The sequence below is a fragment of the Perca fluviatilis genome, chromosome 2 (genome assembly GCF_010015445.1).
Source record: "Perca fluviatilis chromosome 2, GENO_Pfluv_1.0, whole genome shotgun sequence".
Classification (NCBI taxonomy): Eukaryota; Metazoa; Chordata; class Actinopteri; order Perciformes; family Percidae; genus Perca; species Perca fluviatilis.
The window spans coordinates 41,149,629-41,292,402 of NC_053113.1; the positions used below are offsets into that span (position 1 = coordinate 41,149,629).

General features: G+C 40.9%; 8 protein-coding genes across 17 annotated transcripts; 7 read left to right on the top strand and 1 right to left on the bottom strand.

Moving 5' to 3' along the window:
* Positions 1 to 2,818: 2,818 nt before the first annotated feature.
* On the top strand, positions 2,819 to 72,822 carry fndc3a (fibronectin type III domain containing 3A). 5 transcript variants are annotated; one of them, XM_039821191.1, is made up of 27 exons: positions 2,819 to 3,320; positions 6,052 to 6,185; positions 6,962 to 7,105; positions 31,227 to 31,302; positions 46,866 to 46,942; positions 47,055 to 47,301; positions 47,594 to 47,893; positions 49,289 to 49,347; positions 50,931 to 51,097; positions 51,206 to 51,265; positions 51,356 to 51,494; positions 53,540 to 53,593; positions 53,725 to 53,849; positions 54,096 to 54,270; positions 54,815 to 54,901; positions 57,255 to 57,393; positions 58,367 to 58,435; positions 58,547 to 58,665; positions 59,714 to 59,819; positions 60,038 to 60,213; positions 60,389 to 60,502; positions 61,181 to 61,330; positions 62,845 to 63,191; positions 63,719 to 63,931; positions 64,215 to 64,381; positions 68,188 to 68,312; positions 70,197 to 70,520. In XM_039821191.1, the coding sequence occupies exons 2-27, from the start codon at positions 6,099 to 6,101 to the stop codon at positions 70,518 to 70,520; spliced, it is 3,846 nt and encodes a 1,281-aa protein (XP_039677125.1). In that variant the 5' UTR covers positions 2,819 to 3,320; positions 6,052 to 6,098. The 5 variants fall into 5 exon arrangements, with proteins under 5 accessions (XP_039677125.1, XP_039677145.1, XP_039677133.1 ...); XM_039821211.1 differs by lacking the exon at positions 6,052 to 6,185 and having other exon boundaries at positions 2,824 to 3,320; XM_039821199.1 differs by lacking the exon at positions 2,819 to 3,320 and having other exon boundaries at positions 6,099 to 6,185; positions 70,197 to 72,822.
* Positions 72,823 to 80,238: 7,416 nt separating this feature from the next.
* mlnr (motilin receptor) lies at positions 80,239 to 83,525 on the top strand. Its single transcript, XM_039785723.1, has 2 exons — positions 80,239 to 81,022; positions 83,218 to 83,525. The coding sequence occupies exons 1-2, from the start codon at positions 80,239 to 80,241 to the stop codon at positions 83,523 to 83,525; spliced, it is 1,092 nt and encodes a 363-aa protein (XP_039641657.1).
* A 6,356-nt stretch (positions 83,526 to 89,881) lies between these two features.
* Positions 89,882 to 107,710, top strand: zgc:153184 (uncharacterized protein LOC751652 homolog). Of its 4 annotated transcripts, none has more exons than XM_039785845.1 (6): positions 89,882 to 90,083; positions 104,033 to 104,119; positions 104,307 to 104,378; positions 104,738 to 104,809; positions 105,745 to 105,957; positions 106,615 to 107,710. In XM_039785845.1, exons 1-6 carry the CDS (start codon positions 89,892 to 89,894, stop codon positions 107,026 to 107,028), a joined length of 1,050 nt encoding a protein of 349 aa, XP_039641779.1. In that variant the 5' UTR covers positions 89,882 to 89,891; the 3' UTR covers positions 107,029 to 107,710. The 4 variants fall into 4 exon arrangements, with proteins under 4 accessions (XP_039641779.1, XP_039641796.1, XP_039641788.1 ...); XM_039785862.1 differs by having other exon boundaries at positions 105,790 to 105,957; XM_039785854.1 differs by having other exon boundaries at positions 104,741 to 104,809.
* A 676-nt stretch (positions 107,711 to 108,386) lies between these two features.
* Positions 108,387 to 113,425, top strand: LOC120552887 (TPA-induced transmembrane protein homolog). 3 transcript variants are annotated; one of them, XM_039790990.1, is made up of 8 exons: positions 108,387 to 110,149; positions 110,741 to 110,818; positions 110,928 to 110,981; positions 111,322 to 111,350; positions 111,444 to 111,571; positions 111,846 to 112,006; positions 112,867 to 112,937; positions 113,109 to 113,425. In XM_039790990.1, exons 1-8 carry the CDS (start codon positions 110,057 to 110,059, stop codon positions 113,305 to 113,307), a joined length of 813 nt encoding a protein of 270 aa, XP_039646924.1. In that variant the 5' UTR covers positions 108,387 to 110,056; the 3' UTR covers positions 113,308 to 113,425. The 3 variants fall into 3 exon arrangements, with proteins under 3 accessions (XP_039646924.1, XP_039646926.1, XP_039646925.1); XM_039790992.1 differs by lacking the exon at positions 111,322 to 111,350 and having other exon boundaries at positions 108,388 to 110,149; XM_039790991.1 differs by lacking the exon at positions 111,322 to 111,350 and having other exon boundaries at positions 108,388 to 110,149; positions 111,439 to 111,571; positions 113,109 to 113,424.
* Positions 113,426 to 119,621: 6,196 nt separating this feature from the next.
* On the top strand, positions 119,622 to 123,577 carry guca1c (guanylate cyclase activator 1C). Its single transcript, XM_039818985.1, has 4 exons — positions 119,622 to 119,944; positions 120,651 to 120,800; positions 121,299 to 121,386; positions 122,758 to 123,577. Exons 1-4 carry the CDS (start codon positions 119,750 to 119,752, stop codon positions 122,892 to 122,894), a joined length of 570 nt encoding a protein of 189 aa, XP_039674919.1. The 5' UTR covers positions 119,622 to 119,749; the 3' UTR covers positions 122,895 to 123,577.
* A 1,947-nt stretch (positions 123,578 to 125,524) lies between these two features.
* On the top strand, positions 125,525 to 126,291 carry LOC120553261 (thyroid hormone responsive). The gene has a single exon (XM_039791489.1). It carries the CDS (start codon positions 125,606 to 125,608, stop codon positions 126,020 to 126,022), a length of 417 nt encoding a protein of 138 aa, XP_039647423.1. The 5' UTR covers positions 125,525 to 125,605; the 3' UTR covers positions 126,023 to 126,291.
* An 87-nt stretch (positions 126,292 to 126,378) lies between these two features.
* On the bottom strand, positions 126,379 to 129,076 carry ndufc2 (NADH:ubiquinone oxidoreductase subunit C2). Its single transcript, XM_039791504.1, has 3 exons — positions 128,837 to 129,076; positions 127,650 to 127,793; positions 126,379 to 126,570 (listed from the first exon to the last, which is right to left on the bottom strand). Exons 1-3 carry the CDS (start codon positions 128,973 to 128,975, stop codon positions 126,521 to 126,523), a joined length of 333 nt encoding a protein of 110 aa, XP_039647438.1. The 5' UTR covers positions 128,976 to 129,076; the 3' UTR covers positions 126,379 to 126,520.
* Positions 129,077 to 135,274: 6,198 nt separating this feature from the next.
* rab30 (RAB30, member RAS oncogene family) lies at positions 135,275 to 141,540 on the top strand. Its single transcript, XM_039783352.1, has 5 exons — positions 135,275 to 135,428; positions 137,111 to 137,209; positions 137,300 to 137,383; positions 137,490 to 137,673; positions 139,800 to 141,540. The coding sequence occupies exons 2-5, from the start codon at positions 137,117 to 137,119 to the stop codon at positions 140,048 to 140,050; spliced, it is 612 nt and encodes a 203-aa protein (XP_039639286.1). The 5' UTR covers positions 135,275 to 135,428; positions 137,111 to 137,116; the 3' UTR covers positions 140,051 to 141,540.
* Positions 141,541 to 142,774: the final 1,234 nt, after the last annotated feature.

Consider the following 142,774-nt stretch of genomic DNA (forward strand, 5'->3'; position numbering starts at 1 on the left):
AATATAGGAAATATTGGATAGGATAGAACATAATGTAATTCTGCTAAATAAAACACCACATTCATTATTAGTTTCACTTGTTTTCATTTTAAACAAATGGTATATCAGAATACAAAACACATTTTCTATAGGCTCAGTCTGCTACTTTCAAAAAAAAGATTCCAGTGCTGGTTCCATGGTATTAGAATTTTGGATAGTCATCATAGAAACATGAATTGGTCATGTGACAAGGGCTGGGAAAATTGGCAGAACAGGCAGCAAAGTGACTCTGATCCAATAACAATGCCAGATTGACAGCACTAACTAACAGCACTAACCCCTAGTGCACTGGGGGTGGGGGTGGGGGGCACACCACAGACCTTCCAAAAGTTTTCTGTTGATTTCTTAGCAAATGAGCTGGTCCAGTGCTGCTGTTCAGGGTTTAGTGCCTTGCTTAGCAGCACCTTGGCAGACAATTTGGGGGATTGTCCTGTTACGCAAGTCTTTCTCGAAAAACGCCTGCAGGGCTTATCTCTGGTTTCCACAGTGAGCATGTGGTTTATGAAACTCATTGACCACTACTGACAAACAAGCCTAAAATATGCAACATACCAAAATTCTTTTCCTAATTGACCTCTTGTGTAAAAGCTGACTTTGTTGATCTGTTCCAGTATTAACATGTTTTGTCAAACATTGGATTCAAACAACCATTCCTGCACCATCTTGTTTTTGTACATTTCAGTGGTACTGTTAAATCATACACTCCACTTTGCAAATTTGACTTTTTTGTAAAAATTCATCCATGATGCCTGTTTTCTGTTCTACTTCGGTGTTTGAAATGTTGTTCTCATCAGACCAGTTTCACTCACCACTCAGATGGCATTTGTCACAGAAGATGCGTAGTGAAAGGTCTTTTTTCTTCACTCAAACCTTAACCTTAAAACGTGGTCACACAGTCTTAATAGGTGCGGGCAGAAAAGACCCTAAAGGCTAGCTCGTTAGTCAAAAATGTATTTACTTGGTGAAAAAAAGCAAATTTGCAGCTCAAATGTTCAGTATAAATATAAAATACAATTGTTGGATGGATTAAAAATGGGGCAAAAAGTGTAAAGAGGGGGTTGCCAGAGGAAAGATGCTGTAAATCAAATGGGTTTATTATATGGTGGCCTTTTGGGACACCTCTGTTTCAGCTCTTTTGTCGGGCTTGGCTCGACCTTTCATCAGTCTGAGCTGCAGGCTGCTCTGGCCAAGCTGTGCTCAGAACTCAGTGCTAATGTTCATTTGCATGTTAATGTGCATACAGTCAGCCCTCTTGGATTCTGGTAGCAGCATGTCAACATGAATACATTGACATTTTGTAACATTTAGCATGTAAAATGTTAGCTTGTATTACACAACCCACCCTAATCTCACATGTATTTCTCTGATACACGCTTGTCACACTACTGGCACTAAATTTTCTCTGCATTTCTCATCACATCTAAAACCCACCTCTTCCATTAGAAAAATAGATTTTCAGTAACTCTGTGGCTGCAAAGGACTGAGTGGACAAACTTAACACTGGTTTGAGAGTGTTAGCACTTTCTCTCTCTGTACGGACTTGCACTGCCATCATTAGCATCTTGTCTTGAATACTGTGTTTAAAAACCCTGGAGAGTGCTCTTTGTGGGGATTTCTAATCCCATTTTATAAGCAATAAATGTAAAACTAACAACTATATCAACTACCAGCAGGTGGAGCCAATGATAGCTTAGTCTTAATGCATGTCAGTGCATGACACTTTGCACTTGTTTGTGCCAAAGCTTTACGGACTCTAATTTTACAACCTCATATTGTATTTGAATTGTTACATTCATATGTGTTGGTGAGTGTAATTGTGCCTTAAAAAATAAACTGTGAGATAATATTTTAAATACATACATTTCGATATCCATATGCACCTTTTGATGTATAGCTCAGTATTTTAAAGACTAGAAGTATGTGCATGTGTTTGTTTCTTGGGTAAAATAAAAGCATGTTATTTAAATATGTCATTTTTAATCAAGCTACTCATTTTACACTTCCTTGCTTTAAACAGACAGACAGACAGACAGACAGACAGACAGACAGAAAGACAGAAAGAAAGACAGACAGAAAGACAGACAGACATAAAGACACAGAACGGAAGAAAGACAGACAGACAAAGAAAGAATGAAATAAAGAACGAAAGAAAGAAAGAAAGTATATTTTTTATTTATTTATTTCCAGATTAGGCTAGTTAATGTACTGGTAGGCCTACTATACCTATTCTCAGTAAAGGGTTCACGGTAAGAAAAAAGAAAGAAAGAAAGAAAGAAAGAAGTGATATAGGGGACACAACGCAGTTTTGAAAATATATATTATTTTTTTTATTTTTTTATTTTCAGATTAGGCCTAGGCTAGGCTACTAGTTAACTTACTTATTTATAGTAATAAGCCTATATTCTCCGTACAGGAAACACGGTAAAATGAATGAGCAGAGGCCCTTTAAAGACGATATGATGCTGTTAAGGTGGACCTGACGTTTCCAATAAGAAGCTGGCCGCCTTTCAGTGCCGTCTGTAGCTCGGCAGGACGGGACCGAACCTGACACGGTCACATCCACGTCAGTCAAAAAAAGTGTTTTTTCGTTTCACCACAAACATATTTCTCTGACTGTCACAGTGACTGTAACAAACCGATTACAGACACGTCAACCTTAAGGACTTCCTTAAAATCATGAAAATGATGATGAAGTTAATTATAATTGTAACGTATGGAGAGCTGACCACAACCACGATGCAAGCTGAATTAAAAACAATGTGACAAATATTACCGTATAAATGTTTCTCTTCGCTATCTTGGAATTTGGGATTCGTCATGATTTGCTGTAACACGCATGCGCACAGAGCCCTGCAAGCGATGGCGAAATTCCTGACTTTTATGCAAGGAGCTGGGTTGCATGCAAAGTTATCTCGATAAAACTTGCTATTAGGCTAACATTCTCGATACTTAGCTAGCGCCGTCACTGTCGCTCGCTTGTCACTTCGATCTGGTTTAGGTGTAGTCAATAGGAGCGATCGTCGTTCATATAACGAGAAAGGCACATCTTCATCTAGCTAACTGTTAGCTAGGTAGCATTAATTAGCTAACACTAGCATGTCACATTTTGCCTGGTCTTGTGTTTATCTAGGTAGCTAGCGAGGCACCCGTCTCAGGTGTTGCGGAAAGTAGCTGGTCATCGGAGCTCGCTGACGTTAAACATAACGGGAAGAGCTGCATAGGAACAGTCACTGTGCATCGGCGTGTCACTCAAGACTGCTGCTGCTGTGCCGACTGACTGAGTAAGTAACGTTAGCTGGTAATAACTAATTTATGTTACTGACAGTCTACGGTGTATTAACGGTAAGTCTGTTATTAAGGGAACTCGAAGTAAACGCTAAGGTTGTCGTTTGTGAATTGCGAGGTTAGCTAGCTATGTAGCAGTTAAACAACGAACAGCTATGACATAACGCTAAGCACACACACACACACACACACCTGTAGCTAGAGTAAACAATTGTCCTGGCTGCAAGGTAGCTTACCTAACGTTAGTTAACTTAGCTATGGCAAATAAGGAACATTACCTCTGAACATTGACTTTATTTTTTAATAGTGTGACGTGTTGAATACAACTAAGTTCATGTTTGTAGTTGGTAGCTAGACCTGGTAAGTTAGGCAGAGGTAGCGTTGACTAGCTAAGTGGGTAACGTTAACGGTCAAATAACGTTAACGTTATATGCACTAAATAGATAACCAGCTGTTTTCGCCGTGTGAAGCTAGTTGGCATAGGAAACATTTCTTTAGGTTTTCCAGCTAAACCGCCACATTAGAGTATTTGTTCAAACCTGGATACATTTTAGTCATTAGAATCTGAGATCAACATTTCCTAATCATTATACACGTGAAGCCATTTTTTTTCCACATCATTATCATGCCTTTGTGTACTACTTCTAATACAATGAGGAATTAAAAAGTGTTGGCTAGACACAATGTCCTATTATTCTACCCATTCAGGGTGTTTTCCCTCTCTCATCAAAACTGTAACTGAAAAACAGCTGTTGTGTCCTTAATGCTCTCTTAGCCACAGTCAAATAATATGAACTACAGTCAACAACAGATGTTACAGAAAAGGCTGTGCACAAGCTTTAGTATAATGCAACCAGAAACAGAGTTTAACAACGGAGTCAGCTGGTGTTTGTCACTGTTTTTAATAGGAGGCTGTGGAGATTTCTGATTATCATTAACTTTTATAGCCACATATTTTCCTGGAGAAGGCATAGAAGCAAAGAGGGGAAAGTACCAACACTATGGGTTTGTATAGTAGCGCAGGTAGCATGGCACTCATACAGCCTGTTTGTTTATTGAAATGTTTGTTCATTTGCACAGTAAAATCAAGACAACAATAACACAAAAAAAATCAAGATTGTGCAGGTGAGATTAAGAAAACCCTAGGGGCTTATAGAAGGAGTCTCACCTAAGGAAGAGAGGAATAATATAGATAATGAACAATTACAAGTGTCTTAAACAACAACAAAAAACTGAACACAAGTAAGCACTGAATTAAAAAATTAAAATAAAATAAAAGCATAAGGTTGGCTACATAAACATTAAAGGCATAAAATAATATGCAACAGGTAACGGGTAACTCCAAGTATGGAGTATACAAATACCTTTATCACCCACCTAATCAAATGATGTCATATTTGGAGAATTAATAATTAACTCTCAAATCTTAATTTCCATTGTGAGAATAGAATGCCATATGGGGCTTCAAAAAGTGTTGGGTCAGGGGCAATGTAAAGAAGAGAAGTGCCTGTAATCAGGGATTCCACTTTGTTACTTCTCCTTTCACCCCAACCGGTCAAGGCAGATGGTCGCCCCCCTTCTGTTCAAGGTTTGAGATAACTTCTATTAAGATTTAACACAGTGGCCCCTAGCTTACTGTTGTATGAGTGTTCTTGGCAAATAAATTTAGTCTTGAACATTAATATACTCGAAAATTGTCTTGTGTTATTGAGGTAATATGCCAAGTGATTGCCGTGATTGACTTGGAGGCCTAGAACGAGACTGCCATCATTTAATGCCTGCTAGTAATACTAGGCTAATTACGTGTCGGTCCTCTACTGTAGCAATGGGTCAACCCCATTTCATTGGCCATCACACTGTAAACTGACTTTGTTGTTTAAGCTTAAGGAGGGGAGGGACTAAAGCTAACAGATAAGCCAGATCACTGTAAGGTTTAGAGGCGCATGCGCCAGATTATAATTAGGTTCAAGGACATGTGTTGCATTTCTCTCATGGTGTTCTGTTGTTGTTTTTGTCAGAATTTTTACCATATAATCTTTTCACGTAATTTTTTTTTTTTTTTTAACAAGTAGTGAGTCCTCAGTGTGGCCCTTTTTCAGTCTGATTTAATTGCAGTGTTTTAAAAGGAACTGTATCTTCCCTGCATACTCTCATAGGGTTTGACTTGACATGAGTTTATGTATAATCCCTCTTGGTTGGTTTGCATGTGTTGATTGGTTGAATGTAGATTAATATATGTCATATGCCTTTATTGTCAGCTTTTGGATATTTGTGTTTGTTCGTTATGTAAAGGTTGTGAGCACACATTGCACAGTAGTGGGTACTTGTTATTTGGCCTGATAAACTTTTTTATTGTTTTTTTTTTTTTCAATTGAAGGGGTTAGCATCCTTCTATTCCATATACAACAATTACTAATTTCCTTTTCTCTTCTCATATGTATATGGAAAGGATATATCTCCTGTATATGACTGAACAGTGGCATACCAATAACTCCTTTTCAATCTTGCTGTGATTTATTGTTGTTAATATGCAGTAACAGTTAGAATTACCTCAATAAAAATGAAGATAGACACAAATTCCATGTAAGTTTAGCATTCAGCAAGTACCAAACAGGAACAATATGCAGCATAGACTCCAGCAACGACACAAACTTTCACCTACGTGCCATGTTTACATCCTTTAAAAGGAAATGCATCCGATCATCTCTCTCTTTGGTTTGTGATCAGGCCTGTTTGCTTGGATGGAACAAGTGGTCTAACCTGGCCCCTCATTGATGGCATCAGAAAATATCTTTCAGAGTCAGCAACTGGGCTGCAGAAAATGCCATGCAATCCAATGCAATGACTGGCAGTGGAAAACAGTATGTGTTTTGACATTAATTATGAGGGGTGTCCAATTCCCACTTTGTCAATTCAGCTTGTCACAATGTCTTTACTGGAAACGGTTGTGCATTTAGAAGATATTTGCCTCATGCCTGATATCTTGTATTCTAGAAAATGCAGAATTTGAAATGACTAAATATAGACTTTAATATCATCATAGAATTGGGGGAATTGATAGGACCCACATCTGCTATCCTCCATTGCTGGTGGATAGCAGATGTGGGTCTTATTGCCCAACAATCGTATCCAATTTAGTAATTGTCACTCTGTCATATTGTTTGTAATACGAAAAATAATTGCAATGTCTCCAGAAATAGATTTTTTTTTCCGTAATGATGGAGATGATCCTATCAGTTTGTAGTAATTAGTACAAATATCCGCAACATCGGTCCTTCATTTTCATAACCTGCTTGAATCACAAAGCCCCCCCCAAAAAGTGATTAAATGTTTTGCTGTATTACTCAATATACCTGCAAGAAATCATATTTTTCATGGTATTCAGAGTAAACATAGTTAATCATAATTTTAACATACATGTACCAATACATGTAATACAATTTTTTTTTTTGTACCTCATATTAAAAGCAGTTACATCCCAACATTGTGCAAATAAAGGTAATGATGTGCTGATACTGTAAACTAAGAGAGGGGAGAGATGACATTCTGGATAAATGTAGTTCTCAGCACAGGTCTAATGACAAATCTTTGTGGTATATTTTGTGCATATCCATTGATGGCAGTGTCTTTGTTGCAGGAGTACCTCTTCAGTGGTGTGAATGAGGGAGACATGGCAGACCACACCCCACCTCTGGAGTCCGGCCAGCTTCTCAGCCCTGATCTCCCAATTCTGGCCTCACCACCCCCTCCAGCCATGGTCAATGGGGAGGGCCCCCAGCAGGTACTCTGTACTCTTAATACTTTCCCCGTTGCAACACATGACGAAATAAGCGTTTACTTGCAAAACGTAACGTGCAAAATAATCGGTTTTCTCAATTACTCTGTTTTTGTGATCATTAGGATCACGATTAAAATTTTATCAATTGCACAGCCTTAGCCCAAATTGACTTTTAGCAATCTGTCTTGTAATTACAGTTGGGAGGATTTGTTTGAAGTGGTGCCTTTGGCTTATTTTGTCTGTTGTTGGCCTTAAGTCTGCAGTTGTTGAACTGATGAGTGTTTCACTTTATCAGTGAAATTGAAATTTTTTTAGCAGGTGCACTTAAAGCACTAGAGCACTTACTTAAGTAGTAAGTGCGGTGGCATAGTGTATGGTTTGACCAGCACAGCAGGGAAACACTAATGTGGTATTTGTTCTGATATGTAGTCTAGCTGTGTGTGTCTGTGTGTGTCATCAAAAGATGTCTGAATCCCCGCATGAAGAGTTGGTTAATATGGCTGTAGAGAAATGAGTTGCCACTGTGTGAATTGGTTAAATTGTATATTATTAACTTTAATTCAACTCTTGCCTTAATTTACAGTAGTGGAATAATCAAGTATTTAAAATATATATAATATATATATATATATATATATATATATATATATATATATATATATATATATATATATATATATATATATATATATATATATATATATATATATATATATATATATTTCACTCTATTATGTGTAGCTATAAACTCAGTCTGATTTAGTTTTGTAATTGTTGCAACTGCTTTCTCCTACATTTACGTTAACTGCATAGCATATGTACCTCTTGTGAAACCTCATGCTTTTGGTGGCTTGTTTCAGATGCTAAACAAAGTATGCACACATGGCTTTCACTCAGATAAGTTATGAAACAACCCAAACTGATTTCATAGGCAACAGGTGCTTGTTAGTTAGCAACCACATCTCTCTCGTTTTTGATAGCAGCCTTTGCTGCTATAGATATGGACTGATATCCCTCATGATCTCTTGTCAGTATCGGAGTGAGATTGAGTGGCCCTGACAAGCCTGGGTGATTTCCCTGTCATTTTGATGGTCATCAGTTCGATTTGCTTAAGTTTCCGTGACTTCCTGGGGAATAGCATGGAACCCACAGTGATATCTTGTCCGTCATTTCCTCAGTCTTGTGCAGTTTGTCGAGATAAGACTTGCTAATGTTAGTGCTGCCCTATAAACATGCCTTTCCTAGCCAGCTTGTCATTTTCCACAGTGGAAAATCCCATCGCCCTGAATCGGGCTTTGTTCACGCAGAGATCAAATTTTGCTGGTTGTGTTGGGCTGTGAGGGTGTTGTTCTCATGGAATTCAGTTACCTTACCACCTCCCACAAAGGTTACCTGATTAACTGTACTTGTTCCCGGTCAGTGTTTACAGTGTTTTATGAGCGATAGAGGAATAAAATGCTGCTGTTCCTTCCTGGCTTACATCATTACCACCCTGCTGCTCAGACCAATTTGAAACACTGCATGTTCACGATCACTGAAATGTGCTATGAGGAGGAATAACAAGTATCCGATAACACAGAGCAGTTACTGTGTTTTTCGAACTACAGCATGATGACTTTGTTTTTGCACAAGAAGTGTTAGTGTATCCCTCTCTGACGTATCAATACCCAGATACATGATATGTGATTAGATACAAAGACAATTCATTGCTACTGAGCTAAGATTTGATATTTAAAATGTTGCATCAAATAAATTGAGGTTTGAATAACGATAGCTAAGAACCAATATCATCAATGACAAAATGTCAAATCAATAGCAAAGAATAAATTAGTTCAAGTATTATGGACCCATTGCCAAAAGAAATTATGCCTACTGCTACATCAGCAAATAATGGGTAGTGATGCACAACCTAACCTTTTGGGCAGCACCCATTACGCACGTATTTTTCACTGAAATGCTGCCAGAACTAGATTTTATGAACTGCGCTTTCAGGGTCTTTGTCCTTCATCTGTAGCCATCATTTTCAACAACGCTGTATGGGTTCTGTCCTTGCAAATGAAATGGCTTATTACTTCAGTTATTACCTTTTGACAGTGAGGAGCTGAGTGTGAGTGTGCAGTTGCTAATGCTAGCATGATTAGCTTGATTGACTTCTCCTGCAGGTAACGTTAAAATCTATACTGTGTGTACTAGGGCCGGGCAATTCATCGATATTGTATCGATATTGGGATATGAGACTAGATATCGTCTTAGATTTTGGATATAGTAATATGTAGGGCTGTCACGAGAACCAGTACTTGCGATACCTTTTTAGATTCTAAAATGACAAAACACCAACGATGCCCATTATTTTTTAAGCACCGTGAGCACAGACGCCAGTGTTAGCATCGGTGCTGCGCCTCTTCCGGACCTGACGGGGGCAGCATATGCCTACAAGTGTTCTGGTCTGCCGCTAAATGCTGGAGAAGAAGATGAACGCCGACCAGCACAGAAAAACAGAGCGCCTCATCTCCATGCACGGCTTTACCGTAACGTTACATCTACAGCAACGGGTTTCACGACTTCACCTGGAGCTCCCAATCAGAAAGTAAGTCTGTTTCTCTCTGCCGTTGGCTGTCACAGCGTAACGTTAGCTACGATAGCTGACATTTAGCTAACTTTAGTGCTTGTGTTTGAGGGACCTCTGTAATGTCAGTTAAGTTAACTTTAACCAGCCCGGTTCTATTTGAAAAACCACAACGGCAGAGAGAAACAGACGTAACTAAACATGCTTGCTGTCTGGGAGTTCCGGGGGAAATCATGGAAGACGTTACCGTACGCTGGCTGTGTGGTGATGCCAGGCTTCAGAGCAGTGGGCCGTGGGTCTAGAAGACTGACGTTTTCTCCAGATTACATTAACAGTAAATCACGCTGTCCTTGCCCCCTCTACTCAAACACCTCCACTCCACACCAAAACAGTAATGAACAAAAAAAAAAACACTGACACTGGTTTTAAAGGCTGCATTACAGTAAAGTGATGTCTAACAATTAACTCTCTCCCTTCTGGAAATGAGATAGAATGCAGGTTTTACTGGAACTTCTGTATTGGCTTCACTTTTCAGACTCGGAAGCTTCGTCCATTATATTTACAGTCCATGCACTAAATACGGTACTTCCTTATTTATTATGTTTTCAGTAACTTATGAAAGCATATGATGACTCACATAGACAGTATATAAAGTGGACCAACAGATCCCGTTGCTCTGGACGGAGACCAGTGAAGGATATTAGAAGCACTTTTCCGGTGATGGCTGAGCATTACTGCGCAGCCAACAACTAAGAGAGAGATGACGTAGATGTGTGTGAGCAACCTGTCTGAAAGTTGTAAGTCTTCTGGTAGCTGTGCCAAGAGAAATCTCAATCATTCCCAATCTTACAGAGACGGAGAGCGTAGGTATATGTAAGGAGATAACCTAGGCACAGGCTAATTATTGCTAACTAAAATGCTAGTTAACATTAGTAATTAAACCTAAACAGCTAATGTAAGTCGAAACTGCCTGCGAACTTCTCCTGTACTATACGGTAATTCCTCTACTGTGCGACTGTAAGTTGCGTGGTTATGACACAATCGTTAGCCTATTTTTACAAAAACGTCTGCTACGGAACCAGTCTTTAGAAATAAACAATGTACAAAAAAAGTCTTTAAACGCTTCAGATGTAAAGTTATTCACTGTCAAAATGAATGGCAGTCAATGGAATGCTAATGTCGGGTGATCGTTTGGTAGCATCAAAATGGTGCCATAGGAGGTTCGAGTTCTGAAGCGAAGCTTCTTTCTTCCCTTGCAAACTCCTGATCCTGATGCAAAAAAAAAAAGACATCCATTTTGCATTATTCAATGTAGGGCTTTTCAAGGACTGTTGTTTGAGCGCCGTTGTGAATTAAGATGTAGCCTATGTGTGTTGTCCGTCTGAGGAGGTGTGTAAACATCCTGACAGCTGCAGAGTGTAGAGCAGGAACCACTGCAGGGGCCTCTCAGGCCTGACAGAGCGAGGCAGGACAGTGGTGACAGTGAAGAGGATTCACAGCGATGGCTGACCCCTCCGTTTCTGACCTTTACTGGGAGGACACCTCATTCTTTGTTCTTGGTTTCTTTCTCCTAGTCTTGGCTTGGTATTAACGCTCTGTTGGACCAATTATTCTGAGTCAGAGAGGAAGCTGTTGTCTTTGGGTCATTACCTGAGATGATTCTTCTGTAGAGATGACTTTGGTTACAGTATGATTCACTTCTTCCATCCATTTAAGCCCCTCTCCCATCCAAGTTTTTCCTGCTCTTACCATTTGGTTTGTAGCTAAATTGGTAACGGATGAATCAGTGTGTTTCTGTCAATGTTTAAGCCCAGCTAATGGCTTATGTACTTAGCTGTTGTCTGTGCTGATGGCTATGTATATTTTCTTCCATTTTGTTCATTACCCTTTTTCATTAGACCTGTTTTCATGTTCTTTGTGCTTGTGTTTTTATATACTTCTGGTTAATGTTTTTTTCATTTCTGTGTAACCTGACAGACTGAAAGGGATAAACACCTTTTTTAGAAAAATGTCATAAGCTGATAGTAGAAATTCATTGGCAGTTTTTGCATGAAAACGCAAAAACACAATTGAAGCACTGTCGAGGGCTACCCACCAACTAGAAGTCTGACCGTCTCGTCCAAAAGCGGCAACATCGGCGGCGGGGCCTGTGTCGTGGCAGTGTTAAATTCTGTAGCAGTGACCTCCGTAGCGCAGTCTGACACCTCTGTTCCTCAATATAATGGAAGAGTAACTGTACATGTATGTGTAAACATGTAAAAAGTCCTGCTGGCAAGCCTGTTACCAGCACTATTTCGACCGCATCCACCATTGCGAGAAATGTTGCTTCATTTGTGACGCCTCCCAAAGGAGATAACGGCGCACACTCTTGACGTTGCAAGCCAAAAACTCTGTCCCTGTCTACACAACAAACGGTGTTTCTTAAAATCTTCACCCTGGCTGGGTTTTTCCAAAAGCTCAGTTTTCAGTCACTTGAAACGCTGTTGCGTGTGGACGAAAGGCCAAAAACATGGAAAAATCTAGATAAAAACATCTACATGTGGACTAGGTTATGTTTTTCAATTGCTTTTGAATTTCCTTTCCATTCTAACCTTTTTATTCTGACATAATCATGTCAATTTTAAATCTTCAAAAACATGAGCTAAGATTTACAAATAACAAAACACAGTTTGCTCTGGTTGTGTGCGAGACCACTCGGCATTTAATGGTAACTACACAAATTGAGCAGGGAGCACACAGCCATGAGTGTGTGGTCTGCTTGTGGCTATGTGCCATGCGTGGGCTAATGTTACTGTGGGATAGTGAGACCTCACTCCCGACTCAGCCGTCTTTAGTGCAGGCCCTGTATGCTATAGCAGGACACAGGAGACAGGGCCTTGGACATGTGCCTCTTATAAGTTGCCAGAGGGCTCGAGATGTTGTGACACAAACACAACCCACTCTGCTTGTCTCTTGGTCAGCCACTGAATCATCTGAAGACTGCCTTCTCAGCCAGTGAGACAAACAACACCATTATTACTGCACATGATACTGATATTCACAGACAGACCCAAGTTCTGAATATTTTATTAAGTCAATCAATTGACACAAAAAATGCACTGAAAGCTTTAAGCTAACTCTGCTACAATACATCAAATGTCAATATTTGTTCATTATTAGTAATATGGTCCCTTACATATTAGGTACACAGTCCTAATATTAATAAACCGATAATTAGCAGAATGTTTTTTCAGCTGATAGTTCCATTTAAAGCTTTAGTGCGTAACTTATTTTTTTTTTATATTAATGAATGTCTGTTACATTCAAGCCATTGCCAAATGAGTTGATACAGAGTTAATTAAGACTATCAGCTCCACACAACACACTCTGTATTTCTCAGTATGACTATGTTTAGAAAACGATGTAGTCTGGCGGCGTTCGTGCGCAGAAACTCGAGTGAAGATAATCTCTTCCAAAGAGTCCATGTTTTTTTTAATCCTCCATGTCCTCCTTGGCTACAAGCAACTGCATCGCTGAGTGATTTTGGAAGGCTTGAGACTTGTGGCTGCACCGCCAGTGTTGTTGTCATTACTTAGAAGTCCTCATGGGGGAGACAGAAACTACGCACTATGGCTTTATTTTCATGATAGTAGAAATATTAAATCCAAAGCATCTAAATGAATACGCAGGGATGGTAAAGTGATTTTGAATTAAGAATTTAGCGGGATTTTACTGCTACCACTCCGGCTGGATGGAGGAAGACAAACTTGGGAGAAAACTATCTGTGGAAAAGGCTAAAACATACATTTGTGGAGGAGCACATAAGACTTCATCATTAAAAATGTTCAAAATGTGAAACTACCTTGACTTTTCCTAGAGCAGCTTGACTGACCAAACAAAGGACCTTGGCCAGGAAGCTGACTCAGAGCCTAAGGACAACTTGACATGGGTTTAAAGTGCCTAAGCTATGATTAAAGATTTCTGTGGAAGAACATTACAGTCTTTCATAAGTCTGGGCTATGTGGTGGAGAAGCCAGATGGAAGGCACTCCTGAGGAGAAGAAATTACATGACAGCATGCCTGGAGTTTGCAGAAATTTGTGTGAAATTTCCAGAGGGCACGAGCCAAAAGATAATGGGTTCTGATTTAACAAAAACGGATAGTTCAGCTGTAGTGGAGCGCTCAGTATCAGGACTACAATAGCCTATCACCTATCTAACTCCAGATCCACTGTGGATGGTGATATGCATGGTGGTAGCTAGGCCTGTCGCGATAGTCCATATATCAATTAATTGCATGATAAATAAAAATGAGCTCGATAATTTTTCCGGTCGTGATAATTTCCATTTGCATGCTTGTTTTCCTCTGCCGCCACGCTATCAGAAATAGGGCAGACGCACAACAGGGTTTCCGCTATGTACATGTGGGGTGCACTGCCGCTCCTTCAGCTGTTTATGCAAAACCAACATGAAAAACGTAGCTAGTAATGTTCACTCAGCGTTTTGTTTTGTTGTTAAACTGTGTGTAAAAATCACCGGTTTCAGGTAACGGCACTCTACGGACTACGGTCCGTAGAGAGTCTATTTGCTGGATGGTTTCAAGCTAAGGTCATTAGCTAACATTAGCAGATAAGCCTGTTGACTGCGATGTTATTGTTCATATTTTGGCACAATTTAGTAGTAGTGGTCATAGTGACTGAAAGTGTGACGTGAGATGCTAAACCAACTGCACGCTGTTTTCAGGTAACGTTAACGTTTTGATTAGGGCTGCAACGATTCTTCGAATAACTCGAATAATTTGATTACAAAAAATCCTCGAAGCAAAATTCTTTGCCTTGAAGCTTCGTTAAATCAATGTAATTAAGGTTGTACGGCTCACTGTGTTTCCGCACGGAGGATTATTACTAGCGCACAAGAGGTTTGCGCTTCTGCGGACACAAGACCTTATATACTGTCTATGCACAAGACTGACGGCCCATATTACAAATGAAGGTAGACGAAAATAGCGAGGGTCTAAAAGGGAGAGACAGGCGAGAGAAAACGACAGAAAGTTTGGGATCATTTTAAGCTGCAAACATGCTGCTACATCACCTCTGTAACAAACCTCCAGTGTAGGCTACTCATCCATTCCACGGAGCCAACCCGACACAAGGTAGCTAACGTCTGCTGCTCTCGTCCACCGCGCTGATATTTTGCTAATAGCGATGTTTTACACAACTAGCCTACAACATGCTACTCTGCTAATAGCGATGTTTTACCAAGCTAAAACGAAAGCTGTCGGTTTGTAGTGTAACTTTTTATTAGTTTGCTTCTAATCTTTGGAAATGTAGCTGCTGCCGGAGACAAACCGGCTCCTCCCCCCAGCATGGCTACTTAATATGCACGTGAATGACGTCATCATGCATTCTTTATTCTTTCTCCTCACCATAGATATAGCTATGCTCCTCACTGTGTATTAGCCTTCTGAAAATGTGTCCCCCAGAACAGTGTAGTTGAGTAGCCCTGCTGTAAACCCTCTGGTCAGCGAACAGCTCTTTTGCATATCCAGTGCAAAGAGCCAGAGGCAAGAAGGGGAATTGGGTGAAAAAATTAACATTTGGGCCACCAAAAATGTACTATTGTAATGTATTTCTTTTTAAGGGTCATGGAATTTGGCAATAAAATGTTTTGCTTTTTCTAAAAAAGGAAACCAGTCTTTTGTATATATACAAGCAACGGGTTTCCTTTTTTTTAGTAAACAGCAATAATAAATATTAACTATTGCTGTTTACTAAATATTTCTTACTAAGTATTTCTTATCCGATTACTCGATTAATCGATGGAATAATCGGTAGAATATTCGATTACTAAAATAATCGATAGCTGCAGCCCTAGTTTTGATTGCCTTTGGTTTTTATTCCAGTGCATTTTTTGTTAACGGAGACTGAGAGTCCATTTTATTTATTGTTTTTGGTTGTTTTGTTCATTTGTTGTGGCTATTTAAAGGTCCCATGGCATGAAAATTTCACTTTATGAGGTTTTTTAACATTAATATGAGTTCCCCCAGCCTGCCTATGGTCCCCCAGTGGCTAGAAATGGTGATAGTTATAAAGCGATACCTGGGTATCCTGCTCTGCCTTTGAGAAAATGAAAGCTCAGATGGGCCGATCTGGAATCTGCTCCTTATGGGGTCATAAGGAGCAAGGTTACCTCCCCTTTCTCTGCTTTGCCCGCCCAGAGAATTTGGCCCACCCATGAGAAAGAGAGAGACATCATGGCTTTCAAACGAGCAAAGTGGCAGTTGCAGACCTGCCAACCAGTACGCATTTTTCGTACTCTGCACGCATTTTGACCCTTAAGTACGCTTGTACGATTCGCTGCTCTGCAGGTACGCATTTTGTTGCATCTCGCATTTCGCCGGTTTCAGTTTCTATGCAATCTACATCTATGATGTTGATTCTGCAGCTGAGCCACAGCGTGTAAGTGGAGTGAAAAGCTTTTGGCTAATCAGAGCGCTGCATTTTAACCCTCTGCCCACCTGCCCCTCCTAGCGAAATGCTTCGTGTTTAATTCAATTCAGTGCCTCAGCAAGCCAGGCTGGCCGGATAATAACTGTAGGCTTGCATGCCATGGCTGAACCGCCTCAAAAAAAGGTTTGGAACGATTTCTTAACGGGAGAGATAGCCTTGCCTCCACATGTCCAGGCTACCTCACATACACCGTATATATAGAACCTCCTCACGCATTCTGTACCGTGTGCAAGACCGACATCGACATCAGTCACCAAGGGGCAACAGGTTACGAACACAGTGTCCTAAACAAATACTCCCCACCCCGAAACATAATGCTATTAAAAATAAATGGATGATAAGAAAAAAACTTTCATAGTGTCCATCTGTGATGGGAGTAATGCGTTACAATTCAGTGGTGGAAATGACTGCAGAGACGGATACATTTGCGACACGGACATTATTTTCCAGAGTTTTTTACACTGCGTTGAAACGAGCTGTCCTGTCACTGTTCCGTGGTCAGAGCCAGAACCAGAGACGGTAACTGACAACATCTGTGTCCCGTCACTGTTCCGTGGTCAGAGCCAGAATCGGAGACGGTAACTGACAACATCTGTGTCTTGTCAGTGCCGACAGCAATGTGACCGAGCAACTGACAGATAACATGTCAGGAATTAATGTTTAGTCTTGCTACACGTAATATTACATTTAATCAGCGGTGGAAAGTAGTAACTATAGCCTACCGTTGGCTACTTTGATTCAATTTTAATTGGGTATTTTTCATTTAATCCTTCTTATTAGGCTACTTCTAGTCCACCACAATTCAGAGTCAAGTAGGCTATTGTACGTTTTACTTAAAGTGATACGCCACCGTTTGTTGAAATAGGGCTTATCACGGTCTCCCCTAGCTGTAGATAGGTGGGCCAACGCATTTTTTGCGCATGCATCTTTTAGTCCGTGCAACACCCGCAGCGCCGCCGCTAGTTAGCTTAGCATAGTGAATGGAATCCTATGTTGCCGGTTAGCATGTTGTGAACAAAAAACAACCTAATAACTTGTACTGAGACAAAATGCGTTGGCCCACCTATCTACAGCCACGGTAGACCGTGATAAGCCCTATTTCAACAAACGGTGGCGTATTCCTTTAACTATTTATTTTATAGTTTTAGTTACTTTGCAGCGTCAGATTAATAATGCAAAATAATATGAATAAATTATGATGTATTAAAGTGGATAAAGATGAGATTTTGTTGACCCCATGGTGAAATTCACAAGCTACCTGCCAAGAATACTTACGCTTTTATTTTGGTGAAAGTAACGCAAAAGCGTAAGTGTAAGCATTACCATTCAGAGACCGTAATATTGTAATATAACTAATTACTCTCAAAAGACAGTAACTAGTAATCAATAATGTATTACATTTTGGAATTTAATTTGCTGTGATGTTCATACGCACAGAGTAGTCAGGATCCGGTATAGGAGACTGCACTACTCAGTATGACACGATGTGCCCTGCTATGACATGAACTACAACGACTACCTTCGAAGTCACTGTTCCATTATCTTTAATGTGACTATTATCGCCACTGTTCATCACACCCCCAACCGGCCCCGTCAGACACCGCCTACCAAGAGTCTGGGTCTGCCGAGGTTTCTTCCTAAAGGGAGTTTTTCCTCGCCACTGTCGCAGTAGCTACTGCTAATGCTTGCTCTTGAGGGAATTACTGTATTGTTAGGGCTTTGTAAATTATAGAGTGTGGTCTAGACCTACTCTATCTGTAAAGTGTCTCGAGATAACTCTGTTATGATTTGATGCTATAAATAAATTGAATTGGAATTAACTTCCCAAACACTGGTGTCAATAGGCTAGCCTATCACGCCTGCCATCTTTCCCGTTACTTGGGGGCATTTCGAGAAGTGGTGGAATGGCTAGAAAACTAAAAGGTTTTAGGAAGGCCAGGTGCTGATTAACTAAGATAAAGGTAACAGTTAGGCTATTTATGTGATGTGATGGCAACTGACATAATGCAATGTCACCCATGTCAAAATTGTAAAAGCCTATTTGAAAATATCTTACCTGTGTTATTTATTAGCCTATAATTGTGTCTTGGTCAGGCTTCAATCTTGTGTTTTTTTTTAGTAGTTGCTTTAGGCCTATTTAAAGTTGCTTTATGAGTAAATCATTACTTGGACTACTTCATTTCCCTTCAGTAATCAGAAGAAGGCTACGCGTTAACCTGGTCTGACTCTCCTCTTTAACACAGAAGTACTTAGGCATATTTATTAGCTCTCTCTGCCTCCTGTTGGTTAGACTAACAAATATATGGTCACAACATATTGGACAGGATATAAGAAAACATTTGTATAGTAGTTTCACTACGCGTACAGCCATTCATGTACTCATAAAATTTCTTCAAGGTTGGCAGGTCTGCAGTTGGTCAAGGCCATCTGAGACTTCAGATACAGTATTAGGGGACCACTAAGGTCTATGTAAAAGAGACTTGAGATACAGTATTAGGGGACCACTAAGGCCTATATAAAAGAGACTTCAGATACAGTATTAGGGGACCACTAAGGTCTATATAAAAGAGACTTCAGATACAGTATTAGGGGACCACTAAGGCCTATATAAAAGAGACTTCAGATACAGTATTAGGGGACCACTAAGGCCTATATAAAAGAGACTTCAGATACAGTATTAGGGGACCACTAAGGTCTATATAAAAGAGACTTCAGATACAGTATTAGGGGACCACTAAGGTCTATATAAAAGCATCCAAAGAGCACCATGTCATGGGACCTTTTAAAATATCTTCCAGTTAAATATTCTTTAGAAATAAAAGTTTATTGATCTTTGTAAAGGTGTACCTGCATTATTATGCCATTATCATTATATTTGATGAAAATGGTCTCTCGGCGACAATATTATCGTTTATCGCAATAATTTGTGGGACAATTTATCATCCAGCAAAATTAGTTATCGTGACAGGCCTAGTGGTAGCAGCATCAGATGTCAGGGTACTTTTTATTGGAGATTTTAAAGGGAGCAAAGACCAGAGCCCAATACAGGCAGTCCCTCTTCACAGTAGCAGCCATTATTTGGGTGCTGATTTGACATTTAGTAGGACAATGATCCAAACCATGCACCCAGATCAATACTGCAGTGGCTTCATTCCGTGATTGATTCTATAATAAATCCTATTTAAAATGAGTTGAATAAAGTCTCACCAGATTTAGAAAGAAGTGGAGACATGACAAAGTCCAGGTGGACCAAACTAATGTAGACACAGGTGCTTATAAAGACTGTCATGTCAGTGGTTGAATAGTTATTGGAAAAAATAAAATGGCAGATGTCATTTTGTCAGAAATTTGAGGTTGTCTTTTTGTTCTTAGTATAAATAATTTATGTTCCTAAAATCCTAACATCACCATATGACATCAATATAATAATGTACCTTACATCATTAGTCACTCAATGCAAAGGGCCTGGGTCCTTTTTATCGATTCTAACCAAAAAGGACAGATTGTATGTGGCCGCTTTGGGCGCTTTTAGTTGAAATTCTCTGAACTTTTCAGAAAAGAGCTGGTGTCTTCACTGTCACTTCTTCAACAGAAAAGCCCACCTTTGGTGAGCAGTTCAGCCAGACACTGAATGTTGCTGGCGAGTGCTGTACTTTTATCACTGTACGCATTGTAAGCTTTTATTTAACGGTGTAGTCAGTAGCCAGTGCCCCGCCAGAGAAAAGGCCCTAAGTCATCATCAGTCAGTAGGGGTTGGTGACAGTTGATGAATGACGTTCAGTGGAAACATGAAAGCAAATTAACACAGTAAACGGAAAACTGTTGGGAAATACTGTGTGACTCAGGTTTCGGATCATACAGGTTGACTATGTTCTTTGATAACGTTTCCTCTGATAAAAACATATGTCTCCTGTGCCTTAATATTGCTAAGCAGTACTACCCATATTAACAAGGACATGCTACAGCATGAACACCTCTTAGAAAAATTTATTTGTACAAGGTGTTGTTTCTATCCTACTTTCCCCATCGTGCAACGTTTCCAGGGCATCCTGGAGGGTGGAGGATCATCAATTATCTTTGCACATGTTGGCATATGCCGTCAGCTGCAGGGAGACTGCGTTAGTTCCTGGCTAGTTCCGCAACTAGCAGGATTTTCCCTGTCATTTGGCCACTGTTTCCTGTCCACCCAGCTGCTAGTTCACATCATCACACAGTAAACAATTAAGAGGAACAAATAGTGAGAAACCTCAACTCTGAGTCACCAACGCCTGAAAAACGTCAGAGCTAACAGCCATGAATGCAGAGAGCAGGCCCATTCTCCTGGGTAATAAAACACACCAGTGGCCACCTGTGTGACAGTGTGTGCTAATTGATCCACACACTCTTTACAAGGGCACAAGTCTTTGCAGTGGTGGGGATGAGATGTATTGTTTGGACATACTGTTCTGTGAATTTATGGCAGTGTTTTTTATTTTTTTTTATTGTTCTTCTCCTAATGCATGGTTTCTTCCATCCAGTGCTCTGTTAAAAAGATCAACCTTGTTGTGAATGTGAACAGGAAACCATTTCACATTGCAGTGCTTAGTCATCTATGTAAAAAGTAACCTTTGCAGTATCCTAGCACTGTTTGAGTCTATCCACTTCCGAATGAAGTCATCATACAGTTGATTTTGTGACGGCATCTACATAGTCATTCTATACCAGGGGCATGGCTTGGGCAGAGCTTGAATGTATTTGACAGTAGCACTGTAAATTCAGCATTGTTTATTAGAGCGGAGCTTCTTTGTGTATAGATAAGGGAAACTATGATTGGCAGTTGCCTCAAGCAAGTGGAGTTACCAGAAGAGGAACTTGACTTATCTAAAAATAATGTGTTAATCTTTTACCTGGGCTTTTTTCTCTCTCTCCCCCCCCCCGGCAGTTTTTCAAATGTTTTGCTACTGTACATGTTACTATGTATCCGGGACGGACTGACAATCTGTGCGTTCGGGAAAAGTCCAGAACGGCCAATCGACGGCACAAAAAATCTAATAAAGCGATATTAACAGCCAATAGCAGGGGGTGCTAATACGATCACTTATATGCTGCGTGTAAAAAAAACTGAGGAAGAAGAGTAGGCCTACTAGTCTGGCTATCACCAGACCAAGCTCTGCTCAATCTTTTAAGATTGAACATTACAGGGCGAAATCAAATCGCCGGTAGATCGGGCTGGGTTTACCCAGTCTATAGGCCTACATCATTAGACGTGACAGTGACTAGTAGAAAATGTAAGGAGAAAGGTGGATGGGAGAAATTCAAAGAAAAGAGGGCCAAGTCTCTCGAGACTGATGCAGCAAAATGCAAAAAGCTTACAGAGTTAATTTCACATCAGCAAGAGGTACTGGTAAGTGCCAGGAGCAGGACACATTATAATAGGCTGCCTTTATCCCTGTCTTAGCGAATTGCATAGTCAGCTATCAACATGGGTGTGCATCATGATTATGAAAATTATCGTGCCATTTAGTGCTGTCAGACATAACGTGTTTTAATAATTTTTGTTAGGTTTCTGTTAATTTGAAATTAATTGCGGTTGACCGCGATTTGACTTTGTTGTGTATGAGAGGTTGTAGTGAGTGCACTTTTGCTGCTAGGATGAAGACTATGGTATTGAATTAAATGGGAAAACATCAGGCATGCATTGGTACCACTCTAAACGTGCAAACAAACAGGGAAGGGGGCTAAATAATTCACCAAATTTAACCACAAGTTTAACCAAAAAATCCTAGCTTGCACTTTCTGTCTGTCTTCCATCAGAGTGCAGTAAACCCAACAGGAAGTCCGCCATTTTGAATTCAAAGTTCGAAATTAGTGTGATTTTGGCCATTTCCACATTTCGTACTTTAACGAACTCCTCCTAGAGATTTCATCCGATGGACTTCAAACTTGGTCTGTGCCATCTTAAGACATTAAAGATGAAAAGTTGTTAAAAGAATAGGGGCGTGTCCGTGGCGGGGTGGCCATTTTGTGCGTTTCGCTGCCGAAACAGGAAGTGGGTGTAACTCGAGTGTACATTGTTTGATTACCTCGAAACTTTTCAGGATTCATAAGAGTCCAACCCTGAGGACAAATAAAGTCCGATATTTACTTAAAGTCATAGCGCCCCCTAGTGGCAACAGGAAGTAGGCATAAAAGTCAAGGTGCTATACTTTAACGAACTGCTCCTAGAGATTTCATCTGATGGACTTCAAACTTGGTCTGTACCATCTCAACACCTTTAAAGATGAAAAGTTGTTAAAAGAAAAACTTTTCATCAGACGGTGTGGGCGTGGCGTGGCGGCCATTTTGAGTGTTTAGCGATGAACAAAGAAATTGTTGTAACTTGAGTGTACGTTGTCGTATCTGCCCGAAATTTCTCACGAATCACAAGGGTCCAGGTCTGAGGACACCTACAGGCCAAAATTGACTTTTGGTGATAGCGCCCCCCGCTGGCAACAGGAAATGCGCCTTATATGACAAACATCATCCGATTTACATGAAACTTAGAATGTGTGGTCTACATGTGATACTGAGCCGGCCCTTATAATATGACCACGCCCACTTACTCAGGCCACGCCCCCTTTTAAGCTTTGAACTGTTTAAGGTAGAATCTTGTGTGAGGTGTCATTGAACTCAGCAGAGACTTCATTTTTAATTGGTGATGGTTTGACCCGCCCCCTATGCATTAGCCATGCCCCTTTCCACAGCTAATGAACCGTATCACGTAGAGTCTTGTGTGAGGTATCGTTGAACTCGGCAGGGAGTTCCCTTTTCATTGATTTGCGGTGTCTGAGTGCCGCACAAATGTACGGTCGCGTAACCCCGACGGTAACCCCGACGCGCGCCGAGGCGCGAGGGCCCGTCCATCGCTTGGTTGGCAAAACTCCGAACACATCTTCCTTTTTTTTTTTTTTTAATGACTTCAGAGCCGTTCTTTGTTCTTTTCTCAAAGAAAAACTTAACTCCAAGTCTTCCAGAAGACTGCTGTTCCCAGCAGCAGCAGGCATAAGCCCGCCCACCCACTGTATACACCTTGTGATTGGCCTGACCAGAGTTTGGGTTTTCCAGCTGGCAAGTCGGAGAGTGCCTAGACCCCCCTGGCTGCAAATTAAATTTGCTGCCGCTGGGTGTGTCTACATTTCTAGGCTACTAATAACCTATCTTTTAAAATCATTTGTTCATTCAGGTTGAAGATAGTTGCAGCACATAGATGACAGGGTAGTAACGAACACTCAGTGTAGTTTTGGTATAGGCCTACAGAATATCTAATCCCCATGTTCAGGTACAGCCAGTAGCCTACTTTATCTCTGAAAGTGTTGTCAGTAATACTCTGTACTGTTTTATAATTACAAGTTTGTGTAATTTGGGGTTTCTGTAGCCAGTGACATTTCACTGTTTGTATTTTATTTTCAATGCAGATGTAATGGCATTGTACATTTTTAGTTTTTATTTGAAGGCTGAAGCTTAATTAATAAACACAACCCCAATTATCATCATTGGTTTTGAGATGTTACTTGCTGTGAATACCTTGTCTGATAGGCTACAGTATTGTGCCAATGTATCAGGACATCCTGGCTAGCGTCTGTTGCGCACGGCTAGCGGTGAATGGCCGGATGATGGGCCTATTTGGGAAAAAGTCCAGGGCTGTTTTTTTTAGCCCCACTCCATCCCTGCTATGTATTGTACGTGTTACTATGTATATGTTACAATGTTGCAGACAATGCTACTCAAAAACTGGGATAACTAAAGGTTTTGCCTTTTGTTTAATTGATTTAACATTATGAAGCAATCCTTTGAAATCCAAAGCGAAATAGTCAAGAGAATATTAGCAGTCCAAGCTTAAATGAATGAAAATGGTTAAAAATATCTTAGTAACCTGTCTATATTCTAAACCTACAAAACACTAATTACATCACCTAATACAAAACGATATAATGCAGTTGTAACTTTGAATGGAAAAACAAAATCGCAACACCATTTTGGCCAAGACCCCATTCCAGTTCCAGGCTCTTTATAAAAATTGTTCTGTAACATCAGCCCATAGACATCAGCCTCAATTTCTACAGTAAATATATGTGGGGAATGGCAGGGAGGAACAAAAAAAGTCCTTGCTGCATCCAGTTGCTTGTTTCGGTAGTGCCGAGTCAGTGTTGACTGCTTTAGCCTGGCGGTTGGTCCACATACACCACTGGACTCACAGCAGTGCGCCGCTGCAGACTGAATATAGGTGAAACACAATGGATATTTGGCGTTATTTTTGGCATTAAAACATGATTTTGCTGTACAATTATAGGGGAAACACTGCTAGTTAAAGGTTTATTTTATTTTGTTTATTTAGTTGCTGAGCCTGCTGTGAGTGACATTAAAGGAACACGGCGACTTATTGGGACTTTAGCTTATTCACCGTATCCCCCAGAGTTAGACAAGTCCATGCATACCCTTCTCATGTCCGTGTGTGTTGTAACTCTGTCTGACGCACCCACCGCTAGCCTGGCTTAGCCCAGATCCTGGAGGTAACCGGTTCCAACTAGCCTACAGCTACCAATAAGTGACAAAATAACGCCAACATGTTCCTGTTTACATGTTGGGATCATTTACATATATAAAATGGACCAACAGATCCCGTTGCTCTGGACGGAGACCAGTGAAGGCTATTAGAAGCACTTTTGCGGTGATCACTTGCTTTACTGCGCAGCCTCCAACTGACAGAGACAACGTAAACGTGAGCAACCTGTCTGAAAGTTGTAAGTCTTCTGGTAGCTGTGCCAAGAGAAATCTCAATCATTCCCAATCTTACAGAGATGGAGAGCGTAGGTATATGTAAGGAGATAACATAGGCACAGGCTAATTATTGATCACTAACATGCTAGTTAACATTAGTAATTAAACCTAAACAGCTAATGTAAGTCCAAACTGCCTGCGAGCTTCTCCTGTACAATATGGTAATTCCTCTACTGTGCGACAGTAAGTCTCGTGGTTATGACACAATCGTTATTTTTACAAAAATGTCTGCTACGGAGCCATAACGTGAGGTACAAGGTAATGGAGCCTTTTATACATTGTCGTGTTTCTTTAGAAATATAGAGTCGTTAAATGCTTCAGATGTAAAGTTATTCGCTGTCAAAGTGACGTCAAAATGTATGCTAGCCAGTGGAATGCTAACGGGAGGTGATCTCTTTGTAGCGTCAAAATGGCGCCATAGGAGGTTCGAGTTCTGAAGTGAAGCTTGCCCCCTTGGTTGTGATTGTATAGTCACAGCGTGTACAAATAACAAGGTCACATGAGACACAGCCGTCTTCTAACCGTATACAAACTGGGAACTGTATTCTCAGAAAGCGAAGCACTGCTACTTCTGCGGAGTGATTTGCTCACAGCACATGAGAAGACCCGTGGTGAGGAGAGAGGAACAACGGTGCTTTTCAGGTGTTGCGTTAATCACTCTGCCCAAGTAGCAGTGCTTCGCCTTCTGAGAATATAGTTCCCAGTTTGTATACGGTAAGAAAGATGTTTGTGTCTCATGTGAACTTGTTATTTGTACACCCTGTGACTATACAAATCACAACATATAAACCTGAACGTGTTGGCGTTATTTTGTCATTTATTGGGATCAGTAGGCTAGATGGAGCCGGTTACCTCCAGGACCTGGGCTAAGCTAGGCTAGCGGTGGGTGCGTCAGACAGAGTTACAACACGCACGGAGATGAGAAGGGTATGTATGGACTTATCTAACTCTGGGGGATATGGTGAATAAGCTAAAGTCCCAATAAGTTGGCGTGTTCCTTTTAACAGTCTACAGACACATGCTTTTTTTTTTTCTTCCAATATGACTGAAAAGCAGCACTCTAAAAATTGCACGTTTGGTTTATTGCAACATGTATTTAAGACGTATTGAAAATGAAATCAACTTGAAAAGGGGCACTATCCTTGTTTGACTGTGATTTGGTCCATAACTCCTTGATTGTAGTTGAAAAATGACCACAACATCATTGATTTGATCAGAGCAAGTTTTAACCTCTTATTAGTGTGTGCCGTTTTGTTTCTTTTTCTTAAGATTCTTCCTAAGTTAGTTTTTAATTTCCCTAAAGTCATCTTACTACATACATATATTAAATCCTAGTCATTGCTGCTAGTAGCTATATTTATCGAATTCCTTAAATCCAGCTTTTCTTTTCTTTTTTGGATTCAAGCAGAGTAAAAGGAAGCGTAGGATTTCATTTTGTGGAGGATGTACCATAGGTGTACCCCTTGCGCAGCAGAATCAGTGACGCAGATTATCTTTTTACTCGACACGCGCTCATCGAGTGATGGGCACTGTCGCTTTAAGAAATGATCCATTTAGAATGAATGCGGACAGATGTTACAGAAGCAGTGAATACTTGCAAGCTGTTGTTTGTTGTGTCGCTGTACAAATCGTGTCTCTGTTGTGACTGTCAGTGGGCTGCTTTGTGATCTCTGAAGACGGTGGAGAACTCGAGGGTGCAATTGTCGCTGAGCACTGGAGCTCTGAAATTGAACTCCCACCACCTCATCTCCTCTCGCATCGATCGGAGTATTAAGAGAGGGTGTATGGCGTGTCGCTCTGTGAATGGGAGAGGGAGCCAGAGAGAGTATGAGGGGGAGGGAGAGAAGCGGGGGGGAGGGAGAGGGACTGTAGCGTAGTCGTATATGACAGGCTCAGATGCTGCGTGGGTCGCTCGGCTCCCTCACACCGTTGTTGTTGTTGTTGTGAAAAAAGGCAGAACAAAGGACTCCCCACGCTACAGAACCCTTCTACCTTTGCCGGCTTAGCCGTGTTATGATCACGCCCTGATGGAATGCTATTAAATGTAACCATATTAAGGCGCACAGCAGGCGTTAACTGAGCTCACACGCAGTCAGTGACCGAGGCAAAAAGGGAACTGAATAGCAAACTGAGGCATCATCCTTCTCATATTTGGTCCTGTTTTCTTGGGTTCATCCGTCTCCTTTTTCCAGAGAGTGCTCGCTGCTGATAAGGTTTCAATCCCTTCTCTGAAGGCTTGGCGCGGACATCACTGTGGCTTATTTGTTGAAGGGGTTGCTGTGGATACTGCCGGTAGGGAGGCTGCACTGGAGCCAGAGGCAAGAGTGAACAAGCCGCCTGCTGCAGAGAGTGCCGCTATGGAGCAGATGAGGCTGAACCAGGCTAAGCAAACATGAGATTTACACCACACTGTCTGTGAAGGCTACATCCAGCGCAAGAGACTAAGCCCCATCCGCCTACATAGCTCCAGCTGCACTCCTTGCCTCTCGCCAGTTTTCTTCCTGGATTTTGTGCAGGAGTTGATGGAAGTGGAGGGTGAAAAGGACCAGCCCAGCCACATGTGTTAGCATCGCAGGTCATGTGATTTCTCATGAGGGCTGGGTGAAGTGGTGGAGGGTCTAATAGACCCTGGAGCATCTTTTTATTTTTTTTTTTTCTCTCTGTGACTGCGTGAGTAGCGACGCCTGAATGAGAAAAAGCAATGCGGGCAACAGTAAGTAGCAGTCAGATATTTTTGCAAGCAAAATTTCCTTCCGTTTGATTTTGTGAACATGCAATGAATGTCTAAGTATTGATTCCAATGTTGAGCTTAAATTGGAAAAGGGAGCCTTCATCCTAGGAGGGGTGTTTGCTGCACACAGAAGGGGGTGGACAACAAACGTACACACATACGCCCGACTGTGAAGTGCCTAGACTTTGATTCAATTAGACCTCCATTGCCCCGCATCCCCCTCCCACCATCTACACTTGCTGCTGACGCTGCCTGTGTGGGTGTGTATGAACATATGAGCTCCTGTGTGTGGCAGTCAAAGGGTTCTTTCCTCTCCCTGCTGAGCACATGAATGGGAGCAGTGTCAGAGATGGAGGTGCTGATGATTTCTGTGCTTGACGAGAACCGTAGCCAAAGCCCTTTGCCAGCGGAGTGTAGATTCTATGACAGCGACTTCCACAAGAGCGAGGTAACTAGCGCCCACACACAGCGCCGGGCAACAAAAACCTAATTATGTGTGTTCGTTTAGCAATTAAGAAGAATAAGTTAAGAAAGATGCATTTGGGATGATATAGAGGGAAAGGTTTCAGGGTACCTTGGTCATATGAACATAATCTGACCTGTTGATTTGTGAATGGGAAAAAAAAGATGGTTCGTCCTCAGTTTTGTTTGAAATTTTAGTTTTATTTGGCTGTTGTCAAAAGAAGGTGACATTGTCAGGAAGGTTGAAGGGTTTGAAAAGTTAGTTCCTTGGGGGAAAAAAAATATGCCTTTTTTTTATGAGGCCTTTTCTTGTCTGTTGTAATGACAGAAGCAGCATGACTCAGTGTAGGGTAGCAGTGTGTACCTGGTATTTCCAACAGTCATTATGACCCTCATTAATGGGAGGTGGATATATTAACAGTTTAGAATATGTTAGGTTTATTGTTAAAGCTTTAAAAATGCATGTAAAGCCTTTTTACTCTAGAAGAGGGAAGTTGTTTTTCTGCACATTAAAACTAGGTATGGAGAGAAAAGGTTCAGTTACAAACCATGGATGATTCTATTTGAAATATTGACAGTCAATATTTTCAGACAGAGGCTAATTGTTACTAGTTTTACTAAACTAGTTACTAGTTAAAAGAGGGTTGAAATAAGAATCACTTCCTCAGGGTTTCCGTTGGGTCAGAATGTTAGGCCTTAAAAAGTCTTAAATTCTTAAATTTGCTGAAGTAGGTCTTAAATAATTCTAAACAGGTCTTAGTGCCCTGTTGTAACGATCTAAGTGCGCATGGCGTGAAGCGCATGGCGCAGGTGCGTTTAGGGCGTGTCCAAATCCACTTTTGCTAGTTTGACAGCGGAAAAAAGGGTCGGTGCGCTGGGCGCATGGTTCAAAAGGGTTGTACTTAGTGTCTTCATTTATCATAGGTGTGTTTTGGGCATAACATGCAATAAACCAATCAGAGTTCTCCCATTCCCCCTAAAAGCCAGGCGTGTTTGTACCTTGGTGCATTGCTATTTTGATGGAGGATTTGCGTGTGTGTGTGTGTGTGTGTGTGTGTGTGTGTGTGTGTGTGTGTGTGTGTGTGTGTGTGTGTGTGTGTGTGTGTGTGTGTGTGTGTGTGTGTGTGTGTGTGTGTGTGTGTGTGTGTGTGTGTGTGTGTGTGTGTGTGTGTGTGTGTGTGTGTGTGTGTGTGTGTGACAAGCATAGTGTGCGCGTGCGGTGCACTAATTTGCTGTTAAAATAACAGTGAGATGCTGCGCTATTGACTTCAGACCAGGTTTTTGTTGGTCAACGGCACGATCACTTCCCACTGCCTCAAGATAGCAATACTCCCAGAATGCACCTGAACACTAGCCTAGAAATCTAGATGCACCCTAGTGGCAGCATATTTAATTTGCAGCCAGGGGGGTGTAGGCACTCTCCGTTGACTTGCGAGCTGGAAAAACCGAACTCTGGTCAGGCCAATCACATCGTGTATAGAGTCAGTGGGCGGGCTTATGGCTGCTGCTGCTGGGAACAGCGGTCTTCTGGAAGACTTGGAGTTAAGCTTTATTTTGGGAAAAGAACAAAGAACGGCACAGAAATCATTCTTAAAAAAGGAAGATGTGTTCAGAGTTTTGCTGACCGGATACGGCAAAAGTTTAATCTATCAACTCGCTTCGCTACCTTCTTCGTTGCTCTGCCTGGTTGTAGCGCTGTCCTATTGCGTGCAGAGGGAATTTGACAGACAACTGTTTATCCCGCCCCTCGGATTGAGGCCTGTCAATGGTGAGTTCCCAGACCCAACATCTTGATGTGGGTCTGGCTTGTCAGGCTACCTGAACACACCTCCCTGTAAGACCACCACGCCCATGGGCACAAAGATGGGAGCAGGTGCATTTGCTATTTAAACAACGTTGGCGCTGGACGGGAAATTGACAACTGCGTCGGTCTTAAACTAGCAAAGACACTTACGTTGGGCTTTGCGCTGCGCCGTGTTTCTGTAGCAAACTATTTTTATATCTTACATCTTTGTTGCCTGGTTCATTGAAGTTATCCACCCACTCCTATTATAGTCTTTAATATGGCTTGTATGACAAACATGAACTGAAGTGTGTGTGTGATAGATAGATAGATAGATAGATAGATAGATAGATAGATAGATAGATAGATAGATAGATAGATATACATACTGTACTGCTTCTTAGATGAGAATCCCAGATTCTGTAAATGATATGGCCTGAAATTGACAGTGACAGTTGCTTTAGAACATGAGCTTGTGTATTGATTGTGTGTGTTACAGTACATTCAACACTCTCCTTTCACACACATTAAGTGTACCATTGATGGATTCTATTGTCCAGTTATGGCAGTGGTTATTAGTGTCCTCACTTTAGTCTCTTATATAAAAAAGCTTTTTTTTTTGCAGTTTAATGATTGTTTATCCCACCAGCTAAATTGAGGACAACAGTTACACTAGAGGAAGTCTTGCCCCAACTCTAGCCCCGACAGTCCGTCAGTCAGTTAATTTCTCTCCCGATTTTGTGGCCAATACCTGTTTAGATGGATGTTCGTCCTGTAAGCAATTGGTGTGATTAAAAGTTAAAGGCGACCTGTCCAAATTTTTTTTTTTTGTCTACTGCACAGATTTGAAGGCTGTTGGAGCACTTGTGCCATAGCAGACAGCTTTGTGTGTGTTGGTTCTTACTGATGCTGTTATTTCTGTTGCTTGTACTTGCCTCTGCCGGTGTTACCTGCATATTAGGCATCACAGAAATGCGCTCAATGATTTTCAGGTGACTGTATTGTGATTGTAACACCAAACACTATTGGTGTTAAGACTGTTGTGTGCTTTTCACGCAAATGATGCTGCTTATTCACACTAGAGAAATACATTCACAGAAAAAGATCTTGAGTTTGTACAACGCCAGAGCGACTTTTACAAAAAAAGAAAAAATCAACTGTGGCTTCCGTTTAGATACGTTGACCTGTAAAGTTGTCCCTGTACAAACAGGGCTTCCATTTGAATTAACTAGTCGCTGTAGAACATGTCTTTAAGTTACCTTGGATAGTCAAATGAAATGTTGCTTTATTTCTCCACAGGTAATCCTGGTGCAGGTAAACCCAGGTGAGGCCTTCACTATTCGACGAGAGGATGGTCAGTTTCAGTGTATCACAGGTAAGAAAGCTGCTCTTTCACTACATGTATATCTGTTTAATGTGATTCTGGATTTGAATGCATGTTGTCTAACAATCTAGTCGAATCAGACAAGTTGATCACAAAATATTGTTTTGTGATCATGTCTAATACATGTTGATATATATATATATATATATATATATATATATATATATATATATATATATATATATATACTATTTTAGTAGCTTTTGCTGCGAAATGCTGCAAGAGGTACAGTTTATTCTGTGGCCAAATCACTACTGCTCCAGCACACAGTGCTCCATATTAAGTGTGAGTTTCAGGGCATTGTGACCGCAAGACAAATGGCTTCTTGGCTACACTCTTCACAGGGCTGCCAAAAAGCTCCAGGAAATGTATGGCTCATTCAAAATGCTTAGTACTCTGCTTTTACCCTGACTATCTATGGAAAGCTAAGAGCCTTGTCTAAATGAATTAATACAGCAGATATGGAAAATAACTAGGACTGTGTGATCTAGTATCTCAATTTTAATAAGAATGTCCTAATTAAAGGTTTTTTACAATAATATATGCAAATATTGCACGGGAAGAAAATCAAACTGATGATCAGTGCAATGCTAAAACCGAAATAACTCATTTAGTTATTTTATTAACCACAAATTAGCTAAGTTTAAGGTTGTGTTAAAAGAAAAAATTTGACAAATTTGCACTTTTCAAGAGCACTAACAAAGGCTCTTTATAAACTAGAGAACAGGTTTTTACTGTACATTTGAGTTTGGCTGATTAATAAAATGTACACAAACAGGTCATATTTTTCCCGTCTGAAATGTGCTCGACCGTAAGAGGTAAAAAATGAGATCTTAGAATCTCTGTGCCCGTTCATGTAGATAATTATGACTAATAAAGAGGCCTTTTTCAATCCAATGTTGACGGCCAAAAAAGTGTCATGTAATCATGAGATTGCTAATGGTTCTTGCAGCGAAGAGCGCATTTTATTAGGGGTGCACGATTCAGAAAATGTCACGATTCAATATCGATTCTTAGGCTCAAGATTTGATTCAAAATCGATTTTTGATTCAAAAACAATTCTCGATTTACAAAACAAAACGATTTACAGTATGTAAATGTAGTTACTTGCCATTGGGGTTACAGTAGACATACAATAAAAAAAAAGAAATTAAATTATATCAATCGATTTTTGGAGTTCTATGAATTTGTAGAGCTTGAATTGCGATTTTTTTTTTTTTTTTTTTTGCACACCCCTACATTTTGTATTGGTGCTTACATTTGTTCTTATCTAATCTTAACAAGTGTAAGATTATAATCCGTGTAAGTATAATTGGATTATCAGAGCTCAATTTTTGCTTAACCTCTTTATTTCCAGCAGTCATTTTCACCCGGATTCATTCAGCTTTTTCAGTGTGTGCAGTGAAGAGGGGAGGGGTTGGGCAGGATGCTTTGACGTATTTTTGCAGGAATGACAACAGGATGACAGTCAATGTCTCGCAGCTCCCAGGCTGCTCAATAACATAATAGCATCTTATGGTTCCAGCCAGTGTATAGAATAGTACTGCTTGAAAGAACATGTTATGTAAGTGCATCAATATGTTTTAATAAAATTTTTATATATTGATATTTTTCAGACACCGAGCTGATGAAGCTTGATTGCATGGATTAACGTCACACTTGCCTAATACGCATAGTAACTGAACAAAAAGGAGTTAAATAAAACATGTAACCCAACATGATAAACAATAGGCAATGCATGTAGAAGAAGCTAACTGATTTAAAACCGACACAGAAAATGCATCTTTTTTCTTCAGTTCAGTAACTGCGATGTTGTGTGCACATAAATGAATCTCTTTTGATTTTTATCGATGTTTCCATTACAGCACTTCCTCTTGTACAGAATGTCACCCCTGCATTTTATTTTTCCATATTCATATACTCTCGTGCCCCAAAACAAAAACATTTTTCCCCCCTTATCGGTTTTGCTATTTAAATGTCATTTAGCTTGCTGCTCTTCTTGTTTAATTTGACAGATGATGAAATCAACTGTGCACTGATATGCTATTATTATTATTAGTAAAACAAGCATATGGTATGATTACAGTGCGTTTGTAGAGGAGTTGGGGCAGAAAAAGGCAGTGTTTGAGTAAGATGTGTTACATTCTTATTTGTCCTGATGGCAGCCTTTTTCTTTTCCCTAATTGTTGGTGATTGCGCTGGCTTTGTGTCCGCAACAATGAAATCTGGCTCCGAAACGTCGCTGACATTGTGAACGGAAGACAGCTGGAGTAGTGGGAGGTATAGAGCTGCGGGGCCGTAAATTGTAAACCGTTATGATAAAATGTAGTTGTCCGGGAAAACATAGATCTGGAAATGATTTGCTTTGTTTGTTATTCTCCACGGACGTCGCTTCACATATTGACATTTCTGGGAGCTCAGTGTCACTCGTTTTTTTTTCCTGTTAAATGTTCAATTTGATTTAATAAAGACAGATAAAGGATGGCCGCATAATAAAGGTTTGTTAGTGAATAATGATTGCTACGGTTTGTGACCACAGCAGGCAGGCGCTCAACATTTTAGCAGAAATGTAATGACCCTTGTATAGACCGGTGCATAGTATCTCGCTGTTGAAAGACGCTGGTATTGCTTGCCTGTAGCCTTTGGCTATGCCTTGTGGCGTACATGAATAATGAGACAATAGGCCTGTGAAAGAGGCATCAGGCACCCAGGTTTAGATGACAAAGAAGCAAAAGCAGTAATATAAAGTGATCCTGCCTAGGCAGAAAACCATCATATGGTTTCCTCACACAGGGGCTCTTCTCCTTACTCTGTCTGACTGAGCTCTCACACCGGCCCCCCATTATGAGCTGAGTAAACCTTCCTAATAGGGAGTGAGCATACATAGTCTCTCCATCAGAGGAGAAACAAAGGGATAGAGGTGCCACATAGATCAGTGTGACTGCTACTAACTGGCCTGTCACAGGGTGCACTCCTCTCTCGGTGACGTGAATAGAGGGATGACTCACCGCTTGCGGTGCAAGGAGGGAGGAAGAAGGTGTGTGTGTGTGTGTGTGTGTGTGTGTGTGTGTGTGTGTGTGTGTGTGTGTGTGTGTGTGTGTGTGTGTGTGTGTGTGTGTGTGTGTGTGTGTGTGTGTGTGTGTGTGTGTGTGTGTGTGTGTGTGTGTGTGTGTGTGTGTGTGTGTGTGTGTGTCCATGTGGTTTGTTGGTTTGGTTTGTGTGTTCCCAACAACAGATCATTGTTGTTTACTTAAGGTTCTGTTTTCTTTCTGTCTCACCTTTTACCCTAGTATGTACTGACAGGGACAGCGTGACACTGTTTCAAAGCCAGGATGATCTGGTTTACATGTATTTTTCAGGATTCGCTCCATCCCACACCAATTTGTGTATTCAATTATGTATTTTTAGCAGCTGGATGTGTGTAATTGCTACGTGTTAGTGCATGACAGCCTGCTCAATATGAACAGACAATCTTGTAAAATGTATGGGAGGCATTATCCCTGTTTTGCCTTTTACAATGGAGGCTAATTAGAGTGGCCATTTAATATCTTCCTGCTAGCTGTCGTCCTTGCCATAAGGGGAGTTCTGTATGTGAGTGGACATGCCCGTATGACCCCTCCGCGCTCCATCGGCCACCCTTTCTCATCGTCTGCCACTGTAGATCTGAAGGCTGTATCACTGGCACAAAGAGATGGATCACCTGATAAGCTGCGTGACTGATGAGGCAAGTCAGCATTAAGACCATTGGGTTGATAAGATCCACTTCTTTATCTGACTTAGCCTGCCGGTGATTCAGTCTCTGGTTGATGGCTGAAAGCACCGTCTAGTTCCACTGGTCTTATTGAGCCTGAAAGAGATGTGCTTTCTCCCACAAAAGCGTGTGCGTGCTCGCTCGCTCAATATTTAGAACATCAATATAGCAGCAATCAAATATTTGCTATGCAAAGAACATTTTAGAGTAATGGTGTCCCGAACAGAGACGTGTGTGTGTGTGTGTGTGTGTGTGTGTGTGTGTGTGTGTGTGTGTGTGTGTGTGTGTGTGTGTGTGTGTGTGTGTGTGTGTGTGTGTGTGTGTGTGTGTGTGTGTGTGTGTGTGTGTGTGTTAGAATCAGAGTTTCTCTCTGTTTGGCTCCAGCTACATATGCTGTGTTAGTGAAATGAAACAACTTAGGTATTTTACATACTTGGGAACAGTCTGTAAGAGCCCAATCCTAGCCCGCTGAATATTTTTTTTTTCAGTATTTCGAGTACAGCCCCTTGAAGCACTGGGCCAGTACACCAAATCCTACAACTAGGTAGATACCATATTGCCATATTGGCACCGGATTTCTGTACCCAACGCTACTCGTCTCATAACCCCAAAAGACACATGAACTTTGTGGTAAACAAACCCAATGTTTGTATGTGCATGCGTACCCCTGGCTCAGTTTGTGGCCATTTTGCCAGTGTCTTCTGCTTTCTCCACGTTCTGATACCGGTTGGTCAGTCAGCCCATCTGCCTACTTCACTCTTATCTCTGATGCCATAGCTGTGAAACACCTCGTCTCATTCCTGATGGTGCTAGTCTATTTTCTATCTGAGGGACTTGAGGCTGTCATGTCCCTTGTGCCTGAGACTGAGCAGCCAGGATGTGCACTGCTGAACATCTGACACTGTGTGGTGATGGGGTATCCATTCTGTCAGTGCACTAGTATAGTCGGTTTTGAGACAAGTTCCACTGGAACTTACTTTTTGGAAACTGCTCTACTGCTACAATAGACATTTTCCATCACGTGTCTGTTCAAGACAAGTTTAGATTTTGTGGGATTGAGTGAAAACAGTCCAAGTGGAATCATTAAATTGAATAGCTACTGCAAGGGCCTGGTTATGACTGGAAATAAGTAGATTGTATGACATGTTGTCCAGCCATGTTGAAAGGCGGAGGCGGTGGAGGTGGGATGAAATCTTACCAATCCTAGAGAGGCGGGTGATGCGGTATTGTTTAAAATGGGTTAAGCACACATTTTCAGACGGTTTCTCCTGAAAGCCATTCATCATTCATTATTCATTTATCAACTAAATAAAACCCAGACTGCATTCTCACCTCCACACATAATTTATACTGTTTATTGATTAATTCTTACTAAAGTCAAAGATTCAAAATACTTTTAAAGTTCCAATGTGCAGGAATTTCTCCCATCTAGTGATCATATATCACATCGACTCTCTTGCACCACGCAGTTCAAAGTACCTATTACAGCTAGGGTAGCCTTCATGCTTTTAAAAAGCCGGTCTCTTGTGCTTTTCAATATTCTTTTTCTGGGCGAAGAAGAAGACTCCTGTTCCTGAAATTTGGATTTTGAATATGTGTGGTCCTCCATGTTTCCTTCTTCAAACTTGCCGGGGCCGGGAAGCAATGATACCCATTAGCAGCATTAGCAGCACCTGTGAGTTCATCATGTGACAGAGAAAACACGAAAGGTGGAGCAGTATGTCCTTTATGTCCCTTACCGGCTAACGTATTTCAAGATGGTGCATTAATATGGGGCGTCTACCCCAAGGGGGTAAGCCTCTCCCCGGAACACGTAGCTCCATTTTGATGCTACCAAGCCATCACCTCCCGTTAGCATCCCATTGACTGCCATTCATTTGGCGCCACTTTGACAGCGAATAACTTTACATCTGAAGCGTTTAAAGACTTTTTTTTTTGTCCATTGTTTATTTCTAAAGAAACACGACAATGTATAAAAGGCTCCATTACCTTGTATGTCATGTTATGGCTCCGTAGCAGACGTTTTTATAAAAATAGGCTAACTATTGTCATAACCATGCGACTTACTGTCGCATAGTAGAGGAATTGCCGTATAGTACAGGAGAAGCTTGCAGGCAGTTTAGACTTCCATTAGCTGTTTAAGTTTAATTACTAATGTTAACTAGCATTTTAGTTAGCAATAATTAGCCTGTGCCTATGTTATCTCCTAGCATACACCTACGCTCTCAGTCTCTGCAAGATTGGGAATGATTGAGATTTCTCTTGGCACAGCTACCAGAAGACTTACAACTTTCAGACACGTTGCTCACGTCACATTTACGTCTTTGAGCTCAGTTGGAGACTGTGCAGTAACGCTCAGCCATCACCGGAAAAGTGCTTCTAATATCCTTCACTGGTCTCCGTCCAGAGCAACGGGATCTGTTAGTCCTCCTCTTCATACACTGTCTATGGTCTACCCCAGTTCATGCAAACGTAAGCTAATAGGAATACTTGGAATTGATGGTGGTGGTAAATATTCATGAAAATGGATGTTTTGTGTGTTTGTGAACGGGCAACATAGATTTTAATAATGAACAACTAAACATGTTACACACTGGACCTTTTAAGATTCAAAACCACCCTCTACCTGAGACCTTATGTTCCAGGAAATATTGTCACATTTTCTTTAGGATAAATAATAGGATATGCATCTGCCAAACTGTATCTAATCATCTTTTCAAGAGCCATACATTTTAGATATAAAAATATATTTAAAAAAATTATAGGCTAAATAAAAATGTCATTTTTGTAGATTCCAAAAAAAGATGAGATGTTGAAAATTTTTATTTCCAACTTATTTCTAACTAAATGGTCAGATTTAGAGTTGGTAAATATCAGCAGAAAATAGCTAGCTTCACTAGAAAAAAAAATCTGTATCGGCTTTCAAAGACCATAGCCTTCCTTTATCCATACTATCTCCCATTATGTTCTTCGACACGCTGTCCGCCTCCTGCCTTTCCTCATTTCCTACCCCCTCTTTATTCAAAGCCTTCCGTTGAGTTAATATTGTGGCTAGTAAGTGGGCAGCAAGGACCCGTAACAATCATGAAATGATGGGCTTGCACTGGGGGCCAGGTGGCACAGGTATTGCAGGGCTCTAGAGTGCGACCTCTCTATCTATCTATCTATCTATCTATCTATCTATCTATCTATCTATCTATCTATCTATCTATCTATCTATCTATCTATCTATCTATCTGATAACTTTCATTTACATGTGTTGCAGCTGTATATTTTCAAACTGGTAAAGGAAACCCTGTCTTTGCATTTTATTTTAATTACAATGTGTTTTAATAAATGAGCTTGTGAAAAGTGGCTTTGACTTAAAACTGAACATTTAGCCCACTTTGTAAAAAAAATACAGAGCTATATATTGTGTATCACCATTCAGCGTTAACAGCAACGCGAGGAAAAATTTGGGTGCACCTAAATAAAAAAGTTAGGCGCACCAGTGCAACAAAGGCAAAAAGTTAGTCTGGAGCCCTGTATTGTTCTGTATAGAAATACACAGCATATACAATTACATGGTCTTATCCATTAAGATTAAAACCAGTGCGCACCATTGTGGGTCTGTTGCATGCTTCTCTAACTCCCCGCACCCTCTCCCAAACAAAATGCTACCAACATCAGACACATTCTCACATTATTTAATACTCGCCACCTACCTCCAAGTACAGTACAGGCAAAAAGTTTGGACACGCCTTCTCATTCAATGTATTTCCTTTATTTTCATGACTATTTACATTGTGCATTCTCACTGAAGGCATCAAAACCATGAATGAACACATATGGAATTATGTACTTAACAAAAAAGTGTGAAATAACTGAAAACATGCCACCCTTTGCTTTTTTTTATTAATAAGGGAAAAAATTCCACTAATTTACCCTGACAAAGCACACATGTGAAGTGAAAACCATTTCAGGTGACTACCTCATGAAGCTCATTGAGAGAACACCAAGGGTTTGCAGAGTTATCAAAAAAAGCAAAGGGTGGCTACTTTGAAGAATCTAAAATATAAGACATGTTTTCAGTTATTTCACACTTTTTTGTTAAGTACATCATTCCATATGTGTTCATTCATAGTTTGGATTTCGTCAGTGAGAATCTACAATGTAAATAGTCATGAAAATAAAGGAAATACATTCAATGAGAAGGTGTGTCCAAACTTTTGGCCTGTACTGTACATGTACACCAACACGTGTGTGTGTGGATGCACACAAAGACGACGTTCATTCACAGCTTCTGAAGTGTGTAGCTCTATGAATGACTGAGCTTGTGACTCATTCTCCCATGCTGCGTTGATACAAAGGGGGAGGGAAAAACGTTAGAGGATGATAGGAGATGATGAGAGAGGTAGGGGGGGTGTTTGTTTTTCTTCTAAATCTAGCCAACGGTGGGAACGTCCGGAGGAACAGGGCCATTCCATGTCCACTCAGCTATTTTTGGATTTGTTAAATTATAAACGTCACTGTGTTTGTGAGCTTAGCTTTTCGTTACAGGAGGAGACAATGGTTTTAGAGTGGAATCTTCACTTCCTGAATGGAGCCAAATCATTCATTATTTAAAACTTAAAAAGTCCGGCCCCTGTGGTCATGGCCCTTCTCTCATTCTGGGTTTGTCTGGCTGACAGTGCAATGTTCTGTAATAAGCACAAGCATGAAGGTTACGGATTCCCTCCCCTCCTGTAAACATCATTCATGCCGGTGTGGTTGTAATCAGGAATTCTGACAAAGTTAACCTTAAAAACCCGTGCTCTGGTTTGCACACAGAATGCCCTTTTCTCAATTTCCGCTTGCTCCCCTCCTCAGTATGCCTGGATTGGTGTGGGTTTGATGCTAAAGGGAAAGTTGTGGAGAAATTGCCTGGCCCAAGTGTGGGCGCACACATCCGTGGCTTCATAATCTGCTAATAGAATGTTATGCTTATTGCAAATTACTACCCTCTTAATTGATGAAAGATCTTTCCTGCCTGCAAGAAAAATGTGCCATGCAAAAAAAAAAAAAGAACCATTCGCCACAGTGTCATCACTAAAGGCCCTTTTAAGAATGAAGGTTAGGATTTTAACTTGCAATTAGTGCTTTTTTGTTTAATTGACAGTTCAGTACTTAAGATGCTTACCCACTGCTAGTGCCAGCTCTACTCGGCTCGACTCGGCCGCGGTGCCCCATCCTCCATTTTACATTGCAGATTTAGTGGCTGGTCGTCATAGCGACGCCGCAGGAAACTGCCTTGACCTAACGCGACACACACACACAGAGAACGTCAAAGGTGTGTTGTGTTTGATTCTCGGCATGTGGCTGTTTGCCAGAAGGCAAATTTTAGTTTCAAAAGAAGCTGGAGGCAGCAAAAAAACCACCGCTGGCTAAAGTATTTAAAAATGGCGGGTTTGTTCAGGACAACCCCCCCCAGTCTGTCGCTATAACAATGATGACGCAGTGATTAGTGACGATTCTGTCCGACCAATCAGGAGTCTGCAGGTTTTCACGTCACCTCTTGGTATCACCTCAGCTCGCTTGGAACCTCGACGGAGGTGCTACTAAAAAAAAGTACCTGTTGGCAGGTACCGGGGACTTTTCTTTTCGTAATGGATAACCAAAAAAGTAGAGTCGAGGCGTGTCGAGCAGGTACCATGTAATGGAAAAACGCCATTAGTCTTTTTCCCTTGCCTGGCTGTAATTAATTGCCATCCCTTGCCTATGCGTTCTCTCCTGCTGTTTGTGGATGGACACAATTTGTTAGCTCTAATTAATAATCAAGCCCGCTCCATCTTTATGAGCTCACAGTTCATCATGTTGCCGTTGAGAGCTTATTGAGAGCTCCCATATGAAACCACTCTCTCTCTCTGCTCTGTCTTTCTACCACTCTTGTTCTCTCCGTGTGTCTAGCTGGATTTTTACTCTCTTTTCTTAACCCACCGCGCCTCTATTAAACTGGTCTTCTCTTCTTTTTTTATGGTTCCTATCTAATTGAGGGTTACTTTGCACATCAGTTTGCTTGGATTGTTGCCATTTATTTCAGAGCCACGTCTGCCAAGTTTCCTCGGTTGCCTTAGAAGACCTGCGCAAAGTCCCACTTGAGTTTGTTTGTTGAGATCTCGATCCATTTTCAGACAAGAGGAAGCAGGTGGGTGCTCAGCGTGGCCTTACCACCCTTGCGCATCTGTGTATGTGTATGTATATGTGTGGACGTGTCTGGCCTTTGAAGTCTCTCCCTTGGCTTTTTCACCCACCCTGAACAATTATCCCCCATCTCTCCGCGTTAACCTCCAACCCCCTCTCGACTCAGACTGTTGATTCTGTTGGCCTGCCCCAGGAGGCGTGGAGGTGGAGACGGCTTATGTGATGTTGACGGGAGATGATGGCGTTCCCAAAGTGTTGTCTAGCCTCTGTTTACACTGCCAGAACGGGCAGCTTGTTTGTGGCTATTCTTGGCTCTGTCAGCCTGCCGTTTTGTGGAGGAGGACTGATGTTTTTCCCGTGACTGCTTCCTCTGGAAGGCTGGCACTCCACGGCCACGTCAGCACAACCAATGCTCCAGTCGACTCAGGGGGAGGGGAGTGGAGGGGGATGTGGCCTTTTCTATCTGATCTCTATCAGCACTTGTGCGTCAGTCTGATGTAAAAGAGTGGGTGTTTTTTTCCCCCCCATTCTCCACCCTACATCTCCTCTCTCTTTTTCTTTTTTCTCTCTCTGGTAGATGTGTGTGGCTCCCTCATCCTACCTCCCTCACCCTATGCTTTCCTCTTCTCCCTTCGTTCTCTATTCAGTACACAAAATCTTTAATTCTTTCATATTAAACACTAACGTGATTCGTGATTCAGGAGTCGCCCTAATCAGTCATCACGCAGGTGCACAGCAGCACTCTGCATGAGCACGACATCATTTATTAGTCTTAAAAGTGAGTGGAGTTAACAGTGCACACTTTGAACTCCCACTCAAATGATATTGTAATCTGAAATCAATGAGGGCCGAGCCGGTGTGACTGCGTTCATTCAGGCTGAGCTCTCCCATGCTCCCTGAATTGAGATTTTGTCCTCGCTCACCTTGTCTTCTTAGGCAGTGAGTCACTTCCCTACGTATCAGTCCGCTGGCTCAGTGTACTGAGACGGGCTTCAAAGCTCTTTACCATTTTGATACCAGTATAAGAGGCCTACCTAACAAGGACTAATGCAGTATCTATCTAATAAAGGTGTGTGTGTGTGTGTGTGTGTGTGTGTGTGTGTGTGTGTGTGTGTGTGTGTGTGTGTGTGTGTGTGTGTGTGTGTGTGTGTGTGTGTGTGTGTGTGTGTGTGTGTGTGTGTGTGTGTGTGTGTGTCATGAACCGTTCATCCAATCTACTTCACATTTGGTTTCCTGGGTACCCAATGAACTTGGGGTTTGGATTTTGGAGCAGTGTAGACAGCATTGGATGTTAAAAATAAAACTAAACGCTAGGCCTGCACGATAAATCGTTATAAAATCGCCATCTTGATTCACCCCTGTTCGCAATTTAATTTTTAAATGACTGTGATATTTTTTTTCTCTCCTTCAATTAATTTATTGAAAGCACTTGACATTGACATGTTTTAATTATGTAAAGACATGTTCAAGGAGTTCAGATAGAGCCTGTATCAGGGCCATATTTAGTTAAATGTGTTATATGTCACTATTTCTGGTAGCCTACTGTACTTAAATGGCCAGTATGTACTTTATTTTCTTTATTCATTGAAGCGTCTGTTTACAGGCTTGTGGTGATGCGCAATGTGCTATAAAACTAACTTTCTAACTGCGTGCCAATCGCTGCTCATGCACACGCATTCATTCTCCCTTGTAGGGGGAGGGGCTTAGGAGACCGTTTTGGGCTTTAGCGGAAAGGGGGGAGGGACTGATAAGTCGTTCAAATTTTTTGGCTAAGTCCTGGATCTTCACAATCCTACCTACGGCACCTTTAACTGCTGCTTACAAATGCATTACATTATAATGACACAACGTCAGGTAAAACATTTCATCTCTATATACTTCAGGCCAGCTCTGTCAACCTAGTTCTCACTTGACCAAGCCAACCACTGTACCATTGATCTAGTAAATATTAAATAAACTTTGGGCATTGTAGTTTAGTAATGGCATTGTCTGTATGGTTGGGATATGGGTGTCGAGCCTAAAGTGAGGAACTGTGGTCCAGTGATATGAACGTGGTGAGTGTAGTGCATCACTAATTTAACTACAAAACCAACTAGCTATATTGCCCTGCAAACATAGCCTGTCTCTGTAGTGAGCTGTTGTTGTACACCTAGCTAAAACTAATGCAACAGCCCTGCAATAAACTGTACGATCATTTGGAGGTTGTAGTTTATGGTGCTCCTGAACGGTACTCAGTAATACTAAGAGTAGGGTTGGGCGATATGGAGAAAATCAAATATCACGATATTTTTGACCAAATGCCTCTATCGATACCGCAGCGATATTGTAGTGTTGACTATTGGTGCTTTCACAAAATATTTACACAATGAGATTTTTGATAAATAATCATCAGCAATGTGGATATAATGACTAAGTGGGTAAAGGCAAATAATAGAACAGTTACAACAGTCTGGTAAGTTCAGAAAATGACATCACTTTACTGTAATGCAGCCTTTAAAACCAGGAAAAGACAACACTTATGCCATGTTATGATATTACGATATCCAAAATCTAAGACGATATCTAGTCTCACATCACAATATCGATATATTGCCCAGCTCTGAGAGGTTTTTCTAATAGTCCACGCTTGGTATAGTAATTAGAAATACCTCTCAATATGACACAATACAATTCAACAGCAGCACCACAAACTCAAACCTTCAAAAAGACCATTAAGTTGATTCAACACCTTTTTTTAAAGCCATTTCAACAATAACTGAACTCTATAACCTTCATAAAGGTAGGGTGTATTGCATGGCTGTTATATTAGACTGTAAGCTTTTAACTAGGTTTACCTGACAAACTGGCAACTGTCCATATATCAACACTATCTTACTGTTCCTCTCCCCTGAGAGGTGGAGCCTGGACTCCAGCACCTGGGGAGGTGGTGCTCGATGCTAGAAATGGGAGGTTTGAATGTATCATTACACAAAGCCAGCCTCTGTAGTCATGTGCACATTTATGGCTGCTCATTTAGAAGTGCCTTCTCTCCTGCTTACGCCCGCTTTGGCAAAAGGAAAGGGAAACTCTTCCTCAAGCAGGCTGCTGGGAGGTCAGTGTGTGTCGTAGACCTTTTTTGCACTCCGGCATGACATCTGGCATTGCGGCCCCGGTGTTTATGTCTTAGGTTTGTAAGAAGAGAAATGTGCGAATGGGCCATCTTAGCACAGAGGTCCCGCTCTCCCTTTCCCTCTCCCAGGCTTTGTGCTGAGCCATCACTTCTCTGAGCTGAGCTAAGCCGCTGCACCGGCCCCGACAACAGAGCCACGCAGGAAACTTTGTTGTTTCTCAGCACTTTTGTAAAGTGGTCTTTTTTTGGGTTTGCCAATTCAAAATAAAATAAAAAATGCATTTCTCTGCTTTTTCTTACTCTGTTTAAAAAAATATAAGTTGAAAATAAAGAGCTGGTTTAGAAGAGTGAATCAACTGTAGTGATTGTCCCTCCAACAGAGAATGCTTGAGGTTGACTTGTGAAAGTCTGCCAAGTGTCACATGCCATAGTTGGCATGATGGGAGGAGTCATTATGGTTGTCCATGGTTACAGAAATATAAGTCAACTTATTATCTGCCTAGAAGGTTTAAGGCAAGGGGGTAAGCCAGCCTCCACAAAGCGTAGCTCCTATGGAGCCATTTTGATGCTACCAAGCCATCACCTCCCGTTTCTAAGGCAACCGAGCATTCCATTGACTGCCATTCATTTTGACGTCACTTTGACAGCGAATAACTTTACATCTGAAACGTTTAAAGACTCTATTTGTCCATTGTTTATTTCTAAAGAAACATGAGAATGTATAAAAGGCTCCATTACCTTGTATCTCACGTTATGGCTCCGTAGCAGACGCTTTTGTAAAAATAGGCAAACGATTGTGTCATAACCACCCGACTTTCTGTCGCATAGTAGAGGAATATAGTACAGGAGAAGCTCGCAGGCAGTTTGGACTTACATTAGCTGTTTAAGTTTAATTACTAATGTTAACTAGCATTTTAGTTAGCAATAATTAGCCTGTGCCCATGTTATCTCCTTACATATACCTACGCTCTCCGTCTCTGCAAGATTGGGAATGATTGAGATTTCTCTTGGCACAGCTACCAGAAGACTTTCTCAGGTTGTCAGACACGTTGCTCACGTCACATCTACGTCTTCAAGCTCAGTTGGAGGCTGCACAGTAATGCTCAGCCATCACCGGAAAAGTGCTTCTAATATCCTTCACTGGTCTCCGTCTAGAGCAACGGGATCTATTGGTCAATTTTTACTGTCTATGGTTTAAGGCAGCCGGAGCACTTTCAAGGCTTGGATGTACAATAATAAAGATGAGCAACTGTACTGAAATCAATCTTTTTGATTACAAAGTCAAGAGTACTGTCAGAAGGCTGTGTGTAAAAACATGGTGGAAAAAGTCAACAAAGCCTCATTCAATCTCCAAGTTTAAAATCTTGTTGCAAATTTGGGATTTTAGGCAAATTAATTGGATCAATTCTTCAACTATTGTGTCGTGTTTTGATGTGTTCGGAATTGAGTTTGTGCTTCCGGCGGCTCTTTTAAAAAAACTTGTAGCTGATGGCCTTAACATAAAAAGCTACAGGGTTATTATTCAGGCGACTGCTATGTTGAGCCTCATCAAGGTTATCATTAAATTAAACTTTAACCCTTGTGTTGTCTTCCCGTCGAAAGTGCACTTGTTCTCCTCCCGGGAAAATGAACTTTTTTTTTCTGACCTTTTATATCCCTTTCTTCAACACTTTTGATGCTTTTTTTCTACTTTATTTGATGCTTTTGTTACCCAACCACCATACACCACTAACACCAACTTATTAACACTTATTTTTGGAATTTATGGACAATAATCTTCATTTGTAGGAAATTATACCTACTAAAAAAAAAAAAAAAAAAAGAAGAAGAAATTATGACAAAATTTGACTAACATTAGAGGAAATGCGTGTTGATGGATAATCAGAGACTTCAGGGCGCCCGGATGGCTCAGTTGGTAGAGTGGGTGCCCATATATAGAGGTTTACTCGTCGACGCAGTGGGCCCGGGTTCGACTCGACCTGCGGCCCTTTGCTGCGTGTCATCCCCCCTCTCTCTCCCCTTTCATGTCTTCTGCTGTCCTATTCAAATAAAGGCTGAAAATGCCCAAAAACATAATCTTACAAAAAAAAAGTCGAAAGAGTCAAAGTTTAGTCAGAATACAATTTTGAAATAATTTAAATTTTTTTGAAACCATTAAAAAAATTTTGAAACGCTAAAACTTAAAACATCCAAAATTCAATAAAAGTAGTGATCATGAATTGTACGTGCGAAGAGCATTGTATGGAATCCATCAAATTCTTGGATAATTGTTATTTTAAAAAAGAAAAACATTTTGATTTTGAAATTTTTAAAATGGGTCAAATTGGACCCGAAGATAACATGAGGGTTAAACTAAAAAAAAAAAAACACTTGTTAGCTGTTGGGCCCATGCTAGAGCTTGAGTGAATCGGGTCAGACTAGGGCTGAAATTTCCACCCCTTGCTCTAATCTAATACTTTCATCCCATTTACCACAGATGAAACCGCTGTTTGCCCTGAGGGAAAGTGTTTGATCTCGCTCCTTCCTTTTTCACAGGTCCTGCTCAGGTTCCCATGATGTCTCCAAATGGTTCAGTGCCTCCAATCTATGTGCCTCCTGGATACGTTTCACAGGTATTCATTCTATACTGCTACCAGTGCAATGTTTCTAAATTTGGCCTCTGGCCGAGCAAACTCGGAGCAGCTTTGATATCTGCTTCCTGTGCTCTCGTGTGTTTCCTCTCAGATCATAGAAGAGAATGGAGTGCGGCGGGTTCTGGTTTTACCTCAGCAACCAGAGTTCCACCCAGGGGGCCACTCCCCTCTCCACCACCCTCCACCTCCGCCCCATGCCCACCTGCCTGCCTTCATCCCACACCCTGCCATGATGCCCCCGCCACCCCACCTGTACACGGGCATGGCAGGGGGTGTGGGCGACATGAGCTCTCAGTACATCTCCCAGTACCATCCGGCTCATATCTACTCAGAGCAGGGTGAGTTGGAGCCAGCAGTGACTGGGCTGTATCGTTATATGAAGATGTTATTTATTTGTCCCCAGCACTTCATTTGCACAGTTGAGTTATTCAATCAAGGTCTGAGTCAAACTGTTTAGTCTTTCAGTTTCTCAATCTTAGCGGGTTTACCTCAGTACCACCCCGGTTTATTTGTATGCCCTTTTCATAGTAACCTGTGAGTTTTTTGACCTGCTTCTCTGGCTGCCAGAAAGGTCTCTTCCTGTCTGTGTCGCTATGAACTCACAATTGTTGCCTTTTTTGTTCCTTTTAGTCTCTGCAGATTCTCACTCCCAACACGGACGCCCGCCGTTTGTTCACAGAGACGACAGAACTAGCAAAACGTACGAGCGTCTGCAGAAGAAACTGAAGGACCGTCAGGGAGGCGGAGGAGGCGGGCAGGTGAAGGACAGCCCTCCCCCTTCGCCACAGAAGACTTGCAGCAGCCCCCCGACAGTGGACATCCACAACGGCGTCGGAGGCAATGCGCTGGAGGCGGAGCAGGGGCAGCTCAGCCATGCAGTGGCCGGCCCTGACAGGCAGGCAGGCAGGGGGAGAAATGGAGAGTCAGGAGGTAAGGGGGGTTAGAGGGTAGCGGTTTGTCGAGGGTTCACAATCGGGCCGACACACAGCATTCACAGCCTTTTCCCGGATGTTAGGACTGTGTTGTGTTCAGGAGCTGAGAATAGTGCCTCATTAGCTGCTGCAGCTGGTGGCAGTGAGGGATCAGCAACACGGCCACCGTTATTCTTGATTACATAAACTCTGACTGCTCATTAATCATGGAGTTTAACACTGCTACTTGGCAACACCAGTGCATAATTAAGGAATTACTGTCAATTTTGAAAGCGTATTGACAAGTAATTTCACCTTATGACCTAAAGAAGGTTGCTGAAATGTAGGAACACTGAAATATGAGCAACCTACCACTGAAATGTAGTGAGATGTTTAAATCATGCGGTTATCTACTATCTATCTTTAACTTTTGATAATTCCTAGAGAAGGGGGAGTTTTTGCATTCTATTAGAGCTGGGCGTACAAATGTACCTAATTAGCAAACCAAATTTGTGAACGTGAAAATTACTATGACTGTGGCAGCAACCCTCTCATGATTGAATTATGTATTTTAGCTGCAATGCATTAGATTCAGGTCTCCTCAGGCGACAGTCGAGAAAGCACACAGACACGATGTTCAGAAATGTCCCCCCCCCACCGATACCGACTGCCCAATGTCAATGAGCCATATCGGCCAATAATCTGCAGATACGATCGTTTTTGTTGTTGTTTTGACAGTAGATTGACGTCTTCACAGCACTGTGCCGGCTCCAAAAAACTGAACAAACCACAACAATCCCAAAGCAAAAGCTCCCCGTCTCGCCTGTGACTCACGCAATCCTACGCCATGTGTGCGAACTCACTGGGGTAGCAAGTGAAAACATTCCGCGGCACATACACTCTGCTAATGGTCTGCATACGTTACACGTTCAATATCTCTTTTCTGCTAACCTTGTTATGTTTGGCTAAAAAGATGTTTAAAACGGTCAAATCTGATGGAGAGGGGGAGAGAAATACGCAGGAACCGGGTCTTCTAGCTCTGTCGTTTCACTTGCGCTCGCCATAGTGTGACTGACTAGAGCTGCAATCCGCTTGTTGAAGCTAACTTCAGTGCAGCAATCTACAAACAAAATGCAAAATCGGCAACTAGAAAGCATTATTGCCGATCTCTGAATACGTATTTTACTGAATATCAGCCGATAACGATCGGCGGCCAATTTATCGCGGCATCTCTAATTACTGTAGCAAGACAGATATTACAGTGCCCACAAAATCCAGCAGAACCATTTGCAGGCAGACAATAGGTCAGTATTGCATGTTTAGACTGACTGTTATTATTTATGACCTTACTGAATTATGTGTGTCTTTATTTCATAATGACGATGGTGTGTTTTATCTGTATTTCTCTCCTCAGAGCTGGATAAGGAAGCTCAGGCCCTGCTGGCGCTATTGAGTACCATCAGTACACCAGTGGTTAGTATTCACTTCTGCTATCTTATTTTATTGTTTTTCTCCATACAATTGGCATGATTTTATGTGACTCCATTAGCGCGTGTGTTCATGAAAACCCGTAATGATGCAAATGCGGTGCGTCATTAAACATTCTATTAACATCCCTGATGAATTTTTGCATACATCTAGCTAATGGAGTCAGACCTGCTGACTAGCATCCATGTGTTGATTTCTATTCCCAAATGTACCACCAAACAACTCTGCTAGCAGTTACTAAAGGGTTTAAGCTTTGCCTCGAAAGAAGTACTGATTTTTAGCTAAAATATACCAAGCTCTCCCATCTTCATGGTACTATGCTTGGTGGCTTGTAGACGACAATTTAGATCACATATTAGACTTGGGCAAATGATTGGATAGAAATATATACATGTATGCAAAAGTGCGGTTTGTTTTATTCTTTGAAATGTGTGAAAGTGTGAAAACCCCTGATTTAGTAGTGCTGTAGTAGCAATGTGGATAAATAAAGAGGAGAATAGCAGTTTCAACCGCAGCTGGATGGGAGGCAGCGGAACCCGAAATAGAATTTCCTTGACCTTATATAAGATGGGCTTTGTCATACACTGTCGCTAAGGTCTAAACTCCTCGTCACTAAGGTCTAAACTCCTCATAAAAGTAGCAAAACAAGTCCATTGGAAAGATGAAGGATAAGGTTATAGCAGGATGTCTAAAACAGGCAAGGTTCGGCTTCAATGGAAAATGGATTCTTTCCGTCTTTGCTGCCACGCTGAAGGACTGAGAATCGAACTGTGAGAAGTGAAGGAGTAAGGTGGGCCCCCAGGGCAGAGGGGAGGAGGAGCCACAGACTTGACCTGATTGACTTCTTCCACATACGAATCCCCCCTGCCATGTAGCTAAGGCTATTTTTAAGCCTCCTCAAAAAAGAATGAAAAATCTTAAAGGTCCAATATGTAATATTTGTACTGTAATAAATCCAAAAATGACACCAATGCCTCATCAGATATTAAGGAAACTTGTTAAACAGAAATACTATCTTTTCTGACAACAATGCTAATGTCAGTATTTTTTCTTTTTGAAATTTACATTCCGTGACGGAATTTATGTTTATGTTTTGATCTGTGTGTTGTTATCAACGGCCCAGTTTGACAGCCAGGCCAGGTTGCCAGATATATCTGTAAAAACGTAAACCCAGCGCGCTACAGCTGTAACGTTAGTACAGCCATGAAAGCAGCACACAAACGAACAGGATCAACGGAGATAGATTCTACCCGACCTAAAAAAAAAAAGAAAACAGCATGTTTCTAACAGTTGCGTGACCAGAGACGTAACAACCCTCTGGTAAATATTGGAGATGTATTTGAAAGATGGAGACAGCTTAGATCCCAAAAGGACGCAGAATTGGCTTATTTCCTCCTGAACAGGTAAGCATAGCTTCAGGCTAATTTATCACAGCCACTAGGGACGGGCATCTATTTTTTTAGATGTGGCATGTGCCGTGGTAAGAGGAATAAAAGCTTGCGTTCCATGGTCAGGTTTGATGGTTTTACGTAGACTTGATTGTGACCCATGACATTTTCATATGACAGGTGTCCGACATCCAGGCCAGAGGAGCAGTAGCGAGCTGGGGTGCGCCCACCAGGCCCGAGAGCGAGAACGGCAGTGTGGAGGACGACTGCGGCCCTCCGGAGCCCCTCAGCTACGAGGTCTCCATCTCATTTAGCGGCAAAGACGGGAAGTACAAGAGCATGTACTGGTGAGCACTGGCTGCGAGACGCTACAAGGATTAAGATTTTTTTTTTTACAAAGACATTCATTTAAAAAATGATACTAAAGAACATTTGTGTTTTATTTGTCGATGCAGCGGGGAAGAACTAAGTGCTACTTTAGAAGATCTTCGACCAGCAACAGACTATCATGTCAGGTTGGCATAACCCTCTGCCTGCTTTTGTTTGATCTACATTGTTAATGCACAGACCGACATGTTGTAACCACTTTGATCTTCTTTCCTCAGGGTCCAGGCCATGTGTAACTGTTTACAGGGAAGCCCGTCGGAGGCTGTGAGCTTCACCACTTTAAGCTGTGAGCCGGATCCTCCCAACGCTCCCAGGAAGGCCAGTGGGACCAAGAACACACTTGTACTGCAGTGGAAGGTAAAAAAAAAAAAAAAAAGAAGTTAATGGATGAGTGATGGAGTTTCATTTCATTTATTTGTTCATTTAACAGGGACGGTGCTCATTTATCAACAGCAAAGTAACTGTGAATGAGCCAGAGTTATCTCAGCAGGCTAATGTTCATCCGTTATCCTTGGCCAGTTTGAAAATGGCAACCCAAAAATTAATAAAATACAATAAAATGACTTAATACAGTCAGCACGTAAAAGTAACATGCACAGACCAACACTCAAACAGGCACAACAAGTAACAAACACAACACATCAGACAGCAAGTCAAAAACAACAAGACAGGTCTGCAGGCAGGCAGGCAGCAAAAGTCAGCAGGCAGTCAGCAGTCTAATGTGGTCAATTAAGTCATTTCTTCTGCTGACCAGTAAAAGAACAAGTATTTACTTCTCTTACCTGCATTGGCAACATATACCAGTCATTTTAGATGCTGTCACAGAGTTGGGATTTTAAACCACACTTTTAGGGGTGCAGGACAACTAGCAACCACAGCTATCTGACAGAAAGCAATAAAACAGATGAACCAAACATTTAGACAATTGTCTCTTTTGTGTACAGTAATAATACAGAGGTGTTACAATAACACATACGCTAGCTCTTAAGTAGCCATATGGTACGTGGTAGTTAATTATAAAACAATCGGCCAGTTAAAATCCCCAAAATGGCTGGGGGAACAGAGGAAAAAAATTATTCCGAAGCAATCTCCCCTTCCTCAACAGCCATTGCTGATTTCAGTGTGGTACTTTACCTTCTGTGGCTTCATTAAAGTTGCTCAATTGCTAGCAGTAAACGGTAGTGGTTACACAGATCACCTCCCACGTGCGAGTGTAAATGTGTGAGAGTTTAGCGAGGCACTTTCAAGAACAACCGTGCATGCTCGGCTAACTTCACTGAATTAATTAAACCATAGAAGAGTTTGCTCACCTGGATGCACCTAATTTGTTATTAGTAGGGCTGAAGATTGCTTCTTTGTAATTAGTGGCAGTAATAGGAAATGTTTGGCACAGGGTTTTGAATGAAGGGCGGTCGGGCATAGGCCATCTAAAAATGTAAATTTTGGTGTTGAAATGCTATTGTTTTCACTCCGTTGAAATTCAAATATTCGTTTATTTATTTATTTTTATTTTTTTGCACAGCCTGGCATCCCCATCCAAACGGTTCTCATTCGCGCTTCAATATGTTCGAAATATAATACTCTCTTTTACAATTTTCTTATATAGCCTAGCCATTTTAATAGGCTGGACAACCCAACCTCGTTATACTTAATAAATATATTTGCTTCTTCTTGGACTACGAAAGTGTTCCTGCAACGGGAGTATTCTCTGGCTAGAGCGCAGAACAGCGCAGTTTGCATGGACAGAAGTGCATGCCTGAGCTTTTATTTTGGGTTAAGCTGCGTTGCTTTGACATTGTGGGAAATAAAATTATAGAAACAAAATGTATTATCCTTTTTACCCATTATTATCAATCTAAATTAATCTACTGCGAAATATAGGAGACTTTGAGATTTTACTGGGACGTCACGTCACATGCCCCAGTTAAAACGTCCATGAGTTGAACGTCATTACCATCACGATTCAGCGAAAAGAAGACAAAAATGCCGAAGACTTCATCTGTGTGGGAGAACTTTAAATTAAGTGAGAGACAAAGGCAGAGTGTCAAATATGCAATTTGAAACTGGCCTACCTACTAACAGGGGACTGTGTCCTGCAACAACAAAGCAGTTGCTTCATCTCGCTTGTCTCTTTTACCGTGAAAAAAAGCTGCCTTCAGGTGCGGTTTGGAAATGTTGGTTTCCCCCGCCGCCGCGGCCGCCACCGAAGCTTCGAATATTCGCTGTTGAAAAGCACCGAAGCTTCGAAGATCAAAAACTGGTATTCGGTACAGCCCTACCGTTTACATACATTCAAAGTCAAATAAATAACTGAGCATTGGTGTGTAGATTAGTGGTATGTGTATTTTTATATATTTCTCTGATGGAGATATGATAACAAACTATGCATGATTCGTCTACAGCCTCCATGTGACAACGGTTCCAAAATCCAAAACTACATTCTTCAGTGGGATGAGGTGAGTTTTTATTTATCATGAAGGAACTGTTGAACACTGCGCACTCTCATGTGTCAGCGCACTCTCATGTGTCATGTGTCACTGAGATTTTTCAATTCACAGTTCTTAAACTAAGATGTTGTTCTCTGAAGGGGAAGGGCACAGGGATTTATGAACAGTGCTACTATGGACCTCAGAAGCAGTACAGAGTGACCAAGCTTTCACCAGCTTCAAGATACTCCTTCCGCCTCGCAGCCAAAAATGACATGGGTGTAAGGTAGGCACGCAAGATTATATGTTGTCCATTTTTTATGTTACTGTTTCTTCCATTCACTGTCCCCATCTGTATGTGCATGTGTCTCTCACTCTCTCTCCTGTCTCTTTCTCCTGTGTTCTCTCTCTCTCTCTCTCTCTCTCTCTCTCTCTCTCTCTCTCTCTCTCTCTCTCTCTCTCTCTCTCTCTCTCTCTCTCTCTCTCTCTCTCTCTCTCTCTCTCTCTCTCTCTCTCTCTCTGCCCTCCCCAGCGAGTTCAGTGAAGTGGTGGACCTGTTCACCTCATGCAGTGTGCCATTGCCACCCTTCCCTCCAGAGCTGGAGATGGCAGGGGTGACCTGGCTGTGTATGAAGTGGCAGAGGCCCACTAGCTCTCCAAAGGAAGATGACATCTTCTATGTTTTGGAGATGGAGGAGGAAGGCTCGGTATGTCTCTCAGTCTCTTTTTAAATAGAACAGTCTGGTCACCTGAGACCCAAAACGCACAAATGACACCGCAATGTCTGCAACTAAAGGTTTTATGTAAAATATTATACATACAGTGTTGTATGCCTTCGTGGTTAGGTGCTGCAGTCGCAGGGCCATTACTTTTTAGCAGACAGTATTTCACAATTATAATCAGTTAATAATAGACATTGATTTTCATCCTTGTGGATCTATTTACTTGGTGTATTCAGATATATTTGATTCTTTTGAAGACCAAAAAAAGGGAAATTCATGTGACACTTCAAACAGTTTACTTGAAAAGTTACGTGACATTTATAGCTACTGTCACCTCTGTCTGCTCCGCCTCAAGCAGCTACCTTCAGACATAGTGTCTGCCAGGAAAAAAAACAAAGAAGTTCCCCTATCCCCTGTAGATGTTTATCTCCTGCAGACCACTTTATTTTCTGTGCTACAATGGTTATATTGTGAGTCTTTGCTCACCTGGTTGTTTTCTTTCTCCCTTTGTCATTTGTCTTTGTCCCAGGGATATGGCTTCCAGCCAAGCTACGATGGCGAAGAGCTCTCCTGCACCGTCAGAAATCTCCACAGGAGTACCAAGTACAAGTTTAGGGTAGGGGAGTTCTTGCGATGTTTGCTGTCAAAGCTGCTGATCCACAGGTTTCATTTAGGCTGCATTGGAGTGTGTATGTGTGTAGGGGACAGGCATCAGGCAGGGCGGGGATGCTGAAGCCCACGTTGGCCCTATGACTCATCCATTTGCAGGATTCTGCCAGCAGGGCAGTGGGCAACTGACAGCATAAACAGGAGGACTCCACTGTATCACATGCAGCACCCCAGCGAGAAGCTAGTCAGGCAAAGCGTTTGAGCCAGGGTGGCTTTTTGGCCGGCAGTGATGTGTCCGAGTTTATGGACTGACAAGTGTCTTTCTCACCAGTTCATTGTATTTCTCTCTTTGTCTCTGAACCTCTACATCATTTCCCCATCTCTCATCTGACATTCTCTTCTAAATCCTTGCACACCTGGCGGTTTGACAATTTACTAAATGGCAGTGACGAATCCTAGGTGACCATCCTTCACCTGTTACAGACAGAGACCATTGCAAGAAGGACATATGGTGGTCCTGATAATAAATTGGATGGGTGGAATCCAGTGAGAAAAGTTGCCGTTGATTAAAAGATAATCAACAATTACCTGTAGGCCTATGTTTTATCTATATTCTATATGTGAATTTGTATAAGCAGGGTGATCATTCAAATATTCCAAAATCCCTCTACCCACGTCCATTTGTTGGAGATAGATTTTATGCCTCTGCGCTGGCGGTAGCCGTGGCCGGAGGCATTATGTTTTTGGGTTGGCCATTGTTCAGCGCCATAACTCAGGAATAGAAGGGGAGATTGTGGTCAGTTAGTGAATTTGTGACACTAATCTCTGCTGCCCACCTTGGAACTGTGGTGATTGTATAGATCTTCTGTGCTGCCGGGTTGAAGATGTGTGTGGAGATGGGTGGTGATGGTGCAGTGGATATGACACATTCCTTTGGTGTGGGAGACCTGGGTTCAGTTCCCACTGTGATACATCAACCAATGTGTCCCTGAGCAAGACACTCAACCCCTAGTTGCTTCAGAGGCGTGCAATCTCTGACATATGTAGCAATTGTAAGTCGCTTTGCATAAAAGTGTGTCATGTAATGTAATGAAGCATCCGAGTTTTGCCAAAAAATACCCTTAATACCTTTTGTTAAATTGTTTCAAAGTCTTCACTACACATATTATACAAGTCTGGACAGACCTGGATCTAAACTGCAAAGTTGACTGGTTGGCGGAGGCATACAACCGCACGGCAGTAATTCTGTTTAGTTTTTTTCCAACTCTGTCACAGTTTAGTGTCAGAGCTTTGACAAAATCAACTGGTTTTGACAGATTTGTAGTGTCTGTCCCAAAACGTCCTCGTTAGAGAGTAAATTGTTATTTCCCGTAGCGAAGGGATTTGGAGAACGTCAACATAAAAAGAGCGGAAGGTGGGGGGCAAAGCATGACATTGTGCCGGATGACAGGCTTTATCCAGGAAATGTACTTCTGTTGATCCAGATTAGTGGTTCAGTTACCAAAAAGGCCATTTGTCCAAATACATAAGCATTCATAATTCTCTCAGGCGTTTAGGAGAACATTACCTTGAAGTTTGCAACTCTGCCTGCGACCGGCAGCATCAGTTGAAATTGAAATCTGTTCATAGTAGGGCTTAGACCTGTAATATAATTATTACATATTAGAAATAAAAATGTATTAAACATTATTGTCTTTTTAAAGGATAAGGCTGGTAATATTCTACATTTTTGTATTGCCTGTGTGTAGCCTCTGTGGCATAGATCTCCGTTGTTGTAAAAAGCAGAGAAAGCAGCACCACAGCATTCCTAAACATGATACTGACAGAAAGGTATTGTATTACTCAAACGAACCACTATATGCCCAAATGATAGAAATGTTCATTAGTCTCCCTCCCTCCCTCATTTCCAATTATCTAGCTGCACAGTGTGAGGGGAAGCTGGCTGTTGTGCAGGTTTGTCTTGGTACAGTATGTGGATGAGCCGTATTCAGCAGGCTCACAGAGATTTCCATATTATTGCAGATGCGTGGAACTGAAATGCAAATTGCACTAAAGCTTATTGCCTCATTTTATTTATTTTTTGGATTGCAATTCTTGTGGTGTCTGAACAGTTTTGTTGAAGTGTATTTGCAGATTTCAGGAGCTGAATCTTATTAATTTGATAATATGGTATTTGTTTATGGCCATTTTAGTTGCAGGCGGGGTGTGTTATACTCACTCTCGCAGTCAGGGCTTCTCATCAGGGAACCTAACTATCATTATACACTTGCCTTCATTGACCATCTATGCAAACAGTGGCCAATATTCTAACTGAGGAATAATATGACTCCTCACTGCCTGAATGCATGCTCTTCCTCCAGGTGGCAGCATACAACTCCGAGGGGAAGAGTAACCCCAGCCAGGTGGTCGAGTTCATCACGAACCCTGACAGACCCAGCAGTCCCTGCAGGCCAGTCATCAGAGGAAGAGTCCTGCCCAACAACTTCAAGATGGCATGGGGTGAGCATGTTCTACCAATTGCCCTTAACCTTATCAAAACTCCTCGGTCTTAAGGTGCTGACACGCCAAGGTAAATGTCGGCGAGCGTCCGTCGCCTTAGTTTTTGCGTTGTGTCACGCTCCGTTGCTACTCGTCGACCTACAGTATGTCGACTTTTTTCATCATGAGGTGTCGTTGAGTGTAATCCATCTGATTGGCTATTCAGCTTTAGCATCTCATGTGATCAAGCCACCACACATAGGGCTATCAAAAAAAAATGACATTTGAATGTTCCTTGTAAAAAAGGTGACCGAGGAGACGCGAGGCGGTGCCACAGCCGGCCTTCTTCGCCACTAGTTCTTTGCCATCTGCTTGGTGTGTCCGCTCCTTAAAATGTAGTTAACAGCCTGGTATGGCCAGTTTACAATTTCACTTTTCTCATTGAGCTCTGCCTGACCATATATGAATCTGCTAGAGACAGATGACATTCTCAGTAGTCCGTACAGTAGATGACTGACAGTTCTCTCCTTTATTTAGACATCACTATCAGTCCTTCCTACACCTCAGTGGACAAACACATCACTCACTGCTGTACTTGGTCTTTGCTTCCAGTTTTAAAAATGAAAAATGTCTGCAGCTCTGAAAACATTGTCAGATGTCTCCTGTGTTTCCACCAAAATGAGTTTCTGAAGAAATTAAAGGGGTGAAAAAGACCACAGTGTCGGAAAGTCATGCTTCATCTACATATACGTGTCTTGGTTATAATACTTTTAAATGAGTTTGGGGATTTCTGAGAGGCAGCAAATTCCTCTAGTTTCTCCCCAAATGTGATAGTTTGTTGATTTGCTTCAGCACACATCTTACTGTAATAAATCCATTCTCAAGTAGATTTCCAGACATAGGATTAGTGAAAACTGAGCTTGCTGGCATTGCCTAGTTGAAGAACTTGGTTTAGTGCAGTTTGATCATTATTTTTGTTTGTTTTGCAATTTAGAGCCTCCGAAAGATAATGGTGGAGCAGAAGTCACAAAGTATGTTGTGGAGCTGTCTGAGGGCTTAAGTGGTAAGTTGTAAATTAAAGTATTTTAAGCTCAAGTGAAAACGATGTGTCGGACATCGGAAACACAAGTTTATTTAAATAATGTCAATGTGTTTGCAATGTGTTTCTATTTAGGCTTGTCTTGGGAGCTGGTGTACTCGGGGCCAGCTATGGAGCACGTGTGTGAAGGCTTGAAGCCCGGCTGCTCCTACCAGACGCGAGTTTACTGCATGAGCGAGGGGGGGCAGAGCCCGGTGAGTCATTCAGCATCAGCACATGTGCGCACACAGCCGCGCACACGGCCTTGTGTTTTGCCACAGGAATTCTAAGAGTTTGTTGAATGCAGTTACAATTTTCTTTGATCGTAGGAAGAAAGACTTGACCTGCTTTTTTAAATCGATACACGTACAAGTGCCAAGATTACGATCAAAATTAGAATCTGTCACACAGATTTAATTACCTAAACTTCTTTTGTCTGACCTAAAATTACAAAAAAGGATCAATCCATATACGCATACAATATGTAAATAGACACTCTCACCGTATTGGCTACTGCAGTTCACAACAATGTAACAACAGTATAAAGCCTGATTATTGTGCACGGTTTTTCTATTGGCTCTAATATTATTGATGCATTTCTCGACTGTTACATACACTGCAATTGCTCGGGGCAGGCAGCCATGAATCTCACCACATCCCAATGGTTGATCTGAAAATTTTACATGAATAGTTCGAGATCTGCACTCTATTTATGGTGAGTTTTAATAGGAATATGTCATTCAGCCAGTGTCCTATGTTTGGAAATTAGGCTTTGCTTCCTGCTGGGTAAAAACAAGACAAAAGCCCGCTAATCGGTTAACCCTCGCTGCATGTGTCAGAGGATGTTTTTCTTAATTAGTTCAGTTCACAGACATTCTTCATTAATTTCTTCATCAGCTGTTAGTGCATGCATTTATTCATGATGGGGCTTGTAAAGAAACATGACTCACGGTGGCGCGATCCTGCCTTTTGGTGCAGCACAATGTGACATAACACTCACATGTGTGCGCTTTGTCACAGAAGTTGAGAGACCTATTTTTATTTTATTTTTTTCACTCACCACACAATCTGTCTAACTTTATTCACGGCTTCGTAAGCAATACAGCGTATTTCTCCGTGTGGTGGTGTAACCTTGGAACGATGCATTCCCAGTTGTCTCCTTTTTGCTCTGTTGTAGCCTGGAGAGAAAGAGAGGAGGGGGATGAGATTGTCAATTTGTTATTTTCTCTGGGTCTTAATTGGTGTGTTGTCTTCCCTCGCAAGCTGTCGGAGACCCTGCAGGTCCAGACTCCCGCAGTTCCCCCAGGGCCCTGCCAGCCCCCTCGGCTGGTGGGCAAGCCCAAAGCCAGGGAGGTGCAACTGCGCTGGGGTGAGTCATTCCTCTCCAACTCAGATCTGTGTGGGATGTTTTCTAGCTTCTGTTGATGCATTTATTTGCCTAGAAAAACTACCTCAAAGCAGTGAGCTTTGTATTATTTTTTGCTGTTTGCACATTTGTCTTTGTGTATATACTGTATATTATTCTTTTTTGGAAAACCCTTTTTAAAAGTATATTGATTTATAAACACTGGCTGCGCTTTTGTTTAGGTCCCCCTCAGGTAGACGGAGGCAGCCCAGTGTCCTGCTACAGTGTAGAAGTGAGTGGGCCACAGTCTGAGGAGAGCAGGGAGGTTTACCAGGGTCCAGAGCTGGACTGCTCCGTGGGAGGCTTAATGCCTGGCAAAACCTACAGCTTCCGGCTCAAGGCAGCCAACAAGGCTGGGGTGAGAAGACTGTCAAAACGGATCTAACACTAACAAGAGAAGAGATTGATTTGTTTTTTTTCTTGCTACATGCTTTCAACCCTCCCTCACTAAATCAGATTTAAAAATGTTGATCATGTAATATGATTATTTGCTGTTGTTGTATTCAGTTGTTTTTGTTCTTTTGTGCGAATAGTTTGGACCTCTTTCGGAGCGCTGTGAGGTTTCAACCGGCCCTGGGGCCCCTGAGCAGTGCAAGGCTGCCTCCACCACGTGCAAATCCCCCAGCTGTGTTGTTGTGAGCTGGGAGGTAAGACTAGCTCCATCCCCCCACTGACATACATAAATTATAATATCACATGCATCATGGATAGGCAGCTGCATTATTAGAGGTGTCATTATTCCTATTTGAATTCGAAAATTGATCCAAATAAGCTTTGCTCGATTTGGACTGCCGAAATCTAAAGCAGGATCGGTGATTCCCCCAGTATTTTTCTCTCTCTCCACCCCCGCCTACTTGCGCTCGTCCAAAGAAACAAACGCAGTGTAGCTTACCGGCTGGTAGCATGCAGCTAAAGACACAGTGTAACGTTAGCTTAACTTTTCCAGACACCGTGGCCACTGCTGGAGTCAGAGATGACGGAGAAACAACAGAACAGAAAATCCTCCGGTCTCCTTGAAGTCCCGACGGGACTCCATGATGCACTTACGTGCACCTTGTTAAACTAAAACTAAGTGCATTAAGTTGCACCTCGTAACCTCTGAGAAACTCAATTTACCCTTCTGCCATCTAGTGGCGCTTATTGTGGCATTGCTGTCCCTGTTGAAAAAAATCATAATAAAATATCGAAAATCAAATGGTGACCTTAAAATCAAAAGTTAAATTGAATCGTGGATTTGGAGAATCGTGACACCCCTAGGCATAATTTTTAAACTGTGCCATCAGTTTAAGTGCTGGTGGGCATTCTCATTGGTGTTTGTCTTCCAGGCCCCTCCTTGCAACGGAGCTCCGGTGACAGAGTTTCGTCTGGAGTGGGGAGCTGCTGAGGGCAGCATGCAGGTGTGTTACAGTGGACCAGGGCTCAGCCATGAAATAAAGGGGCTGCTGCCTGCAACAAACTACTTCAGCCGGGTACAGGTGAGCACTAATGAACACTTTCTTCATTTCATGAAGACTAGGCTAATTTTCATCTGTTCCCATCCCATTGGAAGCGCAAGGAATTAGTTTGGATGGAGCACAGAGCAGATATTTCAAGAGTTGGAGCGTCGCCTTATCTCCCGTTGGATCCCGCTCTGATTTTGCTCCGGTACCACTCACACCATGAGTTCAAACCCGAGCGTGTCTCTGTGTTACTGCAGGCAGAGCTCCGGGCACTGGCGGCATGGAGGGAGGCCCGGGCGCAGTTCATTTGATAAATACAACACAGCTTTTTTTTCTTTTCTTTTTGGAGCAAGCAGTGAGCGATTCTGAGTGAATTGGGGAATCTAAGTTTAGCACAGAGCGACATTAAGCAAAACAGCCTGAGCGGAGGGAAGGAACAGCTTCGGGAGCATAAATTCTCAGCGCTCCACTCCCCTCACATGCTCGGGTTTATTACGGACCCCGTTTATAATTTCAGTAGGATTCTTTTTGGGAAGACGTAAGAATCCAAAAGGCTCTCGATAAAATGAAGAATAGTTTCCTTACACAATAATGTGATTGGTACAATTTATCTTAGCAGGAGTTTGCTCGATAAGAACAGCCACGATCAGTGAAACAACAAAAAAATTTCAATTTCGGTCTATGAGAATAAATCTGATCACATGAGCCTAAAAGGTTTTTAGTGATTTTTTTTTTTTTTTTTCAGTATAAGAATATGCAAGTAATGTCTGTGACATTGTGGCTCTATGGATAAAGCGTGATTCTGCCATTGTCAAGGTTAGGTGTTCAATGATTATGTTTAAGAAAACCTCAAACTATGTGGATTAGTCCTGTGCGGGGTAGGAAATATCTGGACAGATGAGATCTGGAACAGTCCTGCCTCAGTTGGAAAGGGAAATACATACCTCATAAACGCATATGTCGCACCACAGTACTAAGAATTGGGATAGAAATCATCAAAACATTGCAACCAAAGTAAATTACATCATGTTGACAGGTTGGGGTTATTTTCTTGCCGATAATTATGGTGGATGTAAACAATTAACTTCAGTAGGTAAGAGACAAGTTCTAAGTCTCCAGTCACTTACTGTAATTTTGCTTAGGATTTTGTTTTTCTTTATTTTTTTTATTTTTTTTGCCTGTACTGGAATGTACATGTTCTTATTTATCTTTTTATTTCGTCCGCAGTACAGGCAGTACTCGTACACAGACCATCCCCAAATATTATACTCTAATAAAAAACGGCTATAAAACCAGACTTTCATCATAAGAGTTGATTAAAAACCTAACCCATATGGTCCTAGTTTTTCAAGTATGTCATTTAATTTTATTTCTTACTTAATGGTTTGGCTAGAAAAATAAAAACAATATACTTGGAAGGACTTGTTGAACCCCTCGGTTTACATTGGAATGCCACCTTGTGGTTAAACATGGACACTGCACCTGTCCTTTTATGTCCCAAGTGAGAGTTGACTTGATCAGCTGACTGTGTTGTCTTTGCTGTTGTGCAGGCTGTGAATGTGGCTGGCGTGGGGTCCTTCAGCGAGGCAGTGCTGTGCCAGACGCCCTGCTCCGTGCCTGCAGCCGTCAGCAACATCTACGCGCTGAAGGAGTCCGAGCTGCGAAGGTTCGAGACTCCAGTGGACGCAGATGACGACGAGGAAGAGGAGGATGGCGGTTCCCGGCCGCCGCCACTCTACTCTCCGTCCACCTGCCTGGGCATTAGCTGGGACCCTCCGTGTGACCACGGCTCCGAGATCACGTCCTACCTGATTGACCTCGGAGAGCGCCAGCCCATTGTTGCTGGTCCCATCACCAAACACATCATCCAGCATCTGCAGCCCGACACCAGCTACAGGTTGGTGCTTCCTCATCGTAAATGGTTACAAATGTGTTGCATTATGCTTGTGCTACACAGCTTTCAGATGAGAGCTAACAGCTTTGAGACTGTGATCTCAGTGCAAACAAGTCAAAGAATGTGATACAAATCAATTAAAGATACACACCCACACACCACTTGTATATTATCGTCTATGATGCTTTGTAACAAAGGATGCCAAAGGGGACAACTGAAGCAAAATATAATTAGTTACATTTGTAAATCCAGGTTATTCTGGCAAGAGCTGGCAGCTGTTTAGGAAACAGTTGGTGTCTCCACATTTTTCTTTCCACACACCTACTAAGGCTTGACATCATCAGGCTGGTGCCTTGTCTTTATTTCTTTCCGATTTAGGATTATAAAACAGGTGTATTTTTCACCGGTAACTCAAGTTAAATAAAATAAAATGTCCGTCGCGGATTCATAATTCATACATAAAATGTCCTGCTAACAATACTAATAGAGACTCAACACCAGATGAGATAAAATACTGTTCTCTTCTTCAGGATCCGAATCCAAGCCCTGAACAGCCTGGGAGCAGGCCCCTTTAGTCACACCTTTAAGCTGAAGACGAAGCCCCTGCCCCCGCAGCCACCCCGCCTGGAGTGCACCGCCTTCAGCCACCAGACCCTCAGGCTCAAGTGGGGCGATGGCCCAGCCAAAGCCGCCACCTCAGACGCCCTCCAATATCAGCTGCAGATGGGGGACAAGAGCGGCAGGTCAGTGGCCCATTAGTCAGACGAGGGCAAGTCACCTGACGAGAGAGAAACCGATAAGAGAGGTGACATGGTGTTTGAGCAAAAGCTTCAGATAACTGTATCAAGGAGGGTGGGGGGGTACGTAGAAAGTAATGCACCAGATGGGGCATTTTTACAGCTGCTGATGTGCTTTATGCCACTGTATATTTCCAGACAGAGGAGTCACTCGTCTCGTTTGCTTTTTGTTATCTTTTGCTCATTAAATCCTTTCTCTCTCTTTTTTTTCATGTTCCTGTCATTGCAGATTTATATCCTTGTATAAAGGACCATGCCACACACACAAAGTCCAGAGGCTTAATGAGTCTACCTCTTATACGTTCCGCATCCAGGCCTTTAATGAGGCGGGCGAAGGGCCCTTCTCCAATGTTTACACATTCACCACCCCACGCTCTCCTCCAGCCCCTGTCAAAGGTACACTTCCAGCTCTTTCTTTCTTTCTTTCTCAATTAAATTTTCAATTGCATTTTCAATTAAATTTTCAATTCAGTATGCTTTATTGACATGAATATCAGGTGAACATTATTGCCAAAGCGTCAGGGATAATGCAATTCAATTAACTATGACAACAACAATAATGAGATGAGAAAAAAAAACTACATTTGAGTTGTTTACTCAACATTGTTGAGTAAACTAAACCATATATTTAAAAAAGAACTAGAAAATGTTCTTTTTTTTAAGAACACATGCAGTAGAGGCGTAAAGGAGAAAGCAGCGTGAACTACAGCTGTTGTGTGGTGTTGTGCTGGTTGTCTCCAGGCTTTGATGTGCACTCACATATCTCGCTCATATATATATTTTTTTTTTGTAAAGAACTTTGTTCTAGGGCACCAGCTCAACTGGTAGAGCGGGCGCCGATATATAGAGGTTTACTCCTCGACGCAGCAGGTTCGACTCTGACCTGCGGCCCTTTGCTGCATGCCATTCCCCCTCTCTATCCCCTTTCATGTCTTCAGCTGTCCTGTCAAAATAAAGGCCGAAAATGCCCATTAAAAAATAAATAATTTGTTCTAATGTCTTCATATGTGCTACATTGTAGTGATATATATCTCTCTGTACCTCACACACTCGCTGCTGCCTGCTGACACACAGACACCCAGCGTGCTCGGCGTTTAACCTCAGTCGACCCAGGTTTGACTTGCGTTCGATTAAGACCCAGCAGCCCGAGATTCACTTGTCGGCTGTCATCATGAGTCGGCTCGTTCAGCGCTGTGCTCTGCTCTCATCCAGCCTCTGCAAAGCCTCTTTTGATCCTACACGTTGAAGTCCGTAATGAGGAAGTGGGTTTTATTCTCAATGCGGCACCTCTTTTGATTCGAGCAGTCTGTCAGTGTTACTCAGCAACGATTGTCTCCCTAAACAGTGAAGTGGACTCTCAACCATTAACTGTTTGAATTCAGACTAACTGTTTCAGCATTAGGTTTAAAGCCTATTAACATATTGATTCAAATCCACCCTGCCACTGTGCTTTTTTTCCATGATTACTAGGACACTTTACCAGTTCAAAACAACCACTTCTTGTTGTTTTTGCTTAAAATGCCACCTAACTAAAGAAGAGTATGACTCACAGTTAAGGCACCCTGCCAATGGGGGGAAAAAAAGTTACATGTAGTTGTCTAGAACTCACTCTTACTTCATCCACTGAGCCACTGCACATATCAAAGCAAGTTCTCTTGTAATAAAGCAAATGGTTTCTGTAGCAGGAACAAAAATCCCCCAAAGCTCTGATTCAAACAGAAGGTTCACAGCACATATGACTTTTTTTTTTTGATGTTTGGTGTCTTCTGTTTTGCCTTTTTTTAATTCAAAGCTTAAACCGGTTTAAGCAAATGTGGTTTGTTCTAAATTCTAACCCCGAGGTTTCGTGGATTGCACTGCACAAGTTCAAACCAAATAGTGTTGTGGGTATTTTTTTCCCCAAAGTAGTCTTTCACACATCTCAGTGTGCAGTTACTGCTGTTCAGAGGGCCTGCGTGTACCACTTATAACATTTACAAACTGTGCAAATAGTATCAGTGTTGCCTCAGAAGAGCTGCTGTGTGCAGACGCTGGTGTAAATTTGTATTTCCACTTGTTGATATTATGGCACATGAAGTAAATCTACAGTTTGTTTTTTGATAGAAGGGATAATAGAATGCAAAACCGATTTTACCCTGTCATAGTTGAATAACGATAGTTCGGTGGGTAAATAGGACATACATAGAAGCTCAAAATCCCATTGACACCCCTTTACTATGAAAATCTCATATTTTGAAACTGCCGCTGAAAACGGGTGAATCTCAACAAAGCTAGTTGCTTACGTAAGCATCTCAGGACCTGTACCTTTGTCACGCCCATGGGTGTATTAAGAGAACGCCCCAACATTTACATAGGCTACACAACTGACCTGAGATCAGGTAGTCTTCTGAATCTAGGTCGCGCAGATCTCTGCTATTCCATTACATTTTTATGCAAGAAATCAAGTATGTAAAGCTCAAATATGGGCCGTTTTACGAAAATGGATGGCTAATTGCAAATGTTTTTCGACTGTGTGCTGCCTCGCCGCCTGGCCTGCCTTCCTTCACAGACCCCGGCCTGCTGTGAGCTCGATTGAGCTCCGTTACGGCTGGCAGCCCACAGCACTCCATACCCGCACAAAGTCACCCTTTTTTGGGCTAATGGACTACCAAACGGCGCTGCTCTGACAGAGCTCCATGGCCTGCAACTCCGTCTTTCTGCTAGCTAAATGCCCGGTGTATGTGAGTGAGAGCGCGGTCAGCGAGCTTGTTACGCCAGCAATCTCCTACCACAGGTTCCAGTTAATCTTTTAATGTGTGTAATTATAATGTGTTGAGTTATTTAAACGAACGATTGGGGAAATAAACGCCGCTTGTCCGCGAGTCTCATTGTTGGAGCCTGTGGCTGAATGGAGCTCTATCAATGAGAGCTAGCTAGCCTCCTCTTAGAATTCCTCTGAAATTCACAAATATTCATTAACTTGAAATCGGACACAGTTGTTAGCTTTATAAGACATTTAGGTAGATGTTGTATAAGTGGCGTGACGAAATTCAAACTGTAAATCTACTCAAATTACGACCAAAAATGAAGCTAACTATCCGTGATTTGTAGCTACACATAGCTAGGATTGAAGGGACAGTCGCAGCTAACGAAACCCCTAATCTTCACAAATATTCATTAACTTGAAATCGGACACCGTCGTTAGCTTTATAAGACATTTAGGTAGATGTATAAGTGGCGTGATGTGTGTAACATGTGGTAAGAGATTGCTGGTGTAACAAGCTCTCTGACCGCGCTCTCACTCTCACACACGGGCCATTTAGCTAGCTGAAAGAGGGGAGTTGCAGACCCTGGACCCTGGAGTGACTTTGCGCGGGTATGGAGTGCTGTGGGCTGCCAGCCGTGACGGAGCTCCAAGTACCTCATAACAGGCTGGGGTCTGTGAAGGAAGCAGCCCGGGCGGCTAGGCAGCAAGACAAGCAGCACCGGCCACTGAACTCCGACACACAGTCTTACCAAATTTGCAATTAGCCATACATTTTTGTAAAACGGCCCATATTTGAGCTTTATATAGTTGATTTCTCGCTTAAAAAAGTATCAGAAGTGAATTTAATAACGAAATAGCCCGACAAACAATGTATAACTTTGCAGTGTCTGAAATATGAGACCTGCTGTTGAGTCTCCCATGCATTTCTATGTAGTTTGCTCAAACCAATCAGCGCGCAGCTCATTCTAATGAGCATACCATATTTGGAAGAAAAGCTCTTGTTCCAAATGGAGCCATATTCACAGGGTAGTTAAGGGCCTAATAAAATAGCATTTGGGCAATTTGCAGCCCAACCAATGTTACATACCCTATTAGGAGACCTTAAGGAACAGTGTAAAATACACTATATAATCATTCTATCACCCCTTTTAAGATATTTTTTTGGGCATTTTCGGCCTTTATTTTGACAGGACAGCTTAGACATGAAAGGGAAGAGAGAGGGGGAATGACATGCAGCAAAGGGCCGCAGGTCGAAGTCGAACCCCGGCCCGCTGCATCGAGGAGTAAACCTCTACATATGGGCGCCCGCTCTACCAAGTGAGCTATCCGGGAGCCCTAGAAACCCTTTCTTGATCCGATTGCTTGTTGTGATTGTCAAACGTTGAGTTACTGCAGATAACGCCCACCTTCAGCGGTACTTTTCATTACACCTGCACTCTCTTGCTCCACCCTCCAGTCCCAAAAGTGGAGCGCCTGGATGACAACTCCTGCGAAGTCACATGGGAGGCCCTGCCGCCCATGAAGGGGGACCCGATCATCTACACCTTGCAGTGCATGATGGGAAACTCCGAGTTTAAACAGGTACGGATGTTGTTGCGTGGCGGTTTTGGTGCTACCTCTTGGTGTTTGGTGTCCTTGCCTGCGGCTGACCTGTTGATGCAGATCAGGATGCAGATGGATCCAGCAGGGCCTTTTTTAATGTTTTCACCATGGCTTCGCAGCGTTGGGCATTAGTCACCGCTGGCTTTAAATTGACCATTATGCAAAGGTCATTGATCCATGAGGCATCCCAGGTGTCTAGCCCCTGCCAGCACATTCAATCCTGTGTGGCCTCCAGCCATGTTAACTGTGAGTAATGGCCACTGCAGGCTTATGCTAAACTCACCCCACCATACATGCCAATTGAATCAGGGAGTTGAAATATGTGGTTGCCATCCCGCGTGACATTTTTTATTTTTTTTTTCCATCCTTAATGTGAGTCTCAGTGGCCATGACTCAAAGCTCATGTTTAAGAAAAGGGAATTATTCATTTGCTGAGGATAGGAGAGTTATAAAGGGCATTTTGCACCAACCAGGCTAGTGTAGTTCTTATTTTTTTTATACTTCTGCTAGTTTGAATGGGCCTTGTCTCCAATAGGTTTCATTTTATTATTTATCTCGGACAATCAACAATGTTGCAAAAGAAGAAATTAAATTAAAACTACAAAATAAAACACATTCAGAATTTACCAAAAAGCAAAACAAATAAAGGATTAGTTCAAGAAGGAGCAGGCGGAAGCAAATAGCTTGTTTGTTCCTGCCCCTTCTTCACAATATCATATTATTACAAAACAAATAGAAATGCAAATACAGCATACAATCTTTAAGGTCCTACAATAACTTACAACAATACCTTTACATTACAATTCCATTCCTATGTTTCGGTCTATTCTATTATTGGTCTGTTTTGGTCAAGTTATGATTTCTTTGTTTGATTACATCCCCGATTCATAACCAATAAAAACTGGGAAATTGTTGAATACAATTTTAGGCTTACTGTCATAATTGAAATGAAAAGTCCACTCGGTAAAGAGAATCCAAAACGGGTCACTCTAGCAACCAAACAGATCAGGTCTACAAGGCTCTCTGAGAACCAAGTGTGGGTGTGTCAGCTGGGCAAACGGCTAAGGCAGATGGCTTCCTCCTTCATCCAAGGCGACAGACAACATAACTCTAACAAAAAAATCATAAAATAGTCAAAGCTAAAAGAGGGAGGCCTAGCTGTTTTTCCCATTTATGCCTGACACTTGAAAGAGCTGAAAGGCAATTTCATCAAGTTGGGCAAAAGCAGTAAGATGGGATGGATTTTGTCAGCGTTGCTGTCCAGTTTAGGTTTCAGGATTACTAAAAGCATCTGCATTACATAGAGCTGCAAAGGCTAATCAATTAATGGATTAGTTGTCAACTGTTAAATTAATTTGCAAGTATTTTGATGATCGATTAATCAGTTTGAGTCAAAATTCTCTGTTCCAGCTTGTTAAATGTGAATATGTTCTAGTTCCTTCTCTCCTCTGTGACCGTAAAGTGAATATCTTTGAGTTGTGGACAAAACAAGACATTTGAGGACGTCATCTTGGGCTTTGGGAAACACTGATCCACATTTTTCACAATTTTCTGACATTTTAGAGACCAAAGAACTAATCCATTAATCAAGAAAATAATCAACAGATTAAGAGACAGTGAAAATAATTGTTAGTTGCAGCCCTATAATTACACAGTATTCCCTCAGTGATGTCTTATCATAAACATTGATAAGAAAAGATGAAAAAGACTATATAATAAATCCGATATAGTGGACTATATCTCACTCCACCGTAAAATAAAAAACTAAAACAATTTTTCACTCTCCCCCTGCTTAATGTTCAGTTTTCAGTTTTTAATCACATTTCTTCTTCTTCTTCTTCTCCTCTTCCCTCGTGTTGGCAGGCCTACAAAGGCTCTGCCACATCCTTCCATGTCCAGAGCCTGCAGCCCAACAGCGACTACCGCTTCCGGGTGTGTGCTATCAGGCAGTGCCATGACGCCCCTGAGCTGAGCGGTCCCTACAGCCCCACAGTGACCCTCTCTCCCCAGCGGAGTGACGTGGTGCTGGGCGGCAGCGCGGCCGGCTCGGGGTCCAGGGCCGGCGCCGAGTCCGGCCGATCCAGGCGGAGCATGACGGACGAGCAGTGCGCTTTCCTCCTCCTCATGGTCTTTGCTGTCATCGCCATCCTCATCGCTTTTGTCATCCAGTACTTTGTAATCAAATAAGCAGTTTGCGCCACCCAGCTGCAGGGTTATAGCTTTATTCTTCCCTTCTCTCTCTCTCTCTCTCTCTCTCTCTCTCTCTCTCTCTCTCTCTCTCTCTCTCTCTCTCTCTCTGTTGTTTTGTATTCTTCGTTTTGTACTTGTATTGTTTTTTTTCTTCCGCTGTCAACAGAGTAATCGCGTTAGCCGCATTGGGGTGCAGTGGGAGGGACAGCTGGGGAGTCACAGCTGAATAGCAGTTTAAAAAAGTGAGGGCGTGACCCCCTATTTGGCACCTGTGATACCTTCCTGACTCTCCTGCCTTTGCCGGCCCGTCCCAACTTTGTGGTATCTATTGTTAAGTTCAGATTTCTGTTTCGTCCTGATTAGCTTCCGGCGCGAAGAGGAACTCCGAAAGAGCAGGGATGTGGTTTATTTCTGGGAAAGGGTCGTGGACAGGGGGAGGGGCACTTTGACTCATGTACTTGTTGATTACAGTATATATAGATATATATATATATGCATATATATGTGTATAGAAATAGTCATTATTTATATTTCCATTTGTGTTCAGTATGAAACTGTTTTTGATAGATGTGTTCCAAAAATAGTATGTAGGTGTTTCATTAGCCTATGTGCTATTTGATCCCGGGACCTGATGGGCCAGTGTTTGCACAGTGGGTTGTGTGTCCAGATGTGTCTACTGTATGTAGTTAGTGCCACAGAGGTACACGGCTGGGAGGGCTTCAGGGCCAGATGAAGGGACTTAACCCCCCCCTGCTGGAGTTTAAGGGGTCTAGTGAGAGAACGAAACCGAAATGAGAATCTTGTTCACACCATTTAGCTTTCATTTAGCACTTTCCAACCTTTTTGATGTTCAGAATGTTTAAGGATGCAAAAATGACTGGACAAATGTTAGTATATTTTTGTACAGTGACGACACAAGGACCTGTAAGTTTGAGAAAAAAAGAAAAAAAAGCTCAGTATAAAGTTAGAAAACAAACAAAAACCAAACTAACAGTGAATTCTAATTATTTTTACTATCATATAGTTATACTGCTGCTTTACGAAATATTGTTGTTCAGCACAAAAAATGTATGCTTATCTGTATGTTTTTTTTTATTTTTTATTTTTTTTTATTTGATTTACCCCAGTAATTGATTTTGCACCTTAGTGAAAGAAAAACCTTGACTGACTGCGTCTTGGTCTTGTGATGCATTTTTATAGAACACACTTTGAGGTTGTGCAACCCTTCTTGTGTTTAGGGTGTTTTAAAAGTTGTAGTACCACATAATATGTCACTGAAACAGCTGATCTATCTCAGCAAAAAAAAATAAAAAAAATAAATAAATGTAGGAGGGGAAAAAAAAAAGTATATACCAGTTGTTTCAGGGGCCTTAATTGGAGAGGAAAAAAAATCTCGGGAGAATTTTCTTAATTTCGTAATTAAGTTTTGATGTTTTTCTTTTAGTGTTAGAAAACTCTAAAAATTAGTTTTATTTACTTTTATTTTTGCAACGTTTATTTGTTGTTAGGAAACATACGTAATCGGGAGAGCCGAAATTGGAAAGTAGTTTGATGTATTACTTATGATTTCTTTTGATTTCTTTTGTCAGGTCATACATGTGTGAAGTATATTTTTTTATAATATTGAAGTAATATAAGTTAATACTCTCCAGAGAAAATAATAAATCCTGAGTACTCATGAATCTTGGAACGCAAATGGCTGATACAAAATGTGTTATATCATGTACTTCCTGTGAATCTAAATTTGCCTTTTCTCTGTGTAAGTATTCGTAACAGATTTCTAACGCTGAGGTTTCAGTGGTAATCTGACAGTCTAGTGTTTGCTTTTGGGCAGATAATTGCTGTTGCAACCGTAAAAATGAAATTACAGGTACCTTGCAAAACGTCTTGGATAATTACATGATTTGGTCTTTCAGACATTCTGCAAATGTCTCCTCTTTGTCATTTAAAGAATTAAAATCCCTATTTTTGATAGCGATTGCAACGTGTGCCATTTTAACACCTCTTCATCCTGGGCTTACTACCTTTGGTTGTGGAGATTAACAAAATGCGACAAAAATGAGTAAAATATGCACAAAAATAGAGACCATTTTTATGTAATTTTAATGTTTGCAGTTACCTCATACACCGTACATTCCAAAATGAAAATTTGTTATACTATACATACTACCAGACATATCACTTTAAAAATGTTCGTTATGGGAAAAATGTATAATCATAGATGCGTATCTAAAGTGTATCTGTATAGCCATGATATCTACAAAGGATCCATGCACAATAAAAGATTTATAATTCTTAATCATGTTTGAAGTACTGGCATATGTTTGTCTTTTGATTTCTCATCAAATATAACATAGCCATGAAAATACTTGGTTTTGATTAGCTTCCAGGTGCATTTTATTTAACTGCCAGCTATAACCTAAACAACAATTGAATCCCCTACACTCACCTAAAGGATTATTAGGGACACCTGTTAAATTTCTCATTAATGCAATTATCTTATCAACCATTCACATGGCAGCTACCTCAATGCATTTAGGGGTGTGGTCCAGGTCTAGACAATCTCCTGAACTCCAAACTGAATGTCAGAATGGGAAAGAAAGGTGATCTAAAGAACTTTGAGCGTGGCATGGTTGTTGGTGCCAGACGGGCTGGTCTGAGTATTTAAGAATCTGCTCAGTTACTGGGATTTTCACGCACAACCATTTCTAGGGTTTACAAAGAATGGTCTGAAAAAGGAAAACAAGTATGCGGCAGTCCTTGGGGGAAAAATTCCTTGTTGATGCTAGAGCTCAGCGGAGAATGGGCCGACTGATTCCAGCTGATAGAAGATCAACTTTGACTCGTATAACCACTCGTTACAACCGAGGTATGCAGCAAAGCGTTTGTGAAGCCACAACACGAACAACCTTCAGGCGGATGGGCTACACCAGCAGAAGACCCCACCGGGTACCACTCATCTCCACTAAAAATTGGAAAATGAGGCTACAATTTGCACGAGCTCACCAAAATTGGACAGTTGAAGACTAGAAAAATGTAGCCTGGTCTGATGAGTCTCGATTTCTGTTGAGACATTCAGATGGTAGAGTCAGAATTTGGCGTAAACAGAATGAGAACATGGATCCGTCATGCCTTGTTACCACTGGGCAGGCTGGTGGTGGTGGGGGTGTAATGGTGTGGGGGATGCAATCCTATCAATATGGGCCAACATTTCTAAAGAATGCTTCCAGCACCTTGTTGAACCAATGCCACAAAAATTTGGCAGTTCTGAAGGCAAAAGGGGGTCAAACACGGTATTAGTATGGTGTTCCTAATAATCCTTTAGGTGAGTGTATCTTGATATGCATAACAAAATCAATCGTCAGCTATTTTAATAATCTCCTAATTGTAAAAGTAATTTATTTAAGCAAAAACACTAAACATTCACTGGTTCCAGCTCTTTGCATTTTGTGCTTTTCTTAGTTTTTCATACTTGTACCGGTAAATAGAATATTTCTTTGGTTTTGAACTGTTGGTTGGAAAAACAAAATGCCTTAGGCTCTGGGGTAACTATTACCCCAGAGTAATTATTTAATAATGGAAATAATGGTTACTTGGAGCCTTCATTGATAGAAACAGTACTTAGCTCAGCTGCTACTTGCTAAAACTTGCTAACCTAGTCTGGTGAATCTAGTCTATATCCTTGATGTTCCACTTCTGGGATTGCTCCGTTGCCGCTGGAAAATCTGCTGGATTTCACTCATTTATTTTTTTTACGGAAGCTATGCATTGATCATTTTTTTTTGCTAGCTAGATTATCTGTCCAATCTGAGTTTTCTGTTGCACGACTAAAACAACTTTTGAACGTACACATGTTCCACCAAAACAAGTTCCTTCCATAGGCTATTTTGCAGAGGCACCGCTGCTTTTCTCCAGTGCTTAGCACCGCCCAAGACCAGTGGTGTAGTCTATGTGATACGCAGGTATACCAACTAAGAAAGCTCCAGGATTTCCATATACCCACTTAAAAATGCCCAAACATACTTTCCATTATATTTTTGATATATTTTGAATTGTCATCTGTGTTTTTCTTCTTCACATAGGCTAAATAAAGGGATTTCCACCGCAAATTTGTGCATAACAGTGTATCCAAATACAGGAAATGAAGTCGTTGATGCTCAAAACTTCCTTGGGAAAGGACAACCAGATACCCCACTATGATATTCCCCAGTATACCCACTACTATACATTAGACTACACCACTGCCCAAGACGATTGTGATTGGTTTTAAAGAAATTCCAATAAACCAGAGAACGTTTTCCTCCCATCCCAGAATGCTTCCTGCGCGCTTTGGAGGAGGGTCTGGCAAAGCGACACTAGGTGAAACAAACCTAACCATGGGTTAAAGTGACCAGAAACCAAATTTGGAAAGAAATAAAATGAGTGAGGGACCATGGTATAAGGGGTATTGATATAGAAAACCACTAACTAGGTTACGCTGTGCCATGGTGGGCTTCTGACTTGTCCATTATCTTAATATCATAAATAGATACTCTAATTAAATAGCATCTGGCTGAGAGAGCACAGACTTTGACCATTAGCAAAAATGGTACTGGGATCATTTCCTTGTCTTTGTAACTTTTGTAATGGTTCAAATTATGTGAAAATGTTGGGGAAAACAATGGCTCAGATTCAAGTATACTAAACCTTCTCAGAAGTCATAACATGTTATGTCCTGTTGCAATGTTTTATGGTATATGAAGTAAACACTTGACCAAGTTGACAGCTTTATGGCCCAGCTTGTCTCAAAAACATCAACCAACAACCCGTAATGAAAACCCTTCACATCCAACCAAAACACAGAGCTGTGGGGAAAGAAATATAAAGTAACTTTAATCTGTATTTTAGTTTAACAAAGGGATGAGTTTCTGAATTTATTAACGTGATCATTCAAAGTGGTTTACAGGGAAAACAATTATGACAACCAAACGGAACAACATAAATATAAGTGCAGACACTTTTTTTATAAAGGTGCAGACATGTTTAAAACCAGATTGATGAACTAAAAGTACCATCAAAATGGATGAATTAAAAAGCATAATGGCTAAAAGCAGTTTCATTACACTTGGACTGAACTCTGGGCACCAGTAACAAACCAGTCCCTGCAGATCTGAGAGAGCTACCTGGCTCATACTCAGTAAAAATATCTGGGATAGATTTTGGGCCCGGACAATTGGATGACTTCTAGACAATAAGTATTCAGGTCAGGTTACTTTATCGGTACCCGTAGGTAAACTAGGTGTACAGTCAAAGAGGCAGGACATCCTTAAAACTTTGTAGACCACCATATATCATGCAACACACAAAACATTAAAACATAAAACCTAGAACATGGATAAAAAAACAGTACATGACCACATTGACTTGTGCAGTTACATGCAGAAATTCTACAGCTGGTACATGACCATGGTGCTTGTGCGTTGTGTGCAAGTAGTTCTACAGTTTGTTCAACAGAGGGATTGCTGCTGGGACAAAACGTTTTTTAAATCTTGTAGTTCTACAACCAGGGACTGATAGCCTCCGTCCAGAGGACAGATACTGGAATGAACCCTATTCAAAGGGTGTAGGCTATCTTCTAAGTTGGCCATAGCTATCCGCTGTAGTTGTTTAGCATACAGGGATGTGGGGTGCGGGGGGGGCTTGTTTAACAAAATATTTGGGGTCCAAAAACCGGAAGTCCAGTAATACTTGTAGGGTCCCAACAGCTTTGAGGGGCCAAAATGCTGGACCCCACAAGTTTAAAGGGCTGTTTGAGGGTTAAGACTTATAGAAATAATTAGGTTATGGTTAGGGTGAGGGTAAGGGTTAAGGTTAGGCATTCAGTTGTGATGGTTAAGGTTAGGGTAAGGGGCTAGGGAATGCATTATGTCAATGAAGGGTCCCCACAAAGATAGTGCCACAAACCTGTGTGTGTCTGAGAAATCCTGTTGAGTGAAAGCTTCTGGAGTATGAAATAAGAGTGCCTGATCACTGCAAAATCACACCTAAGTGGTGTAAGAAGAGGAGCCATGATTAATGAGGGTGAAAGTGGGCTTATTCGTCTCGGTCACCGTTCTGTGTACAACATTGGCTCTTGTTGAGAGACGGACTGGAAATGCATTAAAATAAAGGGCAAACAAGCGTTCCCTGTCGTGTCGCTTTGACAGGAGTAAACAGTGACAGAGGAGGGACGTTCCTGCTGCCCCTCTGAGGTCCGAGTGGTGCATCCGGCTGGTGGATCAACTCAGCGCTAACACACAAACACACCCCAATGTCAGTGTGACTCTCGTTACAAAGGTTCACTTAGATCTAATGGATATGGTGGCTCTGGACCAACAGAGCACACCGCTGGCCCACCCAGCAGGTCAAACAGGCTTTGGAGGCTGGTTCTTTAGACACAAAATAGGAATGTAGATGTAGATCAGGAACAAGAAAACACTGATTAACTAGTAGAATGGATCTAGAAGGCATATTATATATGATATAAATGATTTGATTCTGATAAATGATCAAATATGCATCCCCTGCGTGCAAACCCTTTTGATTTTCCTGCCCCTCTCCCTGCTGTTCTCCTGGAGTTTCAATTCCCCCAATTTTTTCCATGATGAAATATCAAAACCTGCCCAGCCACTTTAGTTAGAAATAGAGGCGAGTCACTGCTGTTTGTGATATAGTTTTTTTTCTTCTTCAACTTCAACAGCCAACGAGGAAACACCAGCACTAACATCACACTCATTCCGACCAATGGTGGAACTTTATCACTCAGTGACCCAACGACAGAATTTCCAGGTCCTAGGGCTTCTCCCTGCGGTCCATTCAATAAGGACTGTTCAATTCACACACAGAGGCTACAGCTATCCAGTAGTCATACTGATCCGCTGAGCTTAAAACACTCTCGCTCCAAAACTTTAAATCAGACTGAATACATCAGAATTTGTGGATTGGTGCGATGTGAAGTCCAGAACACTTTGCACTGACTTGTTGCAATTAACACTAAATTAAAGCTTTTATTGTTATACTGAAAACCAGACTGTAAACTGTGACCAGGTGGAAAAACTCACACAACGTTTAACCTTTTTTTTGGCCCTGGTTACACCTCTAAGTACTGACCAAATGTTTTATGTAAATTCTAAAAATGGCATTCCATTTGTTTTTGAGTTTTTTTGGTGCATTTCAAACTTGAATGGAAAGAACAGCTAGATATGAAAGGGGAGAGAGAGGGGGATGACATGCAGGAAATCATCACTCGAACCCTGGACCTTCTGCGTCGAGGCATACACCTCTATATATATGTGTGTGCCCGCTCTACCAACTGAGCTAACCCGGCCGCGGCATTCCTTTTCTTAAGATCATTTTTTGGGGCAGGACAGCTTAAGACTGGAAAGGGGGGAGAGAGAGAGAGAGAGAGAGAGAGAGAGAGAAGGGGAATGACACTCAGCAAAGGGCCGCAGGTCAGAATTGAACATGCGGCCACTGCGAGCACTGAGCCGTTGTACATGGGGTGCACGCTCAACCCGGTGAGCTTCCCAGGCGCCCCCAGAATGGCATTCCTTTTTAACCAGCATTGTTGAAGTTACAAGCCAATATAACAAGCCTGATAGGTAACGTGAGGGTGAAGGGGAAGAGATGAGCTTGTGTGTGTGTGTGTGTGTGTGTGTGTGTGTGTGTGTGTGTGTGTGTGTGTGTGTGTGTGTGTGTGTGTGTGTGTGTGTGTGTGTGTGTGTGTGTGTGTGTGTGTGTGTGTGTGTGTGTGTGTGTGTGTGTGTGTGTGTGTGTGTGTGTGGGGGGGCTGGTGGACAATTAAGCAAAACACAGAACTCATTTTTCAGTGACTACTTCCAGACGGCTTGGCAAACAGTGATTGATGCAGTCATTAATAAAATGATATCCCTCTTTATATGTATATTTCTTATGTATTAATGCTCAGTCCAGATTAGTATAATCTTCAATCTGCATTTATTCTCCAAGAGGTGCAGCAGTGGTGGGGGGTTCCCTTAACACTTTTCGTTACACAGCCAATGTCCCCAGGTCTGGTGGACCCACCACATTATTAGGCTTATTATTACAGCCATAACAATTAATGTAAAAATACTTAACAGAGGTTTACTTTAGCTCAATTACCAATGATATATACATCCTTTATAGTTCATATTTGCAATTTACCCCTGTGAGATCACATTTATGGTCATATGATGATTTTCGTTTTTTGTGAGAAAACAAGGAAATTCAGTTATAAAAAAGGTAAAAAAATAAAAATAAAATAGAAACAGTATTTTTAATCAGAACAGGTGAAAGTGCTTGAAATGTAACAATTGTGTAACTTTGTGTGGGAATAGCAGGTGCAGAAAGACAACATAGTTTCATAGCACCTACAATTAAATACAGTGATTCAACCCGAACACCTCATATGTAATAGTTAGGTGTAGGGGGGGGGGGGTGTACCATGTGCAGTCATTAAAAATAAGTTATTTGTTATGTTCTTCACAGAAAATTCTTTTAGGTCCCACAGACACGAACAACAAACAAGAGTTAAATCTTCTTATGCCTTTTACGTCGTCCGTCCCGTCATCATTTGATGCTACTGAGATTACTTACACACACACACACACACACACACACACACACACACACACACACACACACACACACACACACACACACTGTTTCTCCCTGACTCCACGGGGCACTGTGGAGGAGGTGCTTTCCCCAGAACTCCATTGCTTATTGAGCATCAGGGACCGGCTCTGCCACTTTGTGAGATTCTCCTGCTGCTGCTCTTCACTGACACACAGCAACACAACAGAGACCAAAGAAGTTAAAAGGTTGAGATATCCAGCTCAGTTGTAAAGGTAAAGTCACCAGCAAAGATTTATTTTACCCTGGAATGTTTTTTTTCTGCTTTCAGAGTTGAAGTTAAAGGATCACACCAGTGATTTTGCATGTTTTTAGCCCTTTTTACTAACTGCTTTTACTTCATTGAAAATCATGTTGTTGTGTTTCACATTTTAAATAGATTTTCAGGGCATTCACTGACTTTCATTCATTTCTGCATGGTACGAAAATAAATAAGTAGACACTTGAGTTGTGTAATAATGTAATAAACATACCCAAATGTAATCTGCAGATTATTATTATTATTTATTTATTTTTTACAGTTTTCAGGTCTGTTCCAGAATGAAAATTGGTTTGGGGGTGGTGTTAACATTTTGAGTTTTATTAAAAAAAATTAATTTGTAGACAATTTGCTAAAAATCTGCAAAAATGTCTGCAGAATTCTGTGTCCGCACATTCCGTGTGGCCCTGATAATAAACTGTGCACTTATCTTTGTCATAGTTTACATTGTTGCTACAAGGACTGCAGTGCAGTGCACTTCAAGTCACTTTCGACATTACCTTGCAACAATAATGAAGAAAAAAATATTTCAAATTTCATGTTCATGGTAATAAATTTAGAGACAGGTGTTTGTAATGTACAGTACATAAATGAATAGAAACCAACAGCTGCCTGGAATTTTGTAAAATGTCTCCACAGCATGTCAGCAGAAATATTAAGTCTACACATTTGTAGTTTAGAGAGATAAAACTTGAACAAAATACCGCTTCAGTCCTGTAATGGTCACTTTTGTTTCTCTCCTCAGCTGTGTGTGTTGAGTCTTGGTTTCACACTTTGCTCTGCCAGCACTTAGCGGAGGTGGGCATGCCCTGGACCAGACCCCAGGTGGAGCTTCCTGCTGGCGGAGCAGAGGCCATGGACCAGTACAACGCAGACGACCACCACTTTGGTGGCTCCCTGTTCCCCACCTCCACCCTCATCCCCGTCACTGTCATCTGCATCCTCATCCTCATCATCGGGGTGACGGGCAACGCCATGACAATCCTCATCATCCAGCACTTCAAGGACATGAAGACCACCACCAACCTGTACCTGTCCAGCATGGCGGTGTCTGACCTCCTCATCTTCCTGTGCCTGCCCTTTGACCTGTACCGCCTGTGGAAGTACGTGCCCTGGCTGTTTGGGGAGGTGGTGTGCCGCCTCTATCACTACATCTTTGAGGGCTGCACCTCGGCCACCATCCTTCACATCACGGCGCTGAGCGTTGAGCGCTACCTGGCCATCAGCTTCCCCCTCAGGAGCAAAGTGGTGTTGACCAGACGCAGGGTCCAGTACATCATCCTCGCCCTGTGGCTTTTCGCCCTGGTGTCTGCGGCTCCAACGCTCTTCCTGGTTAGCGTGGAGTATGACAATGACACAAACCCGGACTACAGTACCGGGCAGTGCAAGCACACCAGCTACGCTATTAGCTCTGGGCAGCTGCACATCATGCTGTGGGTGTCCACCACCTACTTTTTCTGCCCGATGCTCTGCCTCACCTTCCTCTACGGCTCCATCGGGTGGAAGTTGTGGAAAAGCAAAAATGACCTGCAAGGCCCCTGTACTTTGGCCCGTGAAAGGTCCCACAGGCAAACTGTCAAGATCCTGGGTGAGTGCACACGTGTACATATGTGTTTTTTCTATGCATTCTAAAATCTTTCCCTGCTTTTTATTGCCAGGAACTAAAAAAAAAAATGCAGACAATCCAGATTCAGGAGGGACAGCATATAAAACTCTCTTGGTAGGTAAAAAAAGGCTTAAACCAGAAATCCATCCACCAGAAAGTTTTAAGTAAGTAAAGTTTATTTCTAGAGCACATTTAAACTGTTTAAGCTGACCAAAGTGCTATACAAATAAAGCATTAAGGTGCTGTATAAAAGAACCTTGACATAGACAGTAATAAAGTAGAAAGAAAACGCAAAAGGAACATCCCTACGACTACAACAAGCAGCAGCTCACAAAAACAGAATTCTAGACATGATAACAGATTGAGAGATTAGTGTGGCACAAGTGAGTAAAAATGTGTCTTTAGCTCAGATTTAAAATGTGATTTTACACAATCGATCTGACGTTCATTGTTATCGAAGCAACAAAAAAGCAGGCTGACTTGTTTTCTGCACTGCCTCTGTTGTGGGTGTTTGCTCTAGCAAATGTTAACTTTTGTTTTCACATATATATATATTTAAAGAACTGATTTGTACTACGTTTAAAACATAACGCTCTTCTGTTAAATCTAGCTCTCAGTAAGTGCTTTCACTGGGCATTCTGCTTTATGTCTGCAAGTTGAGGATAGCGGGCCCACCGCGTGTGTTGTTGTCGATAGCAGCTTGTCAATTATTCAGTTTTGTATGAAGCCAATCAAGTCCAGCCACTGACTGCACATACTGATTGGGTTCATATCCAGCTCTGGCATATTGTGCAGGAAACCCTGTTTTACAGTAAAGGACCGTGGCCAGGCCAATCTGCGTTAAACCCAATATTTAATTAATCGTGATGCATCCATTAGGATATTAATGCTGTCCATTAGCTGAGCACACACTGCACAGAGCTCATGTTGTCAGACTTGCTGCCGTTTGTATCCACATTTGTTGAATCCCAAATTGGATTGTCATCAGAGGCCTCCATAAATCAACCATAATGGAAATGTCCCATATGCTCCCATAGTCCTGGGCTCCTTCATAATCTGTTGGTGTCACACATCTCAGGAGTCGCTCAATGATCTGTGTTCCCGTACGGCAAGACGTGATCAATTCTGGACACAACTGTGGCATCTGTTCACTCCGCTCATTGTGAATCCCCTATGTACTGTAGGTCTTCAATTTATTTATTTGTTAATTCACAAATAATTAGGCTTATGCAGGCCTCTCTTTTAATTATTGAATTGACATGTATTATCCTTACAGAAATGACCGCCCCCATCAGACAAATTGATGGTCATTTCATCTGCAGGGGCTTCTTGATCAATACCAGTGCCTCAGTGATGACCTCACCCAGCACTGAGATTTCTGTCTTTCAAAAGCTTAATAAAGCAGTGTTCTTTTTTTAGGTTTGTGTTTGGGTTATGTTTTCTCCTCAGTGGCGTATATGGCTGCATATATGAGCTATTACTTTAAAAATATAATATATGGGCATATATTTAGCTCCCTTACTTGCCTGTATTTTGAAAATGTGACTTCACTGTTGGGGCCAATTGCAGGCCAACGTCACTTAAGGGAATAAAGGAGGTTGTGCGAGTGTGTGTGTGTGTGTGTGTGCGCGGTAAAGGGAAAGTTATTTTGATGTTAATTGCTGCAGGTCGTTAATACTGTAAATGCCAAGGGTGACCATAGACCATCATCACAGATCATAGGTTACTTTAAAATTCTGAAAAAAAAAAATTCTAATCAGCTTGTTATTATAAACGAGCCCGACATGAACACACTATGTTCTGTAAAAATTGGAATAATACCGATGATCTCACATGTGAGATTTATGTATCGCTCCTCTCGCTGGTTTGAAGCCGACAGGGCTCTGTTGAAGAAACAGTCTAAATTTAACAATAACAGAACTGGTTGTTGCTAAAAAAGAGGCAGCTTTTTATCTTAACATAGTCACATTCAGGATTTGTCTTTTAATATTTAGACAGAGCCAGGCTAGCTGTCTATCCCTGTTTCCAGTGTTAAGCTAAGCTAACCAGCAGCTGGCTGTAGCTTCAGTAATGGTATCAATCTTCTCATCTAACCCTCTAAAGAAGGGGAATAAGTGTGTTTTCCAAAATGTCAAGGTGAAACTCATTTCCCCCTGCAAACTATATTCCTCCCTCAGTGGTGGTGGTGCTGGCCTTCATCATCTGCTGGCTGCCTTACCACATTGGCAGGAACCTCTTTGCCCAGGTGGACGACTATGACACGGCCATGCTGAGCCAGAACTTCAACGTGGCGTCCATGGTGTTGTGCTACCTCAACGCCTCCATCAACCCCGTGGTCTACAACCTCATGTCTCGGAAGTACAGGGCTGCAGCCAAACGCCTCTTCCTGCTGCATCAGCCGCCCAGACAAGCCCAGCGCGGCCAGAGAAAGCTCTGCGCGAACGATCACATCTCCACCCTGAATGAAAGCCTGACTGGGGTCTGAGGGGCCTCAGCGAACTCTTAAACAGTGTTTTTTTTTTTTTACAGCTGTGTTTGACTTCATCGCCAAGGGAGAGTTTGCAGGCGTCTTTAAAGTTCGGGAGTTGCAGATAAAAGAGGAAACTCGATGAAGATGTGTAGAGGAGGAATGCTTGTTCCATTTAGTCTTTTAGTGGGGAAAGCAGGGCCGAGAGCTCCACTGCACTTCAATGCAAAATCAGATTTACCACACCTCAGTGGTATTTTGTTCACAGAGACTGGATGAACGATCACATTTCATTTATCTTGAAATGAAGAATTACGTGGATTTCAAGCAAAAAAAAGCCATTTTCATGTTTCAGTGTTACACCTCATGCCCAATGATTTACCTGTACATTGTGTGCAGCTTCACGTTGTATCTTGCTCTGTGTCAGCGCTTACTGAACACATGCATCATTTCAGTTCACAGCTACCATCAGTCCACAGCACTGATTAGTAAGGGATCCCTCTTTGTTACAGTAATGATGGATGAGGTTTATCCACATTTAAAATGACTGTTCATTTATTATGTTTAATTGTAGTTGTAAGGTTGAATTTGTTTAATGTATGGTGAACAGTTTTTATCATTATGGTTTGTTGTTCTCATAAATTAAGAAAAACAAAACAAGTAAACCTATTAGCTGTGGTTCATTAGTTGTGCAGATATGAAATTGGATATTCTTGTGTGTGTGTGTGTGTGTGTGTGTGTGTGTGTGTGTGTGTGTGTGTGTGTGTGTGTGTGTGTGCGTGCGCGTGTGCGTGTGCGTGTGTGTGTTTGCAGGGCTGTGTGCCATCTCTCAAGTGAATACATTGAACATAAACTTCATAAAGTACATTAATATGTAAATGGGACAGTTGATGTCTGTGTGTGTGATACAGAGGCCACCTGAGCCCTGAGGTTTTGGGGCTGCGGACGTGCCGGCCATCATGTAATCTGACACGGCTATTATATTACCTGGGCTCTGAGTTGGATTTAGGCTGGCAGCCAATGTCCCCACATCACCATATTCAAAGTAATGGCTGCTCTAAGTGCATTTCAAAGCGAAAAAAAATAAAAAAAATAGATATTAACTTGTCAGCAGCGGCAGAGGGTATTGCTTTTATTGCTTCCACTTGCATAATCTTGACACCATTGTACAATTCTTCTTTGATGTTGCATTTTGGATTAGAAACGACCTACACACTTTTGTACAGAGGTGTGGAATCAAATCACAAATTTGATGACTTTAGACTCGACTAGACAAACTTACAAAAGACTTGCAACTCAACACCAGTGGCTCGTGACTTCACTTGGACTTGGGCCTTTTGACTTGAAAGTAGTTGGTGCCTTCCCCCGAGCCCAAATATTAAAAAGCATGTTTTTTTTTTGTTTTTTTTTAAGTGTGCCACAGATCAATTCATTATCCTTTAATTCCTGAATCAATTAACGTTAACGCTATTCCTACTGGATCTTTTTATTTAGACAAGGAAGACTAGTCTTACAGAAAATAACCTACAATTTTGGGAAAAGAAAGTTATAGACAATCTGTCCATAAGAGATGAGTTAAATAAAACAAGACAGGACAGAAAAATACATTACAAATCATTTTTGTAAGTGTAATAGTGTAATACTATGACTCTGTTGCTAAAATTGCATTACATTGAAGCGTGCATTATGGCTTGTTTTGGGCTCGAAACTCAAAGTTTAGGACTTGGGACATGACTCAGGATTCAAGTGCAAAGGCTCGAGAACTATTTGTGACTCGTAAAACATTGACTTGGTCCCACCTCTGCTTTTGTACCTCATGCACTCTGGCAAGAAAGGTAACGTCAAAGTTATGCATTTTTAACCTGAACACCGTATAATCCCAAAATAAACTCCAGTTTTCCAGCTCCTGTCTACCATACATCTTGTTCTTTAAAAGGAACTGTCGTGATTTTGCCGATGAGTCATCGGCCTTGGTCTGCACAAATACAAAGAGACAAAGTCGCTCTGGGCTGACTCATCCTCGTGACACTTTTTTCACTGAACCATTCATCTCTGCCAGGCGAGCTGAAGCAGCGGGTAAAAGCTTATGCCGACAGACTATCCTGCAATCACCTGGGGAAAGATCAGCAAGCAGCACGACTCCTCGGTTGGTTATTTTCTTTACTGATAATGAAGAGAGTGTCTGTGAGCGGCTCAACCAGAGCTGTCAACAACACCTCCCTCCCTCAGGCCTTCTTCACACCGCCTCAAATCATTCAGCATTAGAAATATACACTTTGTATTGCATTGACTCAACTCTAAGGTCATTTCCCCTGCTTCTCCATCAGAAAACCTCAAACATGCTCCACACATACTTATTCCTCTCATCTTTTGGATATGTAATATACAGTGATTTATTTGAATAAAAAAAGAATTCTGAATATAGCTCAAATGTGATATTTAATGAGAGATTCACGGTCATCTCCAAATGAAATTTGCTGCAATTGAAGTTGATATTCTTCTGGAATATGAATGTTTTCTGACACAGCTGCACAAGCCCACGTCATTTCAGTGTCATAATATTTTCTACCAGAGGGGGGGAGCCAAAGACTACTGCTGTCACTGTGCATGTACAGCATGCATGGGTAAAGACGAATTACAGCACCACAAACGTTTCCTGGGATTTAGATATGGATTACACATTGCTTTTAAGCTTACATAAACACTGCTCTTTGAGTTTAAAGCTTCTGATTTTTACTCCTCCCTGTAAGAATTCTTTATCAGCTTCCCCTTTCAGCCCATTTCCACAAATTATCAGCAACACATATTCACATCCTGTTTGGCTCCCCTGTGCTTGCTGGTCCATGCATGTGGCCACAGGAAGCTGCACTAAAATGGAGGTTATTTGGGAGAAAGGTCTGCAAGGCAACTTCTTCTAGAAAGTCTGCATTGGTTCACGTTCACACCGCACGTCTTAATGCTTAATTCGGATTTTTCTTTTTTTGCTCGTATACGATTTTTTGTTTGGCTGTTCACATTACCTTTTTAAAATGTGGCCTATATCAGATTCCAGTGTGAACTGTTTGCGGTTTCGAACTGACCCGCGTGCGCAAAAGAACAATAACAGTGACAGACGCAGCACGCTGTTGCACTAAAGTTAGGGAGGTTATGGAGGAAGTACGCATTTTAGCTTTTATTTCAAAATGTTTGTGTAATGGCAGCCGTAACAGCTTGAAGGCTCTTCACCTTCCTTTGACGCTGCTGCCACGTTCTCCTGTGTCCCCGTTTATCCATTTTGTTTGCTATGTTTTTTTTTTAAACGGAGCGGTTACGGTATGACCCTTCTAGTTTTGATTGAATTGAAGTATCTCCCCACACTCTTCCTCCATTGACTTGCTCCATCACTGTTCTCCATTTTGTAGGCCTAGTCAAGTTTTTTATGTTACTGTCTGTGTCTAGGGCTAACTCTCGCCGGCGCATAATTGTGACAAAAGTTGATGTAGATTGACGTAAAAGTCGCATCAAATCCGCCTTGGTTGTTCACACACTGCGGCCGCATTGATAAAAAAATCAGGCCTGGGTCTAATTCAGGACCACATATGGAAGTGGTCTAAATCTAATTTGAAAAAATCAGATCTGGGCCAGATTTGAGTGTTCACATTACTTCTGAAGAAGTCTGACCTGGTCACTTGACCCCAAAGAAAATCAGATTTGGGCCACTTTGGCCTGCAGTCTGAACGTAGCCTTTTTTTTTCCTGATGGTTTCTTCTGTTGCACGGCCTCCGGTGCCATTCTCTTTTCTCTCTCGTCTTTCCCAAACCCAAAGCTTTTCCCACACAGAGCCGACTCGCTGGCCAGTCTGCAAATGCTCGCTGTGAAAGCCGCTATAATGGAGATCCCAGGGAATTTGATGACCACCTATTTAGAAGCGTGAGGTAATGTATCTTGTGCAAACATAAAAGCTTGAAATGGTTAATCAGTTCACCCATCAGCAATCATGTCTCCCTGCCAGGCGTGTGCCAGTGCCACCTCATGTGGACACGGCTCGCACACAAATGTGTGTCTTTGGCTTTTACAAACCATTGGGCACTCCCACAGCTCTTTCAAACGCCTTTAACGACAGCGAGATAACACGCTTCATTTATAAAGCGCTAATCACCATGTCTTCTAAAGCTTTAAGTAAATCGTTTCCATTGTTTAATGAACCATGTTACACACAGGAGAGTCAATGCCCTGTTTCTCCAAACTAGTAGTAGAGTTCCTTCCAATTTGGAGGCTATTTAAATCTACTCGGTATGTGCAAAGTGTTTGTTCGTGAACAGTGTTTGACATTTGGCTTACTGATCTACTCAATTTCAAACCTATGAAACCAGATCACAACTTGCTTTAGGCTATTTGACGAGTGAACAAAAAGATTAAATAAATCATAAACATTTTAGGCTTTGATGAGGATCAGAATACATTTTTCTTTTTATGTGAATAGATTCAGCAGTTCATTTACCAAACCCTTTGGTCAATAATAATGTTACTTCTCTCCGTCATAACTATGAACTAAGATAATGGAGAGACGATGGTGTGGTTAATACACCAGCAGGTGGAACTCGGTCTCTCCTGCGGTTGTGTGGTGTGTTGTTGGTGAGCTAGAAACCTTCTCTACATTTCCACAGCACAAACCACTTAAGTGCCTGACTCCCCTTGCTCCTGGCCCCAGGCAGGACAGCAGAGTAACTCCCAGATCTTTCATCCTTACATGAAAATAAATGATTATTGACTAAAAAAGCAGCTAATAATACAAACAATTTCACATGTTTGCCAGCTGGGAGTGTCCTGGACTTGCATCATAGGGAAACCACAGAGAATCTGCAACTTGCAGTACATTCAGAAGAAGATGCAATGCACATGTTAACATAGTTGCAGGTGCAGGTGAGGCTTAGGCATTCCGGATATGCACATTTAGGCCTGAAACCCAATGAAAGTCATGCAGCCTATGGTTCATGCACGAAGCACAATTCATAATCCAGCCTATAGACACACTTTCTTGTAAAGAAAAAAAAAAACTCCTTCATCCTCAGATTTCTTTCATTACATTAAATTAAACTTGACAGGAATAATTTGCATTCAACTACTGTCATGGCTGAATGTCTGACCTTTGAACTCATGTGTTTGCTTGTAGATATTGAGGATGTTGTGTTTTGAAGTTGGTCTAATTTTTCTAATTCAGTCAAATGAAGTTTTAAAAACCCTGCAGGAAGTGTAGGGAGGTTTTAATGGCATCATAGAATATGAAAACTATAAGTGATATAAACCAACCAGGCACACAGGTGCCTAAAGGAATATTAAAGAGAATTTTTTTTTATCAGGGTGAACATACTGTGAAGTACCAGCTAAATTGTTAAACTCAACCCCCATACGTTTCTATGAACAGCACAACTATACACACTGCTGTGGTTGGTGATGCCACACCTCACACAGCTGAGTCAAGACAGACAGCCAGTTAGAAGAATATTGCCTTCAAAATAAAAGTATAAATATTTGTGAGCATGGAGGGAAATTCTAGTTATAAAATTCCAGGTGAAAGTACATTTAAGGTTTGAAACGGTAAATAGAAAAGTTTGTCTGTTATCTAAAAGTTACATTGGGCTGAAATCTGGTGCTACACTGCACTCAAAGTGTAGCTTATATGGCCACATTTTAATCAAACATTTGGTTGTGGTCAAGAGTAAAACGTCCGTGCATTTTGGCTCATAGCTAGCAGACCTGCAGCTATGATTGATTGCTAAATCGACTGAGAAGTTTAGTGAGATAAATAAAGTTCAAATTTCGCCCCATTTTTTTCATGCAATTATGATTTCTGCTGTGCATTGAGCGTTAAAGTTCTCATGACATGGTGCTCTTTGGGTGCTTTTATATAGGCCTTACAAGACCTATATAAAAGCACCCAAAGAGCACCTTTGCTCCTTTATATAACCTTGCAAGATTCCAGATCGGCCCATCTGAGCTTTCATTTTCTCAAAGGCAGAGCAGGATACCCAGGGGTCGGTTTACACCCATCACCATTTCTAGCCACTGGGGGACCATAGGCAGGCTGGGGGAACGCATATAAAAAAACTCATAAAGTGAAATGTTCATGGGACCTTTAAAGCATGTTAAAATGCTATCTAATTTCTAATTCCAGTTTTGCCAAACGTCCCTGCTTACAGAATAATAATAATAATAATAATAATAATAATAATAATAATAATAATAATAATAATAATAATAATAATAATAATAAAGGTATGCAAGCCAGGCCCCAGAGGTTTAATAATTCAGTGCAACGTTCCAGTTTTTAGTTTTTATTTTGAAAGTCTGTAGCAGAAGTAGTATTTTTTAACCTGACTGACTTGACAGTGCTGACTGAGTCAAATGCGCGTAAAAGTTGTCCACTCCTCCTGCTCGTCCATGAGCTCATTTGGCTCCAGATATAAACACAGAGTTGTGTCTGTCCCCGCTGCGCTCCTCGGTCTCTTCACAACCAGCAGGCAGTTTGCTCCAACAGGCCGACCGACAGAAAGCAAGCAGGAGGGGACGATCTCTGGCACATTCCCCAGGATGGAGGTAACATCTCCGGGACTCTGGGGCTACTTTTCTTACCGTAGCCTGTACTTTAAGGCAACTTGAACAGATGTTTTTTACTTTTTGGATGTGGTTTGGTGCAACCATGTGTGGTTGAAATTGAAACATTACATCATTGGAGCTCAGTGAGTAACTGTGTGGTCTGTGTTACTGCTGTGATATTTCTGGAAGGACTAGGGCCGGCTGTCTGTGCAAACATTTAATAAATGAAATGCACGTGTAGTTGTGTTGACTACTCATCACACTTAAAAGTCCCTGATCTTTACAGCGTTTACCTCTTAACCTTGATATAACTTACCTTGATATATCTTATATAATACTGTATTTTTTATTTTTTTTATTTTACTTATGATAAACAATTTTGGCTATGATATCTATTATATTTTGCGTGAATGTTATAGACTAGTTGCATGTTGTCTTTAATTATGAAGTCATTTTAGACTTTCTGAAAAGATGACTGCACATCTCTTTCCTGTGTAGTTGTTGTGTTACACACTCCTACTCACACACACACCCACACACACACACCTCAACATATAGGCTGTTTGGCTCAGTATGTTTGAGCTTTAGGCTGATATGGCTTAAAAGTAGGTTTGTGGTAAGGACTTCATAACAAGAAACCACAGTGTTAGTGGAGGGAAATGGAACTGACAGAACATCTGTCACGAGCCCGTGTTTGTGCGCTGTAACACAAGTGTGAAGTGAATGTCATTAGTTGATTTAGTTAAATGTCATTAGTTGATTTAGTCTTCGCTGTCAGTCTGCATTTTGCTTGTAAGTCTGAACATCCTCCATGTCCCACCCATCGTACCCTCAGCTGACAAGCCATGCTTTCTCCTCTCAAAGGCCAAACTGCCTTTACCCGCTTGCAGCTAAAAAAGGAAGAGAGTGTGCTTCTTCATGGTATAAGACGCCTGTCCACGTCTGTTTTTCCTGCAGAGTTTGCTCGTAGGTTTGTGGCCTCCTCCCTCCAAAACAAGATGTTCCCTCCTAACTTTTAACCTCTTTTTCAAGTATTTAATGTCGTGTGGCAAATGGGAAGAGAAACGCCCATTTCTTCCCCCCACAGCACGTGAGGGAGCACATTAGTAATCTGCCACAGAACTACTCTCACATACTTAAACCACTCAACGTTAGGACACAGATATAGGCTTCAGACCAGATCAGCTTGGATTTATGACCTTATTCCTCTTACCCTGTTGCCAAAGTTTAGAGTAAAGAATTTGGACTGCACCGAAATCTGGAAAAAATGAAAGAATGATTGAAAAAATAAAATGGAGAGGGGGCTTTCTTAGGTTAAAAAAACAACAACAATCTGATAAGGTTGAACCTGTACAAGCAAGCTGAACACTGAGATGGAGAATGCCGATTCCAACTATTATTGTTTGTGACTCCGGCTTTTTCTGAATCAAGCCTCCCAAACCCAGCCCAGATCTCACAAGCTCGGTTTCTAACTAGAAGCTAATAGTCTAGCAAGGCATTGAGCGGATGGTGACAACGAGCAGCTCTGCAACGTAAATTTAAACCGAGTGCTTACTTGCCACTTCTTAACTATCTGATCTTGGTGAACAACTACCTAAGCAAGGGTTGGAAATGTAAGCGTTGCTCAGTGATTTCATGGTTTCATTTCTCACCTCAAATGTATTCGTCCCAGAAATTGGTGTGTTGCTGCTGTTGATAAAATTGATGTGACAGAACTGGTTTCCTGTTTGCTGAGAATTTCCAACAGTAAACCGTCTGACACCTGAAATGAACTTATGCAAAATGTATCCGTTCTCCCAGATGTTAGCCGTTGGGAATGGGAGGCTTTTGTCTGAGTTTGATCGGATGGGATTTTTGCTCGCTGCATTTTGCCTAAAGCACCTGGAAACTAGCCTGTAAAGTCAGTCTCGCACTCACCGTTATTTAAGCTGCTTCAGCTTTACGCTTTGATGACATCACCTATTAGTTTAATAGGTTCTGTTATTAAAAGCTGTTCATGTTCGCAAACATTGATTTACAACTGTAGCAAGCAAGCCTTAAGAGGAGATTGCCGCATGGAAATTCTTGAATTTAGTGTTTCCTGTTTTGCAAGCTAGTGAAATGACAAATTGGAATTTTTGTGCATTTGCGTGTGTTTGTGTGTACGACACGTGTGTGTGCATGCACCTGAGGATTTGTACTGCCTGTGTGTTGGGTTGTGGAGTAGGGGAGTGGTGGTTTTCCTTTGATGGAAAAACAACACCACACCTAGAGGAGTGAGTATTTTGGATTACCTTGCCAACCATATGGTGTGCACATTTCTTATGTAATCCATAGTAAAGTTAAGAGACCAATAACTGAGGAGCTCAGTCCAGCCAGACCTTTTAATGAGTCACGTTTTTTTTTTTTCCATTTTGCTTTACAACCGTATGTCATTTAAATAGTGTCACACTATTATAGGGCTGCAACTAACGATTATTTTAATGGTGGATTAATCTGTCAATTATTTTCTCGGTTAGTTGTTTTGGTCTGTAAAATGAATGATTAAAAAAATGTGCATCAGTGTTTCCAAAAGCCCAAGATGACGTCCTAAAATGTCTAGTTTTGTCCACAACTCAAAGCTATTCCATTGACTGTCACAGAGGAGTGACGAAACTAGAACATGTTCACATTTATGGAGCTTTTTTATTTATTTATTTTTTTTCTTCCCATTTCATTTAAAGGTCCAGTGTGTGTAACGTGTTTAGTTGTTCATTATCAAAATCTGTGTTGCCCGTTCACCAACTTGTCCTTTTTTCATGATTATTTACCAGCACCATCAATTCCACGTATTCCTTTTGACTTGAAATTTTACATTTGCATTTACACGAACTGGGGTAGACGCTCCATATTCATGCTCCATCTTGAAATACGTTAGCCGGTAAGGGACATACAGGACATACTGCTCCGCCTTTCGCGTTTTCGCTGTCATATAATAAACTCCCAGGTGCTGCTAATGCTGCTAATGGGTATCATAGCTTCTCGGCCCCGGCAAGTTTGAAGAAGGAAACATTGAGGACCACAAGTATTCAAAATCCAAATTTCAGGAACAGGAGTCTTCTTCTTCACCCAGATAAAAGAAAAAGGAGATTGAAAAGGGCAAGAGACCGTCTTTTTAAAGCGTGAAGGCTACCGTAGCTGCAATACGTTAGAGTGTTGATTGCGATATATGATCTCAATGCTAGATGGGAGAAATTCCTACACATTGGACCTTTTAAATAGTTGACAAATAATGAATGGATTAAATGACTGGATTCATAGTGTGTGTGTGTTTGTTTTGTGTGTGTGTGTGTGTGTGTGTGTGTGTGTGTGTGTGTGTGTGTGTGTGTGTGTGTGTGTGTGTGTGTGTGTGTGTGTGTGTGTGTGTGTGTGTGTGTGTGTGTGTGTGTGTGTGTGTGTGTGTGTGTGTGTGTGTGTGTGTGTGTGTGTGTGTGTGTGTGTGTGTGTGTGTGTGTGTGTGTGTGTGTGTGTGTGTGTGTGTGTGTGTGTGTGTGTGTGTGTGTCAAGGAAAGCCTAGGAAACTTTAGCCCGTTATAAGTCACGGTGTAGTTACGGTTGGATCTGTGTTCAGAGTGCGTATGAAATGTGTAAATGTCATCTCATTTTAGAGCGTATACAATTCTTTAAAGTCGTGCGATTAAAGCCCTTCTGAGCCATGATAAGATGAATTGGATGAAGAGCACTTATTGATGATAGGACCAACCACCAGAATCTCATGTGACATTAACTCCGCTTCCGCTGATGCTTCCTGTTGTGGCTTTTTTTTCATAACATCCTGCAAACCACATCAGCTTTCTCTGATATTGTTTCTGTCAAAATATGGGAAGCCAGCACTTTGCAGTGGCAAAAATATGGTAATTGCAAAATCAGTTGGAAAAGAGAAGCATACAGATTGCTTAGAAGTGCATAGTTTCTGCTAAATATTCATAATTTCACAGTAGTAGTACTTCTTTTCATGGTTTGGCAACATGCTGTCTGGGTGAAAACCTTGTATGTCCAAAACTGTTGTTTAAAGCCAATTTGAAAACATTTAATTGAGCTGTTGACCTCAGACGAAATCACCTAGTCACTTTAAATATTTGTAAAACCCACAGACTGATGTAAAGGGTGACCAATGGCATTGATTTATGAAATAAACAAAAAAAAGACACGACTCTATTTAAAGGAACACGCCGACTTATTGGGAATTTAGCTTATTCACCGTAACCCCCAGAGTAAGACAAGTCGATACATACCCTTCTCATCCCCGTGCGTGCTGTAACGCTGTCTGACGGCTCCAGCATTAGCTTAGCCTAGCACAGATCCTGCAGGTAAATGGTTCCAACTAGCCTACTGCTCCGAATTGTGACAAAAGTGACAAAATAACACCAACATGTTCCTATTTACATGTTGTGATTTGTAGAGTCACAGCGTGTACAAAAAACAACGTAACATGAGACACAGCCATCTTCTATCTGTAAACAAACCGGGAACTATATTCTCAGACAGGCTTGCATATCACTCCGCCCAAGTACTATATTCTTCCGCCTGAGAATCTAGTTCCCGGTTTGTTTACGGCTAGAAGACGGCTGTGTCTCATGTTACGTTGTTTTTTGTACACTCTGTGACTCTACAAATCACAACATGTAAATAGGAATATGTTAGCGTTATTTTGTCACTTATTCGGAGCAGTAGGATTACTGGAACCATTCACCTGCCTGTTCTGTGATGGGCTGATGCCCCTGGAGCCGTCAGACAGCTTTACAGCACGCAAGGAGATGAGAAGGGTATGTATCAACTTGTCTTACTCTGGGGGTTACGATGAATAAGCTAAATTCCCAATAAGTCGGCGTGTTCCTTTTTAATATTAAATGTTTTTATATTCCCCAAAATTATGAATATGCTTATTTATTTTTTTAAAGTAAGTGCTTTAGTACAACTAGCAAGATACAAGTTATAATTGAGGTAAGTTTGGAGACACTACCTCATTTAATCATTAACATCACATACGGTACAACTTGAAACCTTTTCAGCAGACTCACTGTCTTTGGAGATTGCAGTGTGCACATACTTGCTGACTGAAGCATTTAAATTGTTTGTAGTAAATGTGATATCGCCTGCAGTAAGATATCATTCTAAAATATATTGGTTGTGTCGTCAATATATTGGTTTGTTGCCTGTATTTACATCTCCTCGAATCTCCTTTCAAAGTAGTTGTGTGGAAGCTTGGTTGGTTGGACAATTTGTGTACCTTTTTTAGGACCAATCAAATGGTTTATAAAGCCTCATAATTCCTTAGGAGGGGACACGGTGGTGCGGTGGTTAGCACTGTCGCCTCACAGCAAGAAGGTTGTCCGTAGGTGTGCATGTGTGAGTGAGTGGTTGTTTGTCTATGTGTGGCCCTGCGATGGACTGGCGACCTGTCCGGGGTGTACCCTGCCTTTCGCCCGACGTATGCTGGGATTGGCTCCAGCCCGCCCACGACCCTGTGCGCGGGATAAGTGGTTGACGATGGATGGATGGATGGATAATTCCTTAGCTGCTTTTTATTGCAGACAAGTGGTTATTTTCTTAAACATTGTTCTAGTTGGTTGCCATTACAGGCCCTCACATGATACATGAAGTGTGTTTTTCTCGGAGTCCTCCTATCAGTCAGACCCTGCCCCTCTGATTTGCAGTGTGTGGTGCAGAGAGATAGCCTGGGTGGGAACTATTTTACGGACAAGATAGTGAGGAGGACACTGTGATCTGTGAAAGAAAAACACACATGCTGTTGGCTTTCAAGAAAGTTATGTCACTGATAGATACATGTAGGCTGAGTCAGGCTTGAAGCTGTCTGAGACATCTGCAGATTGTCAAACATGTTGAATTTAGTCAGTATTTTAAAGTCTACAAACGTGAGATACATGCAGACAGGATTTTGAGAACAGTGAGCCAGACAGAGGAAGTGGAAACTCAAAAAAAAAAAAAGAAGCTATCATCGTGACTTTATAACTCACAGTTAACCTATACTGCCTGCACCTCCTTAACCACCCTCCTCTAAATTTGGCATCCAGCCATGCTCTTTATTTCTTTCTTTGGCAGAAAGGAGTGCAAACACAGCGAGTGCTGCAAGCGGCTTGTACATTGCAAGGGCCATTCTTTTAACATTTTGTGAAATCTTGAACTTTTGGTTTTCAGGCTTAAAAGGCTGGCGCAAACTGCAAATTTAACATTTTATAAACCCATTAATCTTTTTGGAAGGACCATGTATACAAGATGTAAGAACAAATCTAATTAACCTTAACTTCTGGCTGAAACCAAGACAACTCAGAACTCTAGAGATAGATCTATAGAGAAGTTCACAATGTCAGTAGCGTGACTTGGACTGTGACATGTGGCCTTTCCATTATACGGAAGGAAAGCCAATCTAACCAGATCCTTAACTTCAGTAAAAGCAGCATGTAAAAATACTCCATTAGCAAGTAAAAGTCCTGCATTAAAAATGGTGTTAGACGTGTCATCAGCAAAATGTACGCAAGTATAATAAAACTCCTTGTTATGGAGAATGGTCTCTTTCAGTGTTATAGAATATTTGATCCTAAAGTTTGCAATGTCCTAAGTCTGCCATGGATGAATGGAAGTCAAACCCTCTGGGGGGGATGTATATCAGCTGAAATGACGCTACGTCGTAGCAGGGAAGGTGCAGGGCTTCACTGAATGAAGTCATTCCATGTCTGTGCTACTCAGCCTCCAACTATCTGAGCCACTGTCCAGGTGGGTTTTGTCTCTGTGATTGCTGGATCAGAGTGGTTGAGAATACCAGAACACTCTGTCGAATCCCCAACAGATGCTTGTATTATTATTTCTTGCCAAGGATCAAACATTTGGAGGACGTACTGTCTGCTGTGAGCCGTTTGTTATCTTTTCTTACTCAGCATTCACTCTCCATTGCCCCGCCTTCTCCTATATCCTATTGTCTGCCACACTTTTTCTTACTGTGTAATTCTAGCGGCCGTTATTCCTTCTTTACATATTATATGCTTTACTTCCTCGTAAGCTTCCACTATTAGCTGTTGCTCAATGGGTGTAAAGTACAAGACAATTTCTGCTCCATTTCAGCATCAGCAAATCGGTGATCGACCTTGCGGTCTGTTGAAGAAACGGTTGAATTCAACTGTTGAATTACTTAGACCTAGTCAGCCCTCATCAGCCTGGCTTGGCCAATGTGAAACTCACAGGATGCAATGATTGGACTAGGTCGAGCCTTGCTTATTTTTTTTTTTATTTTTTTTTTTCTGGATTTCTAAATTCTGCTTTTGTGAAATAGCCCTCTGGTCTATATCTTCATAATTTGATCATTGCAGTTAAAAAGCATATCTGAAAAAAGCCTCTTGGGGTCTTGACTCGTTTTGTTATTGCATTTGTCACATTTAAGAAAGACCTTTCGGTCTTGTGGTCTTTCTTTGGAATTTTAACTTTATCGGCTTTCTGTTCTCCGATCATATGGATGTATTTTCCTTTTTCTCTGGATGCATATTATTTCATGACGTATTTGCTTTCCCACCCTACAGTAGAAGTCTGTGTCTGCAGCACCTCCCATTTCCTTTGAGGCAGGGGCAGTAATGTCTGGTAGATGAGGGTGTTCATTTACCTCATCCCTCTGATTGAGGGCCTTTTGTAGTCTTCTCACACACACAACCCATGTACAAACACACAAACGCAGTGCCAGCGAGGGCAGTGGAAAAATGAGATATTCAGATGAGGTCCGTCCAAAACCACATCATGTTTTCCTGGAAAGCCAGTGAGCGAGAAGGTGGCGGTCTGCTCTCGTACCACTTAACAAGTGTAGGCAGAAGGGCGCTGCTCGCTGTGGTGGTTTTCCCCCCCTGGCAGAACACACCGACGTGTGAAAACAAAGTCTGCGGACCCAAACTGAAGCCTTGGTGATCTCATTGAACAATCGCTAGCTCAACAGCTGTGCTTTGGTGTTTTTTATTTATCTTCCACTTTCCCAGATTTCCAGTGTTTGGGGCTCACCAGCTAGAGCTTATGAGGATTGAGAGTTCCTAGAGAAGGGTTAAAGATCCTGAGCCAGACATCATATTTTTCAGCTCCATGGTAGATTACATGACCTGTTGTCTCCCTGACCTGTTATATCAGGCAGATATGTTAGGATTTACTAGACTTATATCATGTGCTTCTTCTCCCCTGCCTCTGGGAATATGAATAACAGGAACAGACAATAGCAGACTTTGTGTGATCTGTTTGTCTCTGTGTTTTCTTTCCACATCTGCCGGTCATACCGAAAACCTCGTGTCTCCAACAGGCTGGTTGGGATTATCCTTTACTTATCGAAACACAGCTCACTGAGGATGCACCGACTTTTCCTGCAACACATTCACACTGAAAACCACAGTCTTTTCAGGTGTGGCCGTTAGGGCTGGGTTCAAATAATAGTCTTCAACAAAAATTGATTTTTAGTTTGAGTGATCTGATATTTGATAAAATCCAGAAATCAATCTTTTAATATGTGCCCTTTCACCATGGCTGGAAGTACTTTAAACAAACTTTTTGGGGGGCAATTCTTAATGTAAACATTAAAGTGATGGTTCGGAGTAATTTCACCCTAGGGTCCTTTGCACCATGACCTTTTTTTTTTTTTTTTTTTTAAAGTAAGTGCTGTAGTATAACTAGCAGAAGACAAGTAATAATTGAGATAAGTTTGGAGACATTACCTTATTTAATCATTAAATTAATAAATATTTTTGTTGTATCTCTTTTCGGTGTAGTAATATGTAGACGGCCCTAAGCACTCGTCTAACTGCAGGTAGCAGCAGCAGCAACAGAGAGCAGAAGAGAGCAGGCAAGTGTTCATAAACTTCTGGTGTACTTACAAACTTTCCAATCCATCGTTTTATGAGTGCATAACCTATTTGTACTAGTGTAGAAGTTTGGTATAATTTCGAGCATTATTAGTGGGGTCATTTACGAGATACAAACGTGGGTCCATTAGCCCCTGCGCTAAGCTATTCAGCTGATAACGCTACTCTACGCTAACTCTCCCAATGTTAGACCCAGGTGAAAAAAGCTTCTGGGGGGGTGTTTGGCTCGAGGTCATGGAGCAAAGGACCCTAAGGTGAAATTACTCCGAACCATCACTTTAACCTGGTTCATTATTTAAAATATTTGAGGGTTGCTTCTTCCTTGTACAATTTACAGCATACGTTCTCTGAGAATCTTTTATATCCAAGCAAGATTGGCGTTGTAACTGAAATGTCCCTTACCTAATTGATATCGAATCGGGACCTTGTGGATCAGAATCAAATTGATTCAGGAAACCATTGGCGATACCCAGCTCTAGTGGCCATGTGCACTGTCAGCCATTTTGGAGGTCAACCGTTATTTAACAATGACTACGTTTACATGCACATAATATTCAGTTTTTTGGCCTTATTCCAAAAAAGACAATATTCCAACTAAGCTGTTTACATGGCTAATGAAAGTGAATATTCCTGTTTACATGAAGCCGTGCAAAATAAGATTATTATTTTTTTTTTTTTTTCAAGTTTACCAGCGGTGGCGGACGTGTTGGACCGTGCAAACGCAGCGTCCCTCTTTTATTCCTTCCACCAGCTTCTTGAAAAGGTCGACGTAGCGATGTATTCGCATATCCAAAAACCTGTTGCTATCCAAGTCTTTGATAATGTTTAAAAGTAGCTGTGTTCCTCCTTATCGGGTCTGCAGCCTTGCAAACAGTTGGCTGGTTGGTTTGTGTGCAGCAACCACAGCAACGCACAAAACTGACCATAAACCTGCGGTTAAAAACCCTGATTGAGACACATATTCCGAATGCGCTGTATACATGTCCAAAGAATGCCTCTAAAACCCGAATAATACCGGAATATCCCACATGTCTTAATTGGGAAATGGTATATTCGGAAAAAGGTCTTATTCTGAATATGCAACGGAATATGCTGCTTACGTGACCTGTATCAAATTCAGAATATTGTCATTCAGAATAATAGTGGAATATTGGTGTGCATGTTAACATACTCATCGACTCAAAACGGCTTTCTACATCTTTAAACTGTACTATCAAGTAGAACTGACAAATCAAGGTACTTCACCACATTGATGCACTAATTTTGGAACCTAATATTAACATAAAGAAGTCCTGCTTCTAGATAAGCAACACTGCCCACAACAACCTTATACAATGAGAAATATTAAATAGATGTCTTGCAAGGGGGGGGACGAATCTCCCTTTATGTTTATGTTAAAGGTGCGGTAGGTAGGATTGCGAAGCTCCAGGACTTAGCCAAAAAATTTTTAACATCGACAACTTCTCAGTCCCTTCCCCCTTTCCACTAAAACCCAAAAATGTCTCTTAAGCCCCTCCCCCCTTGAGTTTCTGGGGAGGGAAAACGACCCAAGAAAAGATTTTGTTATATAGGCATTAACACAGTTTTTCTACAAGCATAAATTGACTTTTTTGTCATGCTATTAAATAATGGAAAAGCTCTTCATATTTTAAGAATAAAAATGTTTTGGTGCATTTTAGTGTGTATTGTATTTGTAACTGTAAACAAGCAAGCAACATCTGAAGGATTTCCATGGAAGTCAGAGTTAAGAAATAGCTTTTTTCTTTTTTTTGTGTCGACACAGGCCCAGTTTTGGAGAACTTGAATCACATGGCTCGGGCACTTTTTTTCTTTTTTTTTTTCTTCAATGTTTCCTTGTTTAGACATGCTCAATTGCTCTGTATGCTAGATTAGTATGTTTCAGATGTGGTCTAGCATATCCAGGGACACTCTCTCTCAGGAGCTGAGGGGTTACAGAGCAGAGCTGTGATCCAGGCTGCCTGCACAGCTCTGGGGCTTTTTCCCAGGCCTAGAGCCCCAGAAATAGTTTGCCCTGCTCTCTCCTGCAGTGAACCACAGTTTCCCACTCTTCCACAGAGCTTGGGGTCCCAGCTGAGTTAAACAAGCGCAATACTGATAACCAACCGCAGGCCTTGTATGGCTTATCGAATTAATGTGTCTCTTCAGTCATCTCAGTGAAATCATTTGAGTTTAACTGTGAAAAAGATGCTTGCCTGCAAATTATTTAATTAGTTCAGATTAGTATACCTTATGCATTGCCTATACTGTATGTTTTGCATAAGACAGTGCCTCTGTAGAAAGGTTCTTGTTTAAATTATAGCAGATAAAAAGCTTACTATGTCACGTGCTATGCTAGACTAGTTCTAAAGTACCAGTGGAAGTTTTGATACTGTATTACATTCCTACAATTCTTTTACATTAAATATGAATAAAACCACTTCTATCACCTTATATTCTGTATGCATGGTCAGTGTATTTTACGTCTGGGAGGTATTTCCATTGAGTCAGATGTTATTTTCATTCTGCATGAAGAAGCTTATTAAAGATTAGGGCTCTCTTTGAAAGGATGCATGGAAGGATATTAATGGATCTGAAATGACTTCTTCTAAAACTAGAAAGTTGTTGAATAGTTAATGCTGCTGAAGCCTTTTTAAATCTTCATATAGTTCTCACATTGTATTTAAGTCAGTTTTGCAGTTAACTGATCATTTCTAAAATAATCAAAATATGAAGAATAAACTAAACTGGTCTAAATATCACCTTTGCTGGGTGCCTGGGTAGCTCACCTGGTAGAGCAGGCGCCCTTATATAGAGGTTTACTCCTCGACGCAGAGGCTGCAGGTTCAACTCCGCCCTGCGGCCCTTTGCTGCATGTCATGCCCCCCCCCCCTCTCTCCTTTCATGTCTTCAGCTGTCCTATATAAATAAAGGCCTAAAATGCCAAAATATCCTCTTTGCTGTAGGGGCGCACCGATCCAATATTAAGATCGGATATCGGTCCCGATATTGACAAAATAGCTGGATCGGGGATTGGAAAAATTAACACATCCACGGGCCTTATCCAGTTTTGTTAGGGTTTTTTTTCCCTCTGTTGCACGTGTGTCGCATGCGGGAAGAGTCGAGCGTACAAATAAATAAGAATTCAATAATAAGATACGATATTCAATCTGTTATTTTATCTTAGTTAGGAAAATAATGTTTAGTTAGGAAAGTCTGGGGCCTTTAGTCTCTTCCACATGAAGGTATAAGGTGGAAGGTATACAGTGTATTATTAATTCAACAACGGTATCTGCTCGGTATCGGTCATCGACAGATACACAAAGCCAAAGTTGGATCGGTGCATCCCTACTTTGCTGTACACGACCAAGTTAACAGTAAAATTACAGCGGTCATCTCCAACGTATAAGTTTTTAAATAACATTAAACCTTATGTCAGGAAAAGAAGTAACTCACTGGAAAGAATAAAGAATGTATTGATTGTATGTTCGAGGGGGCTGGTAGACATTTCTCCCATGTATCATTTAAAGTTTCATGAAAACGGGAACCTTGATTTTTTTTTTTTTTTTTTTTTCTTCACCCAAAACGCTTGAGCAGCGACTCAAACAAACCAAGCCACTTCCTTTGCCTGCACTGCTGTGACTAGAGTTTGTGCTCCGAAGGAGGCTTTGTTTTTGAAGGACAGGAAAGAGTTAAACAATTAGAGGTTACAAAATAATGGTGTGGATGGTGGGTGGTCCCTGGTGATTACTATTTATCACGGTTGAGAAAAGAGAACTCAGGAAAAGGGTTGGGATGTTGGATTAGGACATAGAGGAGGCGCAGATAGAAGCATTAACAGAGGCACTGCAGGGATAGCTGATGCTGGAATACGTTTGGGTGGAAGGAGCAAGGTGGTGAGCTCATGTTGAGAACAAGGGGAGGGTTGGGGGGGGGAGTAAAATGAAGCTTGTGATTAAAATGTGGAATGTGTGTATCTGCGACGCTTGGGAGATCCATGTTTCCATGGGCTACGGCTCAAACTGCAGAGCGGGAGGGGAACGGAGAGTGCACACCCAGGAAATGTGACACAAATGGCAGCTGTGAGGAGAGGCATGAGCTTTTTAGTGGTCAATAAAAGTAGGATGGAAATGAGCTGTAGCATCAAAGCCAGAAAGAGAACGGGAGGTGCACCAAAAGCGGTGACCGTACAATGCAAATCATTAAATGGTGACATGATGCATGTGAAATCTGCACAGTGCTGGCACAGCTCTGCTGCCGTCGTGTTGTAAACAAATGTCGTCTTCGACCAATTCACGGATCAATGACTAGAACCTGGAAAACAAGTGTCGTACTGGAGTGTTTTCATTTTGTGCACATTTCAGGCTGCAGCCATCAGCAAACTTATCACGTAGGAAACCGATATGTGGAGTGAGTTAATGGTCATGAAAGGGCAGCGCAGAGGAGGGAAGTTTAGCAATCAGCTTGGGAATAGTGGGAGAGACAGAAAGTGTGATAACAGTGTGAGGCTGCAAGTACCGGTCCCTCCTGTCACAGGCTGCGGGGTGATGTTGAACAGCTGTGGAGAGAGGGGCTCACTTCCTGTATCCAAGCCCAAAAATATGCTCCTTAGCAGGAGAAGAGATGAGTGGGTTAGTTCCTCCTAGGGAAGCATTGAACCCAAGTTTTCTTTTGTTTTTTTCCTCCCCAACCTTCCTGCTGTGTTTCTCAACCTATCTGCATTTTCTTTTTTACAAAGAGGGAAGTGAAACATGTTCTTCATCTTAGAACATCTCATTGTACAGGTGCAAAATGGCTCTCTGCACATGCCATGCTTGGTGAGATGTATTGTTTTTTTTTAGCTCTCTCGTCAGCCAGTTACTGCCCCGAGTAACATCATTCAGTTGTTGTGCCTCATCTAACAGGGCAAAGGCATGTTATGCATATTTCTTCACATGCATTTAAACTAGCATTCTGTTTGAAAGTGTTACACTTTACACTCAACATATGGGAGGCAATACATCATTTGAACATGTGACAAACTGTGTCAAGACTGTTGTTGGCATAAAGTATTTGTCAGTTGTTTGATTAAATGGCTTTATTTTCCAATAGGATTCTCCAGGATCCAAGCCATCAGTGGCTGAGCTGGCTGGAAGGTTCAAAGGTCACATTCTACCAATGCCCACCTCAAATAACGAGGTACTTTTATTTATGTAATATGTTGCTGTTCCAGTATCCATACAATAACATACCCAGTGTGTCTAGCTGCCAAGAAAAACAGCTCTCCACATTCTGTACAATTTGTTTTCATACTTAAATGGAGTAGTGGGTGAATGTATATCGCTTGTGCTTACAGATTTTTATTTACAATTCCTCTTTTTTGTAGTTGTCATTTCAAAGAAGACCTCCATGTTCCCTAAAGTTGCAAAGTCAAAAAGATGATAATGAAGAATCCGATGTAAGTCATGTTCTTCCTTGACTGATATATGTTCTATAAATCTGTCTTCTTGATATACAAAGGAAGTCTCCAGAAAACCGATTTGGATTTGTTTACTCTACATTTTCATTGCCACCTCACAATTTCAACACACTAGGCAGTGTACTGTTGCCAAATCCATAATTTATCTATTTTTTTCTTTTGTCTAAAACATTGGGAAAGTTGTTAGGAAAGTACTGCTGTATTTCTTCATAGAAAGGACTACCAAACAAACCACACTAACTTGTCTTTGCATGGCACATTGTAACACAAAGCACAAAAATGTTTTACATTTTGTGAATTTGTCTTTTCAATTATTCTGGTCTGACTGCGTTCTCTAGCAGAAAACTATTGTCTCACCAAATCCCTTTAAAATCAAGATGAAGAACTCCTCCATCATTGAGAAACTTCAGGTAAAAAAAACTTCTTGCAATATATGAATATTTTGTGACGGAAATGAGAAACAAAACAAGTGCTTATCTCACTAATGATGTTATTATAGGATGTAGTATACAGGCAGAAGTAGTCAGGAGTTTGCATAATCAGAGATTGAGATGTGTAAAGCATTACTGCCACCCACTGTTCAGTTGACATTGGTAACTGAGCTGTTTGCATGCTGAGAAAAAGGGGAAGGGCTTGTCCCTGATGCCACAAGCTGCTCCAATTAATGATTTAATGGGATCAGGGGCTACTCAGCCTCTAGTGAGGCTCGAACTCGCCACTATCGTTCCATTAGTTAGCAATTCACACGGTGGGCAGCCATGGGACAAAAGGGCTGCCGCTTCTCCCTCTTCCTCTTCTCCCCAGTGGAGGTAGGATACTCTCCTCTAAACTTGAACAGTGGTTTGGGGACTAACTCGAGATTTGATGTACTTTAGTTCTCAGGCTGAATATGACAGGTGTTGTTTGTGACACTTAAAATGGAATGTCAGGCCGTCCTTATAGCGGGTGAGTTTTCAAAGTAGGAAGGAGAGCTGTGCGCACTTGTAAATACTTATATTTTCAAACTAAGTTACACATATAAAGGATAAATAATCCCTGCTTTTTGTATATATACAGTGCGTTTTAAGAATATACCCACGTATAAAGCAACATTAACTTTTTTTTTTCACTTATATTATATTTCCTAATAGAATGACTCTTATGTTGAATTTATGGGTCATTCTCAAAGACAATCTCAGGTTTTACTGTCATTGTAGGTTTATAGTATGTTTTTATTTTAAAAAGTGCTGTGTAAATGCCATTTTAATTCCAGTAATTAAGGACATTGTTGATTAGGTTTCATTAGAACACAATATACTAAGGAGATTATAGTATCCAGGCTACAGGATCTTCCTTTGCCCTGTAGGCCAATCTTGCCTTGTCACCCACTGCTCTGCTGCCTTCACCCAAGAGTCCCGAGGCCAAACTCCAGCCAGCACCGTTGTCCCCGACCACACCCGGGAGCCCGCAGAGCCCCCTGAGCCCCACCCTGCGGCCCTCACATCTGTCCAGTGAAGAGGAGGACCCAATCAGCTTTGACAGCCCTCCTGAAGGCACCCCGCTGCCGAGCATCAACAAGGTAAACATACAGTATAATCTCCTTTTTTATAATGCAGTTGGACAAGTTTGTGCTATTACTGTGAGTATCATGTTGATGAGCACCCTAGATCATGTTATTCCCAGATCATTTGGAAGCATTTTTGAGTAGTTGGTACTCTTATGTTTTATATATTTGCGTGGTGTTTTTACACGTGAGGTTCTGAGTCACTAAATGGAAAAACATGAGCTGCTGTCACATTAAGGTCCCTGAAGTGTTTCTCACGCTATTGACCGACTGAGCCGTGACGTCGCAGCCGGACACATGGTCCCTGTTGACGTGTCTCTCAGCGGGTGTTCTGCATATCTTCTGGTTAAGCAGGACTTAGATAAGCTGGCGCAAGATGCCCCTGTATTGCATGAGTACTGCTGCAAGGGGGATTGAAGATGTAATCCCCTTAGCCTAGTTACAGTAGAGTCCCTAGGTACCATTTTGTGCATTGCTCTCAAGCATATGCTGAGACTTGGACAGTTAATAGAAATAATTTGATGATATAAATAAATTGATATTGAATGTAGGTTCTTAGCTGTCTTAAATATAGGTTCTTAGCTGTCTTAAAGATTAAGTTGCCTTGATTATTTAAAATGTATGTACATGATCTTAATTCCCTGCTGGTTCTTACTCCTCTTTTCCACACAGACTCGTGCACGGCTATCATTCAAAAGGCGCCCGCCCACGAGACAGCACAGGAGGTCAGCTGGAGAGGAGAGAGCCTCTGGGATTGCTCTGTCCCCATGTGAACTGTACAGCCCAAAAGAAAATGGGGACACGGACCAGGTCTTCGATTATGGACCGCTGGAAAATCTGAAAGAAGCTGAAGAGAAGGACAGGGACTGTGAAAAAACAGAGGATGAGATAGCAAGTGACCCAGATGACAGCGGAGATTCAGAGAAGGAGCCGGGAGCACAACAAGCCCAGAACTTTGAGGCTTCGGAGGAGGAACAGCAGCCTTCAGAGCCTTGCACTGGCCGGCAGATGGAGGGCAATGTTGAAACCAAGGGGAACGAGGAGATTCCTCGGGACGAGCACCAAGGAGGAAATGACACGGTGTGAACTGTGAATGTTTTCTTTAAGAAAAAAATAAGAATAAGTTATTTTCAGTGGTTTGATTAAGAGAACTCTTAAAATAACTCCTCAGAAAAAGTTCATTGGTTTTAAATTTCTTGGTACCTGATCTTTTTAAGGCCCTGTATCGCCCTCTCCTGGCCGTTTCCCTGAACAGGTCTATAAACACTGGAGAGTTCGAAGAAGCAGCTGTTCTCTGCACATGGAAATAAGTTGATACTGTATCCATTATCAGGCAGAGGGAATTTGTGTCATATTGTATCAAGTCTGCAAGACCAGACTCCTGTTTTTATGACCAATAGCTTGTTTTTCTTTGCAAATCAAAGACATTGTTAAGAGTGCACTTCCATATCAGAAGTATCTGTCATGTACAAAGGACTTTGGAAATACTGAATGCTGGGTTGAAAAAAATCTAAATATTATTAAATTTCATATATACATATATATATTTGCAGATACATACAATGTTCTGGCATCATACCAAATCCCTTTCACTAGGTTAAAATGATGTACTTTGCCTATCTAGTTTTCCTTTGTATGTCGGTCTAATTCTCTGCTTGTCTTTTATTTTGTATTCTACAAAATATCACAGTGCTACTGTGGAGTGGCTCAGGTCCTCAGCAATTATGCACAGAAATGTTAAGAAAATAAACCGCTTCCTTCTTCTATATATCTAATTTTATTTTTTTTTGACATTGCACGTGTTTGGTAAAATTTGAGTTGAAAGAATCATAAGTCCAAATTATTGTAATACATGTAAATGAATATGGCAGGCCTGTCCGTAAAAACGTCATGCTGTGTATCCTGAGACAATTGTTTGCTAAAGACAATGTATAACATAAAGGACTGTCTTCAGTCAGATGAGGTGTAAATGAAAAAGGGGGGGAGACATTTTTTTTTTTTTTTTTGAATTTAATAGTTTATAGAGTGTTGCCAATGCTTATAAGTGATCTCGTTGCTAAAGTGCAGATTTGAAAGCCCCTGCACACCTCCCAGAACACCCACACAGGTGATTGAAATGGGGTCAGCCATATGTTCCCACATTTCTAAGACTTTTCTGAAAATTAGGCCCGGTGTTCCCACAGCCCTATGTTCCCACATTTCTAGGACATTTTCAAAATTAGGTCTTGTGTTCCTACATTTCCCTATCCTCCCACAAAAAATGTTTAGGGTAAGGGGGATACAATCTGATACAAATTTTATGAAAAAGGAAATGTGGGAACATGATGACTAATTTTGGAAAAGAATCTTAGAAATGTGGGAACTGTGGGAACATGGCCTAATTTTGAAAAAATCTTAAATGTGGGAACATGGGGCCTAATTTTCAGTGTGTGTGTGGGGGGGGGGGAGGAATTCTTAGAAATGTGGGAACATAGGCACGCTCCCATTGAAATTACTTTCCCTGATCAGACAGCTTCTCAGGGCTATGCCTGTCTGTGTGTACAAACTGGCAGTTCGAAACTACGCTTGATCGACATTGCACCTGTTAAGGAAGGACAATTTACACCTTGATAATTGCTCTAGTTCGTGGAGTCTCATCATTTTCCACTGTAGCTCTGCCCTATTTCAACCTGAGGTTTAATCCTAACCACTAAAACCTAACACCTGTGTGCATGCAGGGCCTTAAAAAAATCAAAAGCATTGAACAAAAACAATTTTTAGAGGGGTATTTATAAAATCAAATAACTTTGATATCTAGGACCCCTCGAAAACGAGATGCTACATCTCAAGTGGTTATTCCTAATAAAAGAATTTCCAATAATTATCTCTAAATATGATATGATCTTTTAGGAGAAAATGTGCTTGTTCCTGAGAGCATTATTAGCAGGGGATGAAAACCTAGTTTAAAAAAACTGTCGACCTTTACTGGTGACCATGTAAAATGGCAGCAATAATGATGAAACAAATATACATTTCTATCCTCTGTAAAACTACCCTACAACTGAAACTTGAATGTGTAGCCTATCTCATGTCAAAAAAAGACCTAATTTCTTCATGCACAAGCCTATTTTTACGGTCCTTTTTAAACCGTTGTAATGTGCTGCAGCAGGTGCTATCTATAGGAGTTGTGCACTGTAATATATGTTCCTTACTTTAAGTATACTTTAATGTTTAATTGAATTGACATATCTGATTTTTTTTTTTTCATGTGGACTTTCGCCTTAATTAGAACAAAATAATAGAAAAAAAATAACTCCCACCATCAAAAGGCATAGAATTTAACAAAAACAGCAAGGACCACCCAAAGGGTATTTTGACCCGATAGACTTGATGCGTGTCATTTGGCTAAGCAGCCCGGCCTATGAGTGCAAACACAAGTATGCTCGCCCGTGAGCATAAAATCCTCGAGACCTTTACCCGGGAGAAAACAGGCTCACGGGCGAGCATACTTGTGTTTGCACTCAGTTTCCTTATATTGAACTTCCATTTAACAGTAACAGGCTGGTTGTGAATCGCTACAGTTCCCTCAATTCTAAAGAATTCCGGAGTTGTTTCACGTCAAGTCGTCGTGACCCGTTTCCCGGTTTCTTAACTTGACAACGCCTTCTGACGTCAGCCGCACCGACGAAACTACAAGGAACTCACCTGGCTGGCTCGGGAACGGACGAGCAGGGAAAGAACGAACTAACTAATTAATTAACTAATTAACTAACTAACTTGTAGTCTGTCTGGCTATCACCAGACCGAGCTCAATCTTTTAAGACTGAACGTTATAAATCTAATCGCCGGCAGATCGGCCTGGGTTTACCCAGTCTAACAAACTTCTCCTCTAGAAACACTAACTTTTCCATGAGCTTGTCCGGTCAAACGATGTGAACTCGCGACCTGTTGTTTTTGAGGAAATTGTTGCTTCCTTTGTTCTTCTTTCATTTTTGTTCTTCTTTTTTTTTTTTTAAACGCATCTGGGACGTTTATGGACTCGCGGACAGTGCGGTTTATTATTGAAGAAGTTATAACTAATAGGCACTTCCGGGTTGCGACTACAGCCAGGCATTTGGCACAGTGAGTAGGAAGCATGGATCTGGAAGGCGTTGTCGCACATGACATCCAGCTGCAGACCTTCAAGACCAATGGGAACGATGGAGCGTCATATTCCTCTCATGAACAGGTGAGTTAATAAGGGAGTGAATATGTGAGTTTACGTTTAGTGGCCTGTCCTTTTATAGAGGAAAATATTATTATTATTATTATTATTATTATTATTAGGCTATTATTATTGATATTATACCTATTGCATACTGAATCACACACAGTCACTGCAAGCCGCTCATTCTTATTCATCCCTACATGCATGTGGATTTTTTTTATTTAGTAGGCTATCTTTTCTTTTATTGTCCATATTATTCATGTAGATGTGTTTTTTTTATCATCCTGTTTATGATGTATGTGTATGTTGTGTGTGATGTCTTTAGCTACTGGGATCTTAAATTTCCCCTTGGGGATCGATCTATCTATCTATTACTATTAGTAGTAGTATATTATTACTGGTAATAATCATCGTAATATTATCTTATACTACAAAATTGTGATAATAATTAGAGGCATACCATATACTGTATTGTTACTTTTTAAATTTACTTTCTTCCTAGGTAACTAAAGAAACTAATCTTAAGTCATTTATCATAATCATTTTTGCACAAAAGTTCCGATAGTGATGTTTAGCATTTCATAGTAATATTATATTTGCCCGCTCCTACAGGGGGGAGCAGATGATGTAGATGGTGCGCCCCACAGGATCCCTAATGCAACAGAGCGAGACGGGCTGCTTTCTGTACAGGTGAGCTGCCGTCAAAGGTTGTGCCCCTTTTGTTCAGGTTTACAGTTTGCTCAAGATATAATGACACATATGTTCTGTTTCAAATGAATTTTTTGGGTCTTTTTGTCAGACTCCTAGTTGTAATGGGGAGACGGTGGACCATGCAGCAGGAGCTCCTCAAAAGGTATGAAGACTTTTAGTTGTTTTTTTTGGGGGGGGGGAGGGGGCTTTTTCCTTTATTAGTAGTAGAGACAGTGGATAGACATGAAAGGGGGAGAGAGATGGGGGATGACACGCAGCAAAGGGCAGCAGGTCGGATTCGAACCTGTGTCGCTGCAGGACTCAGCCAACATGGGGCGAACACTCTTACTGGGTGAGCTAAAGGCCGCCCCAAGACTTAGTTTTTAAAAAAAAGTTACAAATGTTTCTTGGTCATGTCGGAATAAAGGAAGTGTAATGTTTCTGTTATGTGGTAACTCACTGAGTTAATTTACCATCCATGCCCTGTTTTTTTATGCTCTTAGTGTTATTTCTTGAATGATGTCTCATTAAGGTAATGCACCACGTAAAATCTAAGAATCAAACCTGAACCCCCATAGACTGCAGCCCTATGTTGACAAATCAATTTCATTATGCCCTAGAACAGCTCCGTGGACAGGATAAAGAGAGAGCTGAATGAGGTTGTCTACTGGAAAGTCAAACTGTGGATGGTCATCCTCTTCATCTTTGTTCTCATCGTGGCTGTGATAATGATCTCACTGGTCCTGTGTTCAGGTAAGGTTTAGCGATGTGTGTGTTGTATATTGGGGAGTGTGAGATGCCCCATTTATTAAAGAATATGTGCATAAACAGTGAAAAGTCAGGTGAAAATGTAAAGCGCAAATGTTAAGTCATGGCCAGCTGAAAGTCAAAGTTTAAGTTATTACGCGTCAACACTTTGTGCAATGAGCCTGTAGACTATTTTAGAAGCTAATGATTACATAATGTTAACATTTCAATACAGTAGTTACTTTTTAGCACCGTTTTGACCAATTTTCTTTTTGAGCAGTGATCCACGAGGACGAGGATGAGAACTTTGACCGTTCGTTGTTTACAGTTCCTCGGTCTTTCAATGGGAGCTTCCAACTGCCCAATCTGGTCTTCACAGAGGAACTTTCCACCCGTTCCTCCAGTGAAAGCCAAACACTCGCTGCTCACCTTCAAGAAAAGGTCTACACTAATTATGACCTGTATTTCAAATATTTAACTTAACCCTCCTGTTGTCCTCAGGTCAAATTTGACCCGTTTTCAAAGTTTCTTCATCAGTTTCTTTATCTTCTTTCAAAAATTACATGGATGGTTTCGAGTATAATTAATTATCAGTTCCCTACTGGTTTTGACCGCTTTGCTATCGGGATGATTCGCCCTACTACGACTTTGAAACTGTTATATTAAGGTACAAATCTTGCATAGTGTGCCTTTAACATACTGTATGTTCCTCTGATTTTAATTAGTCAAAATAATTCATAATTTCAGCTATTTTTGAAACTGTCAAGAACGTTGAAAAAAGGGTCTAAAAAAGGGTTAATTTTTTTAATTTTTACCCAGGAGGACAACACAAGGGTTAATAAATTCATATAAACTGGTTGTATTTATAACTCAGGATATAGGAACAAATATTTAAACTGTGGAATATGCTGACAAACTTATAATTTGCTTTTGTATACAGTGTTTCTTCCTTTCTTTTGCTATTGCATGAGTTGTCAGCTAGCAACCGCACCTATATTAACATCATGAATAGAGATGAGTGACATGATGCATTCAGTATAATGGCTAAATATAGAACAACTGGGGGAAAGATGCAGGGGCATTGTACACAGTAAGGCAATTAATACATTGTAATAGTAAAAGTAAAATGTTATGATTGCTGAAAGCCCTGTAGCTGTTTTTTTTTATATATATCTCACAGAGAATGTAAAAGGCCTTCAGCAGCAGAATAGAGCTCACAGTGAAGTGAAAGTAAGTTAGCGCCAGTGAAAATATTTAACTTTCATTGTTTGCTTCTGCATGTGTCAACCTGCCCCACCCAGCTGGCTGGCCTCTACAGATCCTCCCCTGCTCTGGGACGGTACTTCTCCGAAGCTGAGATATCTGCTTTCAGGTAAACACACATTGCACTTAAAGCAACACCAAAGCACTTTTCCTCTTCGGTCCCCCTACAGGTTGGAAGCTGAATTTTTAATGAGCTTACATTTTCACCCCTGCTACATGAAGTGGATTTTTACATTTTACTGGGAAAAATGTGTGAACTTGTGCTTTACTCTCACCACAGGAACGGTTCAGTCATCGCTGACTACCAGCTGACATTTGTCATGCCTGAGGAGCAGCAGGATCAGCTGAGGAACGTAACCCTGAGCAGGGAGATGGTGTACAACGTGTTCAGACAGTTTCTGTATGACCAGGAGCAGCCAGATGAGTCAGGGCAGATGTACATTGATCCAGTTTCCCTAAACATGTCTTTAAGACACTAGTGACACATGTAGGGCTGTATATTGGCAAAGATACGATACGTATCACGATTCAATATATTGCAATATATTTCGATATTGTGTGTAAGGCGATATATTGGGATTTTTTAAATTTTATAGAAAATTATATTTTTTAGAAAAACTTAAAAGACGTGATGTGCATAAAAGTCAAAGAAGTTTACTTTAGGTAAACAATTGTTTCACAAAGTTTAGCCATAGCTACATTGTTAGCTTCTAGCAAAAAGTCAGGCACTGCTAGGCACTGTTAGGCGAGGACACTAGTGGTGCGTCTCAGCATAGCCATCTAGCAGTAGGGGGTTTAAATACAACATAAACGTGAACCGCTGTCTTCGGTGAGTATTTTTGCACGTAAACTAAAAAAAAAAGGAGAAAAAAATCAATATTGTGTTTTTCATCATTTTCATATCAAGTGTATAAATTTTTTCTTACACTCCTAGACACGTTTAAAAACAGACTGGAAAGACAGGTTTATCTTGCTTTCTTTGTCATTTAAGTGAGACACTCAGCAAACAGGAAGGCGGTTGGCGGTCTCTGGTGTTCAGTGATGAACCTGGAAATTAAGATTGTCTGGAACACTGGAGTTGTCTTTGTTATTTGATTGTTTCTCTTGCAAGTAGAAGGAGACAGTTTCACAGAGTAGATATCATTTTTCAGACTTCTGTGTGATTCTCCCATGAGTCTGTAGAAATGTTGCATATGATGCAACTTGCACCACAGGAACCTACATGGCCACAGTCACACAAACCCACTGTGGCTGTAGGTCATGTGGATGATCTCATTGTGTGTTCTGTTTAATGGGCTTTTAAGACTGTTCTTTAGTCAAATCAATCAACAGTGCATGACCTCTCAGATGAAATGGACATGTATGCCTACTGTGGTTTTACTCGCATTAAAATGGCAACCAAAATCATACAGTGTATAAAATACAATTTTCAATAATGTATTTGAGATTTTATTGTGTATTACTGTGCCTAGTTTAATGGCAAGTTTAATTGTAAGAGTCTTGGTATAAATGTCAGTGCTGTAAGTATGTATATTCATTTCCTGACTGTCACTGTGATTTCATGTATGATCATTTGTACAAAACCTGTTGCTGAATAACTGAATTTTTTTTATGTAAAATAAATATTTGTATTTACATATCTGTGCCAATTTGTTTTTGTCACCATACTTGCAGATTTGCAAACCAAAACTGTGGGTCCCTCTAAAACAGTTCAAAAAGGAGAGACAAGTTAATGAAGTATTGATGAATGTTTATTAAAACAGATGATATGTGATATTTAGGTCTTGGCAGAAAGTCTTTGGCGCTTAGACTGTACAGGGAGTTTTGTTTTGGGAGGTGTGTCTGCCCTAAGCAGCAGCTAGATAATTCCCTCCATGGAGTCCAGACACTGTTGTTGTTGGTGGTGGTGGTGTGTGTGTGTGGGGGGGGCTGATGGTTCTTATTAGACTGATGGAGCTTAAGAATCTGCGAAGACTGGCATCGATGTGGGAGGTGCAGAGCACTGAAATGAAAGCTGACAGCAACAGAGACGACAACAGATTTAAATAGCGTAACAGCCGTGAATGTACCACGCACATAACAGGAGCATGAATGTAATGAAGGCAGAGAGAATCCTATTTAAAGAGAGGCAGCAGCAGGGTGATAGGCTAACAATGTAGGTGTACCGCTGAGCTATTGGATAGATGAGATCAGCTGATGAGAACAGCTGATGACATGATTGACAGCCCCAGACAGGACAGCAAGGAATAATGGGTGAGCATGTGGGAGAGGATTGAATGCAGATGCATGAGAAATAAAACTACAGGCCTAAGCATGGAACAGTAGCCTTCCTGACTGAACTTATGCAATAGATATTTGCCAAGAGAGACAAACCCTTAAGGTAATCAGCTTCAGAGAGCTGTACAGGAAAGTTAGTCTGCTGCTGCGATCATTTTGTAAGTGAAGGCTATGCGTGTCCATATACGACTATATTTTCTATATACAAAGAATGAACCTGCTGTCTTTGTAATGTTCATTGTGGTTGACATGTGGGAGTGCAACAGTCCATCCAACTCTTCAATACCACACAAAGGGGGAGGGGAGAAATGGACTTTTCAGCATGAGCCTGTTTGTCAAGCAGTTCTAATTATATTATGTTTGCATTCTTGTCTTTTCATAGTCATAGTTTAATAATAAGCTATTGCACTGTTCAATCCCTGCACTCTTCTCTTTTGCACTATCACCATTGCACACAGTCTACCATAGCACCTTTAATTATTTTTACTCTTTTTAATTTAGAGTTATTTTTATGTATGTGACATATGTGTGTGTAAGTGTGTTTGTTGTGTTATGTTTGTTAAGCTACTGGATGCCTAAAATTTCCCTTGGGATGAATAAAGTATCTATCTATCTATCTATCTATCTATCTATCTATCTATCTATCTATCTATCTATCTATATATCTATCTATCTATCTATATATCTTTCTATCTATCTATCTATATACTGTCTGTTTATATAAGGGTGTTTATTGTGTAAATATGTTTGTTTTATTACTATTATTATTACTAATTATAGTAATAGTAATTTTTTTCTATTTCTTATACTTTATGTATATTTTTTCTCCTATGTCTACTTAATGTGTATTTGTGTTATTGTGATGTGTGTCATTTATTTTCTTATTATGGGATTAATAAATTCTGTTTTATCTTATCTTATCTTATCTTAAGTGAACAGTTACTGTTTCCTTTGTTTTGTCTCTCTTGTTTTTCTCTTTTTTTTTTGAGCGAACGATTGAGAACTTGCATTGATATTTACCTCTTGAGTTGTGTTAGTAGCAGGTTGTTGCATTTAATAGCACCGTTGGCATATCACATGTATATCAACTGTCAGTATGTTTCCTGGCAGTGATCATGTCAACATGTCTAGCCTCTAATAAGATTACAGCTGTGATTAATGTTTGTGCCAAATTATCTTGTCCCAAACATGTCATTCTTCACATCCACCAGGTGGTTATAATTATCTTCCCTTCAGCTGTTTGCACTCAGTACCAGACTTGATGGAAAGAGCTCAAGTTTGAGCCAAACACATATAGTATGACATTTTTTTTTGGTAAGAACTCATCTGATTACAGTTGATGGTAATGGTTTGGTTGACATAATCACATGAGATAAAATGTATAAAACCTGTAACTTCTCAAATAAAGAATATTGTTACAGATGCATTATTTGTCACAGCTTAAACCGCAGTTGAAGTTACAATGGAACTTCAGTCACAATCTCATAATAATCTCCCTTTTTACACTGGACTCCATAATAAAAATATGGTATAAACAAGTATTAGGTTGGCATAGAATTTATACTTGAATATAAGTGTTGTCTAGCAGTAAATGATCATTCAGATGGGAGTGCACATATAAAAGATGTAACCCCACAACCAGCTAATTTTGGCTATTCTGAAAAGGCACGATTAGAATCACTTGGAAATTGTGTATGACATAAATTCTTAATAATACTGAAAGAAATAGAATAGAAATACACACTGAGCATTTCCCCCCTGGGCCACCTTTTCCTTACGGGGAAATATATTTTCACATGCAGTTCTCAAACGTCCCTGCTGCATGACAGTCACATGCTGGTCAGAAGGTCAAGTTAAAACTTACAGCGTATTACTGTACCTAAAACCAAATCACTCCACCTGTTCTTTGGAAACCCTCAAACATTGCAAATGTTGGGATAAACAAGATTTAAACAGGCACATTTCTGTTTGACTGTATTTATTGATTTTGACTTTATTTAGCTTGAACTGCTCTTTGCTGTTTGGGAGGGTTTCTGCATGTGTCCATCTCTGTTCTGTAAAAGTAAACACTTTTTTATCTGTTGGCAGCAGTGCCAGGTCATGTGCCACGGCACAGGGCAGCATGGATCCTGCTTGTGCATACCTGATAGGCTAACAGATACTAGCTGCCTGGGCTGCCTGTATAGTCACTGGTGGTCCATCTCCTTAATCCTATTTTGAGAATTGTTAATCGTCTAAAGCCAGATTTACTATAATAAGCCCTGACCTTTGATGGCCTCTTAGCTTAGACACCACCACTCTGTACATTTTATCATAGATGTAGCCCTCTGAGACTGATCATGCAGAGCCACACTGAGGTCAGTCATGGGTCAACAGTGTTGGTTAAAGATTTATTTATCCATTCTGAATGTGTGTGTGTGTGCAGTTTTTTTTTTATATATATATATTGACTTAAACACTGTCACAGATAAAATGCAATTAAAAAATTAAATAAAACCGATTTACATTATAAGGCTGGGGTTGATGTGATTAGATTGATTGAATATTGGCGCTATTTTAAGAAATGATTTAATAACCTTAATCCTGTTGTCATTGTTGGGTCAGACAGTGGCTGATTGTTGACTGTGGTTCAAGCATAATAACTTTTTGCTTGACTTCCAGAAAAAAAAAAACATATGAACCCCCACCCTCCTGCATGTCGATATCACGCAGAAAGTGTTTGAGTTATTTGGACCTGGTTGTGGAAACTAAAGCTTGAAAAGGGGTTGAACATGGTTAAATTATCTGCAAATGTTAGACAAGGCAAGTCAATCTTATTAATAGAAAACATTCATACCAGATCGGGATCATAGTTATTACAATGATTCCCAAACTTTCTCATGTCAAGAACCCCTAAACGAACCTGAATTAGACCACGGACCCCCATCTGATAGGATTTTTGCTAATCTATGTTTTATTACAGAAAGTGAATGAAACCCATGATCAAAATAGTCATATATTCTGTCATTGTGTCACTTATGGATGGAATTAGAGCTGGGCAATATATCAATATTATATCGATATTGTGATATGAGACTAGATATCGTCTTAGATTTTGGATATCATAATATCGTAATATGGCATAAGTGTTGTCTTTTCCTGGTTTTAAAGGCTGCATTACAGTAAAGTTATATCATTTTCTGACTGCTGTAACTGTTCTGTTATTTGCCTTTACCCACTTAGTCATTATATCCACATTATTGATGATTATTTATCAAAAATCTCATTGTGTAAAAATTTTGTGAAAGCACCAATAGTCAACACTACAATATCGTTGCGGTATTGATATCGAGGTATTTGGTCAAAAATATCGTGATATTTGATTTTCTCCATATTGCCCAGCCCTAGATGGAATTATAGTGAAACGAAATAATTCCTCCTATGAACCCCCTTGCAACCCCTCAAGGACCCCTAAGGATCCTTGGACCCCATTTAGAAAACCACTGAGGTAACATACCAGGAAAACTAAAGTGCAACATGCAACGTATACTTACATTGGATTTTCACTTATTTTTTTCATTAAAAAAATGGTGTAGCTAGCTGTTGTGTAATAGCTAGTTAAATTGTTGCAAACCAGCACAAAATCCCAGTTTGTGCAGTGTAATGCACTCTGCTGCAGCATCCGTGTCTGACCTGAGCACTTTTCACTTCTGGCCTGTTAAACATTATTAACAATTAAGTATTAAATACTGCACTGAGCCATCAGAACTATAACATTATTGCCCTTTTCAATTTATACATAGCTTTTGTTCATTGTATCTTTAAAATATCTAAGTTATTCTTTTAAAACAGGGCTACCCTAGAAAGGACAAGCCTCCAATACACATAAGCACACACAATTTAAAATTTTAAATGATTAGCTTTGAAAAAATATGTATACATGTTTCTCCTTGTATTTAACATACCCATACAATGTATGAGCATATTTATATATTATAATAACATTTATGTAATATTTCATAAGAGGCTTAATGTGTGTTTTGTAGCTTACAAATATCCCCCCTAGTCTGTTTACGTCTGTAAAGAGGATGAGTTTATTCCGACAGGAATTCCCTTGGTTATTTCCCTAAAGAATCCCAGAGGTGTGTGATAACCTTAGAGATGGGGCATGCCGCTCTGTGGGCAAATTATTTATTTGCATGCATTTGGATGCAGATGAGAATACAAACTAATGGCACTAAAGGGAAATGTAAAAACTGCACACAAAAAAGAAAATGAATATGGAAAAAAAAAAATAGACAAAAGAATTGTGACTTTGGCCCCCAGCTCCTTGGCGGAAGTCTTCAATTAAACCCTAAAAATAGTCAAGGGTTTAAACTAATAGTTACACAGTAGAGACCCAGCTCCCTTAGAAACCAAGCCCACTTTAGTCCAATAATATGCAATGTCCTGAGTTTCTAGGAAGACTTGTGCAGTTATCCTATTAAAGGGTTATGTCTCCTTTTGGCTGTGCAAAGACTTAAAGATTAAAGTGGTCGTTGCATGAGATTTCAGCCAGACCTCAGTGCTGCCAGTGCTCTGTAGGAACACTGTTCTCTCTCACCTCAAGCTCACCACTCGCTCTCTGCAGGACTCTGGACCCAAATCATACCTTTTAGAGGAATAATGGGTTCCTATAACTCCAACCTGGATGATATCATGGAGGAGGACATGCACCACTGGTACTCCAAATTCATGAGGGAGTCTCCTTCAGGACTTATAACGCTCTTTGAGCTCAAGACTATGCTTGACATGAACGGTATGACAGAGGAGTCCAGCAGCTATGTGGAGCAGGTCTTCCTCACCTTTGACATGGATGGGGTAAGAAGACACCTGCAGCACATTTCTTCTTCCCTGTTCAGGAAAAGAAAATGGATTGTGTGACGAATTCCCTTACAAGTCCGGTCTGTCTGACAGCTGATGAGGCAGTTGCTTGGTGAATTCGTGATGATGAACCTCAAAGGATAAATCTAGCAGTAATAGTATGGTAGAAACAAACTTTGCAGTGGAAAGTAAGAGGCCCGCTGCAATATTTCAAATGGTTTTACGTGACATTTTAAACGATTTGTTCGGAGTATGTGGAGGTCTCTGAATCAATTTAGTTTAGACTCTTCTTTATTCTGTCGGTAGCCCCCAGAACGAAAGGTTATACATTGTAAATGAGAAGTACATAATTTACAGTATCTGTAAATATCTGTTGTAGTTTCCTTAGCATTGCATTACTCCTAAAGCCATTACCCCTAAAGGACCACAATGGAAATAAGTTTGTAACTTTCTTGTGTTATCCTCGACAGTTCTGATAAATGTACAATGTCACTGTGTTGGCATCTTCTTATGCATTTATTTCTGTTACTGTCTAATAAATCAATAAAAAAAAAAATCAATCAATCAATCGCATAGAGCAATAAAACAATAAATGATAAAATTCTTATTTTGAAAATCTTAATCGAAATATTACCTTTTGGTGTTGCTGGAGTCATAGTCCTTCCACTAACGGTGTCTCTCATGTGTCCTTGTCCTTTTGCAGGATGGCTATATAGACTTTGTGGAATACATCGCAGCAATAAGTTTATTACTGAAAGGAGAAATTAACCAGAAACTAAAGTGGTACTTCAAGCTCTTTGATCAAGATGGAAATGGGAAGATTGACAAGGATGAACTGGAGACCATATTTAAGGTACAGTGTATTTTGCTTTGAACGTTTTATAGATCTGTGGGGCTGACCAGCTCAAGGTTTCCTGAACTGTCAAGCTTAGAAGCTCTGCTCTGAAAGAAAAATGGGCCATGAACTGAACATGACACTTAATCCATGGGGGCTTCTTATCCAACCCAAAGTCTAAATGTGTCCATGCTTACTGTGTTACCTAGTTCAGCCACTAAAGACAAATTACAGATTACATGATGACTTTTCACCTTGTCACTATTATATTAACTATTATATCAATAACTGTAGGTACTGACGATTTTTCACCTAATCAGAGTTAAATCCTGATCTAAAAACTGTGTGCACTTAACTTAGCCGTGCAGTTCAGGTTGCTGAATGTCATGGTTGTAGTAGTCGTTTTAGGGTTGGTAGTAGGTGCAATAGCCATATGCTGTTAACAAGTCTCCTAGTTAGTCTTTGCAAGTGTCCATTTACCTAAGAGTTAACTAACTGTGTGAACTCTTCTATCAGGCAATTCAAGATATCACCAGAAATTACGACGTCCCTCCAGAAGAGATTGTAACTCTTATATATGAGAAGATTGATGTCAACGGAGAAGGTAAGAAATATTTTATTGTCAATTTAGGAGTTATATGTAATAATAGAATAATGTATTAGCCCTGAACATAGCAACAGTTCAGTCAGGAACACTCTCGTCATAGATTTAACCATTTATTGCTACAAAAGGAAATACAGTTATAGTTGGCGATGAAGGCTCTGTTCTAATGATGCTCCCTGGATCATACAAGCAGCATGCTGAAACCCCCTGAACTGAAGACTTGGCCCAATCCAAGACATTAAAACCATTTCAGAGTTAAGTTATGATGACACTCTAAATCAGGAAGGTGGAGGCTGGGGTGGTGGAGACAAGCTTTGCCAGCAGCAGCAGGGAGACATTTAAATGGACCGCCTGATGTGAAAAATGGCTGTGATTGGTTGTGACCGGTGGGAATACGATACAATACGATATGATATGATCCAACTTTATTATCAGACAGGGCTGAAATTCTTTTTGCATCTCTGGGCAGCTCATATAAAAAAGAGGACACAGACATACATACAGACATACATAAGATGAATAGCACCAAAGGACATACACCAAACATTACCAAAAATGACATAAACACCCTAGTAAGGAAACAAAGTATACATGTATAACAACAGAAAATGACATGAACATACACACAGACAAGGTCGTGGAGACTTATAACCCTGAATAAATATTGCACTGGATTTAATGTAGCTGGTTTAACAATAGGATAGATTGATGTATGAAAGAGTTTTTAAGTCTGTTGCGATTGAAAGAATGAAAACGTGAGGAGTCATTTGAAATATTCCTGGCCAGTCTGAGAAATCAAATTTGGTAGACAGGGTCTCTAGAGTGGAGTCTTTAGGAGTATTTTAACAGAAACTGGTTTACTAGTGGCAAACTAGTGGTGTGGTCAGAGGTATATAAAGGGAACAACACATGGGAGCTAATACAGCCCTGGGGTACTCCAACATTAGTTGTATTTGGAGAAGAGAGTGTGTCATTTACTTTGACTAGCTGAACCCTGTTTGTGAGAAATGAAAAATACCAAAGAATAAGATAAGGATTAATCTGAATCTGAATCATTTTTGATAAAAGTAAATCTGGTTGAATTGTATTAAATGCAGATGAATCAGGAAACAAAGCCCAGATGTATCTTTTTGGAATGATAATTCAATTAGTGGCCATGTGACTTCCGTGTCCTGCGTGAACTAACGCAATGCTTAATTTTTCATTGTTAGAAATAATGTCACCAAGACCATGAGCAATGAGCTAATGCACAGATATGAACCATCGATAAACACTCGAGTAGTCTCCAATCCCCAATTTGAAAGCCCCTGATTTTTTTTTTTTTTTTTAAATGTGTTGACGCTATTTTCATCTTTTTTACTTGGCTCCCAGGTGAGCTGACACTGGAGGAGTTCATCAGTGGAGCCAAGGATCATCCCGACATCATGGAAATGCTCACCAAGATGATGGACCTTACCACCGTCCTGGAAATCATTCTTAAAGGCCAACAGAAGAAAGATGTGAAATGAACTTAGAAACAACGAGCTGGATTGCGGGGAGAATTCAGAACTTTTTTGGAGGGTTTTCAGCATGCAGCAGCGTTGAGGAAACAGTATATGTGCTTGAGTGGTGACGAGCCGAGTCCCGTCTCAAACTGCACAGATTGAACTGAATGAACTGACTGAGCAGTCCACACAGTAGATCTCTCTGTGTGTCGCCCGAGGGAAGCAGAGACGTTGTTCTCTTACCTCTGCTTGTGCTCTCACATTTCTTGAACTGTGGCCCTTCCGTTTTCCAAAATTTAACAAATTTTGTTTTACCAGGTGATGTGTTTGGAAAGTCTCAGTGAAGGGAGACACCCATCTGCTTTCAGATTCCCATCATGGTTCGAGTAGATGGTGCAAAGTAAGGTTAATAAATGCCTTTGATTTTGTTTATTAAGATCTTACTGAGCAGGAAATATTGTATGGGACTCTTGGTTTACAGAACTGTCACAAGAAGACAACTGCCTAACTCTTAATGACTGTGTTACAAAACTTAATTAGAGAAAGCTTCCTATGCCTATGTTAACATGTACATCTAAAACACTCACTGAGATTGTCTGTTCTTTGTTTTGTGTTGTTGCTCATGTAACATCGATCTGCATGAAAACTGCACTGTTGCTTGTATACAAATTAGATGGTAACTGAGTAAACTGACAATGTAAAACTGACATGAAATCTAATGCTTTACTTTGCTGTTTTTTTCTCTTTTTTTTTTAAAGAAAATAATCTTTACACTGTATTACTGTATATTTCTTTTCTCCATTTTTTATTGATGTGATTTATCACATTGCACAAACTGCACTATTTTTCCTTGACTTGGTAGCTTAACGTATTCTATGATACTATGTTTACTAAAGTGTTTTGCATAGTAAACTAGCAAATAATTATAATAAAATAATTCAAGTGCTCATATTATGCTCATTTTACACCAGAATAGGTTTATGTGGTTTCATTTTCAAAAAACACCATATTTTGTTGTACTGCACATTAGAGCTGAAGATCTTTGCCCGAACCCGATGGGTTCAGTTGGGTTCGATCTTAATTTCTATCACTTCACACAAGCTCCGGCTTGCGCTCAGGGTTGCACGGTAAATGAGCGGTCAGGTGATGCGGTGAAACGGAGGCTGGCCTCTGGAGGACTTATTTTATTTCTTTGTTCCAACTTCCAAGTGGCCTATAGCCTATGTTAGTCATTAATAAATGATGTTAAAAAATGTATAAATGACTCATTCTTGACAAAAGGCAAAAGAGCTGTGTGCGTGCGCACATTGAATAATGTCGGGCTGTAAACGGGTTTGGGCTTTTAAAAAGCTGTCAATCAAAATGTACTTGTCGGGCTCGGGCCTTGTCAGGCCTAACTTTGAAGGCCCGATTACATCTCTACTGCACATTGCTACAGCTCCTCTTGTCACCCTGTGTGTTGAGCTCTCTGTTTTAGCTACCAAGTGAGGCATCTCATTTCTGTTCCATTTTTGTTCGGAGTCGCACATGCGCAGTAGCTAGGTAAGGACTACTAGCCAGTCAGAAGCAGAGTATGAGGGCGTGCCACGCTAGCAGCTAGGCGAGCATTATAACGTGTGTTACAAAGTGACCACGTTGGTCTCTGAAGTAAAGGCTGGACTACAATAGAGCTGTTTGGAGCAGTTTGTGAACAGTGTTTTCTGTTGGAGATGGTAAGTCCCTTTGGGGTGGACTTTGGGCTTTTTCACTTTGTAAACCTATAACATGCACAAAAAAGATATATAACACAATAAAGCAAAGGGAAAAAGCCAAAAAGCATAATATGAGCACTTCAAACAATCAGGGTGAGAAAAGTTATACAAAGTTATGCACAAAAAAACATTATCAAACCACAAAGTCACATATAGCATGTAGAATCATTGTTATTCATGGGTCACTCAGTATATATTTAAAATCCTACCTGATCCCAACAATAATCTTTGTCTTTTTAAGTGACACACACTGGTATTTTGTGCTTTGTTCTGAACTAATGACAGACTGTCTGCAGAGCTGTCATTTCCGTTTGTGCAGAAAACACCAGAGCTCTTCTCACACATGAAAGAACCTTATTATCGGACATAACTGAGTTTCGAGGGGAATCAGATCTAGAAACAAATGTATGCACACAGGCCCATCTGGACCCTTCCTTCATTGTTATGATTATATGAAGACTCTAATAACATTTTATTTTAAAGATTACACTCTAAATTATCTTTAGGCTATATTTTGCAATTATTTGCCAACTGATTACAGAAAAAAACAGGAGTTCAAGTCTCTACGATAACCTGCAAATGTAAACACAGCTGACCTTGGTTAACAGTACGGTTATTTTTGTTGGGTCCACAATTTGACATCCCTCAGCTCATTTTTTAAAACTTATAATATATTCAAAACCATGCTATCTATCACTGGGTCATGCAAACATAATTATCTGCATGGTTAATGATTTGAAATTTGGTCAGACATTATTATGACCTCAGAGAAATAGCAGGTTGTGCAAAACAAATAAAAAGAGTTTGACTCCACATAGCACTCTAAACGTATCGGGTGATGCAGTTACGTAAGTGGACTGATCAACCCATCTGTGCTAACCGTATAAATTCGCCAGTATCTGCTCTCATGGCTTTGCACTGCACACTGCTTCCTACTGTCAGCCACCACAGCACAGGAACAGCCAACCACATCCAACTGGAACCATGCAGTCTGCCGAAGCAAAATTCATCAAAAACAGCCTGCTCCTGGCTCTGAGACGATACGACTCAGCTGTCAGCGACATGGAGCAGACCATTCTCCTGCCGAGCCTTCTGCGGGACGTTCCCTCTGATGAAGTGTGGGACTGCGAAGCAGCAGAGGAGTCTGGCAGAGACCTGTATGGCAACTACCTGATGTTCAAGGACATAAGAAACACAGTGGAGTGCAGCCTGATTCTCCAAGATGACCACAAGGCCAGGAACGCAGTGCTCGACAAGACCCTGGAGCCACTCTTGGACACGGATCCTGAAGCTCTCTTCCGCTTCCACCTGAAGGGACTGTTTTGTGTGATGAGCGACCTAACCAAGAAGACTCAGAGCCTCACTGAGAAATATATGGACATCATTGGAGTGGCAAATTAGAAAACATGTAAGATATGTGAACATCAGGCAAAATATCTGATGTTTGTTAAAGTGCTGTATGCTGTATGTTACTAAGTCACATGCACATTTCAAATGTCTTAACTGTTTACATTCAGTGACCCCATGTGTCTAAATTAATGGATGGTGAACAAACGTGTAACGTTAAACCTGATCAATTCTAACTCTTCATTTGCTAACTGTTATAGTCCCTTGGACACTGTGTTGAAGATTAAGCACAATGTTGATTGAATAAATGATCATGAACCACAGAGACGTGTTCTAGGCTTGTTTTATGTTACACACAAAAACTCATGCTTACTGTTTTGACTATTCAGGAAAATTTCAGTCAGAAAATGTTGAAGATGGGTATTGTTTTTATTTACATAACTATATTTCACACAATAAATGACAAAGATTTCACAAAAACACCACTCAAGACAGATGGCAGTCTGCAAGTGTTTTCTCTCTCCCTCCCCTCGTCCATCTCTTCGCTTACACTTAGCGCACAGGATGGAAGGGCTCGACAATCTCTGCAAAGGTCTTTTTTTCTTGGGAGATAAAAGAAATAAGAGGGAGAAACCATTAGATAAGAAACATCCATGGGTCATGTTTTAAAAAAGTGAAAATGTACAAATGTCATATTGCACTTCAAACACTACAGAAAGTAAGCCACAAACTACAAAGCATGGGGCTTCCTAGTCTTGCTTTGCCAGACCTTCCCTGACCCTCCTCCGCAGCGCTGTGGAGGGAGGTCTGGCTAGTCCACACAGCGTGCCGGGATGGGAGAAAAACGTGCTCTGCTTTATTGGCATTTCTTTAAACCAATCACAATCGTCATGGGCGGTGCTAAGCAAAATAGTCTCGGGAAGGAACTTGTTTTGGTGGAACATGTGTTGTTTTAGTCGTGCAACAGAAAACTCAGATTGGACAGATAGTCTAGCTAGCTGTCTGGATTTACCCTGCAGAGATCTGAGGAGCAGTTAACCATAGTCCTAAGAAATCCACCGGAGGTTAAAATTATAAAACAAAGAAAGCGGAAGGTAACGGACATCCGGCCGAAAAGAGTGAAATTCGGCTGAATTTCCTGCGGCAGCAGAGCAATCCCGGAAGTGGAAAGTCATAGATATAGAGTAGGGGCTTCCTAACCTCGTATTGAGCACTTTAAGATTCTGGTTGGTTATCAGCATATGATTGCCGTTAGGGATGGTAAAATATATGAAAAATATACTAAGAACATAGGATAATATGCAATAGAATAACAGACCATACAGAAACAAAGTAATACAAGTATGCTGCATAGTGACTATATATTCATACAGAGCACTGCATGCTTCTATTATCAGATAAACAGACTGCAGTTCCTTCTTTGACATACTGTTCCTTGGTTTGATGAAAATCCACCTGACAACTATTATGCAACAAATTGTCATCAAAAACCAATCAGTGATGTCCAATAGAATTTACTTAACTGCACAAATAGGTGGATGAAGTGGGGCTAATTAGTGTACTTCCCCAGCCCTTAATATCAAATATTAAGAAACGTGCATCAAAGACTAAACATGAGGACAGCTGTATTGTTTGGTTCTTGTGTCTTCTGTTAGAACAAAAAAAGTAAAAACGCATTTACCCTTTGCTGCAAATTCCTCTGGGTGGAGTCTGATGTACTCGTTCATATCTCGATCAAGTCTGGCATAAGTGTAATTTTCATATTTTGTAAGGTGGTAGCCGATGAACCAACCAATTGTTGCCATTAGGAATTGTCGGTGAACCCCTAAAAAAGGAAAATGAGACAAATGATGATTGTGTTTTTAGCACACAACATGACAATACTATAATATGAACTTTGCGCTGAAAGGATGAATAAAAGTCAAATTCACAACCATAATAAAAGAGTACACAAAAGTATAAATATACTTTATCACATTGCATATACAGTTTTGGATCTAAAAACAACTGAAATAATTTCAAATGAGCGCAAAAGGCAATGTTGTTGTTGGGAGAGTTTATTGTTCTGGTGTTCCGTTTTGTGTTTAATAAAGCAGATATGACAAATGCTATTACTTACATTGTTCTTTGTCAACAGTTAAACAGTTATGTAAAAGTTATATTTTTAAAGTCAAAATTATATGAAAAGAGAATTTTGCGGTTATTTAGCAGTTAATTTGTTATTTTGATTTGAGACATTTGAGAGCAGAGGAAAGAAAGTTGGGTAACACACACTTTCAGCTGGTATACGTGCAGTTTAGTGTCCCACATTATTTTCCAAAAACGGAGTGCCCCAAATGATGAGGGTCTTATTTGAGACAGGTTAGGGTAAGGGTAGCACAGGTGGTTTAGCAGTTTCATAATTAAGGACATTGTATGGGGAATTCTGGACACTAAACTGCACATATAGACCTTTTTCACGGCAGACATGTTGACATGTCTAGTAGGAAAAGCACAGGTGTGTTCAAAACCATTACTGATGGCTGCATTCCATTTAGGAGAAGCCCTGGTATTGTGCATGCTGACTCACTGAAATAGCTTACTGGGACACTTGATGGAACTGAGCCATCGTTAAGGTTATCAATTTCAGCTTTGCTTTTCCTACTATGACAAGTCCAAATGTCTGCTGTGAAAAAAGTCCATACGCTTTCAGCTATCATCATAACAAGTTAACGTTACTGCTCTGCTATGACACAACATGTTGACCTTTTGCTAAGGGCAGGGCAGGTTACTTTGCTTTTTGATTAAATGTCGCATTCGCCTGAGAGGAAAGTGCACCTCCGCAGACGAGCTAGCTAAGCTACCAAGACAGCTAACAAACATGCTAACCTGATTTTAGCGGCGGCCTGTGGTTAATTGCATTATGAAGCATCGCGGAACACCAGCCTACACCGGCCAGCCACACCGAGTTCCTGTTGGCGACTGCCGGGGGAGGGAGAGACTTTCCCTGGTCTGGTATGAACCCCATAACGATGAGTTTCCCCTTCAATTCAGAAGCTGATGTGACCTCCCAGCTGCCTGCGTTTACTTATCACCTCTCGTAGGAAGTCAAGGACGTGGTGTGCAACAGAATAAAACGTCCGGGCACAACAAATGAGAACCGCTTTAGTTCCGTCTATTCTGTAACCTAGCAACCAATGCCAGATGATAAAACTTTGCATTTACCAGTAAAGGTGATTACTTTTCGATGACATTACATTGAGTATACTTTGTAATACAGTAACATATACATAACACTCGTATCTACTCACGTTAAATGGGATATTTACATTAAACGAGGCTCGCTGTAAGCAACTTTTAACATAAGGACTTGCACCACATTGTTTATCTGAGCTTTACACCATTTACACACGCCTAGCCTAACAACAAGCCAGACTGTTCGAACTATACTGTGGCCTTCGGGGGAGCCCACTTTTTTTCCACGGGGGGGGGGGAGGGGTTCGTGCGCTTGCGACTTACCATGACTTACAAAGATAGATAACAGCTACAAGTGTATGCACTACAGGATTTACTCTATTATACTTTATCAACAGGAAGGTCAAACAGCAAACAGGCAGCCACAAAAACTCTATAAACAAAGCATCAGGTTGTCTTTGAGATTTCACATGAACAACGGTTAAAGTTACTCAGGCTACCGAAAAATAACATAGCGACGCACCCCAAGCTTCTATCCTTAACAAACAGCCATGTATATGGGCTCTTCCAGTCTCTCCACTGCTGGTTGTTCTAATTTAACGGGAGAGAGGAGCAAGATAGGTTAGGATCATCTTCAGCCAGAGAGGGCATTATTTCTTCAGCTTTTTCTTGCGTTGTCACCCCGGGGAGAGGTGTGCTAACAGGGCACCGCAGCGCCGCCGCGCCTTGCTGCTCATAACAAGAATAGCATGTATAGTTATCTTTATTGAAGTGAATTAGTTTTAAATCGCCGTCATGCATGAATGAAAATGTTTGCAATTTTACAAATAATAATCCACGATGATCACTTTACACAAAACTGAAATTGCACGTCAACATGACACACTGTCAATATTTTTAGAGACCCCCCAAAATTTCACAAATCACGTTTTCAGGGGAGCCCATGTCTTATTAAGGGGAGCCGAGCTCCCCCTAGCTCCCCCGTAGTTCGCACCCTGGCCAGACCCACATGCAAATTACATTTGCTGCCGTTAGGGTGCGTCTCATAGACAGCAGTGCCCTTTATTAGATCTAAATAAAGGGCACTAATAGACATCTGTTGGTTGTAGACCATTCTTCTCCTACCGTGCCCCCTGGTGTCTCGTCTTTGGAATGGCCTCCCACTACAGAAGCTTGCATTTTACATTTTTTTAAATCTGGATTGAACATTCTGCGTCCTTCACAAACAAACATTTTCACTTACTGTTACTGATTTTGTATTGTTTATTATTACTGTTTTAACCCTTGTGTTGACTTCCTGTCAACCTTTTTTTTCGACGTTTTTGACGCCTTTTTTTCACCGTTTGTTTTTGCTTTTTCCAACGTTTTAAAATTGTTAGTTTTTCTTCTACACATTTTTACCACTTTTTCCTACGTCCCATTTTTTCTGATATAAAACAAAAATTGAAAACGGGTCAATGTGACCCGAAGTCAACACAAGTTAAAGAGACAAGCATGTGGACACCTGCCTTCAAAGGGGGGGGGGGTTAAAATCCACATTCAAACACTCAATGGTCCACAAGGGCTCACTGGGTGGGAAAGCACACCCCTGTGTTTTCTGTGGCATTGACTTGCGTTTTGGCGCAGGCTGTACCGCGTTGTGTCAGTACTGCAGATATGCCAGACAAGCACCGTGGTGCACTCCGTTAATGCGTTGTTGCTGTGTGTGTTATTACTTTAATTGTAGAGTGCATTAAGACCATGTTTAATTGGGATTCATTGATTGAACTGAACCACTCACTTTAACGTTAGCTACCACTAGCGAATTTTGGTAACGTTTATGCATGCAAGTTAGCTAACGTTTCGTTAGCTAACAGATAGCGGAAGACTTTTTTTAGTTAGCATTAGCCTACCGGGTTGTATTATCAGTTAGTTAGTTAGTTAGTTACTAACGTTAGTCTTATAGTCTTATAACATTCGTAACGTCACAAAAGCAGCAAAAAAACCTGTATTGAGTAAAACGTGCTCAACAAGAATCCCGCTTTTATTAAATCGTTGTCTCAAGTGCTGTTACTGTTACTTCAGTTTTTGATCTGTATTGTATGTAGTTGACGTCTAGCTAATATACACATTAGTTTTTTTAAACAATTTAGTTAGCGGAGGGATACACGTGTGACTAGCTACGTCCGGATTTAAAAATAAGGTGTTGACAAATTATATTAAAAAATACATTTAAAACAGATTATTTGAATTATATTCACATTTGCAAATTATAAACACGTTACCTGTGTCATTTCCATCTAACTTTGATGAGGTATGAACAACCTTCCTTACTGAGTACTTCATTATTACTAAGTACTTCACCGCTTCTTCCCCCAGTCAGGCGGGCAGGTCTGGGGCCAGCGCCTTTGTTTGGCTGCAGGACCAGATGTCTGTTTGCCTGTCCTGGACTACCTCTACTCCATCACCCCCATCCCGATACCCAACATCCCACCCCCACTGCGTGTCATGTTATATTGTTATGTTGTGTTATGTGCAGCAGTGTTATGTGGTGTGTAGCAGTGCAAATGTATTGCTTGTGTGCTTATGTGCTGAGGTGTTTTTTCCTGTTCCCACACTGTTCTTATCTTTATGAGGATAGTCTGAGAGTGGCTTTTTTATTTCCCTCTCCTCTCCCAATGTCGTGCTGTATCCAGAGGCGCGGGAAGTCATTTCCAGCAGGGGGTGCGGGGTGCTGGCGGGGGTGGTGGTGGTGCGCAGAACAACTCTACCTCTGGCTCCCCACCCCACCACCCCCCTCCATGAAGTAGGCTACATACTGCTATATACTGCACAGCGAAATATATAGGCACTAAATCACATGCCAATCACTACTGGTCAAAAGATTCCTTTGCAGCGGCCCGGTTTAAATCCGACCTGCGGCCCTTTGCTGCGTGTCATTCCCTCTCTCTCCCCCGTTCCTGTCTATCCACTGTCACTACTCGAATAAAAATAATAAAAGATGAATGACTAGTCCAGCTGAGCAGGCGTCAAGTATGCCTTTCCAGTTCAATAAACCAAGTACTGCCATCTGACTCACACATCACAAGACAGTGTTACAATTAATTAAATCATACCAAAGCATTGTATGGCTCAAGACTATGGCGATATAGTACTCACTATAAATCACCCAAGCAGAAAGCACAATAGTAATTCTGAAACGTGATTGACTGAAGATACAACAATGCCATCACACAACACAGCTGAGTGCAGGTTGTTAAATAACAGTCACTTAGTCAGCTGCAACTTCACAAACTGCAAAAGCCAACATATAGGCTACTGCACTTGACCACTAAGTCTCACACAGGCCTATAGCAGCATCACAAAATTATGATGCAATACGTCTGATATGCATGGCTTTTCAATAAACTAAACTAAATATGTACATTATCTGGTCACACGGTCACAACAGATTATATTAACCTACTCAATTTACAGATAGCATAATAGCTCTTACCTTTAGAAGTTCTAATTTCTTGTCTTTTTCTTTGCAAAGTCGCAGATCAAATCCTCAAAGTCCAGCTCCCTCAGCAGCTCGCTAAACCCTACTACAGATGCGCTGCTGTGTGTTGGTAACTTTACCGGCAACGCAACAAATGTCTCCGGTGGACAGTGAATATAGAATCCACTCCGTGGTACCGTTTCACCGGGGTGAAGGTGTCGGCTCAGTGCCCTCGTTATGTGAGAGCGGGTCTTTCGCCCGCCAGCCTCGTCCCCCTCCGAGATGCTGGACATTTTAGCCGCCCGATTCTGAAAGGCTGATAGCCCTCTGGGTATAACTTCCTCCCGGACGGTCTCTGTAATCGGTCCCCGTAGTGCAGGGTCTTCAGAGATGATGGTACCTGAGGGGCCATTCCCTTTGTCTTTTTCCACAACAACTTCGCCGAAGTTAACGTTAGCTACCGTTAGCTGTGGCAGATTGTAGCTGGTAGAAGGCAGCGATTCTTCAAAAGCTAACGTTGGCTAGCTCCTCGACATCCTCCTCTTCGTCATCCCCAGCTCTTTTTTAAAAAGCTATTTATTCGCGGGACATTTTTATAGCAGCCGCTTCTTCTTTCTCTCCCTTTTCCACACTTTCACTGCGCGATACAACCCAATCTGACCGGGGATCAGTTACAAATTAATTCCACTCTTTCAATCTCAACTCGTTCTTAGAAAACTGATCTTGATTCAGTGCGATGTAAACAACCTGCTCTATGCCCACCCACCTTTATCTTTAGCCAATCTACACAGTGCATGCGGCCTTCTCCCAATCATTACATTAAACAACTTTTACTTTATTCTGATTGGATAATTATCACCATAATGATTAATGCCCATTGGGTAATACGGGCTTGATCGCAGTTTGCCAACAAGGGGTGCTGCCGCACCCCCAGCACCCCTACTTCCCGCGCCTATGGCTGTATCTGTTGCGAGAGTTAGGAGAGAGTTGAGATGGCGCCGCATATGGCGACTCGTGTGTTTGTGCATGTTGCTTTAATGTTTTAATGTGATTTGCACTTACGATACCAAGACACATCCCTCGTGTGTGTAAACATACTTGGCAATAAAGCTTTTCTGATTCTGATTCTGATTATCATACAATTTCTGTACTTAGTGTCTCATTCTACGACCGAAATGTTTTACCACTGCCACATCACAATATCTTTGGAGTTGGAGTTTGACTTTGAATTACTCAAACTACACAAAGTGTTTCATTATACTTATACAAGTTATCCAAAAAGTACTAAGTTCAATCAAGTGTCTTGAAGTCCTTGATCTCTGGAAGGGACTTTTGACTTTTGAGTTTGAAGAATGCAAAGTATTTGTGCATGGAGTATAAAAAACTAGTAATAAATGTTAATTGTACCACATCAAAGACGAAAAGGCTTATTCTGTTTCTCTGGAAAGGACAACAACTTTTACTTTTGAGAAATCTCTAAATTCATAAAGTAAAAAGTTCTCTTTGCATCTGTAGGCCACTCATCATTCAAGAACTATTTCTTGAATGATGAACACAAAATCAAAGAATAAAGTAAATTTCCACTCACAATTTAGTGTTTTGTTTTTTATTTATAAGACAAACAGGTCTTAAAAAGTTTTTTAACTTGCAATTGTGAACATAATCCAATTAAGATGATTTCAATGTTGTTGTTTTTTTACAATACATCCATGGTTTTCTCAACACTTTATTTTGTAAACCGGACGTAGTCACACTTGTATATGATCCCTCCGCTAACTTCATCGCTAGCTCTCGTCTGCTCGATCTGAGCTGTTGGAATACATTTACCGTAGTTAGATATCGATATTAATGTGTACGGGTGCACTACAATTTTAGTGTCGGCTGATTTGACGCCTGCTGTTGTAGGAGCGACGGCTAGCTTAACCGCAGTGCCAAACTGTATCGATGAAATAGGCTACAGTGGAATAATAAGACAACATTAAACAACGTAGAAATACTTAAGTTACAGCACCTTGGTAAAGTTGGTTTTATATTGGAAATAGGCTATTCGACACATTCGAAAACTCTATTATGCAGCTTGACATTTTGACATATCCATCTCAAAACACATCTGGTGAACTCAGCTAGCTGGCCTACACATAACACAATAAGGCTTCTTTAAAAAAAAAAATCCACTCTTTGATTTTATAAATATTTTTTGATGTTAAAAAATGCTATAAATCTATTATGCGGCTTGACCTTTTCACCTACGTCAAAACACTTCTGGTGAACTCAGCTAACTGCCCGATACACGCTATATATGCTTCTTAAAAAATAATAATAATAATTAAAAAAAAAACACCCTTGGATAAGTTAAAAGGTCAAGCCGCATAAAATATGTATAGCATTTTTTAGATTAAAATTTTTTTTAACATCAAAGGGTGGATTTATTCTTTTTGAAAAAAACAAACTTTGTGTTATGTGTAGGGCAGTTAGCTGAGTTCACCAGATGTGTTTTGAGATGGATATGTCAAAAGGTCTGCATGATAGACGTTTCGAACGTGTCGAATAGCCAACGTCCAATATAAAACCAACTTTAGTTACAGCTCCGAATAGCACTGAAGCACAGTAACGTTACTTGAGTAGATGTACTTTGCATGTGAGCTGATGACATCATTGCGTGCAGTCCTCCTCCTCCTCCTCCTCCTCTTTCAGACAGGCTGCTGCTGCTGCTGAGGATACACAGCCAGAGGAGTTATGCCCTGCCCAGCAGCGGCTTTGCCTATTTGATGAGGTGACCTATGCATACCGAGTAGTTATAAATCCGGGGAATACCCCGTGTTTTTGGTAAGTAAACTATTTTCAGACTCGTTTCGCAGGGCTGACTGAGATTTCCCCCCCCCTCCTGCATCTGCCAAAATGGCTAGAGTCGCACGGTAGCTTCTATAGTTGCTACTGTTGCTAGCTTCGCCCTAATGGCTATCAACTCCGACTGGAAATGAAGCATTAGGGATTGTAAGGAATTGAACGTTAACGCAGACCAAATCTGTGCAGAATGCTACCATGTTACTTTGCGTTACAAAACGAGATAAAAGGGCGAAAAAGGAAATGCGACACAGGGGATAATTCAAGTGATTTCAGTTTAATTAAACCCTAAAGTATGGTTGATTGCATTCAGGGTGGCATTCGAAGATTTAGGGCGTCATGCAAGCAACAGTTTGATGTGTTTTTTTTTTTTACGAGAAATTTAGTTTTCACGCACGTATAACGTTAGGCCTGGTTCTCGCTGTTATCAGAGCAGATGCAACTGCAGAAAATACTAAAAATGTATGTTACCGCTTTATGAATGCATTTTACATGCCGCTGTGTGGACGCAGACCAAATATACAGAGCTCCAATAGCCACACATATGTGTTTAATATTGCAGATTATTAACCCAAAAAGTGGTTTGATCATCCGTGGCTCCATTATCCACCCAAAAGTAGTGCACGGTCCCTTAAAACTGCAAAACAAAAAAATAATAATCATTGTGCACGTATAATACAGTATGATGTAGAAATGGGTACCGATGGAGAAGTGACAGAAAAAAAAAACCATTTCCTCTGTGTAATATTGTTCTCAGTTTTCGAGGCTAAAATGATGGAAGGTAAAGGACAAAATACAATAATTGTGTATTTTATGATTTATATGAATACCAGAGATGGCGAGATGTAACTACAACTAGGACTGGGCGATATGGACAAAATCAAATATCACGATATTTTTTACCAAATACTTCGATATCGATACCGCAGCGATATTGTAGTGTTGACTATTGGTGCTTTCACAAAATATTTACACAATGAGATTTTCGATAAATAATCATCAGTAATGTGGATATAATGACTAAGTGGGTAAAGGCAAATAATAGAACAGTTACAACAGGCTGGTAAGTTCAGAAAAGTACATCACTTTACTGTAATGCAGCCTTTAAAACCAGGAAAAGACAACACTTATGCCATATTACGATATTACGATATCCAAAATCTAAGACGATATCTAGTCTCATATCACAATATCGATATATTGCCTAGATCTAACGGCAACAGTAATAACCACTTTATTAAACTAAGATTTGAGAGAACAGAAACCTTTTCTATAAGTAAGTAGTAAGGAAAATTGACATTTCTATTTATCGTACAGTTTCCAGTGCTATCAGTGCATTTGTGCAACTGAGCTACAGTAGATCTGGATTCAAATGCTGAAGATCTGGACCAGGGCTCACAATTCATATGGTTCGTGTTAGTGAAGATTATTCAGGTCAAATGTCAGCTGGGATCTCTCCTGGGGGTGCATGCTTGTCTGCCAGTTTCACAACCGTTTGTTAGTTTACTCAGCATCTTCACTGTGTGCCTGCAGGGCTTTTCAGAATTTGTACCAATTGCATCAACACCAGCTAGAGACAATTGAGATCACTTTGGTCAAATGCAGTGATTTAATTTGAATGCATTTACTTATCACCAATTTCTTTTGTTCCTTATTTTTCACAGTTTAGCATGAGCATGGAAGATTATGACTACCTGTTCAAAATAGTTCTGATAGGAAATGCTGGAGTTGGGAAGACATGTCTTGTCCGGCGCTTTACTCAGGTTTGTATAAGTCTGAGTTTATGAGTTTGGAGTTATTGAATTACAAAGGATCAGAGTATCAAACTATGTATTTCTGTTTTTATTTTTTAGGGCCTTTTCCCACCTGGACAGGGGGCTACTATTGGAGTAGATTTCATGATTAAAACAGTGGAAATCAAAGGGCAGAAGGTCAAGGTACACAATGTTTTAAATTATTTTTCAAATATAAAATCAGATGCCTTTTTTTTTCTGGTGATAGTTTAGATGGAAAGTCACTCACTTGATATGTTATGTTTTCCAGCTGCAGATATGGGACACAGCTGGACAGGAGAGATTTCGCTCCATTACTCAGAGTTATTACCGCAGTGCCAACGCCCTCATTCTTACGTACGACATTACCTGTGAGGACTCCTTCAGGTGCCTTCCAGAGTGGCTGAGGGAGATTGAGCAGTATGCCAACAACCAGGTGGTGACTATATTAGTCGGTAAGACGCCCTACTTTAATAACTGATGGACATATTTTATGACAGAGCTCATTGTTCATTATGAGAAAACTGCCCTGAAATAGCCAAACTCACCAGACTCCATTTAAATAAACAGTACTTTTAGCGTGTAAAGAGCCCAGAGGTGGAAAAAGTACTAAAATATTGTACTCAAGTAAAAGTACCAATACTTTGATGAAATATTACTCAAGTACAAGTGAAATTACCTATCTGAAAAATTACTCAAGTAAAAGTAGTTAATTTAAAATGTACTTGAAGTAAAAGTTACTTAGTTACATAAAAAAAAAAAAAAATTGAAAAATGGGGTGGGGGGGATCTCTTCCATGCAGTGAAAATAGGACAAGGGGTCATAAATCCCAAACTAGTTTGTTTTTAATTAAAGAAAAAGCTGTACAAATGTATACACATGTAGCAGCTAGCTTCTACACACCTAAGTAGCCCATATGAGCTAATTAGATGTATGTGAATAAATTTAGCCCGTGTCCTACATACGTTGTCCTACGGGTTGCTAGCGCTAGACAAAAATGAGCAATGCCACGAAACCTGTTGTTTTGCTAATTGGCAATTTGCTATTAGTCATGAAAACTTAGTTTGAAGTACCAATGCACAAATACTTACCAAAACATGCTTCCGCAGATTAGATGTGGAGTTATTGAATGCTGCCAGTTCAGTCACCTCTGGCAGGCACATCTGGCATTGCATGATGATACTATTGCCCCTCTTTCAAATGTGGCCAAGGATTTTTCGTCAGAATTGGATGTTTCAGCTAGCATTTCTACTGAAACTGGTTGTCGCTCGCCTGATCTACCTCCGTCTCGTTCTCAATCTCCGACAGAAAGACTTGGCGCCTGGGAGGCAGCCTAGATCACTGTAGTGGTTCCGGGCGCGATTTTCTTTTCTTCCTTTTGGTTTTCGTTAGTCAAAGTATTTTTAGTTTTTACCCCCTAACGCACATGTGTCAAACTCAAGGCCCGCGGGCCAAATCTGGCCCCTGGCAGATTTAGATCCGGCCCTCATAACAAATTTCGGTTCATAATAAATTTTGGCCCACCTTGTTTTTGTCGCTTTTTCTAAAGTTTTTGTCACTTTTTTTTTCTATATGTTTTTGCAACATTTGCTGAAGTTTTTGGCGCATTTTCCAACTTTTTTTCCCTCGCTTTTTTCTTTGATGGCTAAGTTACTTTTTTGGGGCTTTATGTCAACTAAGCTGTAAGGGAGAAGGGTATATGAGAGATGCAATAATACAGTCAAAGATGTTTGACTTTTTCGATTAAATAAAAAAATAATAAACTAATCATGTCTGGCCCTTGATGTGATTCTTATTTTCCGGTGTGGCCCGTAGTGAAACTGAGTTTGACACTGCTGCCGTAACGGATGGGATTTGTAATTTAGCGAAATACAATCCTTCACTCAAAACGTAATCAAGTACATTTTAAATGACCAATTTTAAAAACTACTTGGAAAATACAAAATACACAACAAAACTACTCAATACAGTAACGTGAGTAAATGTATTTCGTTACTTTCCAGCTCTGATAGAGCCAGCAAAAAGGATCTTAGTCTTTAACCAAAAGGTCGACCTCTGTAGGGATCCTTTCCATAATGCTGTCAGACACTTAGAACAACAACCTGAGCATGTCAGGGGTAAAACAAGCACTTTTAGTGGGTGTAAATTGAAGGTGCGCAATTGCCCATGAACGTTACATTGCAGTAAATTGCATTGTTGTTTCGCCTTGCTTAAATACTGGATCAGTTTCCAAAGTTGCTGTTCCCATCAGTCTCTTAGACACAAAAACATGAGACAATAGGGTCCAGGCTGATGTCAGAGGCAATTTCTGATAGATTTGCAAAAGTCAAAGCCAGTTTTGTTAACACACATTTCACGGTGTGATTTCCCTTCTCAGGAAAGAAACCATGTTTGTCTGGAATGAAAAGCTCCCGCACCTTCTTTGCCCACATCCACCACGCACATGCGTGCACACACATACACCTCCACTCCATCCGTCGCATCCTCACCCACCACTGTGTTGAGATCTGTGTTGAGATGCAAGAAAGCCACATTCTTACTTGTTACCGATGTTGACGGATGGATGTTCTGTGTCTTTCAGGTAATAAAATAGATCTGGCAGAGAAGAGAGAGGTTCTCAGACAGAGGGCTGAAGACTTTGCCGAGTCTCAGAGCATGCTGTATCTGGAGACCTCCGCCAAAGAGTCCGACAATGTTGAGAGACTTTTCCTCGACCTGGCCTGCGAACTCATTCAAGAGGCTAAGCAGAACAAGCTGGATAACAATGACACTGCCCCAATGCCCGGTGAGGGTAAAACCATCAGTTACTTGAGCTGCTGCAACCTCAATTAGCTCAGACTTCTGGCCGTGGTAACTCAGCAGCCATTGACTGTAGAGGGCAGATGGCTGAGCCCCCAATGCCTCCGTCCTTCTAAAATGGCATAAAGCCACTTCTTAATCTCATCATTTCTAGTCCCATGCCTTTTTTAAGCTGCACACAAGAGTTAGTCAAAGTTAGTTTGGCTTCCCAGGAGCAAGCATTTTAGATGCTGCCAGTTTGGATAACATTGTCCTCAATGCAGCAGGATGTAAAGTTTGTCTGCCTGATGCATCCAGGAATTTGAGTAGGGCTCCATTTTGTCCCCCTAATGGCGAAATGGCAGCATTTTCCTGTTTGGGCTTTAGGATCCATTGTCATTAAAACACACATCAATATTCACCAGCAGTATTACTTGAGAAAAAAGTTCTACCAGGTATTTTGTTACAGATTCCACATCGTTGACAACAAGTGTCATGATCATTGGAGGTTATCAGTAAATGGTAACAATATGTTTACATACAGTATGTTTTTTTTTTTTAGATTACCAAGTCTGATCAAGTTGCAAAAAAAAAAAGAGTTTGCAAACTTACCCTAAAATCTGTTGCACAATCATATTCCCCACTAGTTTTTTTTCTGCTCTGAGAATGGCATACAATTTAATGAACTTTCATAATCTCATTTATCAGTAGTTATTTGCACCCGTCATTACAAACTGTGAAATATTTGTTTCCAATTGCTGCTAAAATATGTTTTTGTGTCGGATAACATAAACTAAAACACATGTATAAAATACTACATTGAAACAGTATTCTGTGACACCATTATTTTTTAGCATACTTGCAGTGCTTGCGATAAGTCCGTTGTTATAGTATGAAGCAGTTGGAAAAGCCTCAGATATTGTAAGTCATCAGTAGAAATTATAAACAGTTTACTCGAAAAGACCTTTTATTTGACTGTCAGCTGTTTCTTTTATCCACAGACATGGATATTTCTGCCTTTTGTTGTTGCTGCCTAGCCATGAAATTGTATCACTTCTTATTAATTTGAAGGGGTATGTTCATGTAGTTTCGTGTATGACTTGTTGTAGCTACTTCATATGCTTTTATTGTGAAATTTCTTGATTGTCCAGCATGTTTTTACCATGATTTGGAGTGTCTAACTTTATCTATCCTATATTTGCCATACCTGTAATGTACCGAATTGCACAATGCCATATACTGCACTCATTGTTTTTTATTGTAACATTTTGTCTTTTGTTGTACAGATGTGTAGTACATTTTGGCACTTTGCTTTTATATTTTTTAATTACAGTAATCCCTTTGTACAACCAGCGAGCATTTTGTTTTGCCTTTTACCTTAGATTTAACAGCAGTGATTTATTGTTAATCCCTTGCATCTTCTTGTCAACACAATATTGGGAAATACAAAGGAAAACACTATTGGGATGTTGTGCTTATTTTTCTTTGTGTACAAAATATTACCAACATAATACTGTAACATTAAATACACTAAATACACTAAATATCGTCCAGTTGTCAGGTTATTACTGCTTATGGTCAATCATTCCCGTGATTACTGCCTTGCCGTGGTGACTAGTACCTCTGTCTATGTTTTATTTTGAAATTATTTACCGGAAACGTAAATCGGCTATATTTGCATTGACGCCACTTCGGCGAGTTATTATGGAGCCCACGCAACTTCTAGGCAAGACCCAATAGCATTCGCAACACTACTATTGGCCGATTTGTTCAGGTCCTATCCCCTGACCAATCGGCTATCCTAACCTTAATTACTCGAGGTCAATGCCTAACCCTAACCAATCGAGCTGCTTCTTAAGGGCGGGACTTACGTAGAAGTTACGTGGGATCCATAATAACGCTACTTTCACTAATGTTGCCGTTCCTCGCTGTGACCATTGAGGGCTGCAGTTCAAACAACTAACTAGCTAACTTTTTTAATTTTTTTTTTATTTTGGGCATTCCTGCCTTAAAGGTGCTCTAAGTGATGTGATGCGTTTTTTTAGGCTACAACATTTTTTGTCACATTCAGCAAACATCTCCTCACTATCTGCTAGCTGCCTGTCCCCTGAACACACTGTAAAAAACATCTCCTCACTATCTGCTAGCTGTCTGTCCCCTGAACACACTGTAAAAAACATCTCCTCACTATCTGCTAGCTGCCTGTCCCCTGAACACACTGTAAAAAACATCTCCTCACTATCTGCTAGCTGCCTGTCCCCTGAACACACTGTAAAAAACATCTCCTCACTATCTAATAGCTGCCTGTCCCCTGAACACACGGTCTCTGTAGACAGCCCAGGCTCCACAAACGGCGCAGTTTGTTTTTGTTGCCGTTAGTAGAGCCTGGGCTGTCTACAGAGACCGCGTTTTTTACAGTGTGTTCAGGGGACAGGCAGCTAGCGATAGTGAGGAGAGTTTGCTGTATGTGACGAAAAATGTTGTAGCCTAAAAAAAAGCGTATAACCATAATCATAATAATGTTTTTATTTATTTATTTAGAATTCAATTTACAAATATTCCGTCATCACAGTCCGTAAACATAAATAAGTGCAAATAATATAATATGAAAGTAAGTATGACAGTAATAATTTAAACATAAACAAAAAAAGATACATAAGTAAAGAAGTGACAGACTTGCAAACTTCATTAATGATATTGACAGCAGGAGTTCTTAATTAAATCATTTTGTGTAGATATCAGTTATTAATTAAAATACCTTTCTTATTTGAGACTCAA

Excerpts from the sequence above, each read along its gene's own strand:
- fndc3a (XM_039821191.1), top strand. The coding sequence starts at position 6,099 with ATGGCATCAGAAAATATCTTTCAGAGTCAGCAACTGGGCTGCAGAAAA. Across the intron at positions 31,303-46,865 it reads TCAGTTTCAGTGTATCACAG|GTCCTGCTCAGGTTCCCATG; the intron begins GTAAGAAAGCTG and ends CCTTTTTCACAG. Across the intron at positions 58,666-59,713 it reads GCGAGGGGGGGCAGAGCCCG|CTGTCGGAGACCCTGCAGGT; the intron begins GTGAGTCATTCA and ends TTCCCTCGCAAG.
- mlnr (XM_039785723.1), top strand. The coding sequence starts at position 80,239 with ATGCCCTGGACCAGACCCCAGGTGGAGCTTCCTGCTGGCGGAGCAGAG. Across the intron at positions 81,023-83,217 it reads GCAAACTGTCAAGATCCTGG|TGGTGGTGGTGCTGGCCTTC; the intron begins GTGAGTGCACAC and ends TTCCTCCCTCAG.
- zgc:153184 (XM_039785845.1), top strand. The coding sequence starts at position 89,892 with ATGCGCGTAAAAGTTGTCCACTCCTCCTGCTCGTCCATGAGCTCATTT. Across the intron at positions 90,084-104,032 it reads GCACATTCCCCAGGATGGAG|GATTCTCCAGGATCCAAGCC; the intron begins GTAACATCTCCG and ends ATTTTCCAATAG. Across the intron at positions 104,120-104,306 it reads TGCCCACCTCAAATAACGAG|TTGTCATTTCAAAGAAGACC; the intron begins GTACTTTTATTT and ends TCTTTTTTGTAG.
- LOC120552887 (XM_039790990.1), top strand. The coding sequence starts at position 110,057 with ATGGATCTGGAAGGCGTTGTCGCACATGACATCCAGCTGCAGACCTTC. Across the intron at positions 111,351-111,443 it reads TTGAATGATGTCTCATTAAG|CTCCGTGGACAGGATAAAGA; the intron begins GTAATGCACCAC and ends GCCCTAGAACAG. Across the intron at positions 112,938-113,108 it reads GCTGAGATATCTGCTTTCAG|GAACGGTTCAGTCATCGCTG; the intron begins GTAAACACACAT and ends CTCTCACCACAG.
- guca1c (XM_039818985.1), top strand. The coding sequence starts at position 119,750 with ATGGGTTCCTATAACTCCAACCTGGATGATATCATGGAGGAGGACATG. Across the intron at positions 120,801-121,298 it reads AACTGGAGACCATATTTAAG|GCAATTCAAGATATCACCAG; the intron begins GTACAGTGTATT and ends CTCTTCTATCAG. Across the intron at positions 121,387-122,757 it reads GATTGATGTCAACGGAGAAG|GTGAGCTGACACTGGAGGAG; the intron begins GTAAGAAATATT and ends CTTGGCTCCCAG.
- LOC120553261 (XM_039791489.1), top strand. The coding sequence starts at position 125,606 with ATGCAGTCTGCCGAAGCAAAATTCATCAAAAACAGCCTGCTCCTGGCT.
- ndufc2 (XM_039791504.1), bottom strand. The coding sequence starts at position 128,975 with ATGGGGTTCATACCAGACCAGGGAAAGTCTCTCCCTCCCCCGGCAGTC. Across the intron at positions 127,794-128,836 it reads CAGGCCGCCGCTAAAATCAG|GGGTTCACCGACAATTCCTA; the intron begins GTTAGCATGTTT and ends TTCCTTTTTTAG. Across the intron at positions 126,571-127,649 it reads AGAGGAATTTGCAGCAAAGG|AAAAAAAGACCTTTGCAGAG; the intron begins GTAAATGCGTTT and ends TTATCTCCCAAG.
- rab30 (XM_039783352.1), top strand. The coding sequence starts at position 137,117 with ATGAGCATGGAAGATTATGACTACCTGTTCAAAATAGTTCTGATAGGA. Across the intron at positions 137,210-137,299 it reads TTGTCCGGCGCTTTACTCAG|GGCCTTTTCCCACCTGGACA; the intron begins GTTTGTATAAGT and ends TTTATTTTTTAG. Across the intron at positions 137,674-139,799 it reads GGTGGTGACTATATTAGTCG|GTAATAAAATAGATCTGGCA; the intron begins GTAAGACGCCCT and ends TGTGTCTTTCAG.